The sequence below is a fragment of the Eschrichtius robustus genome, chromosome 2 (genome assembly GCF_028021215.1).
Source record: "Eschrichtius robustus isolate mEscRob2 chromosome 2, mEscRob2.pri, whole genome shotgun sequence".
Lineage (NCBI taxonomy): Eukaryota > Metazoa > Chordata > Mammalia > Artiodactyla > Eschrichtiidae > Eschrichtius > Eschrichtius robustus.
The window spans coordinates 8,978,380-9,122,558 of record NC_090825.1 but is presented as its reverse complement, the minus strand read 5'-3'; the positions used below and the strand labels follow the sequence as shown (position 1 = coordinate 9,122,558).

The 144,179-nt window shown below is 45.8% G+C and overlaps 1 protein-coding gene across 1 annotated transcript; it reads left to right on the top strand.

The window, feature by feature from the left end:
* Positions 1–82,058: 82,058 nt before the first annotated feature.
* Positions 82,059–143,639, top strand: DAP (death associated protein). Its single transcript, XM_068535143.1, has 4 exons — positions 82,059–82,271; positions 94,895–94,991; positions 140,218–140,260; positions 141,713–143,639. Exons 1-4 carry the CDS (start codon positions 82,217–82,219, stop codon positions 141,824–141,826), a joined length of 309 nt encoding a protein of 102 aa, XP_068391244.1. The 5' UTR covers positions 82,059–82,216; the 3' UTR covers positions 141,827–143,639.
* Positions 143,640–144,179: the final 540 nt, after the last annotated feature.

Sequence of the window (144,179 nt, the reverse complement as noted above, 5' to 3'; positions counted from 1 at the left end):
CACCACCTGGGAGGGGTCCAGGTGGGGGCACCATTAGCATCCAGTGCAGACATAAACACCTACAGAGTAGGTACCTACTGAGGCAGGAAAAATGGAGAGATGGCTGGTGATGAAGGAACAGCACCTCAGACAGTGATGAGAATTCTCCAGAAGTAGGAACAGATGAACTCAGCCCCCAACCTAAAGCATCTCTTTGTGACTCTCAGAGAGGAAGGCATGCGGGAGGGGTCAGCGCTGACAGGTCTCCTAGAATCTGTTATGAAATGAGAAGGGTGGACATCCTGCCACCTGCTGGCAGATGGCGCAGCACAAGCGATGTGTAGGCTGCCGAGAGGTAATGGCTCTGGCCCGGGTTTGTCTGTGAACGATGAATCAGAATTCAAATCCCCTGTGTGCAAAGTAGAATATCTATAGCCATGAAACAAATGATCAAAGAGGTGAGTGGAACAGCGAAAGCAGAGAAGATGCAAAACTTCCCTCTGTGTAATTGACACGAAGAGGTAAAAAGAGATGAAACACCGGACTTTGCTGGGAGAGATAGAAAGGCTGGACACAGCAAACCCCAAATTGCCAGGAACCTCAAATGAGGAGGCAAGGGCTCTCGCAGAAAAATAGATTGCCGCACGGAAGAAGGAAGAATTCAAATAGAAAAGATGATCATGTGTGTGTCGGGTGGGGCTCCCTCGGCCTCTGTGTTGGGAGCTGCTACCACTGGCTCTGTCTTGCTCAGGGAAAGCGGAAAGCACTCAGCAAGCCGTGACTGCACGTGTATCACACACATACACACGTAGGTGCTCACACATGGACGTACACACACACACGAGAATGGCCCCCCTCCTCTTTTCTGAGTCAAGCTTTGTCTCTTCTCCCCAAGAGAATGGCTTTGGGGGCCCCTCTGTCCCATAAAGACCTCCAGGTAAGCAGCTCCGAGGGCTTCTGCCCACAGCTCATGCCTCTGAGCTTAGGCACAGACCAAGGGCCTGGGTGGGGAAACCAACCTTCCAAAACACTCCAGGTTGTTTTCTTCAACCCTCAACCCAGCACACAGCCTCTCTCCATTCTTTGCCCAACCTCGAAAATCCCACGTGCTAATTAATTTCTACAGACCCCTCCGGGCTTGCTTGCGCTCTCAGGCCGTCAGTCTTGCCCAGATGCATGGAGATCCTAGGCCAGGGGGGTCTCAAAGTGTGGTGCTTGACCAGCAGGGGCAGCACCTGGGAGCTTGCATCTCTGGAGTCAGGCCCAGGAAGCTGCGATTACAGGAGCTCTCCACGTGGTCCCTACGCGCACACGTGAGAATCGCTGCCTTCGTGTGTGCCTTCCGCAGCCACGGATGCACCCTCAGAGGACAAAGTCTCCGCCCTCCAGGAGTGATCTTGGGTCTCGGGTCAGCTTCCCCGGAAGCCAAGCCTGAGACAGGGAGCAGCTCTTGGAGGAAGGAGCGCTACATCCCGGAGAAGGGGCAAGGGAAGCAAACAGGGAGGTGGTCTCCATGGGGGTGGCCCTCAGCCGGACCCCACGGAGAGCTCCGGAGCATGAACAGCGTCCCAGAGCCGGTCCCATTCGAGGCAAGGAGAGTGGATTTGTCCCCATGCCACCGGGAGGCTATGAGCTGCCTCCCCACCAGGGCTGATGCCAAACCTTCTGGGTGTTTCCAGTTCCCGGGGGGGCAATTCCCAGACAGGAGAGTGGCTCTGAGCCACCAGCAGCCCAGACTCAGAGCAGCGGGGGAACCGGTGCCGTAGAGGTGACCTGGGGGGGGGTCACTTCTATTTAGCCCCCCTGGATCCCTGCAACGTCACAAGCCTTCAAGATATCTGACCCAAGGACTGAGGAGAGGGCAGAGGGTCCGGAGTGAGGTTCCTGGGTGGATTCCTTTCCCTGGTCTGCTGTAACAAAGCAGCACAGACTGGGTGGTTTCAACAGCAGAAACTTACTCTCTCACAATTCTGGAGGCTAGAAGCCAGAGATCAAGGTGTCCGCAGGGCCATGCTCCCACCCAAGGCTTTCGGGGAGAAGCCTTCCTTGCCTCTTCCTAGGTTCTGGTCCCAGCAGCCCTTGGCATCCCCTGGCTTGTAGATACAACACTCCAATCTCTGCCACCTTCATCTCATGGCCTTCTCCCTGCGTGCCTGTGTTTCTGAATGTCCTTTCCTTTCCCTATAAGGACACCAGTCACTGAGTTTAGGGACCACCTTAATCCAGCATCATCTCATCTCGACCCTTAACTGCTTACACCTGCAAGGACTCTATGTCCAACAAGGTCATTTTTGTAGGTACCAGTGGCTAGGACTTCAACATAGCTTTTGGGGGGACACAATTGAACCTACAACCCTGAGAATTGGGCCACAGAGGATTTAACGTGCCACAGAGGCCGCCACACACCAAGCCAACCTCCAGGGAACTCTGTATCGGTCCCTTGAGCGGGAAGCTCCTAACAGACAACATTAAAGCCAACTCTGAGAGGCTAAAAGAACAGTCATCACCCAGGGGCCAATTGCCCAGAGAAAAAGCGCATTCGAACAGCCGGGAAAATTCTTTGTACTGGTTCTGCTTCTCGGTACAGTGGGTGGAGTTTGGCCCTTGCAAGAGTGCCAAAGTGCCAGCAAGGGCGGCATCCAATGACTGTCCCACACAGGGAGCCAGTCCGGGCACCTGGTGCTCGCTGAGCCAGATGTGACTGTGAAGTAGCCCCCAGGCGCTTTTCCTACCCAGTAACTATGCTTCGTCATTTTCCCTTTTTTTTTTAAAAACGTAATGGGAACTTTATTTTTTTTTATTTATTTTTTTAACATCTTTATTGGAGTATAATTGCTTTACAATGGTGTGTTAGTTTCTGCTGTATAACAAAGTGAATCAGCTATACATATACATATATCCCCATATCTCCTCCCTCTTACGTCTCCCTCCCACCCTCCCTATCCCACCCCTCTAGGTGGTCACAAAGCACCAAGCTGATCTCCCTGTGCTATGCGGCTGCTTCCCGCTAGCTATCTATTTCACATTTGGTAGCGTATATATGTCCATGCCACTCTCTCAGTTCATCCCAGCTTACCCGTCCCCCTCCCCGTGTCCTCAAGTCGTCTGAGTCTTTATTCCTGTCCTGCCCCTAGGCTCTTCAGAACCACTGTTTTCTTTTGGTCTTTCCTCTACCAACACCAGAGGTCGCGGGGAAGAGACAGCCCCAAAGAGGCAGCCAGATCAAGTCACCGGACTCCGCTTTGGGGAGCTCTGGGGTGAACTTCTGGGAATCCAGAGCAGAGGCATGGTCTCGGAAATCGCAATTCTCCGTCGTATGGTCCAGACAGGTGAGGGAGGAAAGGATTGTTATCATTATTCCCAGTAATATCAAGAGCCCAGCCCGGGGGGACGCAGAGTAGAGAGCTCATCCACAGCACAGAGTGTGGACAGAGAGCCCTTCCTGGGTGGGAGCTGTGAGGCTCAGGGTAGGACAGCCAGCAGGGAAGGCGAGGGTGAGGCTCAGCCCCTCTTGAGACCAAACTCCCCCCTCCCCAGTAGGGTCACGACCCAAGAGCGGCACAGGCTTGTCTGAGCGTCTAGAGGGGAGCTGACTCCTCAGATGTCCTGAGCTACATGGGATGGTTCTTGGAGCACAGAAGAGGAAGCCCCCCAAGTTGGAGTGGGGTGTCAGAAGAGCTGGTTGTTGAGAGTGGGCGTGTGAGGAGGGTAGGCGACTATGCTCTGAGATCAGGAGCCACGTGGGCAGCCTGAGCTGGGGACTGGATGCAGGGCGAGGCTGAGTCTGCAGAAGCTAAGCCAAGACCTGGGTGTGAACAGGTCCAGCGGTGATGACAGCTCAGCTCCACTGGATCAATCACAGAGGGTCCCCACTGTGGTCAGAGGTCCCACTGCGGTCAGAGGGTCCCACTGTGGTCAGAGGCTGGCTCCCAGACCAGACCTTTTGCCTCCTGGCCATGTTTGCTAGGACACAGATCACCCCAGGGGAAAAGGATAGGGGTGAATGGATTAGAAATCCTGAATTAACTATGTATTTCCCCCCCCAAAAAAGATACTGAATTTTCAACCAGGGCTGAAAGAATTGCCAGGAATCGGCAAGATTAAGTTCTCTGCCATTAGCAGAAATGAAGCCTTGTGAGCTAAATTAAGCTCAATTATAAAACAATAAAGAAAGTTTCATGTCTGTACACTGGAGTTTTTATGGTTGTGAAATTTGTACCCACCATACGAGAACCGTAATTGCAATGCAAAGCAGTATGTGATATATGCTGTATCAATTGTAGAAGCAAAGTGTTTTATGATTTCAAAGAAAGGAGAAAGCATACCTACTGGAGTTTTAGAACCTGTCTCTGTTTGTAACTCAGCCTGTTCATTTTATAGATTGCCTGACACCTTTCCTCAAACCCAAAACTATATTAGTTATGATTCTTTCTGCTGCAAGTGACAGAAACCCTAACTCAAACCAGCTTAAGAAAAGGAAAAGGACTTTATTTGCTCTCAAAACTGAAGAATCCAGAGGGAGTTCTTGCTTCAGGTATGGTTTGATCCAGGCTGAAATCAAATGATTTCTTTGGGTTAGAGCTCTGTCTCTGGATTTCTCAGTTCTCCTTCCTTGATGTTCAGTTCATGCTCAAGCCCCATGTGCTCACAAGCTATCTGCCACAGTTCCAGTCTCATTTTATGCCAACAGGAAAAGGAAGTATGCTTCCCTGATAACAACAGAGGCCTGGGAACTGAATACCCTTAGCTGCGGTGGGTGGGATTTGTGCCATGTGACCATGAGGAAGCCAATCACTCTGGTCTGAAGGCTGGAAAGTGCTGATTGGTAACACATGGAATAAGCTTGTCTCAAAATGCATCATCAGAGAATGGGAGCAAAGGTTCCCAGAGGGCAAGGAGAGACAGCTGGGGGCCAAAACAATAAAGGTCCAGCATCCTGTCTCAGATTGCAGCACACAGTTTGGTTGCTTTCCCTTCCGACGCAGACAGACTGTTCCTGAGGCTGGGAAACATTCTGCTTGTTTTCCCATCACAGAGTCACAGAATCGTGAGCTCGATGGGCTCTTTGGATTAGTTAATGTCATTGGCTTCAAATAATGTATACCAATGTCTGTCCGTTTGGGCTGCTGTAACAAATACCATAGACTGGGTGGCTTATAAACAACAGACATTTTTCACTCACAGTTCTGGGGGCTGGAAGTTCAAGATCAAGTTACCAGCAGATGTGGTGTCTGGCGAGGACCTGCTTTTCTCTGTGTCTTCTCTCTGTGTCCTCACATGGTGGAAGGGCAAGGGATCACTCTGAGGTCTTTTATAAGGGCACTAATCCCATTCATGGGGGTCCCACCCTCATGGCCTAATCACTTCCTTAAAGCCCCCACCTCCTAACACCATCACCTTGGGGTTTAGGATTTTAATATATGAATTTTGGGGGGCACAAATTTTCTGACACAAATATTGGGTGCAAGTTACCTTCAGAGGAAAAAAAGCAACATACTATCAAGCCACAGAGGGGGTCTCATAGACCCTAAGAAAGAACGGATTTGCATCCAGCCTCAGAAAGAGATGAAAGCAGGCCCTGGAAAACCAGGAACGCAGGAGGTGCCCCTCTGTTTTCTGTCCCTCTTTCTTTCTGCATGCCTAAGGCAGTCTCTTTTCTCATTTCCATCAGAGCTTTGTCCGCTTCTGTCTGCACTGTGAAAACAGCCCCAGCCCCAGTGGTAGAGGATATTTGGTAGCTGGGGCTGTCTTTCCCCTCTTATTCTAAATCCTTGACTCCACACCTGGTTCCAGGTGAGCCACGGTCAGAGCATCACATTTTCCCAGCCACAGGGATTGACTCAGCTGCAAGCACGTGATTCAAGCAAAGCCAATGTTGATGAGGCTTCAGGGGGAGAAGGGTGCACTCTTCCCCACAGACTTGAACTTGGGAGTTGTAAGCTGGAGCTGCTGCAACTTTCTTGGTAACGTAATCTGGGATTGCACCATCCAGAGAAAACAGAGTCAAGTAATGGAGACAGAATCTGGGTCCTGTTATGATATTCAGGGTCCTGGATCAAACTAAACCTCTATTGAGTCCTAGCTTTAGACTTTTCAGTTATAGAGTCAATAGATCCCCTTCTGCTTAAGTCAGTTGAGCTAGATTCCAGCCACTTGCACCTGAAATAATTCTGATATACAGTATCCATATGTTACTGTTTGTATTAGTCTGTTCTGGCTGACATAACGAAATACCACAGACTGGATGGTTTAAACAACAGACATTTATTTTCTCACAGTTGTGGAGGCTAGAAGCCCAAGATCAAGGCGTTGGTTTCTGGTCCAATGAGACATCTCTCTCTCCTGGGCTTGCAGATGGCCTTTCTCACTCTTGCCTCACATGGCCTTTTCTCTGTGTCTGCATGCAGAAGGAGAGAAATACCTGGTGTCTCCCCCTTTTCTTATAAGGACTCCAGTTCTATTGGATTAGGGCCGTACCCTTATGACCTCATTTAACCTTCATTACCCCCTTTAAAGGCTCTGTCTCCAAATACTATCACATGGGGGATTAGGGCTTCAACATACAAATTTTAGAGGGACACAATTCAATCCATAATACCATTTTAGTAGCATACGTAGAATGAGTATCTCTTAGTAAAATCCAAGCTTCAAGGAAAAGAATCTTACTATCCCAGCTTGGGTCATGTATCCATACCTGGCCCATCCAACTGTTGCTGGAGAGTTTTGTAATGCCATCATGGGTGTGGGCATTTCCAGCAAAAGAGGGCACCATTGGAAGCCAGGCAGATGTATGCCATATGCAATTTGTCCCAATGCACCAATGCTTAGATGTCTTCCCTGAACCTGGGGTAAAGAGTACTTTTACCTACTTGGTCTATGTTCTCAGCATATTGATGAGCCTTGCTAGGTCTAGGACTAAGAATATAATATATTAGGTTGTGTAAGGCCATCTCTCTTTAAAGGCACCTCCACTAGCAGAGAATATGGTTGTCATTCTTTGAAGGGTTGCCATGTTTTACTCTGAATCATTAGCATGTTGTCCACCAGTGTCTCTGGCTTCCTCGGCCTCCTCCTTGGTGAGGAAGCTCTTCAGTTAGCACATGATGGGATCCCAGTTACGTGCAACTAAATACTACTGATGGAGGGGCCTCTTACATCAGCCTCAGGAATTGTGGAGGAACTACAGAGTCTCCCTCAAGTTTGCCCCTCCCAGTACAGGTCTACTGTGCAGAGTGGGCCTTTCAATGGTCAGGTTCCAAACAGACTCCACCATGAGTAAACATGTAGATCCTTCAGCAGAAGTCCTCATAGGTTAATTGGATTTGTTTCTCATCTTGTGTTATGGACTGAATGTTTGTGCCCCCACCCCCAAATTCCTATGGTAAAGCCCTAACGCCCAATGTGATGGTATTTGGAGGTGAGGCCTTTGGGAGGTAATTAGATTTAAATGAGGTCATGAGGGTGGGGTCCCTAAGACGGGATTAGTGTCCTTAGAAGAAGAGGAAGAGACCAGAGCCCTCTCTCTGTCATGTGAGGACACAGCAAGAGGGTAACAGTACAAGCCAGGAAGAGGGTTTTCAGTGGGATCCCACCATGCTGGCACCCTCATCTTGGACTTCCCAGCCTCCAGAACTGTGAGAAATACAGTTTGTTGTTTAAGCCACCCAGTCTATGGGATTTTGTTACAGCAGCCTGAGTAGAAGATATCTCGCCTAAAAAATTGGATGAAAAACATCCAAGGAATGAAGAGAAGGAAGCAAGCCTTCTTCTTAATGTGGATATTTGCTGGGTCCAATGTGGATATAAATCTATTCTTAGATACCTGGGGAAGTTTTTCTCAGACACAGCTTGCATTCAAAGGTTCTTTACATCATCAAAATGTACTCAGATTTGCAAATCAGTGAGGACTGCGGCAGTACTAATGTAAACAGGGAACAGGTGCAGGATGCTGTGGGTGACAACCAGAGGCAAGTGTCTGCACGGCATTGAGTGACTAATGGGAGAAGGATCAAATGAAACAGAAGAAGAAAGCCTGGCTATTGAATACTATGAGTATCCAATTACTATGGGCATCAGTCAGGGCTCAATCAAAGAAGCAGAACCTAGGACATGTGTATACATACATATGTATCTGTAGATGTGTGCGAGCATATATATTATATATTACATATTATATACATGTCATATATCATGTCGTATATTATATATTATACATTTTACATTGTGTATTGTTATATTATTAAATATTATATTATATATCATGCATTACATGAATTTTGTGTTATAGACAAAGATTTGACATTATGCAATTGTGGAAACTGTGGTCCCAGAGCCTGACTCTGGAGCTTGATATCTACAGGGCATGCAGTCAGGAAGAAAAGATGGTTATAAACTGGAAGGGGGACAAGGACAAGCTGGTACCCATCATGTGTCGGGTCTTGTTGCCTCTAACATTGTGATACAGGTGTGCTGAAGAAGTCTGGTCCTTTGTCACGATGCTAAGCACACATGAGCCCAGAAGAGCAGACACAGGCCCCACGGCTGCCTTATGCCAACGCACCAACACATCAGCGACAACGCACGTGAGCTACAAATGGCTGCCACTTGGCTTCCACCCTCAAAATCTCCCAGGAGATACCCTCTTATGGCCCATCCTGACTGGAACCACATAGGGAAGAGATTCTGACACATTGCAAACCACCTTACTATGGCTGTGTAATAAATTACCCTAAAACTCAGTGTTGTAAAACAACCATTTGTTATCCTCATGTATTCAGAGGGTCAGGAATTGGATGGGGCACAGCAGCCATGGCTCACCTCTGCTCCATAATGTCTGGGGTCTTGAAGGCTAGGGGTTGGAATGATCTGAAGCCTGTTTACTCACAGGTCTAGTGGGTGATGCTGGCTGAGGCTGGGTTCCCAGCTCCTCTCCACGCAGGATTCTCCATGTTTGGCCTTCCTCACAGAATGGAGATTGGGTTCCCAGGGCAAACATCTGACAGAGCGCCAAGTGGAAACCACATCATTTTTATGACCTAGTCTTGGCAGTAACATAGTATCACCTTCCCCGTTTTGTCTTGGTTGGAGCAGTCCCAAGCCTCACCCAGGTTCACTGGGAGGAAACACAGACTCCACCCCTCAGTGGGAAGATAGACACTTGCATTTTAATAAGAGACTGTGGGGTGACATATGTGTATACATGCAAGTGTTGTTGGAAACACAGGCTGCCATTCTACATGTGCCACTGTGATCATCCCACATTATAGGGAAAACCATCCCAGTGTCATTTTGTTTGATCCAGGGAGTGAGAATTCTGACTTACCCTGTATCTCCTGTCCCAGCTTGGCTCCCTAATTTTCAGTATGGCTTCTATCCCAAAAGAGAAGTCTGCACTGACCTTAGGACTGCTAATGCCTGATAAAGAAGAGCATTTTGCCTGATCATGCTGGCAAGTTCCTGGGGAACACTCTGATTGGTCTAGCTTGGGTCATGTGCTCATCGCTGAACCAATCACAGTGACCAGGGAAATGGAGAACTCTTATTGGTGCCTCCTGGGGCAGGCTGGTGTCACAGTCAGATTCATCCCCACACACGGACAGAGCAGGGATTTTACTGAGGTTCAGGAATGTCTCCAAGATGAGGAGATGTGGAGCAGACCAAAAATATTTCACTTCACCACCCAAAGGAGAAAGGTGTAATCACACTAATATTTCAGTCATCAATAGCTAATCACTTATATTTTCTGATTAAATTTTTATGTGGATATCCAGATGATTCACTGTAAAATAAAATAGCCAATCAATTTAACTCCAAAGGAACTCAAGGGAAAAGACTCCTTAAGTAAATGTATGGAATACTATTAAGTATCACGAGGGAAATTTTACACTAACATTAGATGTAACCTAGTCAGTGTGGAAACATCACACCTCACAACCCCAGGCATCAGCTCAAAAACTTGGCCTGGGTATTACTCTGTATTAACAGAGTACCATAGACCGGGCAGCTTAAACAACAGACTTATTGTCTCACAGTTCTGAAGGCCAGAAGTCTGAGATCAAGGTGTCAGCAGGGTTAGTTCCTTCGGAGGCTGTGAGGGAGAATCTGGTCCATGCCTTTCTCCTGGCTTCTGGTGGTTTACTGGCCATCTTTGGTGTTCCTTGGCTTGTAGAAGCATCACCCCAATCTCTGCCTTCATCTTCACATGGCCTTCTCCCTGTGTGTGTCTCTGTTTCCTACGTTCCTCTTATTATAAGGACACCAGTTATAATTTATTAGGGTCCATCCTAATGACCTCACTTTCACTTGATTATCTCTGTAAAGTCCCAATTTCCAAAAAAGACCATATTCTAAAGTACTGGGGCTTAGGACTTCAGCATATCATTTTTTTTTGATCCGAGTGGGTGGGGGACATACTTCAACCCATATAAGCCTGGTTTCATGTCAAATATTTTAAGTACACTTAAAATCTACTTGCTACTCCCTAAAATTCACATCTTATGGAATCATCTTAGCAAAGACCATTATTTCCTTTTGGAACACTTCTGCTATCATTAATAGTCATCTTTCCATGAAAGCAAAAGCTAATACTTCCTCAAATATTAACACAATATGATTATTGAATATTTCTTGCTTATTTGGTTATTCTTGTATAAGATATTACATAACTTTTTCCTCTATCCACAAGAACTAGGAATGGCCGAACACAGTTCCATACCTGAAACCGAAGAAGCAAACATTACCTCTGTCAGAGACAAGCTAATATTAATCATTATTGCCAAAGTAAGAAGAAATGTCCTGTCATTCAAAGCAAACTGGTCAGGCAACTTAGTCAAGTATAATCAAATATTTGGAGAAAATTCTAGAGTGTTAGAAAACTATATCAACATGAAAAGTCTTGGAGTACTCATTGGCTTGGAGGAAATAAGTATGAGGCAAAGTTTATATGTCATTTTATTCATGATTGTTTAAAGTTACATTTTTCTGTAGTCAGCAAAAAATAGTGATTTATCTCATAAATGCAAAAAGAAAGCTATAATCTGTCACTAGCTCACCTTTGTAATTAGATCCTTAGCTGGTGCATAGTCTCAAAAATGGAGGTTGAAATCCCCTCTATTAACTGTTAAAGTCTGGACTTGTGTATGGTTTGTTGTTCATTAAACTGGTAAATACTTGGTTAGAGGCTGCATCTGTGAATTATTGATTAGCCTTAAGTTTACCTGGACTTTTTGGGGGAAAAAACAGAGTTCTAATCCATAGAGGACAAAACTATTTATAACTTTCAGCCTTAATTTTTCCAGTCATTCCATGGGCATGCCCATATTTACCTTATTAAGAGAGTGAATTCCAATTTTCAAAGTGTTAACAAATAGTCTTTTTCCCCATCAAAGTATCAAACGCTTTCCAAGTAAGAAGAATGGCTACAATATTTAGGGACAATACAGAATACTAGGTTGTTGGAATTCAAATTCAAAAGGCTTTCCTCTATTGTCCTTTTATTGGTCAAATAGGGATGGAGAGACAAGACAAGCCACATTCAATATGATTGTTAATTTTCTGGGGTGTGATAACAGTATTGTGGTTATATAAGAGATTGCCCTCATTTTAAGGAAGTGCATGCTGTAGTACTTGGGGATGAAATGTCAAGACATTGGCAACTAACTTTCAAAAGATTCAGTAAAAACCATAAGATATATTTACACATATTTAAAATTTGCAATTGTTGAGCTTAGAATTTAGATCCTATTATGCTATTTTCCCACTTTCTGTATATTTGGCAATTTTTATAACAAAATGTTGTGAAGGAAAAGAGATGGTGACAATGGGAAAAGTTTTCTTCTTCTGGTAAATGTGTCAATTAACACTCATCCCATATCCACACATCCAAGGTTCAACTCATCACATCCCCTCAACACCCCAAAAGAACATAGTAAGGCTTAAAGCCCTTGGAAATATTGTTGGGAAGTGAAAACATTTCCGTTTATACTTTCAAATTATTGCTTACTTCATGGAGTGTTTTGAGGTTTAAATGAACTATTTTGAGTAAGGTGCTTAGGACAATACTTGGCACAAAGTAAGTACCCAATGCAAGTTGGCTACTGTAAACTGTTACTGCCTACAAATACAATGCATGCTGTTGGCCTGGTGCTAGCAGTTAAGTGCTGTTCTACTAGGAAATTACAGGCATTGGTAGGAAGAAAAGACCCCTACTGCCTCTGGTGAATGGAGAAGGTCAGACAGAGCTAGCAGGATGGGGGCTTCCACGAGCAGGGAGGTTAGAATTCAGAGATGTGGAAGGGATACACATGCTCTCTCACTCTCTTTCAGTAATTCGAGAAAGAAAATAAATCTTCTATTAAAATGTGAATCTTTAACTGACCCTCCCCTGACCCCAGCCTAAAATGGCATGAAGTGCAATTACTGTGATGAACACTTGTCAGAGTTAAGCAACGACACTTTGAGCCAGAAAAACTACTCCTTTAAAATGTTTGTTGACTTATTTCATTAAAAACGTCTACCTTTCTTTACATAGGAAACTTCAAATTTTCTTTGCAGAACTTTAAGAAAAGTTGTGATGTAAGCCGTATCATACCGATCGGCTAAGACTCTACTAAACAAAATAGGACTACATTTTTACAATGAATATACATGGAACATTCCAAGGTAGAAATACTCTCCATGTGTTATCTCCTTTGAGCCTCCAGAACTCTTGGTGGCAGTCAGGGTGTGAGCCTAGCTTGTCTCTTTCTACACCCCACACTTTCTTGTGGAGAATTTTGAAGGGAAAGTCAGCACGTGCATTTCTGGAGCCTCACTCTTGAAACCGCCAGCTGGAACATCTGGAGCATGATTATAATCCAGCTAGGAGATTCCATCTGGGAGCTATATTAGCTGAAGAACCTTGTGTGAAACTTTCAACATTTCAGAACCTCAATTTTCTTATCCTTATTTACCACCCAGATTATTACGTTGACCAAAGAAGGTGTATGAAGGCACTTGGTGAATTTTAATACACTACATGAATGTTATTGGTATTGCTCTAAATGACCAATTCTCTAAAGAACTTACAGAGGAAAACTTAATAAAGAGCAGTGAATAGTTTCACTCTCCAACTTGACATCTAATACAAACCGCCACTTACTAAGTGCTAGCTATGGGCCAAACTCTGGGCCCAGCTTTTTCATGCATTATCTCGATCTAACCTTCAGAACAATGCTACAAAGTGGGCATGATTGCTATTCCCATTTTACAGATGAAGTGTACAAATACCCAACCCAGGACCACGCATCTTGGATGTGGGAGCCAGGCTTTGCCCTCAAGTGTGTGGGTCCAGGGCCAGCCGTCTCCCCTGCTGTGCTTCCCGCAGGGTTTGCAGTCCCTGGCTGTGCACGTGGGTTTGTAAGAATATGGTTAATTTTACTAAATCACATCTCACAGAATTGTCTCTCCAACCACCCCAGATGCACAGGCAACAAACAGGAGGTGCTGTGCACCACTGTGGTTGTGTGGTTACTTGGTGCACAGCATCACTGGGGCAAGAGATAACTGCTATACCAGGGCGTTCCAACGTGCAGCCAATGGGGGGAATCATTACCTGGTTCATCTCAAGTGTCCTAAACACAGCTCCTTCTGCCCCCAACACACTGGCTAACTCATACTCCACCACGGCCCTACACATACCCACCCTTCAGGTTCTTGGTCTAAAGGTCATGCCATCTGGAAACATCTTCCCTGGTGCCCTCCCCTCCCAAGTCCCCTCCAGTTGCCCCTCAGAGCAGCTTTAATGTTCCTCTCCTGTCCTCCCAGGGCCCCAGATACTTTTCCCAATAGGCACTTCTCCCAATTCATGTGTAGCAGATGGAGAAAAGCTTTATTCTTAGGAGGTGGTGGGAGTATTGAGAGTCTGGCTTACTCACAAAAGGATTCTGCTAAGTCAAGAGGCTGGATAATAAAGAAAGGCAAAAAACAGAAGGGGGGTTTAGTGAGAATGGTTAGAAATGACCCAACTCCATGTTTGTTACTCTGCAGAAGAAGCATTTAGGAAAGAAGGAGGTGGAGGGAGGGGAGAGGACCCGAATGTAACCATCACTAATAACTGTCCCAGGCAGAGGGCTTTACAGTTTGCACCACGGCTTCTAGGCACAAACTGCTCAATGAATATTTAAACATGATTAGAATTACCTTATTACCTGTGTCCTTCTTGATTAATTGGCGGAAAGGTTCTACATGCTGATAAGTGTTCTGTGCTTATATGTGCTCTAGAGTCATACATCTAGGACAGTGCCACATCTAAATCCGATAATTTGGAATGACAGAACGTAGTATTACTTATAAAAGAAATTGTCTGTTATATAAGTATCACCAACTCAGACCTACTAACAAAGCTTATTATTGCAAAATACATTTCCTGGGATACCTTGTTTTTATTTATAGATAAGATCCACTCGCAATTACCTTATGAGTTATACATGTAAATGTAGGGCCTAAAATGTTTGGTGACTGGATCTTGAATTTGAAATTTGCCCCTTGTATTGAAATATTGACATTAGCTTTAAAGAAAGTGTTTGCTAAATGAAAGAAATATCACTTGAGTTCCAGTCTAAATGATTACAAAGTTTAAACTGATGAAGTCTAAATGGATGGGGTATGTTTGCTATCAGAGATCTTGACTTTCCACAAATTATGATTTAGATTAGCTGCCTAAAATATATAGATGGAAAATTATACTCTTTATATATTTTATCTTCTGCCAGTGGAAGAATATAAAAAAATCATCCAAAAATTGGGTCATACTTCCCCCCAAAACTGTGTACCTATATTCATCAAAAAAGCTGTTCTAGAATGTCCACAGGAGGACTATTAGTCATAGTCCCAAACTGGAAACCACCCAAATGCCCGTCAACTGTAGACTAGATAAATAGAGCTATTCTAGAATATTTACCTATTCTATTAGTTGTCTAGTCTATTACAATATATTATTTTATATATAATAACATTGTAATAAGGTATGCTCTATTACAATATAGTATTTTATATATAATCATAACAGTATTATAATAAGATAACAAATTCCACACAATGGAATATTGTGCAGCACTGAAAATGAACACCCTACGACTGCATTCTACAACATGGATGAGCCTCCCAAACATATTTTTGAGCAAGAGAACACAAGAGACTTCACGTATAAGAAGCATGAAAACGGGCAAAGCCCATGTATGCCGTTAGAAGTCAGCCCAGGGATTACCCTTGGAGGGGGTGGTGACTGAAAGGGGACATGAGGGGTTTCTGGAGTGTTGGAAACTTTGTTTCTTGCTCAGAACACTGAATATATGGATGTGTTTCATTGTTGAACATTTACTGGGTGGAATTTTTCTGTACCATGGTATACATCAAGAAAAGTGTTTTCTTTTTTTAATTGGAGTAAAAAATAATACCCAGCTCAGAGGAGTACAGAACCTGCCACAGAAGAAGGTGTTTACAGTCCACTGTCATTGAAATTGCATTAGAATTCTGTCTGATGAAGAACAAATTCAAAATAAAACACTACAAACAGATGCTAGAACTGCCGGAGGGTCCAACACACTTTAAAACACTGTGTGTGTGTGTGGTGGCTGGTAAATTAGGAATTTGGGATTAACATACACACACTACTATATATAAAATAGGTAACCAACAAGGACCTACTGTATAGCACAGGGAACTCCACTCAATATCTTGTAATAGCCTATAATGGAAAAGAATCTGAAAAAGAATCTATATCTGTATAACTGAATCACTGTGCTGTACACCTTAAACTAATGCAACATTGTAAATCCACTATACTTCAATAAAATACAAAAAATACCAAAACAACAACAACGACAAAAACCACTGCAGAATGAAGAGACTGCTCATTTGGCTTTGCCAGGCATTATGGAGTTAAAAATGCAGACACACCTGAAGGAGCTGAGTGTGGAGGGCAATAGAAATCACTCTGGACATGGTAATGTGCTTGAGGTCCAGGGGGAAATTCTGCATTTGCAAGTTGCACGACCCCAGGCAAATCATAATTTCTCAATTCCCTCACCTGTCAAATGAGACCAAGAATACCTACCATACAAGCTTGTTTAAAGGATCAAATGAGAGAAAGAGTGGGAAACATTTGTTGACTGCAAGGTACTATACACATGAAGTCACCAGGTTAGAGTGGGTTTTTTTCAACATCCTGTACAAACCAGGCACAAAATACTGTCACTCCTGGGCACAGTGAGGCTACAGTCTGAACATAGGGGTGTGTTTTTATACTTCAAGTCAAAATGATTCATCCAGAGCAACCCAATACCAGAAATTGGAATGCTGTTTCACTGTTCATTTATTAAACTTTTATCTAAAACACAAGATCTAATAATTCAAAACAACACCATTTTATTTATTTTTTATTTAAAATAAAATTTGTTGTTTTTGGCTGCATCGCATGGCTTGCAGGATTGCAGTTCCCTGACCAGGGATTGAACCCGGGGCCCCGGCAGTGAAAGCGCTGAGTCCTAACCACTGAACCACCGGGGAACTCCCAAAACAACACCATTTTAATTCAGAATTATCTCTCATAATCCTTCAAAGAAATAAAAGATTGCTTCATTATCCAGTGTTCTAAGACCAATTTTATCACTTTGTGATCACCTATGGCTTGCACTTTTCATCTTTATGAGCCCTTCCTTCCAGTGTATGTGCACCTAACTCTAATTTGGTCTAATTTGGGATCCACAAATACAAACTTCACATAGCATTTCACTTACCTCCGAATTAAAGTTATCGCTCTAGTTCTAAATTCCTTCCTCCAAAACATTATTGTTTGTTGAATTATTGATCTTGTTTGGAAAATTAGAATATTAGCTTTCAGGTCCTTTACATTAAAATGCCGTTTGTTAATTTGCATTAAATAGCTGGCATTATGGGCCCACTGAGAATTAACTTTGCTTCTAGCTGTTACTAATTATTAACATATTTTTACCCTTGGCCTTCAAGTATTTGTTTTGATACCCTACTTTCCTAGCTGTTCCAAGTCATAAGTCATCAGGGAGGAAGCAATTAAACTACCAGATTGCCCTAATGGCATTAATCCTGGGAGATCATTCATATTATGAATTAGAGTTTGTGTTTCAACAACTGGTAAAGACCAATCTGTTTAAATATTGAGAATTAATAGAGACTTCCTGATTTTATGTATGAATATCCAGAGTCTTCTGCTTGACTTTGGATTTCTGGCATTGGAGAGACCTGGGGATGTCCATTTCTTACTCAAAAGCAGAGAAATCCTGGGTAAATATTACAAAATGTTTTAAAAGTACATAGTCAAGTTCAAACATAAGGGGAATTTTCTGGTGCTGCCAGAAACTGTTCGAGTGCTCACACAAAGAAATGCAGGTTTGGACAAGGGCCTTACCAACTGAGGGCCAGAGTTTTAATGCCCATGTGGGGAGACATTGGTGGGGTCTTAGACCCTGGGGAGCTAGAAGTAGCTGGAATTGCTAGCCCTACATAAACCCAGCACCTTTGTAGGCCTTCTGCCTCCATCATAAAGTCATTCTGTTATTGGAAGTGGAGTAGGATTAGTTATATATGGCTGTGTAACAAATTACCCCAAAGCCTCTCAGCTTAAAACAACAAACATTTATTATCTTACACTTTCTGTAGGTCAGGCAACTGGATGTGGCTTAGCAGAACCCTCACACTCAGGATCCCTCACCAGGCTGAAATCAGGGTGTCAACCAGGGGTGGGTTTGCTTCCAAGCTCATTCATGTGGCTGTTGGGAATATTTCATTCCTCACAAGCTGTTGGCCTGAAGGCCTCAGTTCATTGCTGAATACTGGTCAGAGGTCTCTCTCAGATCCTCGCCACTGAGTCTCCCTATAGGGCAGCTCGCAACATGGCAACAAGCTTCCATCAGAACAAGTAAGCAAGACAGTGAGAGAGGGTAGGCATGATGAAAGCCAGAACCTTTTGTAACCAACCTCAGAAGAGACATCCCATCGTTTTTGCTACATTCTATCTGTTTATTAGGGTGCAAGTCACCCTCAAGGGGTGGGATTTATGCAAGGCTGTGAAGACCAGGAGACAGAGATGGTTGGGAACCATCTTAGAAGCTGTTTAACACATGGTTATTGATCTGGACCCATATGTTCTTGCCCAGGAGTGGGTTATTAGAATGTAGAACTTTGGAGGAGAGATCTTGCAGACCTAAGATTCAGAGCTCTAAGGTGTGCAACCCAGCTGGCATTGGTGCTTCTGGAGGTAATGCTGACACTGGTGGTGTGAGAAGAAGCTAGAAGCTAGAACCACTGCCATCACTGGGATGATGAACCATTGCCAAGGTGATGCTTCAGGAGTAGTGAGCAAACAGGAAGCCTATTCTCTCTCCTTCTGCCTCCCACTCTCACTCTGAGCCCCTTATTGACAAAAGCTGAAAGAGAGGAAGATGGCAGAAGGGAAATATGATTTGCAGAATCCCAGCCCTGGCATCAGAAAATACAGTGTAGAAGGAGCAGGGCGAAGGCTGAGAGCCCACAGCTGAATAACCAGCACAAACAGCAAAAAGGACTATCTTCCTACTGGCCCAAGAAGGTGGCAAGAGGCTTCTCTCTGCCTGGGGGTCTGTATGGAAAACAATATTAACGTCTCCAAAGAGATATCAAAACAGTAATTTTGTACATAGCATAGACGTGGAGTATGAATTTACGCTATCCACATAATACAGGGATCTCAACAAATAACAACAAAAAATCCCAGGTAAGTGAACCCCTGTGGTTCCTAGCAGAAGCAGATGCAAAAACCCTCTGTAGGGACGTTTATATAACTCAGGGCATATGGGCTTCCCACAGAAAGAAAGAAATCTCCACTAAAGATGAGCTCATTATCAAAAATTAAAAAACCAAAGAGGAAATGGTTCACCATAATGGGATTCAATGATCACAAAAACAGAAGAAAAAAAAGAAAGAAAACAGAAGTAGCCCAGTCAAGGGCTTGAGAGGTTAGAAGAATCTTTAAGAGATTTTAAGTTCATCTGTTAAAAAGAATAACAAAGATCAAAAAATAATCATAACGAAAGAACAAGAAAACATGAGGAAAAAGAGGCAGATTTTTCTAACAGTTAAAATAGGACATCTAGAGGAGAAAAATATGTCGATCAAAATTTAAAACTCAGTGGTCAGGTTAAATAGCAGATTAGACAAAACTGAAGGGAGAATTAGTCAATTGAAAGCTCTAGATCTAAACAAATTATCCAGAATGTAGCACAGAGAGAGACAAAGAGTTATTTCTTAAAGGGGGTTTCTAGTTAAACATGGCACCTTCAATATAAACATTTATCACCCTCCTTCATGAAATTTCCCCCAAAGTGGTAGTGGTAAAAAGAAGGCAGAGGGACTTCCCTGGTGGTCCAGTGGTTAAGGCTCAGCACTTCCACTGGAGGGGACATGGGTTCAATCCCTGGTCAAGGAACTAAGATCCCACATGCCACAAGGTGCAGCCAAAAAAAAAAAAAAAAGAAAGCAGAAACTCAAAGGGCAGACAGAATGGGAGAGGAGTGCAGTAATAAAATGTTAGTAATTAACATTTAGCCCAGAAAAAGCTAAAACCTAAAATGGCAAACCTAAAATGGCAAAACTGGAAAGCAGGCTGATTCAGGCTGCAAAGATCTGGTACCTCTGAGAGCAGGGGTGCATGTAGAACTCCAAACAGAACTGGCTGAAAGACTGAATGAGAAAAGGTTGGGACCAGTTCCCCTCTCATTCCCTAGCAGAAAACTCTGAGGAGAAGTTGAGCTAGACAGACTCTGGACTCAGCAAAATTCACCTCCATCATAGACAAGGACCATGCTAAAAACTGACGAGTCAGCAAAATTCTGCAAATTGCAAGATGAGCCCTGGACACTTTCTGCATCTGAGTTTGAGAACGTCGGCAGCCACCGTCTACCCCTCAGACAGGCAAGTGCAGGACATCCCCTTTGGGAGAACAAGCAGCTCCAAAGAAAACATCTACTATTTGTAATATAAAATACTTTCCTCCAATGCCTTGTAATTTTTTAGCTAGCTTCATATTAAGAGTGAGGATTAAAAAGTTGATTGGGGGACTTCTCTGGTGGTCCAGTGGTAAAGAATCTGTCTTCCAATGCAGGGGACGTGGGTTCAATCCCTGGTTGGGGAACTAAGATCCCACATGCTGCAGGCCAACTAAGCCCACTGGCCACAATTACTGAGCTTGTGCACCTCAGTGAGAGAGCCCGCAGGCTGCAAACTACAGAGCCCATGAGCTCTGGAACCCGTGCACCACAACTAGAGAGAGAAGCCTGCGTGCCACAACTAGAGAGAAGCCAGTGCGCCACAATGAAGAGTCCGCACCACATCAATAGATCCCGAGCACCACAACTAAGACCTGATGCAGCCAAAAAAAAAAAGTTGATTGGAAGCTCTCTGTACTGAAAAGAAAAAGAAAAGAAAGAAGGGAAAAGAAAAGTAAAGAGGCTCTGAGGAAACATAGGCAATACTTAGAATTAGAAGAAACAGAAAAAAGAAGCAAAAAAAAGTATAATTATCTTCAGAGTTATAAGAGAAGACAGCACATACATTAAACAAAAACAGGAGACAATTCAAAAAGGAACAACTGAAGAACAAAAATAATCTCTTGGAAAATAAAAACATGATGGTAAAAAGAAAATTTTCCTTGATGAGGTGAAAGATAATGGAAGAAAGGGGAGTGATGACAAAGAAGGCATAAATGAGAGCTAATTCCTCATCTTCTGTAGTAAAAAAATCAGTAGATGATATCCAAGTCTGAAAAACCAATAATAACATCAGCATGTTGTAGTAATACAGAGGTGAATATCAGAAGAAGCAAACAAAAGAGTTGAAAACGGTTGTGTCTGGGAGCTGGAATCAAGTGTGAGGCAGGGACTACTCCATCTGGTCATAAGTCTTTTAGAACCATTTGACTTTTAAGCATTGCATATGTATTACTTCAACAAAAATAAAGTTAAAACTATATATGTATACATATACCTGTGTGTGCATGCATAGGAATCACATAGGATAAAATGAGAAGATCCAACATATGTCTAAAATATCATTTCAGAAGGAGAAATAGAGAACACATGAGAGATACAACATTTTTAAAGATATTGGCTAAGAACTTTGCATTTTTAAAGAAATACATGCTGCTCGGATTAAGGAAGCCCTTCAAGTCTCAAGCTGTGCCTGCTTGATGAAACTGTTATGTAGGTTAAATGAGCTAATACTTATGACTGGATTAGAAGGAGCCCTGTCACAGAATAAGCTCTCAGTATACGTCAGTATCACTATTTCTTAATATGCAATTGAGACAACATTCCAGGATCCTCAGGGTCCTGGAAGAAGAATTGAGGGGTCCACATGCCCTAGCAAACTGTAATGCCTTAAAAGGCACCACAAAAGCTTTATTTGATTTTACTGATATGCATCTAGTTACCCAAGTCTGATAATTCAGTTTTGCAGGTGTAATAACATCAGTAGGTACCATTTATTGAACGCCAACTGTGTGTGACTCCCTGTATTTTACATGCAGCATCTTATTTAACCCTCGTGACAATCCTATGCAATGGGCACTATCAGGACGCCCATTTTACAGATGAGGAACCCAAGGCATAGGGAGGTTGATTAACCTCCCCCGAAAGATAGAGAATAGCAGATCCAGGGTTTGAATCCAAGTATTCCCAGCTCCAAAGTTAACTTCTCTAGAAAAGGGTTTCTCAACCTCAGCACTACTGGCACCCTGAGCTGGATAATGCTTTGCTGTGGGGCTGTCCTGTGCATTGTAGGATGTTGAGCAGCACCCCTGGCCCTGAACCACTAACTCCCCCATCCAATCATGACAACTAAAATGTCTTCAGATGTTACCAAATATCCACTGAAGGTGAACAATCCCCTGGTTAAGAGCCACTGCTCTGGATCATCTTCCTGTATCCCCAGACTAGAGGCTACAGCCGTCTCCTTAAATCAGCAGAACAGAGGTCAGGAAATGGGCTCAGGGGTCAGGATGACAGGCTCTGTTGTCTACACGGGGCTCTGAGTCCCTCCACACCTCAGTCTTCTCCACTTTAAAATGAAAGTGGATTGGATGTGAGCTGAGGATTCTATCACCTCTGAAATCACATGATCCCCATACAACTTGGAAATATTTTTGAGTGTGGTGATCCAAAAGTGGTATGTTTCTACCAGTCAGAATGGCCATCATCAAAAAGTCTACAAATAATAAATGCTGGAGAGGGTGTGGAGAGAAAGGGAACCCTCCTACACTATTGGTGGGAATGTAAATTGGTACAGCCATTGTGGAGAACAGTATGGAGGTTCCTTAAAAACTAAAAATAGAATTACCATATGATCCAGCAATCCCACTCCTCTGCATATATCCAGAAAAGAAAAAAACTCTAATTCGAAAAGATACATGCACCCCAATGTTCATAGCAGCACTATTTACAATGTCCAAGACATGGAAGCAACCTAAGTGTCCATCGACAGATGAATGGATAAAGAAGATGTGGTATATATGTACAATGGAATATTACTCAGCCATAAAAAAGAATGAAATAATGCCATTTGCAGCAACATGGATGGACCTAGAGATTACCATACTAAGTGAAGTAAATCAGGCAAAGACAAATATCATATGATATCACTTATATGTGGAATCTTAAAAAGTGATATTAATGAACTTATTTACAAAACAGAATCAGACTCACAGATATAGAAAACAAGTTTATGGTTACAGAAGGGGAAAGGTAGGAGGGAGAGATAAATCAGGAGTTTGGGATTAACAGATATACACCACTATATATAAAATAGATAAATAACAAGGACCTACTGTATACCACAGGGAACTATATTCAAAATCTTGTAATAACCTATAATGGAAAAGAATCTGAAAAAGAATATAAATATAACTGAATCACTTAGCTGTACATCTGAAACTAACACAATGTTGAAAATCAACTGTACTTCAGTTTAAAAATAGTGGTATGTTTCTGAGGCACAAATTGCAGCTGCCTACTCTACCGTGCCCCCTGGTTTGAGCGACTCATTAAAATGGCCCCATAATGGGAGCCCCCGGAAGGAATGGCCAGTGAAGTCAGAGCAGCTTGTTTATCCTCTCATTTGTAGTCCAGTCAATCGGCCATGTATCTATTCCATGACACTCTACCAATTTACTCAATATGCTGCGGCATCCAGAGGGACACAGAGCAATAAACAGTATTGCAACACGTGATTATTCTCTGAGGGAGCACAGAATTACTAGAGAATTCTAAAATAGAACCATTCTCCTCTGCCTGAAATGGGTAGATATCTCATTTTTAAAGAACATGAGTTCTTTTGAAAAAATTAACTTGTTTTCTAAAATAAAATCTAAATTTACCTGTTTTTCAGCAGAACTTTGAGATCCTCAAAGAATGAAAATGCAGGGTCCAGTTACACAGTATCTAATATCTGTACAGCACTTTTAAACCTATTACCATGTTTTAGTACCTACTTTTTATTTTCACAACACTGTGAGTTCAATATCCATTTTGCAACTATTATCATTCTTAGATGAAGAGAGTTAGGCACAGACCGCTAATTGCCACAGATTACATGACAGAATAGTGCTGAGGTCCTTCCATCTTGGGGTTCTCATTTCAGTGGTGTCCATTACCCAACAAAGAACACATGTTGACCTGAAACGGCAACTTCTCCACACATTCCATGGCGGTCTGGTCCCCATTCATTTTATGTCAAGTTTTGAGGCTCTGCAACTCAACAGAGATAGGGGGAAATAAAAGGCTTGGGAAAAGTTCAAAAGCAATGGACTCCATTTGAATTTGAAAAATGGAACCTAACAGAGGAAAGTTGGAAAAAAAGAGGAATGGGGAAGACAAGGCAGAATATAATTGTTCATATAAAATCAGAATTTTTTAAAAATCCAGCTAGAATTGATCAAATTTAGACCTGAATTAAAGCAATGAAAACTTGAAAGTTTGCATATAAGGTCCCATTAAGCCCCCCTGCGGAGTTGCACATGCAGGATCCTGGGGAGAATCACAGGGCAAGGTAGAAGTAGGAGACAGCTGATGACAGATGATGATCTCCAATCCTTGTTTAAAGCTTCCCAAATCATTATCCTCCACCCTCTCATCTCTGCTAAGTTACTCTCTGTACAGAGCTTTGGCAGGGAATCTGGCCCGCAGTTTTCATTTTGCCCTTGTGGACACTGGAAATAACCTGTTGCAATTATAAAAAAGTCAGGATTGGAAATCAGGAGACCTAGTCCTAGACCCACTTCCACTACTGACCAGCTTGATGACCCTTGACAAGGCATTAAACCCCTGGGGGCAGCAATTCTCCCTTGTGGAATGACTGTATTGAACTAGCGGAAATGTAAGGTCACTTTTTGCCTTGAACTTCAATAAGCCAGTCTAGATGAAGAGAAAATAGTTAAATCCCTGAAGTTTAACTGAGATCCTAGAATCTCTAGCTTTCCTTTTCTCCCCGTTTCTGTCCAAGCAGTGCCTTCAGATCCCATTTCCCCATTAAAATAGAGTAGAACTGATTCCAGCATTTGTACTTTGTCAGAAAGCATTTTATACCAACCTGTTGTCTCCCGTTAAATTTATATAACAAGTCTCTGAGTCTACAGCAGCCCAGATGAATGGAGTTGCAGCCAAAGCCAAGAGGAGAGATTTGATGTGTAACAAGAATGTCCTTTCAGCTCTTGCTAAGCCTTGCCCTTTGGATAACCTGGCTAGAGGCATTTCAGAAAGTCTGGGATGTTGGGTCAAAAGAGGAAATGTGGAGGTTTGCCTCCTCCACCGCGCACCCTCCCCACCTCCGCCTTTCCCTTCTCTTCATCCCATTTCTTCCCAGAGGGAGGCCCAGGAGGATAGCACGTGTGGGCAGAGGTCTGGGGATCTTCTTGCCATTGGACCCTGAGCCTGCAAAGTACATCATCCTTGGGGTCCACACATTTGGGAGACTCTGCACACCTCTCAACACACACAGGAGCCAATCGTGTGTAGAACGTTCCATTGCAGACAAGTAAAAACTGCGGCAAGGTAGGTCTGACATACTATACCTAAGAGTTATTGGGGCTTCATGATAACTAGGAATAAACAATAAGAAGTCCATTGGTCTGGTTTGTGAATGAAACCTATTGCCTGCTGTTTCAGTAAGCAAAGGATGTTGCAGCCATCGAGCCATCGCATTACAGCCTTCCCGATGGTGAGCCCCGAGGGAACTCAGGATGAAATCAGGATGCCCAGCATCTAAAGCAGTCAGCCGCTGCAGCCACCCCCAATAGTGCACCCTGAGGAGACTCGGGATGAGAAAGCACAGGATACTGGCCCCAGGGAGCTGAGGTGCATATCAAAGGAATGATTTCAGTGAGCCCAGACTCTTGCATCTTCCCATACACAGAAAAGCGCTGAATTCCTTAACTTGAGATGTCTGGTTTTCCTTAATTAGCAGTAACCTTCTGATGTTCCGACTACCTGGTCTTTGTTACAGGAACTCCTGTGTATCCTGGTTCCCTCTCTTACCTCTTTGGAGCGGTCCCTCAGAGTGATCTGAGATGCTGGGTCCCAGGCTTAATTCCTCAGTTGTATCTGCCAAATAAAACACAATTCTCAACTTTTAGGTTGTGCATTTTTTTTCCAAGTCGACACAGTTGTGTCTGGGGGCTTTTCACTTTGCTGGCCCCTGGTTTCTCTGGGTGACAGTCTTCCCTGCTCTTCTGTACTATTGAATTCTAGTACCTTGCTCGCACTCACTCCCACGCTCCCAACACACTCAGGGAATTTAACTCTGTGCAACAAGAGTTTCATTCTCTTGGAAATCTGTGTCTCCTGCTCCATGAGATTTCCTGGGTTCTGTCCCAGACCCCCAGTTTCACCCTTCACATGCCCAGATTCCCAGAACTCTGCCTTCACGTCCTTCCTCTTCATCCTTTTACCTGTAGCATCCTTAATCACCACCTCGGGTAAGGTCTCCACCACCAGCACAGTGAGTGTGGGCTTTGACTAGTAGATAAATGAAAAGGAAATAAGGAAGCTCAAGAAAGGGAGAGAAACAAAGTCTCCAAACATTCAGAGATGCAGAGGGCTTATCTTCTCTGATCTTCTCAAGGCCACTCCACTTTGACATCTCTTATTTTTCTTCTGAATACAGTGGCTAGAAGTAAACTGAGAAAATATGTAAAATAAAAACACATGAATAAGTACCAAGAACATGAAACTGGGACTCCAACTCTAGAATCTGATGATTCCTTGGAAAATTGTTTCTAACAGATGTTCCTTTGAGATCCAGAAGGTCAGACACACCAAGACATTTAAAGCACCTCTCGCTGTGTATGAAATGTTCCTCCCCATAGGGAGGGGAGAAGAAGATGCAAGTTACAGCCCAGATCAAGGTAGATTGATCTGCAGGAAAACCAGGAAGCCGGAAAAAAAGAGAAGGGAGCTGAAATTTCAGGAAGGAGCTTTCTTCACTAAAAAGTCAAGTAATCAAATCCAGCTTAACAACACATATGTCCACAGATGCTACAGACTGTGATCAGAAAATTTTAAATAACCAGCAAACAAGACTTCCTTCAAACATGGGTTTCTTCCTCCTGCTAGAAATAGAATAGTCAGTGCATCTACTCTTACAGTAGGAGAGGAGGGGGAAAAATAAAGGAAGAAAAAGTGAATATCCAAGAAAACATCCGCATGCTGTGATGCCTTAAAATAAAGCAAAAATATTGACTCTGTGTATTAATCGAGGAGGAACAGCCACGTGCAATTTCCCAAATAAGAAGTAGTTATGGTTACTGCACTTTGGAAAGCAGGAGTGGAGGGAAGTGTCACTTTAAATAACTGCAATTTAAGCAAAACAACAGCTTAATAGAGTGCCAGCAGCTCCCTCACAGTTTAAAAACAGATGGGCTTTGCTACTCAAGAAGAAAGAATTTTTCGACATACTGAGATTTGGAGAGTCTGTCATCGCCCTTTACTGAATCATTAAAACTCTGAAAAGCAGAAATAATGATACAATTTCCATTTCACTTCAGAAACTTTGGTGCTGTATGTTTCATGCGGTCAACAGTATAAAACCATCATCGTTTTCACATTATTATACAGAGAACAGTTACATATTTGCAAACTTTGAATAGGATTTTAGCTAAAGTATTTTTTTACAATCTTTTCATCTTTTTTTTTAAAAAAAACGTAATCTCAAGACTTTATTGTCTTTGGAATGAAACAAGATACGAAGCTGAGAACTGGATCACTTGGTCCTTTCTCTTCTTATGTCTTCCCAGTTCAGAATGCTTGCATCTCTTAATAGCCAGCATTCGCTTAGACCTGCAGTTGGGCTCAATGTATTCAAGCCTCAGCACAATCTCCTTGGTAATTGTAGGCTTTTTCTGGAAAATCAGTTTAGTCTGTCCACCGTAGCCACTCTGCTTCTTGTTATAATGCTGCTATCCCTGGGCACACAGAGAGTCCTTGCCTTTCCTGTTCTGGGGGATTGGTGCTTGCCATACTTCTTACAGAAAGTCTGACGGGTTTTAGGAACGTTCACCATGTTTACGTGAACACTGTTGTCATGGAAAAAAGGCTTTTTTTTTTTTCTGATCGAATATTCAGGATGCTAACAAAATAGCTAATATTTCAATGTCAGACCTATGAATGCTATGTGTGTGTGCACGCACACACGTGCGCCCACATGTGTATGCATGAGTGTGTGTGTGTGTGTGTGTGTGTATTTCAGCTATGCAAGGTATAGATTTCCTTCCTGCCACAGAGAGGGTGGGCATCTCCTTCCAGGATGTCCAGAATTTTTCTAGTTTTAGCCATGGAAAGTTCCAGTTTCCTGAGAAATTCCTCTATCCTAAGCAAACCAGGACTGTTATATACCCTAGTCACAGGAGACTCTACCTCAGTGCTGTCAGATGCTACTATAAATTGCTGTAGAGTCTTTTTTCCTTTCTTTTTCAACTTTATTGAAATATAATTGATACATAATATTATGTAAGTTTAAAGTGTACAACATGTTGCTTTGATACATTTATATACTGCTATGTGATCACCACCACAGTGTTAGCTAATATGTACCTCTATCACATCACATAATTGCTATTTCTTTTTTTTTTTTCCTGTGATGAGAACATTTAAGATTGACTCTCTTAGTAACTTTCAAGTATGTGGTACAGTATTTCTATCTATAATCACAAAGCTGTGCATGAGATCCCCAGAACTTACTCGTTTTCTAAAGGGAAGTTTGCACTTTTTGACCAACATCTCCCCGTTTCTGCCATCTGCTAGCCTCTGGTAACCACCATTCAATTCTGTTTCTATGAGTTTGGCTTTTTTATATTCCACATATAAACAAAATCATACAGTATTTGTCTTTCTCTGTCTGATTTATTTCACTCAGCATAATGTCCTCTAGGACCACCCATACTGCCCTCAAAATATTAAAACTGGAACTGCCATATGATCCAGCAATCCCACTTCTGGGTACATATCCAAAGGAAATGAAAACAGGATATCTGAGGTCCCTGCACTCCCCTGTTTATCTTTTGTGATAATCATAGCAAAGAGCCTTTTTCTTGATGGAAGGGTCTGGCGCCTTAAGGAAGCTGTGAGAACCCATTTCAACCCTGATCCTAATGTAAGAAGCTTGGCATCTGCCTTAGTTTCCATTTGGAGCTGGAAACCAAATCATTGGAGAAGGAATATGTAGTTTGTAAAACCTGTGCTGCAAACAAACCTAGGAGTTACCAAGACTTCCAAGGGTTCTTTCATCACAAGCCCTGCAGGATATTTAAGAGGAAGGACTACAACATTCCCTCAACAATGTGGAAGCAGCCCTGGCCGGTTCAGGAGACCTAGGTTCTTAACCTGGTGCTGCCCTGACTAGCTGTGTAAACTTGAGTAAGTCTCTTCACCTACATGGTTGACCAACCAACTGGTTGACCAGTCAGCTGGAGGGCTGGGCTGGGGGTTCTCTTCCCAGATGTCTGACTCTCATTGTTACCCCTTGCCAGTTACATGACATTAACCCTGCCCCTCTCTAATAATCTCCATATGCTTGTGTGTCCCAGCGATCAGGCAACTTGAGGCAAAGATATAGACCTTCAGTAGGACATGTTTCTTCAGGCTACCAGTAAGTTTCCGTAGGGATGATAAGGTTAGGGAACAACAGTTTTCTAGAACATTCACTCCTCTAATAATCAGGATTAACATTTCTCCCCAAATTCTGAAACCAGTTAGAATTTCTACCACATGGAAGCAAGTTACTAAATGACACTACACTTTGTGTTTAATTACTAGTGAAAAGAGAACAATATGGCATCATTTAATCGAAACATTAGAAAGGACAGCTTTAAGTGATAGAAGCTTTAACCTTTAAATAGAGAGATCATACATAGCTTTATCATAATGTTGTATACTTCTTCCCATTACAATTTGATTCTCATTTGGGGGTTATTAAACCCATCATGGCATTTTATTTAAAAAGTAAGCTCTTATCACACCAACATAGAAATAAGAAGACAACACTGTTTTCATTGCAGCTCAGTGTCAATGTTGCAGATCCCAAGGCAACAAAGCTTTGTCCCAGAACAAATTTGTCTCCCTCACTTTTGCTTTGTGACATTGGAAGGAACCATCAACAAGCCCAATACTTTCTATGTTCACACTTTTTGTGTTAAAGGCTGAGTAGGTCAGTAAAAATTAATTAAAAGACCTACTTAAGCAGAAAAGAGAAATTTACTGAGCAATTTCCCACTTCTTGGTGAAAACCTCATCCCAGGCAATAGTTTCTCCTGAGCAAGTGGCCTTATTTCTGATTTAACAGTGGGGTATTTCTTAGCTTCCGCATCCCATCTGCATCCATTTTCACAATGACTGAACAAATGCAATTAGCTTGCAGTGAGCCAAGTAATGGTTTTCTTAAAGGATTGGGAACACTTTCTTAGACTCTAATATGCATGGGCATCTGCCCCGGCTCCTTTCAGCCAGGCTCCCATTCGTAGCAACCACATGTCTTTCCCTAGTGCACCAAGGCAAAAGCTTTGCTGCAAGAAAACAATACCAGGGGATTGAAGAGCCAGCTGAGGGTGTGGATGGGGAGAAGCAGGGCCTTACTGCCATTCCTAGCTGGTAAAATCTACACAGAAAGAAAGAAAACTAACACTCATGGCACGCCTACTGAATGCTGGGCATTGCACTTATGCTTTTACAAGCATTATGCCAGAGGTCTAGAACGTCTGTTCCATCAGACCAGAGATCTCATCTGCTTTGCCCACTACTGTATCCCCAGTACACATGAGAGGCACTCAAAGAATATTTGTTAGGGGCAGCAACCTGAAGACCCCTAGGAGTCATCTCCACCCTTGTATTTGGTAGAATCCAATGTAAATATCGTCTCACTGTCGGTGGTCCGGGAAACCAGCTGGCTTCTCAGCAGTCATCACACCTAGGAATCCCCTGAAAGCTTGAAGGTAGTAACTCCAAGACTTTCAGAGTTAAAAGAACTTGGAAACATTTTCATGGATACCTTTGATTCACTGTTCAATGCAGAGGCCATAGTGAATAGTGTCTGAATGACCACATGTGGATAAAAATATTTGAATGAGACAATCTAATCTTGAAAGGGGCTCTCCACCTTCACTGATTAAATTAGCTAAAACTGTTCTCTAAAGTTACTGGTCATCCAGTATTCTTCAGCTGTATTTCTTCAATATTTGTCTTCAATAATAAATACTTGAGAGTCTGCTATGTGTATGTTACACACTCTACCAGGCACAGTGGGTTTTACAAACTGAAACAGACATGGCTGCAGTTGACCAACTGGCCAGCATTAAGACTCCTGCATGCCAGCCCACTGGTAACTAAATTTCATCAAATCTAAGATATGTTAAATGTACAAAACATCTTGATTTCAGAGATGGTATAATGTGAAAAATGGTATTTTTACCTCTCCCTGCATTTAGTTCTGCTCTGTTCTTTCTTCTATCGCTGTTGTGTTACCACTGACCCACACATAGGAACGAAGAAATCGGAAAGGATATGATGGTTTAGGGTGGAAATGGGGCTCCTCTCATTGTAACAGATGTTGTAGTAAATAGACTACCCATTGAAATCTATTCCAAGCCTCAATGTCCTTCTATTACCACAATCTACTATATCACTTTCATCTGAATACACATTTTGCAAACACACAGAATTTAATCTAAATGGGAATTGACAGTAAAAATACATTTTTAGTGGCAAAGTAAAGTGATATAAGAATTGAAAAAAACTAGATTCTTATGCTTGTATACTCTTTGGTAGATCCATATTTAAATTCAACTGATAAAAAAAGAATTCTAATTTTTTCATAATTAGTGCAAAACGATTTGGCAGGCTAAAATCTGCATGCTTCAAGTACTTTATTCTAGGTAGACATTTTCAATGAGTTCATATAACAGACATATCCTGAGTCTTATTCCAGAAACTGACACCAATATCTTATGTTTTTGTAGCCCAGAGGAACTTGCCCAAACAATTTACTTTTTAAAAAAAGAAATTAACAGTAATTTTCCTTAAAATCATTTGTCTTTCCAGTTCCTTTGGTGGAGAGGGTGAGTTTTCCATTACTAAGTAGAGTTTTCCATACAAATAAATCAAGACTTCCTAATCATCATGATTTCTAATGCTGAATCTTGAAGAATTTTTAGTATACAGAAACTTGATCAGCAAAGTAACCATAGTTCCCTGGAAATGTTCCATTCTGTAAATTTATCACAGCAAACACACTCAAACAGAAAAGCAAAAGGCATAAATATGAAGTCCCTGAACCAACAGCCTCCCAAAGGGAAAGGATGGGTGCTGGGTTTCATAGCACCTGGCATGAATGGCTTTGAATGAATGGATGGATAGAAGGATGGATGAATGGATGGATGAATGGCTTGCATCACCGCGTAAGAAGAAGCTATAATAAGCAAAGGATAATAGTTCCGGGACTATAGAGCATTAAAGAATAGCTACAAGAAACCAGGGAGGGGATCCGCTGGCTTAACAGGATGCATTATCTGAGATCAAGTTAGCTAAGATGGAGGTCGTTCTTTATTTCCAGAATGAGTCATGGATTTATTCTATCCTGTAGGGCTAGAGAGATTCTGCGTGTTCACACAGAGCAGGGAGGCAAACTCCAGCAGAATATGGACAGGCTTTCTAAAGTGGGATATTTTAAGAGCTTCAGAGCCCACTTACTGCTCTGTTGGCTTCCCATTGTGGACTCTGCAAGACCCAAATAAAGTTCATGCAGGTTATTTAGAAAATTAGATGATTTCGTGTATCATTTCTTGGAGATTGCACAGTCCGTAGATGAATTGCAACAGAGGTAGATCCCAAATCCTTGAGTTCTCAGTCTGCACCCAGAGCTGGCTCTTCTAAAACATAATGCTTTCCTGAGTCTCTAGCAAGAAGGCCAAGGGTTTGACGGATGGACTCTTCTTGAGTCCTGAAAATAACTGATATGGTGGCCAAAGGTAAACAGGACAGTCATTTGACTCCGTACTTGTCATTTAGCCTCGTCACGTGTCCTAATCAAAGCAAGAGGGCAGAGTCTGATGTTGAACATTGCTGCCATCTGCTGCAGAACCCCTCCCTCACCCCCAGTGAGGGGTGGGAGGAGGACGCAGCCAGGAGCCACCTTGCTTTGACTAATTCTAAACCACAGCGGCTCAGCACCAGCAGAACTGCTGAGCTGGGTTTTACTTCACCTCAGGTGTCACTGACAACACTGTCAGTTGAGCAGGGATCGCTGCTGAACCTTTATTTCTGGCAATAAGGCGAGAAATAGCAAAGGCACAGCTGGATCTTATGATCACAGGTCGGGTTTGCAAGGCTTAGGGTTGGGGAGGGAGAGAGTCATCTTTTAATTCACTACCTGAACAGTCAGGCTGGAAGTCAAAATCTATAAAATCGAAGAGGGAATCCCATATTTTGTCTGCTTCCAGTTCTCAGATGGGGCTCTTCTTTCAAAAGAAAGAGCAGTGTTCTTTTAGATGAGTTAAATGAAACAGGTAACCCCGCCTGCCCCGAAAAGAAGTAAAAGTCATTGGATTTAAATAATTTACATACAAATCCTGTCTTCTCTTAATAGCTTGTCTATAAACTTCTTGAGAGTAGGAACCTTGTCTTCCCCCTCTTTTATGTCCCACAGTACAATTTATGGTGCCACGCACAAGGCAGGGAACGAATAAATCTTTTTGGAATGAATGAAAGAATACGGACTCAACAGAGCTTAAATCTCCATCAGGCAGAAATGTGTAGGCCTGAAAGGAGACATAAAAAAAAAACACACAGAATAAAAACTTCTGCAACTAGTATATTTGGAAGGAAATACTCCTAGTAGATAAAGCAAGGACTTAAGGGTAAGAGCACCCGGGGCAAATCCTGGCTCCACCACCTTCTGTGTGACCATCAGGAAATTATCCCATTTCTTTTTCAAACTTTTTTATGTTTTGCTTTTAAAGAAATTGAAGTATAGTTGATTTACAATAATTCGGGTGTACAGCAAAGTGATTCAACTATACGTACAGAAATTATCTTATTTCTTGAGCCTGAATTACTGACTTTGCAGGGTTGTCATGAGCCTGTGAAGACATAAGTCAGATTATATCACCCCTCTGCCCCAAGACCTCCCTCCAGTGGCTTCCCATGTCATGCCAGGTAAAAGCCAAAGTCCTGACACGAACATTCTCCCTACTCTGGCCTCAACCTCGACTTTCTGTGGGAGAAGAGCTAAGATAGATCCTATATATTTTGTTGATTTCTTTCATTTATTTCCTGGTTTCCTCCTAGAACGTAAGCTCAGTGAGGGCTGAGAATTCGTAGACTTTATCCACAACACTTTGAATGGTACCTGGAACTCAATAAATATGTACTGGATGAATGGATGAGTTTCTAGCACAGTATCTGGCACATAGGAGCACTAAATGGAGATTTTCACCATGAGTCGGCCCTCTTGCTGCAGATGTGAAACCCGAGCATAAGGAGAACCAACTGTATTCTTTGCACTGGACCATTTTACACAAGGGACTAGAGCATCCGGAGATTTGGTATTCTCAGGGCTCCTGGAACCAACCCCCCACACAGATACTGAGGAACAACTGTATTCTTATTATCTAGGATCTCAGGAGGAACTAAAGCTATGTACTGTGTGCTTTACATTAGACACAAAAATCAGTCTTCTAAGAACAAAACCATAAACATATACAGTGAAATGTTTTTATATAATATTTTTAAGACCCCCCCCCAAAAGAAACCCAATAAAACGAATAGGAGACACAGACCACAGAGTAAAGAGCAGCTGCAAGAACCTTAAAAGGTAGAAAGAGATAAGGATCTGCGCTGGGAAGAGTTGATATACAAGAAAATGGAGTAAAGAAGGCAGAGAAGGAAGAGGCTCAGAGAGAGAGGAGAGAGAGACAGAGACTATTAATTACACATTTTTGCAACGCTGTCTCCACCTTTATAACTTTGAGATGCCAGTTTGAGGATTTAAAAAGCTCTATTTTCTTTCCTTGAAGAGATTTTCCCCAGCACATTGCCAGCATGGCAACTGCATTGATTCCATTCAGTGGTTCCAAAGAGGCATACTTTCTCAGAGATTCAGAGTTTCAAACATTTCAAACATTTTTTCAGAGTTGCTAATATAAAAAAATCTTCTCTTCATGATTGCACACCTGGAAAACCCAAATGAATCACAGGAAAATCTACTATGATAATAAAAGAATTTAGTAAGGTAGCAATTTTTTAACAACGAAAAAGAAATACCCGTTATATATAATAAACAAAAAACTAGTGAGATATAAAAAAAGATCATATTTATGATAGTGAAAAAGAGAAGACATACATCTTTCAGGCATCAGTCTTACAAAGGAGCGTCTGAAACCCATACGAAGAAAACCGTAAAACACTCCTGAAAAGACACAAAAATAGACAAACAAATGGGAGGACACTCCACTTTCCTGGGCTGGAAGACTTAAGATCAAAAAAGGTATCAGTTCTTGCTAAGTCAATGTATGAATTTAATGTGATCTAAATTTTAAAATTTATCAGTTTTTTTCCCCTCTGGGCCAGAGAGGTTGATTATAGAGCTCATTTGGAATAACAAGCAAGAAAGCATAATACCCTGGAAAATAAAAAGAATGAGAGAGAAGGGAGGGTGGGTAGACCTATCAGATATTAAAACACACTATAAAGCTTCTATAATTTAAGAGGTTTTGTATTGGTACTTGAATAGACAAACATGATACAGGATTTTTAAAAATCCAGAAACAAACTCACATGAATATGAAAATTTCATATATAGTAAAAACTACATCTTAAGTCAGTAGGGAAAAGATGAACTTTTTCATAGGTGGTATTGAGATAACTGCATAACCATATGGAAAATTAAAACTTAAATCTTTACTCATGTTGTACACCAGGATACATTGCAAATGGTGTATGTTTAAATGTTTAAAAAAAAATAAGATACTAGAAGAAAATATGGGTGAATACTTTTTTAACCTTAGAGTGAGTAAAACTTTCCTACTTATGACTTGAAATCTAAAAGCATAAGCAAAACGATTAATTTGGTTATAAGAAAAACACTTTTTATGGCCAAAAAAAAAGCATAAGCAAAGTAAAAAGACAAATGACACTAAGGGGAAAATTCATGCAGCAGACAATTAATAAACCTAATTTATAAAGAGGTTCTACAAATAGAGAAGAAAAAACTCCACCAAAAAGTAATCTAGAAATATGAATAGATAGTTTATGGGAAAATAAATGAACTCACTCTTAAACAAATAAAAAGATGCTCAAGATTACTTTCAGTAAGGGAAATACAAATTAAAATTATTCTGAGACAGAGAAAGACAAATATCATATGATATCACTTATATGTGGAATCTAAAAAATGATAAAAATGAACTTATTTATAAAACAGAAACAGACTCACAGACATAGAGAACAGACTTATGTTTACCAAAGGGGAAGGGGCGGGGAGGGATAAATTAGGAGTTTGGGATTAGCAGATACAAACTACTATATATAAAATAGATAAACAACAAGGTCCTACTGTATAGCACAGAGAACTATATTCAATTCAATATAAACTAAAATGGAAAAGGACCTGAAAAAGTATATCTATCTACCTATATATATAAGTAGATAGATACATCTGAATCACTTTGCTGTACACCAGAAATTAATACAACATTGTAAATCAACTTTACTTCAATTAAAAAAATTATTCTGCCATGCCGTCAAATTGAAACACCTCAAATATGATGAAATCCCTATGTTCATAATGATATATATAAAAAAATGTTTTCATTCTTCCCTCTGGAAGATGTCTGTGAACCAATTCATTAATGTGAAAATTCGTAAGCAAAGAGAAAGGATCAAGCATTTATCTTGCCCTCCTTAAGTGACTGTCCTTCAGTCTAGTCAAAGAGTTGATAAAGGGAACTTTTGCTTAACAGAACCATTCTAGCTAATGAATGAGGAATTATGGAATTTATATTTCACCATTTTGCAACCCCTAATGAATTAATGGATTGGCAAAAATCTAAAATTTGACACATGTGCTTCTCATTTACCCTATCTATCCCACTTCTGGATCTAACCCAATGATACACTGGCAAAGATTTGAAAACCCGTATTCAAAAGGCTATTCTTCACAGCACTATTTTTTTTTTTTTAATTTATTTTTGGGTGCATTGGGTCTTCGTTGTTGCGCACGGGCTTTCTCTAGTTGCAGTGAGCAGGGGCTACTCTTTGTTGCAGTGCGTGGGCTTCTCATTGCGGTGGCTTCTCGTTATGGAGCACGGGCCCTAGGTATGCAGGCTCAGTAGTTGTGGTGCACGGGCTTGGTTGCTCCGCGGCATGTGGGGTCCTCCAAGACCAGGGATCGAACCCAGCACCCAAGTAGCAGCCTTGCCAAATAAACCAAATCTGAATCTGATTATCCATCTACCTATCACTTCATAGGAAAGACAGCAGACAGAGGGACAGGATAAATGTCACAAGGGGGAAAAATCAGCAAAATCTAGACTGCTGGAAACCCTACAGTATAAACACCCAGTCACGTCCGCAAGCCAGTGCAGGGAAAACCAAGGATGAAAACAGACATAAGAGAGCTGTCATCCAATGCCCTGCCGGGGCCCTGTTTGCATCGTGATTCAAACAAACAGATGGAGCAAAACCATAGAAATGTACAAGACAACCAGAAAAAGGGAAGCCCCGCCTGGGTATTTAACAAAATGAAGGCATTCCTATTACTTTTGTTTGGATGTCATAATACATAATATATAACACACACATATACTTTATTTTAAATAAAGTTGCTCTAAAACCAGCTTGTGTAGCAATCTACCCGGTATACTACCTTATTCTTTTTCCGTTCATCTCTAGCTTGCCTCCTGGCACCTGGGTCCACGTCCCTCTATCCTTTTCACGAAATAGGAACAGAGAAAGGTGCCTCCCATGTGTGTCTTTACCAACCAACCCCCAAGACTAAAGCGCCTTCAGTCAGAAAGAGTTGCTGCTTCTTTTTATTCTTCACGAAGAGGAAAGCAGTTTCTCCCCCATCGACGTCAAACAGGGAGGTTGGGAAAACCCATTTGCCTCCCAAGAACCTCCCTCAGAACCTCAGAAATGACTGCAGTTCTGGGGGGTCCCACTTTTACAAACTGTCCCCTGTGCAAAGCCTTCCAGAAGGTGTGCTGGTCTTTAAGTGGGGATGGAAAGGACCTCTGCAATGACCTTCAGTCCTGCACTTGGGGTCTGAGATTGCTGGACACAGGATGGTGGCCCGAGAGGGAAGGGGGAGGCCTCCGCAGCGGGGACAGCTGGGGATGGGGAGGCTGCCCCAATCCTGTCCCCTCCCCCATGACACGGAGAAGTCGCTGTTTGTGATCCGGACTCCTGTGCAGTCATACTTCCCGTCTCCACTTCTAATGCTGATCCTACATTGCCCTCCTTCACCTTTCTGTTTCCCCAGGGACACTGCTTCTCCCTAATCAGAGACTTTCCTGTCCCCGTCCCATCAGAGGAGGCGAGCATCACTGGCCGGGGCCGCTGCCCTGACCACTCTCCCTTCCCGCCGGCCCGGCCTGAGGCCCCAGGGATTCCAGAACATCTTTCCCCTTCCCCCGGCTTTTGCCTTCTCCCCAGCTTTTCCACTCTTCTCAGTGGCACAGTGTTATTGTGGAGAAAAGTGCTTTTCCAAAACGAATCTGTGCTAGGATATTAGTGTTTAACAGCCTTTAGTGCTTTTTGAGAATTGTCTACCCCAGAGGCTGTTTCATCTGAGAAGGTGCCGGAAGAAACCAGTGGTGACGACTAAGATGACCCAACATGGGCACTTGCTTTTCGGTTCTACGTGGCGGGGAGGCTGGTGGTGCCCGGCTCGGGACCTCTTTACCATCCGGTAGGTGCCTCCCCCTCCGGGCTGCTGAAAAAGGTTGACTGGTGTTATAGATTGAGTCGTGCTACCCCAAAAGTTCCTGTGTTGAAGTTCTAGCCCCCAGCACCTTATACTGTGACTTTATTCGAAATAGGGTCTGTGCTAATGAAGTCATGGGAAGGGCAGTTAACCCAATATGACTGGCGTCCTTATACAAAAGTCCCCTTTTATTTGGACACTTACAGGGGGAAGACAACGTGAGGAGATACATGGAGAATATTCTTTTTCAAATTCTTTTCCATTATAGGTTGTTATAAGATATCGAATAGAGTTCCCTGTGCTACACGGTAGGTCCTTGTTGTTTATCTATTTTACATATAGTAGCATGTATCTGTTAATCCTAAACTCCTAATTTATCCCTCCCCTATCACCTTTCCCCTTTGGTAACCATAAGTTTGATTTCTATATCTGTGAGTTTCTTTCTGTTTTGTAAATAAGTTCATTCGAATCATTTTTATAATTTTTTATTATGTTTTAATTTTTTTAACTTTTTATTTTATATTGGAGTATAGTTGATTAACAATGTTGTGTTAGTTTCAGGTGTACAACAAAGTGATTCAGTCATACATATACAGATATCTATTCTTTTTCAAATTCTTTTCCCAACTAGGTTATTACAGAATACTGAGCAGAGTTCCCTGTGCTATATAGTAGGTCCTTGTTGGTTATCCATTTTAAATATAGCAGTGTGAATCATTTTTTTAGATTCCACAATAAGTGACATCATATGATATTTGTCTTTCTCTTTCTGACTTACTTCACTTACTATGATTATCTCTAGGTCCATCCGTGTTGCTGCAAATGGCATTATTTCATTCTTTTTTATGGCTGAGTAATATTCCATTGTATATATGCACCACATCTTCTTTATCCATTCGTCCATCAGTGGACATTTAGTTTGCTTCCATGTCTTGGCTATTGTAAATAGTGCTGCAGTGAACATTAGAGATCTTGATTTTGGACTTCTGGCCTCCAGACTGTGAGTCAATAAATTTCTGTTGTTTAGGCTCCCCCCACCCCATCTGTAATACTTTGTCACTGCAGCCTGCGTGGACTAATACAGCTGGTAACGCACTACTGGCCCCATCTCCTGAGCATTCTCTTTGTCCTAGTGGGAGTTGCTGCACCTCACCCCATGGCCAGTGACCAGTGACGAAACGTGATATCAAGGGCCGGCCTTCTTGCCTCTAAAGGGACCAACCGTGTGGTACGATTCCTGCTCCAGAGCTCCCCGTGGGATCAGGCTGAAGCTGGTCTCCAGTGGAGCCCACATTCTCACCTGGTTCTCACCCCAAAACACATCTCCCCTACCCGTCCTCTCCTGACCCCTCCTGCCCTTGTCCTGAGAGCACTTCCTCAATGAATCCTTTGCATAATGTCCCTGCTTCTGGGAGCCTGATGCAAGACACTCAACATCTAAGTAAGAGAGTATCTGGGTGGGTGGTACCCACCACCCCTTCTCAGCACAGCGGCAGGTCCTACCCTATCTCCATGTCTCCAGCTTGATATCCTTCCTCCCTGAAACCTCATGGCTCTGATAGCTGGGACCCTGGGGCCACCCCAGAAATCCAACTCCATCAGGGAGACTCCAGGGACACCAAGTCCCCCTCCCCTCCACTGAGCAGCATCGCAGAGCCCCAGGGAGACCAGCACATTTTATTCCTCTGTTGCCATGGCTCCTTCCCCACGTACCTGGCTTCTCAATGCATTTAATGTGCCACCGTGTTGGGGATGCCTGCGGATCATTACAGAGCCTATTCAAGTCCTTGTCAGCAGGTCTCCCAATGTGACAGACAGAAGAGGGGAAAAGAGAAAGAAAGGGAGGGAAATCTTACTGTTTTAAGATTCACTAAGGGAAAAAAATTCACCTGTTTTCCCACTAGATTTCACGTCGCTAATGGTTTCATCTCTCAGTTTTCCCTTGCAGTAATGAAAAGAAAGTATTTTTCCCCTCATTTTGCAGGCATTTTGGAGGAGAGGTAATATTTTTGGTTCTGTTTTTTGTTTTTTGGTTTTTTTTTTTTTTTTTACCTCTAATTGGGTTCCTCACTCTAATGACGGCCCAAAAAGCAAATAGGAAGGGACAGATTATGTAAATCACTTTCCCTTTGATCATGTTTCAGCGAGTCCAAGCCAACCCACACTTACGCATGGTTTCCATGTGCACGCAGAGCAGATGGTGCTAAGGGCGTAGGTTTGCACTCAGAAGCCTGCTCCCTGCTGAAAACTGCTGCTCCCACACGCTACAAAGCATCTCAAAGGCAAGGTAATTCCAGAGGAAAAGGAATTCAGAGTCACCACACCCCCACCCCCGACTTCCAGCCAGCTTTCCGATGCAAAGCTTCTGTAAAGTTGTCTCCAGAGATCAAATGTTTTTCTTTAAGAAAAAATTCCAGAATATTCAGGCAAAATTCTACCCTAAGTAGCCTATATTTTAAGATATAGCTGCAATAGCAGGTGAGGTAGTTAAGTCTTTCTTCTATTCAGAGTTTCTCCCACCTAGAGTTTCACATCTTCCTCTGGGTCATCCCAGAAGTGACACAATTCAAATTCGCCTTTCCTATTTCTTATTTTTTTAATGGGCATTGCTTTACTTTTTTGCTCCTAATTTAAAAATGGGATCAAAATATAGAGCAACAAAATTTAAAACAATGTTATTTTATCCCACTCATCTTTGTGAAGATATGCTATTTGGCTACTCATCCTAGATTGAAGATGGAAAGATGAGTGAGATGCAGAAGCTGTGTTCAAGAATTTTACAGTCAAATATTAAGGCAAGGGACTTCCCTGGTGGTGCAGTGGTTAAGAATCCACCTGCCAAAGCCAGGGACACGGGTTCGAGCCCTGGTCTGAGAAGATTCCACATGCCGCGGAGCAACTAAGCCCGTGTGCCACAACTACTGAGCCTGCACGCCACAACTACTGAAGCCCACGTGCTTAGAGCCCGAGCTACACAGCAAGAGAAGCCACCGCAATGAGGAGCCCGTGCACCACAACGAAGAGTAGCCCCCGCTCGCCGCAGCTAGAGAAAGCCAAGCCCGTGCGCAGCAACGGAGACCCTACGGGGCCAAAAATAAATAAATTAATTTATTTTAAAAATATATATTAAGGCAATAAAAAATACTCTTAAGTTGATCACAGGGCAGAATACAGTGCCTGTCATGAAGATTTTACACAGTGGTGCGGGGAAGGGAAAACACGATCCCACTGAGTTGTGGGTTTGGGAGAGCGTGCGGCTTAATAAATGTGATTTCAACAATTAGAGATGGGAGGGGCATGGCATGGAAATGCAAAACTATTTTCCATAAAAGGAACAACCTGTGTGTGCCAAGGCACAGAGGCAGGAAATGTCAGGCCATGTTCACTGCATGGAAACCAGCCCAGTGTGAGTCGATAAGCAGTGAAGATAGTAAAGGCAGATCAGCTCCAGATCGTAAGGTCCCGTGAAGGCCTTGGGGGAGGAAGTCTGCTTAATGCTAAGAAACTAGAATCCATTATAAAGTTTTTGAACAAATGAGTGACTTGATCATAAGTGGTCTGTGTTCATTTCCTAGGGCTTCCGTAGCAAAGTACCACAGACTGGATGGATGGCTTAAACAAAAGAAATTTATCTTCTCACATTTCTGGAGGCTGGAAGTCCAAGATCAAGGTGGCAGCAGGGTTGGCTTCTCCCCTGGGCCTCACTCTAGCCCCAGATGGTCATCTTCTCTTAGGTTTCTTCACATGGTCTCCCCTGTGTGCACATCATCTCTGTGCCCTAATCTCCTCTTCCTACAAGGACACCAGTCATACTGGATTAGGGCCTACCTTAATGACCTCATCTTAACTTAATCACCTCTTTAAAGGCCGTCTCCAAATACAGTCGCATTCAGAGGTACTAGGGGTCAGGACTTCACCATATGAATGGGGTTTGGGGGGACACAATTCAGCCCATAATGTAGTGTATGTAAAAAATACCCTTAAAGAGGATGGAGGCAGAAAGAGCAAGAAGGCAGTGGAGTCTGGGAGGCCATTGGAGGCTGGCACCATGGGTCCAGGGAGAAACAATGAATGGACAGGCATGAGGAGGTTTCGTGAAGACGGATGCTTAGGACTTGGCACTGATGGATGCTGGAAATGTTGGGAGGGAAGGAATCAGAGATAGCTTCATGAAACTCCATGGGCCGGCTTGACATTGGCATGGACCTCTGCGTAAAATAGCTCGTCAGTAAACAGGAAGGAAGGGATGGAATAGCGGGAGAGAAGATTTGGGCAGGGACTAGTGTGGGAGGCATATTTGCTTTTTTTTTCTGTAATTTTTAAAATTTATTTTATTGACATACAGCTGCTTTATGATGTTGTGTTAATTTCTGCTATACAGGAAAGTGATTCAGTTATACATATATATAGACATTCTTTTTCATATTCTTTTCCATTACAGTTTATCACAGGATATTGAATATAGTTTCCTGTGTTCTACAGTAGGACCTTGTTGTTTATCAAATTTGCTTTTAACAGTACTTTTGTATTGATTGGCTTTTTTAAAAAAATTACATGCCAATTCAAAAAATCAAACACAAAAATAAATAACTGTGGAATTTCAAAGCCCTTCTGGGCTGGCTTTTTATATCACTGGACTTTCCCCCTGACTCCTGGGCATGTATGTTGGGGACATCATCCAAGAAAACAACCCAGGGAAGAAATTATAGTAGTCAAAGGTGAGGTCAGCGGCTAGAAAGAGAAGACAAAATTCACCAGAACCACAACAAAATGGTTATTTAGAGAGAGCAATTTGATGTAAGAAGGATTAACCTTGGACTCTTCCAAGGAGATTCAGTTACTCAAGTTCCACCCCTCTTCCTCCAAAAGTCTCATTACAAGGGGGCTTCAGGCTGTTGACATGATTGAAAGAGATGACACCTATAAAGTGCTGAGCACACCACCTGGTGCAGAGTAACTACCCAAAATGTTAGCTATTATCAAGGCACTGATAACATCCTAGCTGTTATGTATCCCGTTTTGAAGAGCATCGTCTATGAGTCACGTGGACCAGAGGGATGCAGTGGTTCTTGGCTGATGCCTGACCATCTCCTTCCTTGCAGCTTCCCTCCTCGCCTGCCATCAGAATCCCAACTGTGTTCAGGGTCTGGAAGGCCTTGTGCTTCTGTGGACCAGGCTCTCTATAGCTCCAGGGAGAATCTTGATTGGTCTAAGCCAGTCACTGCCATTTTACTCTCCTTGTGGGTGATGGATTTAGGTTTGGAAAAGGGTTGCAGTCATGGTCAAGTGCAATGGGAGGAGGAATCTGCTCTTACAAAGGGGTAGAGATGGTGTCATCTGTGTGGTGTGATGGGAATTGTAGCAGCTATCTTTGGACTATGAGGGAAGCCAGCCTAAAAGGACAAACCAAGCCACCGAGGGTACCAGAGAGAGAAGGGGGAGTAAACTGAGTCCTAGATGGTTTTGCTGAGCTGCTGACTTAACCAGTGCTGGCACTGGCCCATCTCGGGACTTCTTTTTAAAGGGTAATGAATGACTTTAACCTTGTTATCTCTTACTTGCAGCCAAAAGTACCCTAATTAGTATAACTCCCTTTGGTCCACGTGGAAAAGTTCGACTCCTTTTCCTCTGGTGCATGTCTGTCTTCTTCGCCCAGACTAGGGGTGGAGTTTGGATGTCCCTCTGTGGGGCTCTGTACACCAGCATCCGCTACACCAGCAAGGCACACATCCCTGAAACAGCCACCTCTTGGAAGAACCTGGGAAAACAAGTGCAATTTCCTGGTAGCCAAAGCTCACACATTTCACTCCGACTCCCCCCCAAGTTGGACATTCTGTTCTGAAGTGACTCACATTGCTTTTCCCTAGACTCCTTCCAATGCTTTCAGCATCCTAAACCCCAATGCAGAACTCCAACTGTGGGCTCGTCAGCTTTCTCCAGACTATTTCCTTTGTGTTTGCCAGGCTTCTTTTCTGATATGAGTCACAATGCTTTGCCTACGTTATCTGCTGATAAAGAAACAAGTCAGCCTCCCCGCCCCGCCACCCTGGGCTGTCTGCCATTTTCCCCAGATCCAATCTCCCCTGCTGGACCTGAAATAGTAACAACCACAACAATGCCTTACATTGCACTACAGAGCTCTCAACAGTTTACAAAGCATTTCCAACATGCCACCTAATTTCATCCTTGCAATGATGTGTGAGCTAAGTAGAGCAGACAGAATTATTCCTATTTTGCTGAAGAAGAACCACATTTAGAGAGGATGACTTCTTGGACTGAGGTCAAATGGCAGATACCTGGCACTAGTAGAAATCAGACCCAGAATTAGACAGAGTTTCTCTCCATCTAATTCAGTTCCGTCCCACGTGTGTTTACTCTGTCTTCCCTTTGCGCTCAGCATTTGGGGGCTTGCCTGAGACAACTGGGAGAATAAGGGCTGGCATTCCTGCTTAAAAGAGACAGAGGGAGGTCAAGCTGATGCCAGCGAGCGGTGCCTAGGATCAAGTCGCCTCTCGTTTTGTAACTTTTGTGTCAATTTAATGTGGTTCCAGGAATTTAATATGCTCTGCTCTTTCTCCCACTAGGAAGAAGTGCTTTGGTTTGTTTTTTTTCTTGGACGCTATATTGGGAAATGAAATGCAGGGAGTGGAGGATGTCCATTATCTACAAAGCTGACCGAAGCACGTAGTCAGCGCAGCGAGCAGAGGAGAACGGGGACTGGAAAGGACAGTCCCACAGGAAGGGGGCTCACAATGGTGGAGCCAGGACTTATTTGATGAGCTGGATAATAACCTAAAAATATTAGCTATGCTTACAAACACTTATTGCGCCCCAGGTGTAGCAATTCATTATTGACGAGTAACAAAAAGCCCCCCAAACCGTGTGCCTTAAAACTACAGCCATGTATCATTTCTGAATTGGCTGAACTGGGCTTGGGTGTCCTTGGCTGCCATGTTCATGAATCTGCAATTAGTGGGCAGGGTGGCTGGGGACGGGCTGGTCTACGATGGCCTTGGGCTGGGACGACTTGGCTTTACCGCACATGGTCTTTCATCCACAAACAGGCTAGCCTGGCCATGTTATTACAGCAAAACAGAGATGCATGAGAGAGAGACCAGAAGTGCACAGGGTCTCTGGAGGCCCAGGCTCAGACCTGCCCCACGGCACGGTCACATCGACTGCATTCTTTGAGCCAATGCAAGGCACAAGGTCAGCCCACATGCAGAGTTGGGGAAATAGATGTCACCTCTTGATGAGCAGAGATGCAAAGTCACCTGATAAGAGGTTTGGAAAGAGGGAGGGGTGCAGAATAGAGGCCCATTATATGTGTGGAATTTTGAGGGCTGAGAGAAATCTGTAAGATTGTCTTAGTTCTTCAACATGGAAAATAATTATAGGTCAATCCTAAGACCTGTTAATGCACGCTGTGTAGGATCACTTAGAAAAGCATCAGCTGAGGCTTCTTTGATGATTACAAGGTCAAGGGGATATTTTTGCATGAGAGAGAGTAGCAGTCCCTGCACCTAAAAGAGGAAAGAGCAGACCAAGAATGGCATCTTTGGTCAAGGTCAGGGATATTAGCACCTCCTGGGGCAGTGCCATCTGGGGAGTTTGGAATGCTCACCACATCCAGATGTGGTTCATACTTGCCGTGTGAAGAGGGCTTTACACACATTGTTATGTGTCAGCCCCACAGCAGCTAAAAGTAAGGAATATTCTGAGATTTGTTATTGAGTTTTATTCAGCACACTTTTGAGAACCCCGAGGCAGACAGCAGATGTCAGTTTCACCTGAGCTGTAGTGGACGAGAACACCTCTTTGACGGAAGCAAAGGGAAAAAAGAATCTCTCGTCTACAATTTGTGTTACACAAAAGCAACATCCTTATTTCCAACAAGGCCCCTCGGAGCTATAGAATATTTTAAGGCTTGAATTCTTCTATTTGAAACTAAAATTAACTGTTAGGAAAATACAACATCTGAAATATATGTTTTTGTAATTATCTAAATATCAGTAGTCAAATTTTTTATGGCCTGCTGAAGATCAGGCTTGATCTAACACCTACCAACAGTAAACAGGTGGGACAAAAGCATATCTCTCCATGAACCCAGACATGTGAGTGCCCTTGTTCTATTATAAAGAGTGTTTTAAAAATAAGAACTGCTACCTTTAGAACAACTGTGGACACGTTCTAAAGGCCATGTGGAATCAGCCTGGAGACCCTGCTAAAAATCGAAAATATATGAAATTCATAAACTTGTAAAATTCAAGTATATTCCCTTTCACAGGCAGGCAGCAAAATGACAGCTGTGCTCAGACAAACAAGTGGTTCCAGTTAAGGAAAGGAATATAACCGAGGCTTTGTTTGATCATGGCTGAGTTTAAACTCGTCAGAAGAAGCATGATCTGGAAAAGAAGCCAAAGAAGACAGCCAAGCAGGTGCACCGTCAACACCGCCGCTGTTTATTCCCTTTTGCTTTATTCATCAATTACCGGATGTTTTGAGCACCTGCTTTTAGGAGGGCATCACCTCAGAGGTAAAAATCTCCCTCTAGCCCTGCAATGGTTCTGAGAGGTTTGAGGGGTGGAGGGCAGGGGGACAAAAGGCCTGGCCCCGGCAGCCATGGGTTTTTGGGTCACTTCACCAACACCCACACTTACGTAGCCTTACATGGTCCCACCAGGCACCTGGGACATTTTTGCATCTCTTCTCAGATGGGCCCTGTCCTTCTGCAGCTCCTCCCGGTGGCCGAGGGCAGTGATCTCCCGCCACCATCCAAGGGTTCTCATGCACCCACCCCCAGCCCCAGCAGAGCCCAGGGGACACCCTCAGGTGCAGGGAAGCACCCAGGACGGGCCTGAGCTGGTCTGGTTGAGCGTGAAGTCCACACGCTGCCTCGGGCGAATCTCTACTCCCTGGGCTCTAGCTCCCCCCTAGAGCAAAGCCAGGGGCTGGGTCCAGGGATGGACCCCCCTCCTCGGGCCTTGCCTGCTGAGTCTGAACAGGAGCCATCTCCTGGGTGCAGCAAAGTCAGGGCATGGCATGCAGCGAGAGTTAAAAGCCCCTGTAGAAATGGATTCCTCACCCGGCCTGGGAAGGCAGCATTGCTACGGTTACATTTGAGATAGAAAATTGGTGGAGGACAGTGTCTCAGAAACTGGCAACTAAACTCAACAGCTGCCTTTGGCCCTTGAGAGACTGAATGGAGATGAGCGGCTGGAACTTTGGCCTCCAGTTCTGCTTCTGCCACTTGCTGGCTGTGAGATTTTGGACAAGTTACTTCATGTCTTGGGATCTGTCTCCCCACCAGTGAAATGGGAATAGGAGTTACCTGCCCCAGTGGATCCTTGTGAGGTCTCAGGCTTCTATGATGCATAAAGATTGTAGAGCAATGCAGGCAAACTGTAAGCCCATATAACGGCAAGAGCAGCCCAGCCTCAGGGCACAAGGTGAAGGCCAGGGCTCCTGCCCACATCTCTCACTCTGGGTGGTGACTCAGGCCTCCACCCCAAATAGCCTAAGCAGTAGTTACAGAGGTCAGACAAGAGCCAAGAGCTGCAAAAAGGTTCAGGTCCCTGAGATCAGTCTAAGATTTTAGTGGTGAGGAGAAGGAGGCGTAGCCGGAGGCCGGAGGATTCTAGGGAAGCCGGGAGGCTCTGACACTTGGCCAGTCCAGACTCCCACCTCCCCCCTCCCCAACACCAGCCAGGCAAACAGGCCAAATCAGCTCTCCCTCCCTCCTCATGCCCCACCAGCTTCCCAGCCAGGGCATCTTCTTCTCTTTAAAGGGCCCCGAAAGTTAAGTTTAAAGGGCAGGAAGGAGGAGTGGACGAGAGAAGGGGAAGGATGTGATCAGCGTCGCCCCAGCCTCATATTCCCCTGGGGATTCCCTCTTCACTCTCACAAGGCCATGTTCAGCTCTGAGCAGCTCTTTGCCCAGCTAACGAATGCCCGGGTGGGTCTGACGGGCTCAGGTAGGAGGGGAAGATGGTGAGGAGGAAACCATGCAGGAGGGAGGGGCAGTTTGGCCCCTCGTTCACAAAGAGGCTCACACGTGTGTTCACACGCGCACACACACAGAGGCACACGCACACACAGGTCCACCTTCCAGCTGAGCGATGGCCGAGGCAGTGGCAGTAGGACCCTCCAGTGTTCTCCTCTGTTCGTGAAGCCCCAGACCAAGTTCCTAGACAGCGACTCTTTGTCCAACACTTGTACCATGTCTTCTAGGGCTTGAGTCACTGAGACGTGATGGCCGCAGGCACTGGAGAGCTGTAAACATTGAACAACGGGCTCTTAGGGAGCGGTCGGGAGGCCATGATTTGTAGATGTTGCCAATTTCTATGGTGTAAATACTCCATTGAGGCCAGTTTCAAGCTCACTGAAAGTGTGGCTGGGAGGAGACAGCTGTGATCAGGTGTGGTGAGCAGCACACCTCGCGGGTACCGGGGAATCACAGGTCTCGTGATTGCAAGAAAGGCTTCCCAGTTAAAAGACCACGATACTCAACCCCAGCAAGAAACAGAACTGAAACACCAGCCGCGCTGCTGGCTACAGTGTATGTGTTCAACTGACAATATTTACTTGAGTAAGCGAAAACCATGGAGAAAAACTGGGGGGAAGAAAGGTCCTTGTGACTTTTGCCACGATGCATGGTTAACACAGGGGGAATGTTTTTCTGCCCAGAAATTGGCAGAATAAACATTACTGGGTAGGCTCAGGGAGACATCACCTCTTATGAAATTTTTGTTTATTCTGGTGTAAAATAACTTCAAACAGCTTTATATCATACGAAGTCAGAAAAGAACTCACTAGAAAGGCACCCCAATCTAACTGAGGTCACGTGGAAGGATTCTCTGCCTCAGATGCGTAGGATCCCCTTGCATGAAGGATGAAGGGTCATGTGAACCTTCTGGAGTGACTGCCTGGGGTGGGCGGAAGCAAACTCCCCCCTCCTGAGAAAAAGCGAAGTCCTTCTGCAAGTGACAGCCTTGTCCCATTGTTCCGCAAAATCCTCATCAAACAACTTCTTTTCATTCCTCTGCTTTTGCCCAGTTGTTTGCAGCTCACATTTTTAGTAGCTTTTCTGAACGTAAACCTGAGATGACTCCCAATGCAGACAGAGAAATCTTCTGTTACAGTCTGTTGAAAAACTGCTCACTGGAATAGGGGAAGAGAATGGGAAGAGAAAACACATTTCTGTATTTATCTAAAGGAAATGGAGCCTCAAACAATAAGTTAAGATTATAATATTCTTGAGGGAGGCAAAACCCTCAATTGCAATATAAACTATACAATTGGTTATCTCTATACCGTTAAGAAAGTGTCCCAGCCAAATGAACTAAACATACTCTGGGTAGCCCAGATCCCTTACAGAACAGCAATCTGCACAAAGGCAAAGAAGAGATAAAAATAGAACACCTCCCCCAGACAGTAACCCCAAGTGGAAAGCTCTAAACCTATTAGAAGTGTGGGTTTAACATCTCACCCATCAGGAGTTTATTAATGAAGCTGTTGGATTATCAGCGCCTGGATTTATGTGGCACAAACTTCAGAACTGACACCCGGACACCAGGACTCAGAAGGGTGAATGTCCAGCCACAACCCCACTGCAGGGACATGGAGGAGTTGGAACCAACACCAAGTCCAAGGTGAATTAGATCAGGAGGGCATGGGGATGCCACCTTATCAAAGCATTCTTTCCATAACATTCCTTTAAAACATAACTTCCCCCTCGTGAATTTGAAAGATACAAACGTTCTATTTTGTACACTTTTCCAGAAACTCATACATTGAGTGAACAGAAGTGAATCTGCTTTTCCATGTAACAGGGGGATAGGACAGGGAAAGACGCAGCCTCGTGTTCTTCAAAAGGCTGAGGTATGAGGGTCCTGGGGTCCTCAAGCCGATTTCTTCTTCCACCATTTTAAAGCTGTGCAATCCTTGGCAAGTTAATTTCTCCATGACATGTCAAGCCTGGAAAGGAGGAAACCCAAGTAGCGTACTTGATAAAATGTCCATAGTGGGGTGTCCACGCCGTGTCCATTACAGGTCAGTGTCTCTAGTTGTTTTTTAGACCATGCTACCCGAGCAACTCACCAGGAAGGTGGGACGTATATGAGCTGGATTTGGCTTTGTAATTGAAGAAAACTTGTCTCAAAGTTAAGTAGACATTTTTTTAATGTGCGTAAGTGTTTATCCACCCCATGACAAGTAGGCATGGATGATAAATAGTTCATTCAAATAATAGTTATTGAAATTATTTATCTGCAATAGCTCCCTGATATTTTGTCTCAACTCACTTTGTTATGTAGCTGAAATCAGCATCCTGGTTAACAATTTTCCTGAATATTCTCTACAGGTTAGCCCCAAGGGTGGGATCCTCTGCACCCCTAATCTCACTAGCCACGGCCAGGCTGAAGTTTCCTGGACCCCAAAGGAAGGAATCCGGAAACAGCACAAACAATTCCTTCCTGCTTCCTGCTTCCCGCTTCCAGTTTTGGCCAAAGCAGCGGGAATGATGGGCTCCTGCTGCCTCTGCCTCAGAATACATGGAGGAACCTAGGCAGAGGCTTGGTCCACAGATGGAAGAAGGCGCTCAGGAGATGAGCTCTGCAGAGTCGGAAATCTTTGCATGGGAGGAAAGAATCCAGCCTAAAGAAAGGGGAGGGGTGACAGGAGGGGGAAGCTCCAGCCTCTGTGAAGGCGGCAAAGGGAGGGAGCCAGTGGGGAAAGCCAAGAAGGGGGGACCACCTCACAGGGCAGAACTCCAAGGAAGTGGTGGACTCTGGCCTGAGTTCCACCTGAACTCCCCCCGCTGCAGCCCAGAAGCCCCAACTGATGCTTGGGCCATGCGGTCAGTAGCCTGGAAGTAGCAGGGATGGCCCACAGGTTAGCCTGACTTGGTGGCTGCTCAGGACGAGGCTGGGAGGTCGCCCTGAGGGCTGCGTCAGCCCAGAGCAGGATTTCAGAGTGCCCTGGAGGCTGGGTTCAGAGGTGCACCCAGACCTCCACCCCGCTGCCCAGGAGACAGGCAGGTTGGTTGGCTGATGTCTGAAATACCGTTTAAAGGGGGCAGGATCTCTCACTCCACAATAGGAGAATGGTTGCCTAAAACGTTAACTAAAGAGAAAAACAACCACCTGAGAGAATTTGCACTTAGTTACAGCTCTGAGTAGGGGATCTAGGACATTCAGTACGCCTATCAGCTTCGTCCTATTGAGCCTCAGGGGAAAAAAGGCCTGGTAAGTTGCTTTCTCTCTTTCCCCGGATTTGAGAGCCTTCTGCCTGCCTTGGAAGGACAGTGTTTATTCTGGGATGGATCCCATCCCGTCAGGCCTCGCTGACGTAGGCGGGGCCAGGGCTAGCCTCACAGCTCCTTCTTCCTTGTGCAGTGGACTTACTGGGGTCCCCAACCTACAACTCGCTCAGCTGAGCTCAGGGTCCTCAGGGATGAGAACTGCTGAGGTCACAGAAAAATGCACCATCATTATTCCTGAATAGAGGGCCCCAGGCCTGGTACCCCTGACCCTGATTTTCCATCTAACCATGAATAAATGATAGCCACTCTTTTCTTGTTTTGATCAGTGGAGAGGACCCAAGGTGAAAAGGCCTGAGAGGTGGACGGGGGCACTGCTGAGGAGATGAAAGGGCAGAGGAAGAGGAAACAAAGACCATCTTGCTGGACTCTGCAGTTTCTCCAGGGCTCTGCTTTGCTTCCACTGACTCTCGCAAAATAGAGGTGGCTTCAAGGAGGTCAGATCGTGTAAGACATCCAGAATCATGCCTGGCTCAGTGAACACGCTGGCACGAACCACTTGTAGTTTTAAGTTGGTTGATTGCATATTTAATTATTTTAATTCCACCATTGGGGTAAATTGAAAAATCACTTTGCAGAACCTTACCTGGCAAATAAAAGGGGCTGAGACGTGTGAGCTAGTACTGACATGAGATGTGTCAAGAGAATGTAGGTCTGCTGAGAAAGCATCGGTTAGAAGCTGGAGAGTTTAGCACGGAAGGAACTGGAGAAGGGGGCACACACACATACACACACTTTGTTATCCTGTTGTATCTCCATCATTGCTGTTCTCACAACCTGAACACACTTCATGGATTGACTTGTTTGCACCTGTCAGCCCACCATAAGAACACCCCTGAAGGCAGGAACCTTGTGTGTCTTGTTCGACTCTAGGGTCCCCAGGATCTAGAACAGTGCCTGGAAGCAGAGCTCATCACTGTTTGGAAGAGAGGAGAGGAGGGAAGGCAGGCAGCTGGGCACTTGTCCCATAACAGATGCTGAAACCAACCGGGCTGAACGGACCCACACAAGCTGGTCATGTCAATCTCCTCCATAGTCGGCAGGCCAAGTACGAAACCACGGATTTGGGATAATGACCATCTCTTGAATTCTACTGTTACCCAAAGGGCAGCTCTGTAAACTAAAGAGCGTAAGATGGAGAGAAAGAAAGTCTTTCCAGGTTCCAGACACACAGGAGGGGAGGGGAAAAAACAGACACGCCAACAGAAAACCTAGCTGCTGGCTTGCTTGCTGTGAGAAGCCCACGTAAGAGGAGAGTTTGGGGTTGGCCCTGCCCAGTGAGCTGGAAACCCTGGGAAGGGTCCCAACAGTAGGGGCCCTGTCCCTGGAACACTGGGGTTTACTTGCCTCAGTTTATAACTTTGCCCTGGTCGAGATAGTGGGAATGAGTTATTTAGGGTGACATATACATAGAGTCTACAGTCTGTGGCCTACAATCTGTGCTTAGCCCATATTCCGATGTACTTATGTGGAAGGAACAGAAACTGTGTGGTCCGTCCTGATGGGACCCCAAGCACATGTAACTGGGAGATTTTTGTTTACTCTGAGCATGATAAGCGAGCACATTTAGAGCAAGATTGTGTGCAAACCCAGTTCCAGTCTACACTGGGGACAACTCGTTAAGATGCTCATCAGCAAACTGGAGGGTCCAAGAAGATGGGCCACTGTGGTCCGAGGACGCCAGGCATGTCACCCAAAGAAAGAACAGGAGTGTGTACCCTGGAAAAATGAGGGCTCGAAAGTTCCTAGAAGCCTTCGGGAAGCATGTGACAAAGAGGAAAGAATACAGTTACTCTGGTTACAGATGGAAGACAAAAAAGTTAGACCAATGAGATAGGAAAGCAGAGACTGACTAAATGCAAATGGACTTTGGTAACAATTAGAAGTTTACGACAATTAAATGTGCAATAGGGAGCAGCATGGCTTCTGGAATTGTTCTAACCTGGACTGGGGCCCTACCCCACCATCTACTAATTGTGAGGTCTTGGGCAAGTTACCCAATTTCTTTAAGCGTCAGTTTTATCATCTCTAAATTGGGAAACATGACAACAACTTCTTCAAAGTTTGCTGTGAAGGTTAAAATTTAATAATTCATGTAAAACAGTTAACACAGATAGTAAGTACCCCCATAAACATTAGCTATGATCATTTTATTATTATAGAAGATTCAGGACATAGCCACCTATTACATGAAGGAGTCCTGTTATAGGTTGAATTGTGTCCCCCAAAAAAGATATGTTAGGGTCCTAACCCCCAGGACCTCAGACTGTGACTTTATTTGGATACAGGATTTTTACAGCAGTAACCCAAGTAAAATGAGGTCATTAGGGTGGGTCCCAATCCAATAAGCCTGGTGTCCCCATAAAAAGGGCACATTTGGACACAGATGGGGGGAAGACAATGTGAGGAGACACAGGGAGAAGACAGCCATCTACAAGCCAAGGAGAGAGGCCTGGAACAAGATTCTCCCTCACAGCCTCAGAAGGAACCAACCCTGAAGGCCTCATGAGTTTGGACTTCTGGCCTTCAGAACATTGAGACAATAAAAGTCTGTTGTCTAAACCCCTGAGTCTGTGGTACCTTGTTACAGAAGCACAAGCAAACTAGAACGGGTCCCCACTCACCAAAATCGCGTGGCCTCTTGTTGGGGGTGGAGATGGTCATGACCAATTTACCATCTGTCATACGGGTGGAGATGGTCATGACCGATTTACCGTCTGTCATACATAGAGACTCCTGGGCATCACACCAGAGACCGATGCAACTCGGTCTGGACTGGACCCCAAATCTGCACTTAAAAAACATGCCCAAAGTACAGAAGGTGATGGTTGGTTTAAAGCCACTGGATGGACAAACTTCAAAGTATTCTTCAGCTCTGTTTGCTGTCCATGTGAAGCAAATATGACAAGGAAGGTGTGTGTGCACACGTGTGTGTCTGCGTGTATGTCCACGTGTCCATGTCTGGGTCATTCAAAGCATATGCCCGTGTTCAGAAAGGATCTCCATTTCAAGATTCTACAGATGAAAATGAGAGAAGAAAGGTAAAGAATACAAGTTGAATTGATTTGCCTTTTCCACACGCAGCTCCCATCTCGGTCCAAGCAGCTCTGGCAGCAGAGTTATGCTTTCTGCTGCCCACAGTTCTGGCTGACGGCCACCCAAGCAGCTGTCGGGGGTGCGAGGGGCAGTGGGGTGAGCAGATCCGGCTGGGGCAGCTGCAGCTGCTCACGGCGCCTCTGCAGACCGCAGGTGCTGGGAGCTGCCTGAGCACGAGGGCTGCTCCACGGAGTGGACAGAGGGAACTTTTGCCAAGTCCAAACTTGTCTTTGTGATATGCCATAGTTTCATTTTCAAAGAAAGAAATAGCAGCTCAATACAAAGTGGGCATCTTCTGGTATTTTCTTTTGTATAAATATTAGCCAATTCAGATATAAAAGACCATTCTCCCTCATGAGCTAAGATATTAGGTCTGTGCATAAAGATAGGTGAAGAACCAGCCCCCGAGCAGTATGCGAACCTACGAGAAGACAGACAGGCCCGGCGCGTGTTTGAAAATAGGTGGGGACATCTGAACTTGTGTCAAATAACAGTCTACTTCCAAAGAGGGATACTTCAGCTGTGTAGTATTTTCCAATTTCATTTAACTTAAATAAAGCAGACTGAACAAGTTCTATCAGCCTGAAAGCTGTATTATTCCCTCATTCAGGTCTGGGTTTTTTCTCCTGTGTGATGGTTATCTATAGCTGCATAACAAATTACCCCCAAAATGTAGCAGCTTATCGACAGATAAATGGATAAAGAAGATGTGGTACATATATGCAATGGAATATTACTCAGCCATAAAAAAGAATGAAATAATGCTATTTGCAGCAACATGGATGGACCTAGAAATTATCATACTAAGTGAAGTAAGTCAGACAGAGAAAGACAAATATCATATGCTATCACTCACATGTGGAATCTAATTTTTAAAAATGATATAAATGAATCTATTTACAAAACAGAAACGGACTTACAGATTTTTAAAACAAATTTATGGTTACCAAAGGGGAAACATGAGAGGGAGGGATAAATTAGGAGCTTGGGATTAACATACACATACTACTATACATAAAATAAATAACTAATAAGGACCTACTGTATAACACAGGGGACTCTACTCAATCCTCTACAATAACCTATATGGGAAAAGAATCAGAAAAAGAATGAACATGTATATGTGTAACTGAATCACTACGCTGTACACCTGAAACGAATGCAACATTGTAAATCAACTGTACTTCAATAAAATAAAATAAAAAATGACACACATGTATTATCTCATAGTCTCTGTGGGTTGGGAATGCAGGGGCACTTAGCTGGGAGCCTCTGTCCTGGAGTTTCTCAGGAGGTTTCAGTCAAATCATCAGTCAAGGCTGGGATCTCATCTTAAAGCTAACTTGGGGGGCTGGGGTCATGGACTCGCTTCCAAGTTCACTCACATGGTTGTTGGTAGGGCTTGGTCTCTTGGCACACACATCTCTTCACAGGGCTGCTTCACAGGCTGACGTCCCCCAGGGCAGGCAACCCAGGACAGCATGAGAGAGCGAGAAAGAGCCCAGGACAGAAGTCACAGTCTTCTTACAGCCAAATCTCAGAAGCAACATCCATCACGTTACCATATTCTGCCCATTAGAAGCCAGTCACTAGATCCAGCCCGCACACAGGGAGAGGGGCTGATTCAAGGACGTGATGAGGAGGAGAAGGGGATTTGGGGGAATAACCTGCCAGGCTGCCTTCTACATTCTGAATCAAAGTAAAGTTTCATGTCGTGAAACATGACATCAACATAAACATCGTCATGTCTCCCTAGGACATTCTACCAAAAACTGTTCTTCACAACTCATGTTGCAGATAGGAAAGGTGGTGCACTTGGGAAGGATCTACTGATGTCTGTTGGAATACACGTAAGAAATAAGGGGTTCACACAACATTGTAAATCAACTATACTCCAATAAAAATTAAAAGAAAAGAAAAGAAAAGAAAGGGTTAAACTTAAGTCATGGAAAATCTTAAAGTGGTCAATTATCAAAATATTTACTGAGTACAAAATGCTTTGCTTCCACTTTTTTTCCCGATACCTACAGCAGAACTGAAATGTGGAAAAAAGCATCCTTTACCTGATTTAGTGTCATAAGGAAGTCAGTCTGTGCCCACCCCTGAGATTTTGCCTCTTTTGGTGCCATTAAGTGATGCAGTCGACAGGGTGGACAAAATTCCTACACAGATCATACAGTAAATATTTTTCGCTTTAAAGGCTCTGTCACAACTATTCATCATTACCATGACAGCACAAAAGCAGCATTAAGTAATACGTAAAAGAACAGGCATGGCCATGTTCCAATAAAACTTTATTTATACAGCAGGCATCAGGCAAAATTTCATTCACAGGCATAGTTTGCCAAACCCACAATTGAGAATAGCCTGTATTCTATTTGTGAATAAAATAAAAATTAGCAATAAAGGTACAGTAGCACTAGTATGTTACTATTTCTAACAAAGGCCTTCAGGTCACATGTATAAAATGTTTCATCACAAACACGTGCAAATTATATTGAGTCCATATTGATAATCACCAGCCAAGTACAGGACATATGACCTGTGAATTCTCTTGTTGCCTGCAATCATGTTAGAAGTTGTGTGACAACTGAATCAATGGGGTGAGCATAGGAAGGCCTGAAATTACCTGATATTTTCCCTTTGCCACCCTAATAATGAATTTCTACCTAATCAACTAGAACAGGAGTACCATTCATTTCTTTTAGTTGATGATACAACAAAAGAAACATTGTGCTGACTGTGAAAATCCCATCTGATTGGAGGATACAGGACATGTAAATGAAAGAAAAAGTTCATGATAATAATTACAGTACTAAGCCTAAAGTGAAGATAGAGGAAGAGGTTTGGTCATGGAGATTTTTTAAGTCTGAGCACCTGGAAACAGAAGTCAGGCCCATCATCACAATTTCAAGGAAGTTTGATGGAATCTTTTTGTTAGGAGAACCACTGACCGAAACTGCCCGCCTTGGCCAGCCACTATAGTAACCACTTGCATGAGTTATCTTACAACAGGAGGTCCCGGTAAGGAATATGGAACTAACAAGCTACCACCAACTGCAAGAATTCGAGAAAGGTCAAAAGGAGAGAGGAGGTGCCAATCCACATATCCCACCAACCTCCCAGCATCCTTCTCGCTGGAATCCATCTTGGCTAACCGATGCGCATGCCACCAGGAAGGACCCTGAGTTGGAATGATTGGCCAGAGACAACCCGGAAACTAACCCCATCACCATAAAACCCGAGACTGCGAGCCACGTGGAGAGCGGTTCTCCTGGGTTCCCTTACCCTGCTGCTTTCCGCCCGGCCGCCCCTTCCCAATAAAGTCTCTTGCTTTGTCAGCACGTGTGTCTCCTCGGACAATTCATTTCTGAGTGTTAGACAAGAGCCCACTCTCGGGCCCTGGAAGGGGTCCCCCTTCCTGCAACATTTTCACTCATCATTCATCCACGTAACCAGGGAAACATATTCCAAACAATGGACTAAAGTCTCCCAGTGCTTACCCTTCAATTTCATCATGTAGACTGCATTTTGGAAATCCCAAACATTGAAACTCAGTGTTCCCAAATACAGATTTTTTTCCTCTTTAGAGGAGGGCAATAGTGAGCAAGAGTCAGCAACCTCGGAGGCAGCATCACACTTACCCGGGGCAAGAAGGGCACAGCCATCTCCCTCCCTTTCTTGTACCTTACATGGGAATCTGTAAATCAGACTCGTTCACAGCCTCCTGGGACAGCAAGGGAGTTGTTTGTAATCACAGAGCACTAATACACGTAATCAGTCAATGTCTTCTCCTCAACTGTGATCAAAAATTAATTTAAAGAGATTTAACTTTTAAAAGGGACATTGATGTGATGTTCATAAATCAATGAGCTAAATATTAGCCCTCATAAGTGTTATGAAATCAGTTAATGATCCCTTCTGTGGTGAATACAGTTCTTAATCATTAATGCCACTGCTATATGTAATGCCTCTCTTAAAATGCCTCAGCCAATGCATCTCAACATGCAACATTCACTTTCTTAGCAATCACGTGAAAAAATAAGGATACATCGGGAATTCAAAAACTGCTTCGGGGTTTTGACTTCCTGGTAGGTCCCTAAATATTATAAGAAAAAAATCATATATTCGGTGGTTCTCAAACTTTAGCATGAAACAAAATCACCTGGAAGGCTTACTAAACTACAGGTTGCTGGACCTCACCCCAGAGTTCCTGATGGAGCAGATCTAGGGTAGGGAGAGAACTTCCATTTCTTTACAAGGTCTCAGTTGATGCAGGTGCTACTGGTCTAGGTGTAACAGGGAAGAGCCAAATCTGACTACAAGTTGGATCTGTTTCTTTTACTTTAACCTTTGCTTTCTGCTGCTTTGGTTCACTAAGGATCCTGTCTATACATAATGGCCTGCCTTGGGGAACCCTGCCCCTCTGCCTGAATGTTAAACCAAAGTGCCTTTGTTCAGGGAAGCATCCAGATCCCGTCCACCTGTGGACGGCTACAAGAAAGAAGTAACACATCACCTCCCCAAGGCTGGCCATTCCAGGGGATATTTGCAAAACTTATGGCCTTCTTACTTTACTTCCTCATCTCCTCCCCCTCTCTGTGCTATAAAAGAAACTGGCATCCAAATCCCAATAAGATGGTTATTTTGAGACTTTACTCTGCCATGTTCTCGGCCTGCCGGCTTTCTGAATAAAGATGGCTTACTAGGAGGATGCGGAATTTGTGTTTCCTCACAACTAGGGCACCTACCAGGCACCGGTGGGGGACCACGGACACCTAAGGGGATGGGAGGAGCCCCCAGTGACTGCGTAGGACGTGGGGCATGGGGGGAGTGAAGGGGGAGAAGTGGAGGCGGGATGGGACTGGCGCCCCTGAGGGGCGGCTGGGGGAGGGAAAGGGATCCTTTGCCTGAAGGGGGAAATTGGGGAGCCATTGGGAGGGCAGAGGATCAAAAGGGAGCGTGGCCAGGTTTGCCCTGCCCACCTGGGCCCCCAGGAACCGGCTGAGAACCCAGGCCTGATCCTCTGCCCACCGAGGCCCCCTCCAGCCACGTGGGTCCTGAGGGAGAGGGAGGGAGGGAAGGGGGAGCAAAAGTAAAGGCCGGACCTCTGGGACCAGCACCCCTGAGGGGTAGCTAGGGGAGGGGAGGGGGTCCTACACCCAGCGGGACCCACCCACGGTTAGGGGTCTAGGGGCAATGGGGGAGACCCTGGAGGAGATGGTGGGGGAGGGGCATGAAGGAATGGACGGGAACGGGGCCAGAGCTTTCCCTGTCCACGTAGGCACCAGGTAGCCTGCTGGGCTCTGGGGCCTAATCCTCTGCCCTCGGGGCCTCCCTCCTTCCGTGCAGAGCCCAAGCCCCGCCCCTACCCCCCCACCCAGGGCCCCACCTCTACACTCGGAGACCCCCTCTGATACCCCCTCCAACACGCTGGGCCTAAACCCCACCCACACACCCTGACCCAGGGCCTTTCCTCCAAACTCCAGAACTCCACACTCCAGAGACGCTCCTTTCCACGTGCTGCCTCTCCCCTTCTGCACAGGTCCTAAGCAGAGGCCCCGCCCCATGCTCAAAAGTCACCCCCCCACCTGCCTAGGTCCTGCCCCACCCAAAACCCCGTCCCTGTCTAAGTTCCACCCCCGCCTAAACTCCGCCCCTTAGCCAAGGCTTTTCTTTTATTTTTAATTTTTTTTTAAATTTTATTTATTTATTTATTTATGGCTGTGTTGGGTCTTTGTTTCTGTGCGAGGGCTTTCTCTAGTTGCGGCGAGCGGGGGCCACTCTTCATCGCGGTGCGCGGGCCTCTCAATATCGCGGCCTCTCCCGTTGCGGAGCACAGGCTCCAGATGCGCAGGCTCAGTAATTGTGGCTCACGGGCCTAGTTGCTCCGCGGCACGTGGGATCTTCCCAGACCAGGGCTCGAACCCGTGTCTCCTGCATTGGCAGACAGATTCTCAACCACTGCGCCACCAGGGAAGCCCTTTATTGAATTTTTTAATTTTATTTTATTTATTTTTTTATGCAGCAGGTTCTTATTAGTCATCACTTTTATACACATCAGTGTATACATGTCAATTCCATTCGCCCAATTCATCACACCATCCCCCCCCATCCCCCGGGTCTTTCCCCCCTTGGTATCCATATGTTTGTTCTCTACATCTGTGTCTGAACTTCTGCCCTGCAAACTGGTTCATCTGTACCATTTTTCTAGGTTCCACAAACATGCGTTAATAGACGATATTTGTTTTTCTCTTTCTGACTTACTTCACTCTGTATGACAGTCTCTAGATCCATCCACGTCTCAACAAATGACCCGATTTCGTTCCTTTTTATGGATGAGTAATATTCCATTGTATATATGTACCACAACTTCTTTATCCATTCGTCTGTCGATGGGCATTTAGGTTGCTTCCATGACCTGGCTATTGTAAATAGTGCTACAATGAACATTGGGGTACATGTTTATTTTTGAATTATGGTTTTCTCTGGGTATATGCCCAGTAGTGGGATTGCTGGATCATATGGTAATTCTATTTTTAGTTTTTTAAGGAACCTCCATACTGTTCTCCATAGTGGCTGTAACAGATTGGGGCTCTGTTTTACCTTGTTGATTCATTGTTGTTGATTCTTTTATATATTTATTTTTCCTGATAAATCTTTTATTTTTCTAATTTTATTTTATTTTATTCTTTATACTTTGTTAGTGATCTCTCCTTTTGGTTTGTTTGCCCACCCCTCCCTTTTTTTTATCTTTTTTCTGTGTGGTTTTATTTTACCCTGTTGCTGTTGTTTCAATTATAGTTTTATTTTTCCTAATATGTTTTTTATCTTTCTAATTTTATTTTGTTTTTTATTTTTTGATATTGTACTGCTTCTTTTTTCTTTCTTTCTTCCTTTTTTTAATATTTTTATTTTTTAACCACACCACGAAGCTGGTGGTATCTTCGTTCCCAGGCTGGAGGTTGGGCCTGAGCACCAGTGGTGGTAGCTCTGAGTCCAAACAGCTGGACTAACAGAGAACCTCAGACCCCAGTGAATATCAGTCAGAGTGAGGCCTCCCGGAGGTCCTCACCTCAACACCAAGACCCAGCTCTATCCAACAGCCTGCAAGCTCCACTGCTGGACATCTCAGGCCAAACAACCAGTAAGACAGGAATACAGCAACACCCATCCAAAAAAAAAAAAAAAAAACGGAGCAAGGTAAAAACCTACAAGGCCAAATAAGTGAAGACAAAATAGGCAACCTACCTGAAAAAGAATTCAGAGTAATGATAGTAAAGATGATCCAAAATCTCGGAAACAGAATGCAGAAAATACAAGAAACATTTAACAAGGATCTAGAAGAACTAAAGCACAAACAAACAGTGATGAACAACACAACTACTGCAATTAAAAATACTCTAGAAGGAATCAATAACAGAATAACTGAGGCAGAAGAACGGATAAGTGACCTGGAAGATAAAATGGTGGAAATAACTGCCAGGGAGCAGAATAAAGAAAAAGGAATGAAAAGAATTGATGACAATCTCAGAGACCTCTGGGACAACATTAAACGCACCAACATTCAAATTACAGGGGTCCCAGAAGAAGAAGAGAAAAAGAAAGGATCTGAGAAAATATTTGAAGAGATTATATTCAAAAACTAACCTAACATGGGAAAGGAAATAGTCAATCAAGTCCAGCAAGCACAAAGAGTACCATACAGGATAAACCCAAAGAGAAACACGCTGAGACACATATTAATCAAACTATCAAAAATTAAATACAAAGAAAAAATATTGAAAGCAGCAAGGGAAAAGCAACAAATAACATACAAGGGAATCCCCATAAGGTTAACAGCTGAGCTTTCAGCAGAAACTCTGCAAACCAGAAGGAAGTGGCAGGACATACTTAAAGTGATGAAAGGGAAGAACGTACAACCAAGATTACTCTACCCAGCAAGGATCTCATTCAGATTTGAAGGAAAAGAATAAAGAATAATAAAGAATGTTACAAGAGACAAGGAAGGACACTACATAATGATAAAAGGATCAATCCAAGAAGAAGATATAACAATTGTAAATATTTATGCACCCAACAGAGGAGCACCTCAATACATAAGGCAAATACTAACAGCCATAAAAGGGGAAATCAACAGTAACACAATCATAGTAGGGGACTTTAACACCCCACTTTCACCAATGGACAGATCATCCAAAATGAAAATAAATAAGGAAACACAAGCTTTAAATGATACATTAAACAAGATAGACTTAATTGATATTTATAGGACATTCTATCCAAAAACAACAGAATACACATTCTTCTCAAGTGCTCATGGAACATTCTCCAGGATAGATCATATCTTGGGTCACAAATCAAGCCTTGGTAAATTTAAAATTGAAATCATATCAAGTATCTTTTCCGACCACAACGCTATGAGACTAGATCTCAATTACAGGAAAAAGTCTGTAAAAAATACAAACACATGGAGGCTAAACAATACACTACTTAATAACCAAGACATCACTGAAGAAATCAAAGAGAAAATCAAAAAATACCTAAAAACAAATGACAATGAAAACATGATGACCCAAAACCTATGGGATGCAGCAAAAGCAGTTCTAAGAGGGAAGTTCATAGCAATACAATCTTACCTTAAGAAACAAGAAACATCTCAAATAAACAACCTAACCTTACACCTAAAGCAATTAGGGAAAGAAAAACAAAAGAAACCCCAAAGTTAGCAGAAGGAAAGAAATCATAAAGATCAGATCAGAAATAAATGAAAAAGAAATGAAGGAAATGATAGCAAAGATCAATAAAACTAAAAGCTGGTTCTCTGGGAAGATAAACAAAATTGATAAACCATTAGCCAGTCTCATCAAGAAAAAAAGGGAGAAGTCTCAAATCAAAAGAATTAGAAATGAAAAAAGGAGAAGTAACAACTGACACTGCAGAAATACAAAGGATCATGAGAGATTACTACAAGCAACTCTATGCCAATAAAACGGACAACCTGGAAGAAATGGACACATGCTTAGAAATGCACAACCTTCTGATACTGAACCAGGAAGAAATAGAAAATATGAACAGACCAATCACAAGCACTGAAATTGAAACTGGGATTAAAACTCTTCCAACAAACAAAAGCCCAGGACCAGATGGCTTCACAGGCGAATTCCATCAAACATTTAGAGAAGAGCTAACACCTATCCTTCTCAAACTCTTCCAAAATATAGCAGAAGGAGGAACACTCCCAAACTCATTCTACGAGGTCACCATCACCCTGATACCAAAACCAGACAAAGATGTCACAAAGAAAGAAGACTACAGCCCAAAATCACTGATGAACACAGATACAAAAATCCTCAACAAAATACTAGCAAACAGAATCCAACAGCACATTAAAAGGATCATACACCATGATCAAGTGGGGTTTATCCCAGGAATGCAAGGATTCTTCAATATACGCAAATCAATCAATGTGATACACCATATTAACAAATTGAAGGAGAAAAACCATATGATCATCTCAATAGATGCAGAGAAAGCTTTTGACAAAATTCAACACCAATTTATGATAAAAAACCCTCCAGAAAGTAGGCATAGAGGGAACTTTCCTCAACATAATAAAGGCCATATATGACAAACCCATAGCCAACATCATCCTCAATGGTGAAAAACTGAAACCATTTCCACTAAGATCAGGAACAAGACAAGGTTGCCCACTCTCACTATTATTCAACATAGTTTTGGAAGTTTTAGCCACAGCAATCAGAGAAGAAAAAGAAATAAAAGGAATCCAAATTGGAAAAGAAGAAGTAAAACTATCAGTCTTTGCAGATGGCATAATATAATACATATAGAATCCTAAAGATGCTACCAGAAAACTCCTAGAGCTAATCAATGAATTTGGTAGAGCAGCAGAATACAGAATTAATGCACAGAAATCTCTTGCATTTCTATACACCAACGATGAAAAATCTGAAAGAGAAATTGAGGAAACACTCCCATTTACCATTGCAACAACAAGAATAAAATGCCTAGGAATAAACCTACCTAAGGAGACAAAAGACCTGTATGCAGAAAACTATGACACTGATGAAAGAAATTAAAGATGATCCAAACAGATGGAGAGATATACCATGTTCTTGGATTGGAAGAATCAACATTGTGAAAATGACTATACTACCCAAAGCAATCTGCAGATTTAATGCAATCCCTATCAAAATACCAATGGCATTTTTCACAGAACTAGAACCGAAAAATTTCACAATTTGTATGGAAACACAAAAGACCCTGCATAGCCAAAAAAAGCTTGAGAAAGAAAAACAGAGCTGGAGGCATCAGGCTCCCGGACTTCAGACCATACTACAAAGCTACAGTAATCAAGACAGTATTGTACTGGCACAAAAACAGCAATATAGATAAATGGAACAGGATAGAAAACCCAGAGATAAACCCACGCACATATGGTCACCTTATCTTTGATAAAGGAGGCAAGAGTATACAATGAAGAAAAGACAGCCTCTTCAATAAGTGGTGCTGGGAAAACTGGACAGCTACATGTAAAAGAATGAAATTAGAACCCTCCCTAATACCATACACAAAAATAAACTCAAAATGGATTAAAGACCTAAATGTAAGGCCAGACACTATAAAACTCTTACAGGAAAACATAGGCAAAACACTCTACGACATAAATCACAGCAAGATCCTTTGTGACCCACCTCCTAGAGAAATGGAAATAAAAACAAAAATAAACAAACGGGACCTAATGAAACTTAAAAGCTTTTGCACAGCAAAGGAAAACATAAACAAGACGAAAAGACAACCCTCAGAATGGGAGAAAGTATTTGCAAACGAAGCAACTGATAAAGGATTAATCTCCAAAATATACAAGCAGCTCATGCAGCTCAATATCAAAAAAACAAACAACCCAATCCAAAACTGGGCAGAAGACCTAAATAGATATTTCTCCAAAGAAGATATACAGATTGCCAACAAACACATGAAAGGATGCTCAACATCACTAATCATTAGAGAAATGCAAATCAAAACTACAATGAGGCATCACCTCACACCGGTCAGAATGGCCATCATCAAAAAATCTACAAACAATAAATGCTGGAGAGGGTGTGGAGAAAAGGGAACCCTCTTGCACTGTTGGTGGGAATGTAAATTCATACCGACACTATGGAGAATAGTATGGAGGTTCCTTAAAAAACTAAAGTCACTAAATGAGAATGGACTTGAGGATACGGGGAGGGGGAAGGGTAAACTGGGACGAAGTGAGAGAGTGCATTGGCATGTGAACACTACCAGATGTAAAATAGATAGCTAGTGGGAAGCAGCCGCATAGCACAGGGAGATCAGCTCGGTGCTTTGTGACCCCCTAGAGGGGTGGGATAGGGAGGGTGGGAGGGAGACACAAGATGAAGGAGATATGGGGATATATGTATATGTACAGCTGATTCACTTTGTTATACAGGAGAAACTAACACAACATTGTAAAGCAATTATACTCCAATAAAGCTGTTAAAGAAAAAATAAACTACAATGTGGTATCACCTCACACCAGTCAGAATGGCCATCATCAAAAAATCTACGAACAATAAATGTTGGAGAGGGTGTGGAGAAAAGGCAGCCCTCTTGCACTGCTGGTGGGGATGTAAATTGGTACAGCCTCTATGGAGAACAGTATGGAGTTCCTTAAAAAACTAAAAACAACACTGTAAAGCAGTTATACTCCAGTAAAGATGTTTTTAAAAAAAACAAGAAGAAGAAACTGGCATCCAAACCCTGATAAGATGGTCATTTTGAGGCTTTAGTCTGCCCTCTTCTCGGTCTGCAGGCTTTCCGAATAAAGGCGCACTCCCTGACTCAACACCTCGTCTCTGACTTATTGGCCTGTCGTGTAGCGAACAGAGCAAGCTTGTACTCGGTAACACGGGGACCACACTTTGAGAACTGTCGACTGAAAAAAAATCCACAGCCTAAAAGTTGAGAATTATGTTTTATCTGGTGGCCAAAACGGAGGACTTAAGCCCAGGAAGCAGCCTCTCAGATGGCTCTGAGGGATTCTTCTGAAGAGATAAGGGTGGAGCCAGGATTTATAGGGGTGTTTGCAACGAAGTCCAGGTGGTAGGAACATCAAAAGGTTACTGTTAAATAAAGAAAACCAGACATCTGAAGTTAATGAATTAAGTGCTTTTCCGTGTATGGGGAGATTCAAGAGTCTGGGCTCACTGAAATCGTCCCTTTGATATGCACCTCAGCTCTCTAGGGCCAGTATCCTGTGCTTTCCCATCCTGAGTGTCCTCAGGGGCACCGTTGGGGGTGCTCGCAGTGGCTGAGGGCTTGGCAAACAGACAGCCTGCTGGTCTCCATCCTGAGTTCCCGCAGGGCTCACCGTTGGGGGCTGCTGTAGGGGCTTGATGGCTGCCACATCGTTTGTTTACTGATACGCAGGCAACATTTTTCATCCACAGCACCATTATTCTAAAGGAGTGGGCAAACTTTCTGTGAAGGGTCCAATAATAAATATTTAGGTTCTGCAGCCCATACCATATCTGTTGTAGCCCCTCAGCTCTGCTGCTGCAGCATGAAAAGCAGCCATAGACAATACAGAGACGAATGCACATAGCTATGTGTCTTTAAAATTTTATTAGAAACCAGTGGCGGGTTGGACTTGATTCATGGGCTGCAGTTTGCCCACAAGGGGTCCAGAGGAGGAAGGTCTCTCCCCACCAGACCTACCCTGGATCCCAGGGCCTGAGCCACACCTGAAAGTGATGAATGGAATATTTATAAATGGAATGTTTCCTGCCATTATCAGTAAACAAAGGATGTCACAATTACCAATGATTGCAGCCCTCCAATGTGAGCTGGAGAGCCCTGAGGAAACTCAGGGCCGAAAAGAATACCTGCCATCTAGCAGCCAACAGGCTGCAGCCACTCCCTGTGGTGCCCCCTGAGGAGACTCAGGATGTGAAAGCACAGGATACTGGCCCCAGAGAGCTGAGGTGCATATCAAAGGAATGATTGCAGTGAGCCCAGACTCTTGCATCTTCCCATACATAGAAAAGCGCTAAATTCCTTAACTTAGGATAACTGGTTTTCTTGAATTTACAATAATCCTTTGACGTTCTCAACTACCTGCCCTTTGTTGCAAAACTCCTATGTATCCTGGCCCCTCCCCTCGCCTCCTCAGAGAAGTTTCTCAGAGCTATCTGAAACGCTGTCTCCTGGGCTGCAGTCCTCATTTTGCCCCAAATAAAACTCAACTCGCAACTCTCACGTGGTGTATTTTTTTAAGTCAACAAAAAGAATAAAGGGTATGCAAGACAATCCCTCCACACCCACAGTTTCTTCCTGAAGGGTCTTGCCTGACATGAACAGAGAACCAGAAACACCATGACACCAGAATTTTATCTTTTAAAACATGTCCCAGGGAACCCTTTGTTCAGTATTTGTGCAGAAACAACACAGCATATTCACATCTCGAAGCTTCAGAACCTGGGGAGTTAGCCAGCGTTTCAGTTGGTTTGGAGGAGAATATCAGAAGCCTACCTCTGTCACTTATCATGCATAGTTTCAGCCTCCAGTCCAGAATAAAAGCTCTAAAAAAGCTGAGAATTATCTTCAATTTGTAGAAAAGTGCCTGGCACTTTTGAGGGTAGGTCCTCGAAAGTGTCTGTTGAATCAAATAAAAAGTCTATGACGTCCATAAACCCGTTTCTAGTCTTGAGATTTCTAGATTTATCCTCAGAGCCTGGTAGCCAACTGTGCCTCCCTCCTCCTTTCATTATAACCCTGGGATGGTAGTGAAACTGCACAACTCAGATGAGAGGCAAACTCAGCCGAAACCCAGATTGGGACCTGAACCCATGAGCTGGGACTCGAACCCACTGTCTTTTAATTAAAATTGCACACCTCGTCTCCTGGCTTAATGAAGCTCAGGTTCTTTATGTCTCAGCACAGAAGGAATTCAGCGAGAGGAAAAGTGATAGGTAAGAAGTGGATTTATTTAGAGAGATACACATTCCGTAGATAGAATGTGGTCCATCTCAAAAGGGCAAGAGTGGCCCTGGGAGAAATACATTCCACAGACAGAGTGTGGGCCATCTCAGAAGGCGAGAGCCTCCAAAATATGGGGTGGTTAGTTTTTATGGGCTGGATAATTTCACAGGCTAATGAGTGGGAGGATTATTCAAACTATTTTGGAGAAGGGGTGGAGGTTTCCAGGAATTGGGCCACCACCCACTTTTTGGTCTTTAGGGTTGGCCCCAGAACTGTCATGGCACCTGTTGGTGTGTCATTTAGCATGCTAATGTATTATAATGAGTGCATAATGAAGCTCACCACCTACTGGAAGTCAAATCTTCCACCATCTTGGACCTAGTTGGCTCTAACTAGTTAATGTCTCAATGGTTATATCATTCTTTTAAAGGTCGTGTCCTGCCCCCTTCCCTTCAGTTTCAGTAGGAAGGACAGGGCCTCCAGGAGGGAGGCTTGGGACAAGCATATGTGTATCAAGACCACCTCCTGTGAGTAGGTGATGAGGACAGGTTTCCTTTCTATTTCTCAGCTACTGTAGCAGCTACTGGAATCTCAAGGACCACTCAGTTCTCCAACCATGTAAGTGAAAGTTGAAAAGTTGGGATAGAACACCAGGAAGGAGCCTGGGATAAAAGCAGAGAACCTAGGGCAGCTGATGGAGAGCCTGGAATGAATGCTGTGTCTCATGCGACAGGGAAGATTTTAGTATCAGAAAGGCCAGCAAGGTAGTATCAGAAAGGGGGTGACTGCGGGGAGGAGGGGTGGAGAGCAAAACTTCTGCGTGTGTCATGAATCCATTAGAGGAAATGCTTTTTATTTATGTGCAATTTGCAAGTGTGAAAGGATAAAAACTAGACCTCGAGGTCCGAGAATCTTCCAACAAACACGAGATTTTACATAAGATATATAATCTATGGTGGTGAGTTAAACTGATACAAAGCCAGGGAGGTCATTTTGCAGCTTAAGTTATTAACATTAGGCATGGTTTGTGAAGTAACACTATCCCTCACTAGGTGTAGGTTTAGGACTTGATGCAATTCTCTTAAATGTATTTTACAACTTGGTGTTACACAAGGAATGGGGTTAAAGGATTACATTCCCCAATGAGTAAACAGTGGATAACAGGAGTGTCCTTATCCCTTGACATCAAATTCCAGAAAAACCTGACAGAGAGGATCAGTAACATTTTATGATAGATAACAGAGCCTCGTGAAATTTATGTTACCTGAAATCTTCTAAGCCTGATGAGTCAGTTAACAGAGCTCCTTGTTTATTTAGTTCACTGGGTTGTAAATGTTCTATCCACTTCAGCTTATTTAGCAGCCCCCAGAAAAATCATTTAGAGTGTAAAACAAAGAATGTTGCCCACCATCCAGTTCTACAAGGATCAAGTCATTAGCTACTGCAGTCACTGAGCGACAGAGCACCCTGAAAGGAATTCAGATACAAATGTTCTAGCAGGGCTCTCAGGAAACTTATTTTCTGGACCATATCCAGTTCCTGAGACTGAGGAAAAGAGAGAAAAGAAGCCTTTTTAAACTCAATTGAATAGATAATTCATTCCAACTGTTATTTATAAACTAGTGAGTTTTATATTGTAATTCCTGATTCATGATTAAGTTTTAAAATGAAAACTATCCAGGATAGATAAGAAGATGTACCCTACGATTCCCTTGGGCTCAAGGCCACTTGTGTACCAATTTAGATAGGACTCCAGCAAATTTACCATTCGTATGAGCCTGATGGATCACTGGTATCTCATGAGTATAGCCATTTAGCAGCTATCTTTTTACCTTCAGTAGGATTGGAAAATGTAATCACCCACGTCAAATCCTTAACAAAATTCACTCAACGAGCCTTAAGTGATAGTTATCAGGCCATTATGCTACTGAATTCTGAAGTCTCTATGATGAGAAAAGCGGTATTACAAAATCACATGGCCCTAGTACCTCAAGGAGGCACCTGCACCCAGATTCCCTGTCACCAGGGAAGTCCCTTAAATTCTTACTTATGACTTTATTAATGCTACTAGCTCTATTATCTGTATTTTACCTGTTTTACAAGATTGCTGTTTCTTGTACTACCCAATGTGTAACAGAGTCTCTGACAAAAATAATGATGACTAAGCAACTTGAAATGGTTGACCAAATATATAGTTTTACATGAGACTGAAATGATTGTAATAGCGTAACTCTAGATATGGGAAGAAGCAGCAAGGGAGAATCATTTCATGGACCATAACAGAGTAGTAAGTCATGTGATCCAGAGACTTTTATTGCTACCATTAACAGGGTCTAGAAAATTAAGTGGCCAATCAACGGAATCCTCGCCTGACCTAGGTATGAGTCTTCCTAGCCCTGTGAGACAAACTGGTCATGAAATGCCTCCCAAACCTTGGTTGAATGTATAACCAAAAGCGGGGACTATAAAACAAAGAATTTTGCCCACCATCCAGTTCTACAAGGATCTAGTTATTAGCCACTATCGTTACTGACCGACGGTGCACCCTGAAAGGAATTCCGGACAAAAAACAGGATGAGGCACCCTGTGCGTTAGAAAAACAGACCCCCTCAAATAGTTAGATGTATATTTTAGGAAGAATTTTAATGAACCTGCATTCTTTCATCTTCTCATACATAGAAAAACACTAAAATCATTAACTGAGATATCTGTTCCTTATGCCTATCAGTTATCTTTCACTGAGATGTGTGCTTGACTGCCCGTACTCCCGAGCCAAAAATCATGTATATACTGGCTTCTCCCCCTACTTCTTTGGAGCAGTCCCCCCAGAGATACTCAGAGGTTGTTTCCCATGCTATAGTCCTCAGTAAGGTCCCTGAAGAAAACTGAAACTCACAACTTTTACATTGTGCATTTTTCTTTCAGTCAACAAGAGCACAGCACCTGAGTTAAAGTAGTCTGAGGCCCAAGGATGTTTCATGTTCTCTGAATCTGATCTTGAATGGAGGGCCAGGTGAGTGAAAACAGTTGTAGCTAGTGTGTTAGTCAGGGTTCTCCAGAGAAACAGAACCAAGAGGAAATACATCTATATCTATATCCACATCTATATGTGTATCCATATCTATCTAGATAGATTGAGAGAGAGACAGAGAGATTTATTTTAAGGAAGTGGCTCATGAAATTATGGAGGTTGACTAGTTGAAAGTCTGCAGGGTAAGCCAGCAGGCTGGAGACCCAGGGAAAAATTGCAGTTCGAGTTTGAAGGCAGTCTGCTGGCAGAATTCCCTCTTCCTCTGGGAGGTCAGTCTTTTTCCTGTTAAGACCTTCAGTTAGTTGGATGAGGCCCACTCACATTATGGAGGGTAACCTGCTTTACTCAAAGTCCACTGATTTAAGTGGTAATCTCATTTTAAAAATGTCTTCACAAAATCATCTAGAATAATGTTTGACCAAATACCTGGGTACTGTGGTCTAGCCAAGTAGACACATAAAATGAACCATTGCCTGGAGTCATCCTCTGACAGCATTTTAGAGATAGAAGCTCAGTTATTGGTATTCCTAGGGCTTCCATGTTTGTTCCTGAAGCTGCAGGAATCCTCTCCTTAATTTCATGAATTCTTCCAGTATTCTACAATATTCCAATAAATACTCAGAGTTGGTTTCTCTTTCTGAAAAGAAAAAAGAAGAGAAGAGAAGAGGAGAGGGGGAAGGAGAGGGAAGGGGAGGAGAGGAGAGGAGAGGAAAGAAGAATAACATCCTTAAATGATAGGGGAGAAGTGAATAAGCCAAATCCAAGCTAGTCCAGCAGTTACTCTCCCATACTGTGGGAGTGATATCACATCAAGTTTTACCTTTTCTGTAGGCCCTGCAAGGAATAGCTTAAGTGTAGCTTTTCTTTACCCGAACACTCCATGGTTCTTTGTTAAGGAGATGAACTGTTATGTTGGAAGTTTCCAGCAAGCTACTGAATCTTGTACATTTTCTCTTATCTTTTCCATGGTCAGTGGCAGTTTATTAATTTATGTCAGTGAAAAGCTATGAACAGTGCCCCAGAGGGGCCCTGCAAAGCTGAAGTATGGGCTCGGGATTTGTCCTTATCTGGATTAACAGCAATCACATTTCCCAAGCTCGGACGTTTTTCTAAAAATTGAGCAAGAAAGGAGGTGGCTTTTCTGCAAACATGGTAAGAACTAGGATGCTGACTGAAGTCATTATTTACAGCCTTCTCTAGTCTGCAAAGTCACACACAGATACTTCAGCCTGAATGGAATAATTAATCAATTATGTGAAATCACTTGGCTGAGAAAAAAAGATGGCTTTAAAAAGAAACCCAGGGCTTCCCTGGTGGCGCAGTGGTTAAGAATCCGCCTGCAAATGCAGGGGACACGGGTTCGAGCCCTGGTCCGGGAAGATCCCACATGCTGCGGAACAACTAAGCCCATGCACCACAACTACTGAGCCTGTGCTATAGAGCCCGCGAGCCACAACTACTGAGCCCACGTGCCACAGCTACTGAAGCCCGTGTGCCTAAAGCCCGTGCTCCACAACAAGAGAAGCCACTGCAATGAGAAGCCCGTGCACCACAACGAAGAGTAGCTCCCGCTCGCCACAACTAGAGAAAGCCCGCGTGCAGCAACGAAGACCAAATGCAGCCAAAATAAATAAATAAATAAAATAAATTTATTAAAAAAAAAAAAAAAAAAAGAAACCCAGGTAATTTCAGCAGGGAAAATAGGTTTTAAATTTGTAAGGGAAAGTATTTGCCATCTCTAACTCCAGAATTGTGAGAGAGAAGAAAACTGAGATGGCAAGAGCCCAAAGGTTATCCTCCAGAATCGTGGTCAGGTATATGCTTATTAATATAGACTCTTATCAATTATTAGGCAACTTCAAGGTTATGATATAAAAAATTTAGCCTGTGTTCACACTGATTCTTAGTAGACAGCTTAATTCATGAATAAATTAATCTAAATCTGTAAAACAACCATATTTAAAACACTTTCTATCAGAGAGGTGATCTAGGTGAAAATTATCAATGGTAAGTCATATTGATAACATGTACCCTTGATACCATGTGATGAAAATGGCACTTCACTTACATAGCCTTCCTTTCCAAAACCCATAACCCCTGTTTAACAATGAGACGGGAATTCTCTGGTGGTCCAGTGGTTAGGACTTGGTGCTTTCACTGCCATGGGTGGGGGTTCAATCTCTGGTCAGGGAACTAAGATCTTGCAAGCCACATGGTGCAGCCAAAAAACTGAGAGAAACATCAGACAGACATAAATTGAGGGACAATCTACAAGATGAGATAATTAAAAAGAATCCTTATCTATTTTTTTTCTGGAAGCCTAGAGGGACAAAGTATAAGTGGTAGACTCTAATGCTGGTAGGATTATTGAGAAGCAGTGACTTACTTTCTCCTTTGGACATAAAGAATACCGTTATTTAGGTTTTCCAAAGTATACTGCTTTTGTATTTTTTCAAAATGTATTCATAGAAAGTATTTCTTGAAAGTAGTCAAAACATTCATATGGCCTATTGAGGGAAGGCACAACATGTAGCTCTGGAGGGAAAAGTATGGCCAAGAGCTTCCTGTTTGAGACTTTTGCCATTCCTCACTTAAAAGCCTGTGAATTGTTTTTTCTAGTTCATTAGAATTTTGATATGGATTGCACTGAATCCAAAGACGGCTTTGGGCAGTATGGACATTTTAACAATATTGATTGTTCCAATCCATGAACATGGGATATCTTTCCATTTGTTTGTTTCTTCTTCAATTTCTTTCATTAAAGTCTTGTAGTTTTTGTACTACAGATCTTTTGCTTCCTTGGTTACACTTATTCCTAACTATTTTATTGTTTTTGATGGTATTGTGAACGGGATGGACCTTAAGGTTATTATCCTAAGTGAGGTAAGTCAAACAGAGAAAGATAAATATTGTATGAAATTGCTTACATGTGGGATCTAAAAGAGCTGAACTCATAAAAACAAAGAGTAGAATGGTGAGGGTCGGGGGTGTGGGGAATGGGAGGGATGTTTAATGTACAAATTTGGAACTAGTAGATAAATAAGTCCTGGAGATATAATGCACAAGATAGTGATTATAGTCAACAATACTGTATTATAAACTTCAGGGTTGCTAAGAGACTACATTTTAATTGTTCTCACCACAAAAAAGAAATTATAACTATGTGACATGATAGAGGTGTTAGCTAACGCTAAGGTGGTAATCATATTGCAATATATAAATGTATGAAATCAATACATTGTACATGTTAAACTTACACAGTGTGATATGTCAATCGTATCTCAATTTTTTAAGCCTGTGAAAGCAGAGCTTTTGAAAAATGATGTCAACAATGTTATCAAAACTCTAAGATTGCTCAAACTGCCTTTTCAAAGGCAAACAGCACAGCAGGTGGATTTTGTGGATCGGGAAACAGCTGTAGTGAGTGGGGAAGCCCAGACAGTGGGGACTGGTGCTGTCATTCTGGAGGCCAGCCTCACACCTCCATCCCAGCTGACCCGGCTGGCCCAGCGCCAGCCGGGTCAGCCTAGAACAGGGGAGCCCCTGAGAGTCCCCCTGCTGCCTCAGCCACTGCTGGGGCGATACCACCTGGCATTGTAGTCCTGGCCAATTGTAGGGCTGACATCACCACTGACTACAGTGTGGTGGTTGTATTTTAATCCAAACATATATTTTTCTTATTCTTAGATCAATAAGTGTCTGAAGAATGATCAAGAACAGCAATTCTCAAAGTGTGGTCCAGTGACCCCTGGAGGTTTTCTAGACCCATCCAGGGGGTCTATGAGGTCGAAACGAAGTTTTTTTTTTTTTTTTTTTTTTAATAATACTGAAACGTTACTTGCTTTTTTCCAGTATTATTCCCTCTCAAGTGTACAAGGAAGTCTTCCAGAGGCTACATGACATGATATTGCAAGAGACTGAATGCAGAGACAGAGAGGAGAATCCAGCTGTCTTTCTTCAACCAGACCTTAAACCAGGACCTTCTGGTCCGCTGTTACCTTTCCACGCTCATCCCACCCTCAGGTCAGACTGGACCAATCACCGTCTTGGGCACGTGAACTGCTGCCCCAGCTCCGCGCTTCTCCTCCGCCCTTTCCCCGGTGGAACGCCCTCCTCCTGCCTCCTGTCAACTAGAAGGGCTCAGTTCCACACCCCGCCCCTTGAAACCTGTTCATTATCACCATGCCTACCCACCCACAAACCAGCGGGAATCTCCTTTCTGTCCTATAACATTCATCGTCTGTTTTGTACTTTAAAATAAATGTTTACTTTGCTGTTGCTCTAAAATCTCTAAGAAATAATGTGCTTTGGGTAGACTTGTGTTTAGTCCTTTAATGTTTACCAAGCATTTTCAATACACTATCACGTATACTTCCTGTGAATATTGTAGAGGGGCATGTTATGTTCCCCACTTTAGGTGAGGGCGCTGAGACTCAGAGCTCTCTGCTGGAGAGCTTCCGTTGCTGTGGAGTTTCTCTGATGTTGCGCACTTAATGTGTGATCAGGCTGAGTCTCAAACCTCAGTCCAGAGACCCCAGGACCCGTGCTCAGTCATTTATAGATTCTCCTGCTCAGACTGATTCCACATGGAAAGCTGAGTAGAGGCTAATGGGCCTGAAAAGACAGGAGTAAAGCCTCAATGTACTTTGGCTATTCATCTGTCACTCAAGCTCTCTGAATATGACATACTCATAGCCTTTCACACCCACAAAAAAAAAAAAAAAAATTTAAGGAGAAAAGGGTCAAATAATGTCCTAGTACCACTGAATCCTGGATAGATGGTTTAAAAAAAAAAAAAAAACGAACAAAAATACATGTTCTTCAATTTCAGATTTCAGACTCCCTTGAGATGATTTTATCTTGCCTTCGAAAGCCTCTTTATTCTTGATGTCTTTGTCATGTTTATTTTTTGTACTTATAGCAATTCGTATACCCTTGTAAGAAATTTTATACAGGGAGATAAATGCTAAGACATAATATTGAATGACTATTTGAATCCTTGTGTAAGATGGGTATTACTGCCTCTACTACGGAACTATGATCACAGAATGTGGAAGTAGCTTGCGCAAGGTCAAATAATGACTCAGGGAAAGAGCCAGAAATAAAATGATCCCTACCCTCCACCCCCATTTCTCTGCTAAAACACATTTTTCATAAATAACTTACATAGCATTTGCAATTCTGTGGGAAATCAGTATTCAAGGTTGTAGTACTCCCATCTTTTTTGCAGTTTCTATTTTCTAACTGCCAAACAAAGATAAGAGGAATATTTTGCTGAGATTCAGGCTGGTTATTTTTTCCTTCAAATATCCTTAGCTAAAGGATGACCTCAGATGTGATGAAAAGCGACCTCCACATCCTTCAGCAGCTGTTGAATCACTTCCGCAAAATACCTCAAAATGTTTCTCAATAACCCTGTAACTGACAAGTTAGAGCCCAATGAAACCCTGAAGGATTCCCCATGTGTGTGAGTGTGTGTGTGTGTGTACGTGAGAGAAAGACAGAGAGAGACAGAGACAGAGACAGAGAGACAGAGAGAGGGGTAGTCCATCATTTTTATTTTGGGACACGCCTATCTTCTTCAAGTATTGTATGTGTACTTGTGGGTGTCAAAGAAATTATATTTAAATAAACATTATTTAAAACCCCCATAACATAATACAATGAGAAACATCCTGGATGTTACAAAGCAAAGTTGAGAATGGCTGCTGCCCTCCCCTTCCCAGCAATGTCAACAATGGAAGAGAAATCCTGTGAAGTGAATAAGAATTCTCATCCATCAGACAACAGCACAAGGAGACAGAATGTACGGGCCAGCCAGGAATAAGAAAGCAATGTTCATCAAACTGATTGACAGGCGGGGTTATTTTAATACACTGTGGGACAATTCTTGTATTTCATGAATGCTAACGAAAACTCCGTCTGCAATAATAACAGTACATTCTGTAGTATATTATGGTTTACAAAGCACTTCCAAACGTGCAACCAGGATGGTGGTGAGAGCGGGCTCTCCCGGGTTTCCCCACATTAGCTACCGACCCCTGTGCTTGGCCTTTCACAAGCTCGGTTCCTCCGAAAATGAGGGCAGAGAAGCCCTCGTGTCTCAGGATCTTATGGATAGCAGATGGGACGATGCTGAGCTATAGGGGCTTGCAGGCGGCACTGAGACGGCCCTGGATTCTCACACCAGTCCTGCGGGAGGTCAGTGTTCACATCTGCAACTTGCAGATAAGAAACTGAGACTCAGAATGTTTCAGTGACATAGTCAAGGTTCCAAAATATACACATGGAGGAGAGAATCTGCATTTTCTGTTTCTTCTTTGAATACTTTTTCCAGTGTTTACAGCATTCACATTAAGTAGTGTCTTAGACTCAGTGCCATTTTTTCCGGCACCACTTGGGATTACAAAAGAGCCTGCTTAGAGAAGAAGGGGAAATGGCTCCCAACACTCTACTTTAGAAGGCAGCCAACAGTGGGGAGAAATGGGATTGGGGCTTAAAGATCTCGTTTCTCGTTCCAGTATGCACTCAACAGGGTTGTGTCCCACATAAGTTCAACCATCCTTTCTTCTCCCTTTTGTCTGTTTGCTTTTGTCTTTCTTGGTAAAAATGGGTCAACCTGCCTTAATCCCAGAGTTATAGTGAGCTTATAAGATTATTCACTCAGAATTCTAATAATATCTATGGAATGTGCATGTCCACATAAAAAGCTTCCAAAGGGTGGTGTCTGACATACATCCTCAGCAACTAGGACTTATGGGGCTGGACACACAAACACACACATACACACGAATATACTTATGAGTGAAAGTATCAGAAAAGATTAGTGGTCATCTGTATTAATGTATTAGTGGCCAATCCGTATTAATTATCTATAATACATACTGTAATGTATATTTTTCATTCTCTGTGTAGACCTCATTTGCTGTTCTTCATTTACGTAACAGTTGTGAGAAATTAAATGTATCTATGCTCCAGAATTATGCGGGATAATATCTATCGAATGCTTCTTCTGTGCCCACCCTGGTTTTGGGTGGTGGAAATACAGTGAGCAAGATGGATAAGATCTCTCTCCTCAGTGGGCTGCCAGTCGACCGCGCAAGTCAGAGGAGAAAGACAGTAATGCCCAGGGATATAATGATGGATGACGATGAAGACAAAGTTATGAGAGTCGAGTGCCTGGACTGCCTTCTTCAGATCTGGTGGTCAGGAATAGACCCTTTCAAAAGCTGATTCCAGAATGCAAAGGAGTTAGCCATGCACGAATCTGGGGGGAGACGGTCCCAGGTGGAAGGAACAGCTAATGCTAAGGCCCAAAGGGAAGGGTTGGCTTGTCACATCTGAGGAGCATCAGAAAGGCCAGTGTGGCCAGAGGAGCTGTGAGAGATGAGCTCCTAGAAGCAGGCAGGGCCCCCATCACCCAGGGCCTGGTAGGGGTTGCATTTGGCTGCATGTAAAGACACCAGTCACAGGGACTGCATCTACTAGGGGTTTGTTTTCCACACAACAAAACAGTCTGGAGGCAGGGTCCACTGCTCTGCAGAGACACCACAGAACCTCAAAGTCCCGCTTCCTTTGGTCTTCCTGTTCCGCCACCTTTAGCATACGGCTTTCATGCCTTTGGTTGCCTCGTGGTGGCAATACGATTGCTCTGCCTTCCACTTTCTGTCTGAATTCAAGGCGGTGTGAACAATGAAGTCACCAGGAGGAAGGGTGGTCCTCAAATCAAGAATGCAGAAACTTCCCCAGAAAACCCCAGTCGACTTCCACTTACATTTCAACGGCCAGAACTGCCTCGTGGCCCCCACTAGCTGTAAGGGAGGCTGGGGAAATATGGGTGTTTGTTTTCAAGCTAAATTCCTTAAACAACCGTATTTTCTTCAGTAGGAACGCTACGGGTTGGGCAGGTACTCACACCGTAAGGAATAGTTTGGATTCTCCTCTAGATGGGAAGGTATCTATGGGTAGGTGGGTGAGTCAGGAGTTCTGCTTCCACGCGTAAAACTAGGCATGGCTGTTAACACTAGAGTGTCTTGATCAGTGTGGTCCCAGAACAGGTCTCAGGGGAAGATATGGATCCTCTCAGGCCTTGGTGCAGCCCAGGGGTGACCGGAGCCTCCAGAGCCCTTGGGTAGCTTAATTCCTTCCTCAGCATGCTCCTTCTTTTACCCCCAGGGTCCCCTAGCAATGCCATGGGTCACTGAATCGAAGATGCCATCGCTCTTAACATATGACTTCAGGTACCACCAAGAGGAAACAACGCCGCCAACTAAACTATAACACAGTGTTTTCTAACCTAGAATTTTTATTTCATACTTCTTAGAAGTGGTTCTTTTAGACTTAAGGCATGAGTTTTTAACCATATAGCACTCTTGAACACACATAAAGAAGAAAATATTCATACAATTAATTTGGTTAGGTACCCTTAAAGCTTCTTTCTAGTTAGAATCAAATCATCAGTGTCTGTGGATTTCCTCACTCTGTTCTATGAATAGTGTTAGCGATGGACCATCTCCTGAAAGAGTGTTCCACTATTGATTTCAGATTTTCTTCTAAGCTGCTGACACCTGTCTGCGAGTTTGATGTGAATGCAAGACAAAGACAACTGTATCATGACTGCTGCCTGGCCAACAGCTGTCCTGCTGGTAGTGCTACTGAAACGTCGGGGGAAAGTCCCAGATCAACGTAGAGTATGTGCATTTCTCTGTGTGCCGTGATGCAAAGAGCTGGGCAGCGCCGAGTTAGACATCTGGGTAAGGGAGGTCAAGGGCGCAGGGGAATGTGAGTCTGGAGCTTAATGGAGAGGCAGGCATAGAGAAATGGGTTTGCAGATTTGGGATCCATAAGCGTATGGATGATAGTCCGTACGCATGATGGCCTCATGTGACCACTGAAGCCAAGTCTAGACGCGGAAGAGGGCTGGTGTTGAGCCTTGAGAGACTCAAGCGTTTAGAAATCTAGATAGAGGAGACAACCAACCCAGCTGGGAGTTAGAAGCCAAGCCTCCAGCCCAAGCACTGGATGTCAACGCCACGATGCGGCAACCCTGAAGCTAAGGAGGAAGGGGACGGTCAGCTAGGTCAAGTGCTGCTGACAGGTCAAGCAGGATGAGAGTGGAAGAGTGAACACTGGATCGGGCAGCATGGAGGTCACGAGTGACCATGATAAAAGGACGTTCCTGGCTGGTGGCAGCCTTTGTGGCGCTGATGACAACCAGACGGACGGGACTGGGTTGAGGAGCCGGGGGGGTGTGGGGGGTGTGGGGGGTGGGGTGGCGGTTGAGATGCTCTTCGAGCAGCTGTGCCGTCAAAGGGAGACATACAGCCAAGAGAGCCGATGGTGTTTCCTTTTCTAAAGACAATGGACATGTCTGAACGCTAATTTAACAAGGCGGGATTGTTGGTCAGTAGAGGATACCTGTTAGTTACAAAGCGCTTGAGAAGGCGAGAAGGTTGCAATCCGAGGCACAAGGCCAACGGGTCAGCTTTGGACAGAATCAAGACCCAACGCAACAGAAAGACGGCAGAGACAGGCGACACAGACGCAACCTTGCAAGACCTCTGTCCAGGTTTCCAGGCTTCACAGCTCTGCCTTTCTCTCCCGGGGGGAAGGCTCTCCCATTTGCAGCATCTTTTAACAAATCCCCGGTATTCTTGGGCCCCCGGTCGGTCCCACCTGGGGTCTCATTTCCGCACTTCACCGGTCGCTCCGAGCGGGAGCTGGGTGAGGCCATCTGGCAGACGGGCCTGTTCCCCGACGGCACACAGCACCCCTGGGCGCCCCACTGTTGAAGCTGTTTCCCCACCACCGTCACCGTCTATCTGGAGGGCTGGTGGAGCAGCGTACACGGGGTGCCACCCTCCCGCTGGGCTCTTTCCAACCTCGGGCGACTGTCGCCGCCGGCACCAACGCCCCCCTCTTCTAACCGCCAACGCCCCGCCCCCGCTCCCCTTCTTCCTCCTCCGCCCTTGGCCGAGGCGTCCAACGTGGCGCCGCCGACTGCGCATGCTCAATACCCGGGGCGCGCGGGCGCCGGCGGGGCGGGGCGGGGCGGGCGCAGTGACGCCACCGCGCAGCCGCGGGCTGGCGGGGCCGCGCCACGTAGGCGCGCGGCGGCCGCGCCCCCTCCAGGCGGCCGCGGTTTGTCTGCCTGCGCGCGGCCCCGCCGCCCCACGCACGCGCCTCCCTCGCTCCCGGCGCTCACGCTCGCGCGCACTTTTCTCCAGGCCCGCGAGCACTCGACGACCGCCGTCCAGGTCCCTCTGAAAGCCGGTCGCACCATGTCTTCGCCTCCCGAGGGGAAGCTAGAGACGAAAGCTGGACACCCGCCCGCCGGTACTGACTCGTTCCCACTTTCTCTCCTCTCGCGGGCCCGGAGGGCGGGCTCGAACCCGCGGGCACGGGGCGCGGAGCGCGGAGCGGGGCGCCGGGCGGGGGAGGCAGCCGGCCAGCCTGGGACGTGTCCGCTCGTGGGGTCTAAGTTAAACTCAGCCCCGCGCTGGTGAGACCTGTTTCTTTATGCGAAACATCGCAAGCCTGTGCGAGTTGCACGCAAATTAGAGTGACTTGAACAAGACCAGATGCACAACTTGCTCCCAGAAGTTTGGGCGGTGAATACTTACTTAGAATGTACAGATGTTTTAGAAAAACGAGTAGCCGAAACAACGACAAATCAGTGTTTTTAACGTCATGATGATAAATCGTAGGCTGACAGCATTACAAAAGAACCAAAGGAGCGGAAATCATTTTTATCATTAATCACTCAATATGACTTTTTTCCCCTCCAGTTTCTGTCGCATTCTGCTTTTCCTCAGAAGCGGTTTTGTGTTTTGCTTTTTGCTTTTGCACAGCCTAAACTTCCGAGCCGAGGAAGTTAAATGCAGGAAAGAGTCATCTTTCTTAGAAAATGTGTCTCTAACCAACCTTCACGCTCAAACCGTCTCCTCCCCTTTCTGAGCCCAGTTCCTGTTTGCTCTCTCGAATCTGCCCAAACTGGTGGATTGCTTCTTCTTCTCTCCTTTGGAATGACGATCGATCCATATGGAAGGACACTGGGAGGGAATCAAAGGTGACTGGGTCCCAGGATACGAGTCACTTCAGTGTGTGGGGTTTTTAGGGTCTTAGCTGCACACGTTAGTTAAAGCATCAACTCAGTTTGCTAATAACAGAAGCCTTAGCCAAACATGGCTGCTTTTTATGGAACATTTGTGCCATCTTCTTGTTAGAGGAAAGATTGCCCTAATTTCTGTCTGCCGCCCCCCACTATAGGGCACTAATTCTCTGCCTCAACACGGTGAATAGAGAAGTTCTTTACATATGTTGCATTCCAGAGTAGGGAATGCTTTTCACTAGTGAAGCAAGCTCTGAACAACAAGAAGACTGGCAGTAGGAAAGAAAAATGGCTAACTGATGCGTGGGGGTGTAAGAGCATGGGATTTTAGAAAATAGTTCCACTGTAATGGAAGATAGACTTCGGGGGTCTCTGTGTTGAATTAGTTTAAAATCAAAAAAGAACTTCAAAGGCATTTCCTTTAATGATAACTCTGACTTTTAATTCCTGCCCCGGAGGGTTCATGTCCATCATTCCTGCCTCATGACCTGGGCAGCACGGCAGGAGGGAACACCTGCATTTACACTCGTGGCCATGGACCACGCAGCAGCAGTCTGCACAGGGCTCCCCTGTCCCCGGGCAATGAGTGGCATTAGATGTATGTGTTGAAATGATACCAAAGCAAAGTAGCAGTAATGGAATTGCATATAGAGACAGCCATATGGAGAGTTTTAAGATCAGAGGTATAAACTGTCTATATTAACTCCCTGGGAGAAACTTCATGAAGGACTCTGATTTCCTTTGAATTGTAGACAGCTAGGCTGTGTGAGTTACAAGTTAAACATCTTATTTATGCCCAAGGAGAGGGGAGCCAGTGTATTTGTGCCGCTGTAGCAGTGAACTTGGGTTTTAAGTTTTGAGGCCTGTCACTTCTCTAGGGTTCAGTTTTCCAAATCCATGAAATGGGAGGTTCGGGCCAGATGGCCCCTGAGAAAGTAGCAGGGCGGGGCTGCCTTTGTGCTGTTCCTGTCGCCATCCATCAGGATTGGAGCCCAGGGGCAGTTAGTCCCACAGGTAAACTCCTCAAGTGACTTCAGGGCAGGTCCCTTAAGCCTTTGAGACCCCCGTCCAGCAGGAGCTGCTAAGGAAGCTGTCACTGTCATCCTGCATTTCCCAAGGCCGGTCACACTTGGCCAGGGGTGCAGGTTAGAAAGAGACCTTCCGTCCCTTGCGGTATGTTGCCTCCCAGGTAGTACCGCTCAGGTGCTTTTTCTCCCTGTGGTACAGAGGCCCCTGTGTGGAAGCCTGTTTTGGCAGAAAGTTCTGGGTGGCCTTGTTTACTCCGGTATGATCAGAGGTTAGACAGTTCTGCAGCTTAGATGTTAAAAAAAAAAAAAAAAAAAGGCAACCACTATAATAAAGGGTAGTCATCAAGTACCGCCCAGAGCCCAGTTCATAAATCAAAATAACAGCCTTAAAAACCCTGGGAACACTTTCATTAAGGGCTTAAGTTGGATAACAAGAGCTTGTGCTTAAATCTGCAACTGAAAGGACTAAAACTCTCCTACATGACTCTCTTCTTTTTCGTCTGTGTTTTCTCGTTACTGCTGTGTGAACCGGGGATGCACCTGTGCACTCCCACAGCCTCCCCCTGCCCGCCTGTTCTTCTTGCTTCCAGGGCTGGGTCCCATTGATGCGCGGTGCCTGGTTCAGGCACTCAATAAATAGCTCCCGAGTTCCTGCAGAGCCTCTCACCGCCTCTCCCTTGCTCCGTAGCGTGTGCGGCCCACAGCTCCCCTCCGCTGCTGAGTGTCCCCAGCGGGCACTGGGGGTGCAGGTTGGACGGTCAGCCAGCTTCGGCAGCAGCATTACAGCGGAACCTGTAACTAACATTTGCTGAGCGTTACAGTGCGTGGGGCATAGGGGAAGAAGAAGGATTTTCCCTTTACCCTTCTAGGTTCTTAGCTGAGATCCCCCTTATAAAGGACAGATTAACAAGGGAAAAACTGAAGTATAGGGGCTTCCATGGTGGCGCAGTGGTTGAGAACCCGCCTGCCAATGCAGGGGACACGGGTTCAAGCCCTGGTCTGGGAAGATCCCACATGCCGCGGAGCGACTAAGCCCGTGAGCCACAATTGCTGAGCCTGCGCGTCTGGAGCCTGTGCTCTGCAACAAGAGAGGCCGCGATAGTGAGAGGCCCGCGCATCGCGATGAAGAGTGGCCCCCACTCGCCGCAACTAGAGAGAAAGCCCTCGCACAGAAACGAAGACCCAACACAGCCATAAATAAATAAATAATTAATTAAAAAAAAAAAAAGTTAAAAAAAAAAAAAAAAACTGAAGTATAATAACATGTATATCTCCTGTATACATGGCAGATAACTCAAGAAAAATGAGTAACTCCCAACCGCCACCTTAAATAGTAAAGATGAAAAATGCCAGGGAGAAGGGGAGGCCCCCGTTATGGGAGGGAACCAGGAAGTGCACCAGGGGAAAGAAGACGGTTATGCAGATGTAAGATTCTCCTCCAATTTTGTCATCCTTTTCTTCCTGGTACAGAGAGAGAGACACTTACAAGGGGAGATTTTCCTTATAAATGTAAATGTTCCTAACAAGGGTGACTCCTCGGTATACGGCTTTTCCTTGTGTGCTGTTTCTTAATCAGCTCAAAATCATACTTCTGCCAAAGAGCCATGTTTTGGGGTGGCATGCTCTGCTCCCCTTCACCAGCCCAGTTCTAATCGCTCGGTCCTCATGAGCTCATTTAACTCGCAGTCACCTTACAGTTGGGATGCGGAGGACAACACACCCTCTGGAGGATTGTCGACACCCCCAAGCCTTGAACCGGCAGCCCTTCTCGACAGGGGGCTCCATCGCTTGCCGGGGGGCCTCCTCCCAAGGTGTGAGATTAATGAGGCTTCTGAAGAGCCTGGGAGAAAGGTGCTGGGCGAATAACTACAAAGTCCACCCCCTGAGTGGTGGTTGGCACTGCGTGGTGTCCTGCAGTGCGCTGGGGGCCGGGTCCTCTGGAAAAGTAACCAAGTCTTCACGATTTGAGACCTTGCCACTGCCCTCGGCCACAGATACCTGCGGAGACATGGGGTGAGACTGCTTGTTTTATGGGAGTTCTTGCAAACGCAGATTAGCAAAGTGAGTGAGGTTCTGTTTCGCCCAGCGGCAGCGCTCTGATCGCCGGCAGAAGCGGAGACGTGATGCCAAGCCCCACTGTTACTCCTGCCGGTTTCCATGAGTTTGTGGTGGCGACGGGGATGACGTCTCTTTGTTAAATACGTTTTGCCGGCCCTGGTCCCCCCCATTTCCAAGCGGAGCCAAAACCGTATGTCAGGAAAGTTCTCATAAATCTAATACAGGATAGCTTGGAGCATTACTAATTTTTACATATGGTTTTCTTTCAAGAGTAGACTTTATGTCCCTTCTAGAACTGAGTCAAATGGATTTATTAAAGTAAAATGGGAAAGAGACCACTTTGCTTTTCTTTAGTAACTTCAAAATAATTCAGTTCTCTGTTCTCTTAATCAGTCAGAGTGCATTTAAAGGGCTGTGGGTGATACTTCTCCCTGAATTATCTCCGTCGGGGGTTTTCATATTATCGCGGCCACTCTGTTGCTAGAAAGGCAAGACTGATTTGGTTTTTAGTGTATTAACCGTGCAATCGCAGGTGTGCTAAGCACGCCCCCAGCACCCTCAACCCGGTCACTGATCACTGCTTGAAGATACAGGAGAGAGGTCTGCCTTTGCTCCTGACATGCCAAGAAAAAAGAGAGACCCTGTTAGTCACTGCATTTTTTTTTTTTGATAATAATATTTTAATTTTAATCCGAACCTTTTTTTTTTTAAATTTATTTTGTTGAAAGTCACTGCATTTTTTTAAAGAAGCTCCCTGTCAGGGTGGGCCGAGCACCTCTAAGACGTGTTTTCGATTTCACCTCTGTGCTCTAGGACTTTGGGTGACAGACGGCGTCCTCCTCTTTTCTATGAGTGTCCTGTTTATTTCAGACGATGCCTGTGCACTCTTGCTTGGTTTTGTGAGTGGTTTCCCCTTCCCAGCTTCAGAAATTGTTTTGTTTGGATAGGGACTATTCACTTTTGTATAAAGTACTGTATCAGTTACAGTTTTATATTGTACTCACTAATTGCAACAGACAACCCCAAATCTCGGTGGCTGAGCCAGTCAAGGTTTATGTCTCTCCCGGTGGCCCTCCTACCAGGAGAAATGCAGAGGCCCAGGTCCCTCCTGCCCAGCGACTCCGCCTCTGCGGAGGGGACCGAGTGCAGGCCGTGGTGTCGGGGCCTTGTGGTGCTTCGGCCTGGGAGCGGCATGTGTCACTGCGTTAGTTTCCTGTGGCCACTGTAGCAAACATTTAATGGCTTAAAACAACACAACTTTATTATCTTCCAGTTCTGGAGGTGAGAAGTGCAAAATGGGTCTCACTGGGCAGAAATCATGGTGTTTGCAGCTTCCTTCTGGAAGCTGTAGGGGAGAATCCATTTTCTTGCCTCTTCCAGCTTCCAGAGGCCATCCACAACCTCAGTTCCATCTGCGACATTCCTTCCCCTTTGCCATGCAGCCCAACACATAAACGGGTTCCAGGGACTAGGGCGTGGCCATCGGGGGAGGGCACATTACTCTGCCTCTTTTTGCTGTATTAGGGCCACGACCCGGGTAAATGGCCCCAACCCAGCTGCAAGGGAGACTGGGGTTAGGGTTGATGAACGCTGCCTCACTGCCTGTCCCCAAGTACCTCCAGGCAGGGATGCTACTTCGTGGACTTTCTGAAATCCGCCGCCCTGAGCGCAAGGTTTTCCCCTGCGGCTGCCCACACCCTCCTCGGGTTTGGCCCAGTCGCGCCCGGCTGGCCCTTGTCTTGGCCTGCTCTCCGCGCGGTCTGTCCTCCGGGGCGGCCTGTCAGGGGATGGAGCGGGCCCTGCCCCATGCTCCACGCCTCTGAACCCCACGTCCCCTCCCCTGCGGGGTGAGCGGGCTTGCCGCCGTGTCACTGAAGGGCCTTCCCACCTTAACACCTTCCGACTCTGAGCGCAGAATAGCAGTTTCCCTTGTTAGGTCCTCAGTTTTCTTAGAGAGGAAACCGTCAGGGCTGCAAGTTCAGCAATTTATCTGGGACTCGCTTTTTAGCGCAAGCATCACTTTCCCCCGCTGCCTCAGGCCGGAAAGCTCCCTCCCGTGGGGGGAGCTGCACTTGGCCTCGGGGGTGAGGGGTGCCGGAGCTCCCGGGGTCCTCGTGACTCACTGCCTTTCACCCTTCAGCCTCCACTCTCCCTTCACGGGGCTCGCCACCTTCATGGGGCTCGCCACTCTCCCTTCACGGGGCTCCCCACCTCGGGGCCACCAGCCTCCCCAGACGGGCATGGCTCTTGTGCTGGCCAAGGAGCCTCCTCTCCTGGTGGAGCCCTTCCTCTTAACCGAGAGGGACCACAGTCCTTTGCCCTGATCCCACCACTGTCCCCCATCCCCGGGGCTGTCCGGTCCCGTGTCCACCTTGCTCTCCGGCCGCAGTGCTGCTCTACCTGAGATGATTACGTTCTCTGCTAACCTGCAGCTCTGGGTGTTTCTGGTTTGCTTTCTTTTGTTCTCACTGGAGCAGTTCTCGGAGACTTTCATCTGTTTTTTGTGCGTGGATTCGGTTTCCTTTGCATCACATTTCAGTAGCTCTTCTTGGGCAAGAACAAAGAAAGCATCCGCTCAGCACGGCAGCCAGGGCTGGGGCTGCTCCCCGGTGCGGGGTGCTTTTACTGTCCATCTAGGGACACCCTTCTCATCCCCCTGCCCGGCGTGCAGCTGGGGGGTCTTCCTAGCCTGCTGTCGAGTGTGGGCCCAGAGCCAGCTGTCGGGGACCATCTCACAGTCAGGCACCCAGATGCCTGAGGGGATGCCCGGCCCCGGGGGGATATGTCATCAGCTGCTTCCTCAATACTTGCCCACCTGACGAAGTCTGACCTGGAGGACGCTTCCTCTGCCCCCTTTGCTGCTTGGGTAGGAAGCTGCTCTGCAGAGAGCTTTCAGCATCAAACACACTTTCTTTCCTGGCCTAGACCCTCCCCATAGGCCATCACTCTTGTCTCTCCAAGGAGGAGTGTCGCTCTGTTTCCTGGAATGTTCAAGCAGGGCAAGGCCTGCGGGTTGTGATTAAAGGCGCAGGCTGCCGGGGTCAGAAGCTTGCTACCTGTGCGACCGGGGCCACTGGCTTCCCCTCCTCGTGGGGGTGGGGGGGGTCTACACCATAGGGTGATTGGAAAGTCGGGGGGTAGCGGGGCGCCTGGCCAGTGGTTAGAACAGGGCCTGGCATGTGGTGGCATGAAGAGTGGAAGGATTCTCCAGGATCTGCAGTTCTCCAGAACTTACTTAGATGTGGTGAGATCCTGACGACAGTCCTGGAGGTGGTCAGCTGACCAGGGCAGTGGAGCGCCCCATGGTGGGCGAGCACTTTGCGGGGTGTGTCACTCACTCCCCAACAACCCGGTACATCGGTCCTGCCATCCCCACTTTACACGTGAGGAAACTGTGGGGAGGAGGTGGTAAACCACCAAGGACTCGCACACTGGAGGGTTCTCTAAGTGCTAGATGCTAGTTGTGAAAACCCGTCTCCTAAGAGTAGCTAAGAGTTGAGCATTCATGGGAACCAGGCCCTGGCGGAGGTGTTTCACATGGGCTCACTCCTTCAGTCCTCAGAGAACCCCTGGGGGGAGAGCACTGCCACCCTTTCTTCACAGACGGGACCCTGAGACAGTGCCAGCAACTTGCCAACACACACACACACACACACACACACACACACACACACACACAGAGGCAGAGCTGGGATTTGAACCCAGGAATCTAGCTCCAGTATCCATGCCCTTAACTTCAGCTTGGCGCTCCTGTTAAGAGGAAGCTTGTTATTCTTTTTCTTCCCCTCCCTTAAATTTATTTATTTATTTATTTATTTTTGGCTGCGTTGGGTCTTCGTTGCTGCACACCAGCTTTCTCTAGTTGCAGCGAGCGGGGGCTACTCTACGTTGAGGAGCATGGGCTCTAGGCACCCGGGCTTCAGTAGTTGCAGCGTGTGGGCTCAGTAGTTGTGGCTCACAGGCTGTAGAGCGCAGGCTCAGTAGTGTGGTGCATGGACTTAGTTGCTCCGCGGCCTGTGGGATCTTCCTGGACTGGGGAGTGAACCCATGTCCCCTGCATTGGCAGGCCGATTCTTAACCACTGCGCAGCTTGTTATTCGTGAAATTTGAAGCTCACATTTGAATAACAAGCACCACAACAAAAATCTGAGTTTTTTTTTTTTACTAATGTCTCAGAAAAATACTTACATTCACAAAGAATTCTGCAAAGATTTCTGCAGAAATAACTCTGCCTTTGCATTTTTTTCCAATGAAGAGTCCTGGAGACAGTAATAAAACATTCGATAAATATGTGCTGTCGTATTTTTTGGCAGTCGTGCAAGTTAGAATGAATCTGTCTCAGCCTTGAGTTATTATTATTATTGCCACTTTTTATTGCTGCATTAATCACCACACATACTGTGAGAGATTGATGAAGTTAATTGTTTTTATAAACTAGATTAAATGAAGTGCTAATGTGGGGTGACTGGGTTTGGACGTGTGTAGTTACGTCAACAGAGAAGTGGACAGGCTCCCTGTGAGCTCCCCGAGATGTGATTGTTTCGAACGTCACCTTGACATTCATCCTCCATTCCTTTTGTAGTGAGTTGTACACTCTTTTTACTGTTAGCCAGTTTATAGAACACACCTGGGATTTATAGTTTTAAGGTTTTTGTGTCTGCCAGGTTGAAATGATTCAGAGATTATTTTTAAATGGACATCTGTATTAGTTCGCTAAGGCTGCTATAACAAAATACCACAGACTGGGTGGTTTCAACGACAGAAATTTATTTTCTCACAGTTCTGGAGGCCAGAAGTCCAAGATCAAGGTGCTGGCAGGTGTTTTCTCCTGAGGCCTCTCTCCTTGCTTGCAGATGGCCGCCTTCTCACTGCGTCCTCACGTGGCCTTTCCTCTGAACACGTGCATCCCTGGTGTCTCTTTCTCTTCTGATAAGAGCATCAGTCCTATCAGATTAGGACCCCACCATAACAGCCTAATTTTAACTTAATTGCCTCTTTAGGGGCCCTGTCTCCAAATCCAGTCAGGTCTGAAGTTCTGAAAATTAGGGCTTCAACCTATGAATTTAGGGAGATCACAGTTCAGCTCATAACAGCACCTTTAATCAGTTTCTCATGGGCCTGGGATAGGGGTGGGATAAATGGGGGAGGAAAATGAATTTTAAAAAAATTTAGTGGGACAGTACTTCTAGCCTCCTCTTTTGGCCAAAAACATTCATAATCTTACATTTCAAGAGAGTGAGTAGATAATTATCTTAAATATATTACAGAAGTTTATTTTCAGCCTCCATTTCTTAAGGTTTGGCAGGCTACATAACCTGGGAAATCTTGATAAGCCACCTGCAAATGGTATTTTTGTTTTCTTATTTTTTCTTTTTTTAATATGAACCCAAAGTGAGGGAAATCTGTAGGAATCACACCCAAAAAAGTAGCTAAATTCAGAACAGTTAGCCTGAGCCTTGGGCCCACATGAGGCAGGAAGTGACCTGGTGTCTCTTCCTCTTTTTATAAGAGCACCAGTCATACTGGATTAGGGCCCCACCCCTATGGCCTCATTTAACCCAAGACCCCAGCTGAAAGCTGGTGCTCATAGGCCAAACTCATGGATAAAGGGTGCAGGAAAAAACTGTCCAGCAACACAGTGGGGTGGTGGGGAAGCTGGTGTGTTTCAGCCTGGCCTCTGGATGGCAAACAAAGACTCCTGGAGAATTTGAAACTGCAGGCCTGCCTTTACATGGGCGATGAGTTCAAATTTACACTGTTTGGCCATTCCTGTTCTCAGTTAATGTAAAAAGGATTGCCAGGTTTGACAGAAGCATGTACAGCATGTCTCCAAAGGGATGCTGCCTGCACCCCACACCCCAGAGGATCCCCACAGATAAAGGCTTACTGAAGACAAGCCCATGGCCCACACTCACCTCAAACAAGAGCCAGAATCAGAGAAAAACGAACAGTGAATGAGACTCCTGAGGACCTCAGATAATAAAATAATTAGATATACAGCCATGAGACAAGTATCCCTAAAACGATTAAATACATAAAAGAATTAAAAACACGAGATATGAGTAACGCACTATCAAATAAAGACCAGACAGATTTGAGGGGGGAAGAGCTCTAGAAATGAAAAATAAAAACGATCGGAATAAAAATCGGTCAGGATAAAAGCAGATTGTTGAGAGAATTACTGGACAGGGTTATATTTCCTTCTTAACAAAGTAAATGTCCCCTCCCCACTGAAAAGAAGTGATGGTGGCAGCAGGGAGACTCCTGTTCCAAAACCAGACCAGCAGACGCATCATTAAACACGGGCCTTTATTTCACATGCCCTCTGCTTTGCTTTCCTCTGACGGACTGCAGCTGGGTACCGCTGGCCATGCAACAGGCATTGTCAGCTTCCTGAATCCTCCCGGGGAAATTGAAAACTAATAAACCCGAAGTGTATAAGCCTCAGGGTGTTTCACATTCTCCTTCCTGTTCGCAGCATCATAAAGAAACCAGTCCTGGGCTTTCATAATTCAGCAGGGTCCAATGTAATTTGAAACACCGGAGGATGTGGCCTGGCAAGCTGGTTGTACTGTGTGGTCAGAGCAGGGCTGTGGCAGGACGCGGAGTGGCTATCCTGAGGAAGGAGGGTGAACACCCTGGGCCCCACACCCGAACCTGGGGCCAGTGAGCTCAGTTAATACACTCTACTTTCTATCAAGTGCCAGGAAGCTGCTGAGCACCTCTGTCTTCGTCCTTTTGGGCTGCTATAACTGAATACCACAGACTGGGTGGCTTGTAAACAACAGACATTCTCCCTGTTCTGAAGGCTAGAAGTCCAAGGTCAGGGCACCAGCAGATTCGGTGTCTGGTGATGTCCTGCTTTCTAGTTCACAGACGGCTGTATGCTCTGTCCTCACCTGGCAGAAAGGGTGAGGGAGCTCTCTGGGGTCTCTTTGTAAGGGCACTAATTCCATTCATGAGGGCTCCACCCTCATGACCTAAGCACCTTCCAAAGTCCCCACCTCCAAACAGCATCACTTTGGGGGTTAGGATTCAACAGCCTCTCTTCTCATCTAAACTTCTCCATCTTAGGACGTGGCTCTTGTCCCCTTTCTGGAGATGAAGCATTGAGGCTTTGAGAGGCTGACTAATCTAAGACCATATAGCTGAGGACATGGAGGGACTTGCTGACCCTAAAACATGCACAGTCGACTGCCATGTGGGGCTGGCTTTTTGGATGTAAGGCCAGCATTTCCAAACTTTATCCCATGGAACACTAGAGTCCTGAAGAATGATAACCAGCATTCCCTGGGGGAGGAGTTCTGTGGTGAAATACACTTGGGAAAGATGGCACATTATATGCCCCATATAAAGCTTACAATGCACACTAAAGGCAGAAAATCTGTCATGAGGAAACACATTTAATTTTTCAACCTCGCATTTCCCACACTTAATAGATCCTAGAATCCCCACTTCTGTTGTCATTTTTTTCTCTTGCAAAACATTATTAACATACTAGCCATTAAGGGAATACAAATCAAACTACAATAAGACACCACTTCACACCCACTAGAATAACTATAAAAAGATAGACAATAACAAGAGTTGGCAAGCATGTGGAGAAATTGGAACCCCTACTGGTTGGAATGTAAACAGTTCCATGGCTTTGGAAAGCATTTGGGGATCCTTCAAAAGGGTAAATATGGGGTTACCATGTGACGCAGCTATTCCACTCCTGCATATGTACCAAGGAAATGAGGGTATATGTCCATGTGTCCACACAAAAACTTGTACATACACAGTTGTTTATATCTGCATTATTCACAGTAGCCCAAAAGTGGAAACAATGCAAATGACCACCACAGATGAATGGATGACAAAATGGGGTCCACCATGCGTGCTGTGGAGTATGATTTAGCCATGAAAACGAGTGAAGTACTGACACAGGCTGTGACATGGATGGACCTTGGAAACATTATGCTAAGTGAAAAAGCCTGTCACCAAAGACTATGTATTTTATGATTCCGTTTATGTCAAATGTCCAGAAGAGGCAAATGCAGGTGACTGGTTGCTAGGAGCTGGGGGAGAAGAGGGATTGGAGAGTGACCGGTGATGGGTTTCTGTTTAGGGTGATGAACATGTTTGAAAAGGATCGTGTGCAACTCTGAATACACTCAAAACCAGAGAACTGAACACTTTAAATGGGTGGATTATATTGTATGTGAATTATATGTCACTAAGGCTGTTTTTAAAAACCAAATAAACTTCTGCCAACTCTAGGGTTTCACAGCACAGTTTGGGAAAGGTTGCCACCGGAGTGGACTCTGGCTGTGTGCACAGCAGCTGTCCTGTGTCACCTGTGGCTGTATCACCCCTTCGAAAGCACCATCTGCATTTGAGAAAATATTACAGGCAGGGATTAAGTGGGGTTTTTTTTTGCATCGAGAAGCTGAGTATAACCGAAAGCAAGCAGCCACTGTGTCCACACGGTTTATACTCTGGTTGCACTACTGCTCTTACCAAATACTTGAAAGGAGACCAGACAAACAGAGGAGCCTTGGAAACTTTCTAAGTGGATCTGAAGTAAGAGACAGCGTTGAGTGTCACATCATATTGAATCTCCCTCTGACAGCCTTAACCTCTGCGGTTAATCACCGTCGCCGCCGGCTGATCTGGACTAACCTGGGGCCATGGGACAAACACACACTCTCAAGCTAGTTCCCCTGCCGTCCGGTGGTTCCGTGTCCACACTGATCATACCCTCTTTGTCTTCACTGCAGTGAAAGCCGGTGGGATGCGAATTGTGCAGAAACACCCGCATTCTGGAGACACCAGAGAAGAAAAGGACAAAGACGACCAGGAGTGGGAAAGCCCCAGGTAGGAGAGTTCTGGCGAACCTTGAGATGTCTCACAAATCACCGTTATTCAGTTAAACGTTAACGTTTGTTCTCTGCTCCGTGCTTCTGATAACCCCTGGGCTTCGTGGGCCCTGTGCTGTGTGCTTTTCCTCTCCTGAGCAGTGACGTGGGGCTTGTGTTCCCAGACGGGAGAAACAGGGCATCGAGAGTACGCCCTCTGCCTGCATAAATCCGAGCGGGTGCATCTGTCTGTGGGCAGAAGCCCTGAACCCCCACTACCATACTGAAATCGCCCACAGACCTTTGAAAATGCCATACTAGTTGAATCTCTGGGCTGGGCCTGGCATTCTGTGCAGTGAGAGCAGAGAACTACTGATTTAAATAATGTTTACAAACGTTAGGGCTTTGCCAGTTTCAGCCAAGCAGAATCACTGAGGCCACACCCTTATGAGTGACCGAGTGCCCTTAAACGACATCTCTGCCCCCAGCTCCCCGGGTCCCTGCCAGCTCGTCTTCCTACAACACCACCATCTCTGTTTACACCTGTCTTCCTTGGTGATTCTGATGTCAAGTTTGGTCCAACCACCTTGATACAAGTCCATTTCCTTCCACCTTGTAACATAGAAACGTGCGCCACCAATGCGCACCTGTCTGTGAGCTTGTCCATGTAAAGGAAAGTGGACACTAAGCTTTCTGCCTTATAACTCGCCCCCGGACAAGTCTCAGTCAGAGGAAAAGGAAGTGTGGAGGGCAGCCAACCTGTGTTTCTGTACTTCATTCCGACAGTCCTGAATAGCAGGTGGAACGCTCCCTGGGTTACACGTGGGAGACTGAAGACCGCAGAGGCCACACGCTTGCCATGCCGAGCAGGAGCTAAACCCAGGTCTGGGGTCCAGAGCAGGACAGGCTTCCATAAGAGTAGCTGCCGACAGCACGCACCCCCTAAGAAGGACGTGCATGTGCTTGGTGACCCCACGTGTCTGCTTACATATGTGCTGCGCCGTTGGGTATTTTCTATAAAACCTCATGTGATATGACTTACAGGGCAGTCACTGGAGGGGAGGACAAAATTTGAGGTGAAGTTTCTGAGTGATTATTGCCCATTTTAAATCATGAGATGAGCAACGGGAAGGTTCTGCCTAAGTTGTGGTTTTATAAAAGAAGAAGGTGGTTTAAAGAAAATTCTAGAATTTTCTTTCCACTGGCTATCTTCACAAAGCTGTGTTTGGCACGTAACAACATCAGGAATTCTCCTACAGGTCCACGGTCCTGTATCTGAAAACCTTGGGGCCTAATTTATTTCAGAATTCAGAAATTCTGTTGTTTTAGGAGAGGAAGCAGGTTTTAGGAGTATAAGACCGTACACATTCCATACAGCACCCGTAGTGGGGTCTCGGGCAGCCTAATCTGTGTATGATGTTCACACCAGCAGAGATGCATTTTAAAAATTTACAGACTTGGATCAGTCCAGGTTAAGTTTCGCCTGCATAAGAGTTGTAACGAAACTTTAGTTTAGTGTGCGAGAACATTCTTGGATTTGGAACCGAAGATAAGAGCATGTGGCCTGTAGTCATTTCCTCCTCTAGGAAACCCAGGATGTCACTTCCCTTCATACCCACTGGTTCCCTAAGAAGGAAGAGAGGATGAGACAGAGAGCCATGCCTGGGAAAAAATCCTGGAAAGTTAATGAAACGTGCTTTTCTGCATGAGTTTAAGTGGAATAAGGGACACATAGCTATTTCTCTGCATAACACAATGTCAATACAGTGACAGATGATAATTTATTAGCGTGTTTAGAAATAAGGACAGAACAGCCCATTAGTTTTCTTTCTGTTGATTTTTTTTCTCATGAGGTGAAATACAGCATTTATGGAAGATGTACAATTTAAATATATGTGCTAGAGGATGAACGATTGCATGAGAAAGGGGAGAGCACCCAGCTCTCTAGATTTTAGCATCTTACCCACTTTGAAGGTTGGTTGGAATGAAGTGTTTTGAAGCAGGCGGACTGCAGGGCAGGGTTTGCATGTGAGCAAGGGTATGTGTGTTCCCTGCAGTCAAATTGTTGTACTGTGTTCCTCATGGGTGTGTTAACTCTTGTCCTCTGGACTTTGGCTTCTCTCTTTACTGCTGTGGGTTAAACCACCGGACACACCATTGACAGAAGGGGTAAGCCCCTGCAGACTCAGAAGCTATTGGCATATGTTGCCAATACAATTTCTTCCAAACCCCTGCACCAGACCTGGTACTCTGTATAATAGGTCATTTCCATCACCATGCACTCCCTGTTTTTCTGGTGGGCTAACTGAATAGTCATAGTTAATAATGGTCATTGATAATGTTACAGAATGCAGCAAACCTGGCCCTGTTCTAAGTGCTCTGCCCATGTTTTTTCATTTGAACTACTTGCAACTGCTCTATTCTCATCCCTCTTTGAGAGTTGGTTCTTGATTATTATCCTCATTCCAGATTACTACTCCCACTTCAACGGCTCAGAGCGGTTAAGTGACTTTTCCAAGGGCACATAGCGAGTGAGTGGCAGAGCCAGCATTCCAGAGTGGCAGCTGGGTCCATAGTCCCCCACTCTTAGCCCCTGGCCTGTGTGTACCAACTGAGTGCCTGTTTTGTGCTGGGCACTTACTAAGTGCTTCCCATTGGGTTTAATGCGCAAACCACCTAAAAGTTGGTATTACTATGCCCATTACACAGATGAAGAAACCAAGGCCCAGTGAGGTTATCTGACCCAACGATATGTAGCCAGTCAATGGTCTGGCCAGGATTCAGTCCTGACCCTGTCTTGACTTGGAAACCTATGTCCTTAATAGGCTACAGAAGCCCCCTGAACTGACAAAATATTTTTAGGATCAACAGACTGTAAATCCAAATCCCTCTGTAAAATAAACTTATTGATTCTGGGGTTGCCCATAACCTATTCCATAGTCCTCAAGCCCATAATCCCACCCATGCAGCCCTACCATCAGTAGATGGCCTAATTCCAGCTTACAACAGCGTTTCAGGGCACTGGGCTGGTTTTACTTTACATGTGGAAAGACCTCTTTATTTCCAGAATTTGTCAGACATTTAATGTTTTACATTAATTTCCCTTGGAAATGTCATGGCATGTGACTTCAACATTCATATCACCCTAATCCTAAAGTTCTATATTTTTTCATGTTTTGATCCAAGTGTTCTTCAGATATGAAAATAAGTGCCCAGTCTCAGATGCCAATTTCCTCCTTAGAGCTGCATTTGCAAAACTCTTTGCTTTCCTTCCCAGATATTTAAAATTGGCTTTGTATTTACTGACTCATCTCTGGTGGCTTCCTTCCACAATCAGTAAATCAAGTACTGATTACAGAGAAAATGAACAACTGGAGCGTTAAAGAGGTTATTATGTGACCCAAAAAAAACCCCAAACACTTTTACTTGTAATCTTTTTTTGCAAGTCTTTATGTTACTCTTACTCCCCATAATCTTGTAACTTTTCAGATATAATAATAAAATAATTTCTTCTGCCACCAAATTGTTTTGAAATGCTTCATTTAAAAAAAGAAAAAATGATAATGTAGCACAAATTTGAAAATGTTTCCCAAGAATTCCATCAAGCTGAGTTCTAGTTACCTGTGGCTCTTCATATCGAAACAGAGTAAGAGACTTCATTGTTACGAGCTAATACTTTCCTGAGTGGCTGCTGGATTCCATCTCAGAACTGACCCAATCAAGGAAAGCTCTGATCTTCCTCAAAGCCTTCTGTTGAGCATATTAAGATGAAGTGCCCAGTTTCATTATGTAAAAGAGAAATTGCAGCATAGAATGGACTTCAGTAGTCAGTAGGATTCACTAAAAAACAGTGTAGTGGTGAACATGTACTGAGGTCCTACCATGAATCGAGCTTGATAAAACAAATATCTAAAAAGGTAGGTGACAGGAAGAGTAAAGTAGAAATGGAAGGGTTTGTGTGTGGACTGGGGGTGGGTAGGAAAGGGGTGGAAGGAAGAGGGAAGTGGGGATGGGGCAATAAGGGTAGGAAGGGAGCAGCCCTTCTTTGAGCTCGGCAATTTGTACAGCTCTGACCCAGGGCTGTGGTGCTGCTTTGTGTTCACATACCCCCAAGATAAGCAAACAATTCCAATCATCCAGAATGTGGGAGAGATCCAAGATGGAATACACACACAGTAACAGATGGATCTAATTGTAATACAAAGGCTACTATTACCAACTGAAAGGCGTGGGTAGGAGAGCGACCTAACCTAAGTACAATAATAGTATTTGGGGAAACAGTATTTTGACTGGATACTATAAGGCTAAAGACAAAAAATGCAAAAAACTGTGCATAAATGCTACACTCCAGTTAGTAAATATGTCTTCAGGGGTTTGGGTTAGCAATTCTGAAATTGCTTTATGTGTATATTACAATTGAACAAACAAGTAAATATCTTGTGGCTAATAAAGAGTCAAATTTCTCACTGTTAGAGAAAGAAGCTTACAAATAGGAAAGGGGGAAGACTAAAATGGCTTTGTGGTGCTTAATTGGAATTGGAGGTATTAGTATGAACTCATAGTTTTAAATGGATGGATGGTTGGATGGATAGTAGATACATACAGACATGTACATACATACATAAATAAATATACATGGGGGAGGATGAGTGTACACACCTGTACTTCCCAGCTGTGTTCACCGACAGGGCATAAAAGAACTGGCACCATGTAGCCATGAGCATTCCTAGGGCCAGGATCTTGGTTTCTAAACATTCCCCAATCAAGTGAACTAGGGTGTTTTGGAGAAGTAGTTAATTCCAGGACCAGGGCTGGAAAAATACCAGATGAGCCAGGAACAACTTGTAGCGCCAGAACATAAGGAAAATTCCAGAAAGGATGGGACATGTCAAAACAACACAGAAGCCAACCTGAAGGCACACCTAGTGGCAAAGATGGAACAATTTGTGATAAAATAAATAATGATAGTATTGGAATATAACCCATAGAGTAAAATAGATATCCATGAGTCCATACTGATATAAATAAGTTGAATACATAAATGAGAAGGGGCAGCTCTTCTTTATAGAAGAACTCCAATTAATATTGGTGTAAGGAAGGCGGGAACTAGAATATCACCAATAGGCGAACATCACAGTGGCTGTCAGCAAGATCCACTGGCGGATGCTACGATTAGTGGGCAAAAATTTAAGGAGAAACAGGATAATTTTACAGTGTCAGTTTCCTCCAGTATATTTATTAATTGCAAAACAAGGAATGTCTTTACATGGAGACCGGCAATCTTTGGCATCCCTTGGCATGTAGATGTATCACCTTGATCTCCGTCTTCACATGGTTTTCTCCCTGTCACTTCACCTTCCCTCTGTATATGTCTGTCTCTGTGTCCAAATTTCCCCTTTTTGTAAGGACATCAGTCATATTTGATTAGGACCCACCCTAAAAGCTTCATTTTAACTCAGTTACTTCTGTAAGATCCTATTTCCATAAAAGGTTAAATTCTGAGGTACTGGGGGTAAGGATTTCATATATTTGGGGGTGGGGAACAATTCAGTGCCTAACGGATGTCAAATAGTAATCTATGGTCATTTTTAATGGTTCTCTCAGTTAAAGTTAATTCTGAAGATAAGAAACAGAAAATTGAAAATGCTGAAGTTAAAAGATGGCACAGCCTATATGCCTGGGAATTTTTATCTAAGCCATTATCTGCATGTTTGAACTTGAACTAAACCATGTGGCTTGCGAGCCAATTTCAACATCATCCTTACTTTGCCAACAATATCATCTTTTATATCCAAGCTAGTTGTCAGCTGCCTTTTAAAAGGGATGTATCTTTCTCCCTGTGATGTGTGGAGATGCCGTTGGACTAGGAGTGCTGAGTGCCAGCCAGCTCCCAGCTCCTGTGCCGTTTGGATGGCCTGTGTCGGCAGGCAGGATGCATGACGTGGCAGCAACAGTTGACCCGGGTGCTGGAGCGCCGTGGGCCACAGACCCCTGCCCTCGGCCAAAGGCAGAGTCTCGGTGTGGTGGGGACATTGAGTGACTTGGGATGTCCTTGTGATGGGGGTAACTGGTGTCACCTGCTTGTGGGCTGAGATGCCACCTCCAGGCAAAAGCCGTCTTAAAGGTACAGCAAGAGCCTCAGAATAGAAAGCACAAGAGGAGGGAGATCATAGCCGCGTGAAATAGTAATGGACGGGCCTGTCTGCCTCGGTGAGGAAAACGAGGAGAGTCTAGTTGCTGTTTGGCAGCTCTCACTGTCAGGTTTGCCCACGTAGGGGCTGGATGTTTGAGATGAAGGTGTCAGCAGGACCCTGCCCTCTCTGAAAGCAGTAGGGAAGGATCTGTTCCAGACGTGTCCCCTGGTTCCTTGGCTGGTGGTAACGTAACTCCAGTGTTCACATGGTATTCTTGCTGTGTGCGTGTCTGTGTCCAATGCCCCCTTTTCATAAGGATGCCAGTCATACGGGATCAGGGCCCACCCTAATGACCTCACCTTAACTAATTATGCAACAACTCTATTTCCAAATAAGGTCACATTCTGAGGTACTGGAAGTTAGGGCTTTAACGTAAGAAACTTGGGTGAAGGGTGGGGACACAATTCAAGCCATGACAAGCAGGCAGCACCTCAATGCCACGAGGCATCGGTGGGTGGTGCCCGGCTCCAATGACATCCCAACAGCAATTGTTGCTCAATAACTTATGAACCGTGAGACCTACATGGCAAATGACTCTTACTTCTGTGCGATCCGTTATGGTTGCCCAGGCTGAGCACTGCAGCAGCCTGCCTTCCCGTCAGGTGGATGCCTTGTACCAGGGGTGTGGCCCCAAACTTTGATCATGCACTCCATCAGTTTAAAAAAACGCTTTTTGCCTGCACCCTCCATATGTATATATTCATTTAAAAATTATACATGCATATTTTGCTACCATTATATACATTGTAAAAGGTATGCAAAATGGATATTAATGTTTTAGATCAAGGTGAAATAAGCAATATTTTAAATGTCTTGCTAACCATTATGACTTCTTACTATCATTAGCTAACATCTCAAGGTCCAAATACCCTTGAGGTAGTGTTTCTCATTAATGATTCCAATGTAAATCTAAATTTCTAATGTCCTTCCTGGTGATTTCAGGTTTTATGGAGAAGGGTGGCTTCCTGTCACATCTGATTAGATCTTTGGTGTTTGTAATGTGGTTCATGAAACACTTGTGCCAGGACAAGAAGCGAGAGCTCTTCTATTATTGTTCACTTGTGCTTGTATTGGTGTTAACTTCAGCCTCTGGAGGATTTTTTTTGCAGGAATCTTTTGAAGCCACATGTTCCTTTTGTCACAGTTAGTTTAAATTCATCCATTATACATTTGTGCCCAGATCTAGGTGCTTGGGATATAATAAGATAGAACTAGAGAACTTAATTCGTTAGCCCGTTAACCAGACAGTGTCCTATGTATGTTGCAAGACACAGGAAGCAAAGGAAGGGGCGCAGGGACCTGTGGGTGGTGACCCCCCCCTCCTTCCTCCAAAGCCTTAAGGCCATGAGGCTGGGTGATGGACAGTCAGCCTGCAGACTGTAGTAAATAGTGGTAAAGCTTAGTTCGTTGTGTTTTGGTTCTTTAAGTAGAAGATAAATGCAAATAGAAAAATTTGCACGTTTATCTCACTTTCCCAGTGATGCTCTGGCCTTCTGAAGCACAAGGACTGCCTTCCTCGCTGACTGATCGGTGGTGGCTCCAATACCAGTTCTGTGGTTGTATGTAGTATAAATTAAACGTGTCTTCCAAAACCTGTGGCTATCTGTATTTTAGTGTGATCAATAGGAGTGCAACTGTGTACATTAAGAAGTTTTGCCCAGAATTGTGCAGTGAACACAGAGCAGCTGGCATGGGATGCAGATGGTTTGTGGCCCAGGAGTCGTGGGCAACGGCGTTGCCAGGAACTCGGTGTCTGAGCTCCCCTTGCACGTAGATGGGCCCCAAGGAAGACTTGGGTCTGGCAGGTAGTGAATCAAAACCTCACCGTGCCACAGAGGGAGGAAGGATATGGGCATCCCTGTGTTACGGGAGCCTGGCTGGACTCCACCGGGGTGAGGATGAGAAGGAAAGTGCCGGAGTCTCGGCTGCCCTCCAGCGCCTGGTGCTGTTGGTCATGGGCTCAGAGGCAGTATTCGCCCAACATCTGGTTCTGTAACGGATGCGGAAATGGGGTGTGATGGATGAGCTTCTGAGCATTCCGTTCCCGGTCCCTCTCCCTCCACAGGCCTCCGGCCTCCTTGTGAGACTGCCACGCTCCCCTCTACCTTTTATCAGATAGAAAGAGGGAAGAAAGGAAATGGAGCAATCGGTTTTCCTCTCCAGACACAGCCCTGTTCATGTGTACTGGAGTCAGCCTCTTGGAACAGATAACTCTTTTGTTTTTATGGTGTTCCTCAAAGGGTTGTGCTGTTTATCAGGAGTGTTTCCTTATTACATAAACATAGAAACTGAATTTAAATCAACTCTCCAGCAGTTGGATTTTACAGGATGCAATATGTAAGAATAACTAGATAGAATAATGTTGCATAGAAGAATAACTGCATAGAAACAAGAGCCCTTTATTGAGTTTATTACATTACAATTACTATTCCTGAAATTTTAAAACCCTCTATTTAAATAAACTCCCTTGACTTAAACTGGGTCAGAGTGCATAGCGCTCAGAAAATACTTAGTGAATCAGTAATAATTAGCTTAGAATTTGATTCTTTAAAGGTATGTAGTTAATTAACTTATTAACTTGATTACTTCTTATTTTCCAGCTGGTGGAAGAGGTGAGCTAGGTAAGGTCAGTGTTGAGGATGAAAATTCTTCATCCTTGCAGGCATATTCTGTTGAGCCCTCAGCTCTCTCTAGGGAAGATATTGACTTTGATTTCTGGTTGTGCACATCCTCTGGGGCAGAGATATACTCATTAATGTGACTAGAGTCGTGAGGATGGTATTGTACTCAAGAAATCCTCACAGAATCATTGGATTTAGAGCTGGACATACCTGAGAGGTCACCTAATCCAGGTGTTCCCAGGTGGAGCTCTTGAGAAGTAAGATGGCAGATTTCACTCAAGATCTGGAAGGGTCTAGATACCATGAGCAAAACACCTATTAGGTAGAGATCAACAGAGATTTTTACATTAAAAAGAAGCCCTTGCCCACTTATGGGTATATATCCAAAAGAATTGAAAGCAGTGTTTCCAAGAGTTATTTGCACACCCATGTTTATGGCAGCATTATTTACAACAGCCAAGAGGTGGAAGCAACCCAAACATCCATTGATGGATGAATGGATAAACACAATGCCTGCGGTATATACATACTATGGAATACTATGCAGCTTTAGAAAGGAAGGAAATCCTGTCACGTGCTACAACGCGGATGAACCTTATGCTAAGTGAAATAAGCCAGTCACAAAAGGACAAATACTATATGATTCTACTTACACACATAAGTATACTTAACGCTACTGAACTGTGCACTTTAAAATGGTTATGATGCTAAATTTTATGATATGCGTTTTTTACCACAATAAAAAAAATTTTTTTTAAAGAAACAAACAAAAGAAGCCCTGCTGCTGTTGAAAGTAGTTTTTGGCTCCTCAAAAAGTAAACACGGCATTACCGTGAGAGCCAGCAGCTCTACTCCCAGGTGTGTATCTAAGAGAATTGAATACAGAAGTTCATACAAAAACTTGTACGTGAATAGAAGTTCATACAAAAACCTGTACGTGAATTTATCACATCATTATTCACAATAGCCAAAAAGTGGAAACAACCAAACACTGCCATGTACACCATATGGTATATCCATATAGCGCAATATTATTCAGCCATAAAAAAATGAAGTGCGGATGCATGTTATGACATTGGATGAACCTTGAAAACATGATGCTAAGTGAAAGAAGCCAGACACAAAAGACCACACATGATATGATGTCGTGTATACGACATGTCCAGAATAAGCGAATCCAAAGAGAAGATTACATACAGCATTACATGCAGATTACATATAGCAGATTCCTGGTTGCCAAGGAGCTGGGCAGAATAGGGAGTGACTGCTTACTGGGTCTGGGCTTTTGTTTTGGGATGACGGAAGTATTCTGAAATTAGATAGAGGTGATGGTTGTATAACAAAGTCAATGTTAAAAGAGCCACCAAATTGTATTTTTAAATGGTTAAAATGGTGAGTTTTATGATGTGTGAATGTTACCTCAGGTTAAAAAAAAAAAAAAAGAAGTCCTCAGGCACGAAAGGTTGGGAAGGGAACCATGGCTGTAATCCAGCCCCCGCATTTTCATAGCTGGGGAAGCAGATGCACACTGAAATGACTTTCTGGAGGGCCATGGCTGCAGTACTCGAGGACAGCAGGACGACTCGGGGAGGTGAGGAGAGAGACATTAGTTGGATGCCGTCCACTGCCAACAGCGGATGACCCCGGCGCAAATGGGCCCAGGCATCAGGGACATGCGCTGTCTCCCATGCAGAAGGCCCAGAGTAGGTCTGGCTGCAGGGCAGGTGGGTCTTTCTTCCAGGATGGCCCTGCCCCACTGGTGTCTCTGGCTGGTCCTGCAGCAGCTTTCTCCGGTGGTGGGTTGGCCACAGCAGGTCCCGTCTTCACATACCGATGTATGGTACCCAGAGGAGGAAACGGGCATCTCTTCTTGCATCTTTTTTAGGAGCAAGAAAAGCTTTGCCAGAAGCCCCCTAGCAAACTCATTGGCCAGAACTGGGTCCCGGGACTCTTCCTAACTCATACCCTGTGGTTTGCGGTAACGTGCATGTTGTGGATGTCGAAAAGTCAGGCGCAAAGACCAGTACCCTGGGTCATGCAGGTCGTCCGGGGGGGTTCCTGGAGCTGGGGGAGAGGCGTGAGAGGGGGATGTGCACAGGCCCCAGGTCTACACAGGAGAGGAGGGAAGTCCAGGGAGGGCAGCGGCAGCAGAGGTCGGAACCTCAGCCTACAGCCTGGGGAACAAGGTTTGGGAACCGCAGGGTCTGAATTAAGAGCTGGCACCTAGGCAACGCTACAGAAAGATTCCCCTCCCAAGGGCACTCACAGACTCCCCACAGAGTGCATGTTTGAACCCATACCCATTTAGGATGAAAAACTGAGGGATTTGTGAGTTAAGCCAAATCTTCTTAAAGGTTATTCCTTGTTGACACCATCAAAACTGACCAAAGACCACCGGTTCAGTTACTAGAATTGCACCGTGCCCTGTTCTTCTCGATCTTTCTGGGACAGAGCGTTTTTGTGCCTCAGTGTTTTTCCACGTGGTAGCCTTTAGTGACTTCCCAGGGTGCACACATCCACGTCCTCCGTGCTCCAGGCCTTTCATTTACTCCCCCCGCCTCTGTAAGCACCTACTGTGTGCTGGCCCCATGCTCTGCAGTTGGGACATGTTAGTGAACAGAACGAAACCCCTCTTCTCACAGAGCTTACGGTCAGGTGTGGGCACCAGATTCACAGGCGGACGATTGGATGTATGTGCGGCAAGTTTCGGGAAGGTTCTTCATCTCCTAGGAGAACTACACATGGAGGAAGCCAGCTGAATGTGCTTCACCTCTGTTAACACAGCCAGGGCTCCTGGGAATGAGGTGGCCTGAGGCAGTCACGGGAGGGGGTGGGATGGAGAGGAAATGAGGATGGCTGCTGGTGCCACTGTCCTAGGACACAGCTGTCAGTGTCCTCCTGAGCCCACGAGTGCCACACATTAGCTGATCGCCAGTATCACTGACCACTTTTGCTCCACTGTTGACGTGGGGTCGCTGCAAAGGTGAGTTTTCTGCTAAGGGGAAGCGAGAATAGGTGGAAATGGCTTCAAGAATAGTGGTCAAGCCTGAGGCTAAGGATTTTGCAACTAGAGTACAATCATTATGGGCTGGTCGGTGTGCTGGTGGGAGATGGTTGGCAGCTGCTTCCCTGGAGCACGAGGTGAGCAGAGCCTGGTGAGGGCACCCCAGAGCACTAGAGAAGGGTGTGCCCGTGGTGCCCCATGAATTTGTCCAAAAGTTGGACTGCTACCACGAACTTTCTATTTTGGCTAACTTTGAACTTATGTAAGTCAAGACTTAAAGATGAAAACTGGGGTGGGTGGGGGTGGGCGAAGATTCTAAATGACATCTGTTACGAGTTCCTTTGTTAGCCGGGTCCCTCAGTGTGATGATAATGAGATTTAGAGCATCTTCGGCCAGGCTAACTAAATTTAGAGAAGTAATTGCTGTTTACCCTTTTGGGTGGCGTTGTGGGCAGCATGAAAATGAAGGGACCAAAAAAGCCAAGATGACAGAGTAGAAACAGCCAAGTTCTGGTTTGGGTGCCCATTTTCGAAGATAGCAGTCGAGGATAATGTTTAAGTTTGATTATAGGAGCGCTAATTCGTTCCCTTTCTTTAACAACGTTCCTTCCGACGGAATAGCTTGACCTTTGCAGCTAAAGTTAACTTTGCCACACGTGGATTCAGTAGAAAGCTGACCAGATGGAGTAGTTTTGACAGTTGTTTGTTTTTTTTAACTTAAATGTAGTTGATTTACAGCGTTGTGTTAATTTCTGCTGTGCAGCAAAGTGAAAAGTGTCATTGGACTTTTGATAGTGATTGCATTGAATCTGTGGATGACTTAGGGTAGTAGGAACATTTTAACAATATTAATTCATCCAATCCATGAACACAGGGTATCTTTCTATTATTTGTGTCTTCTTCCATTTCTTTCATCAATATTTTTATAGTTTTCAATGCACAGATCTTTTACCTACTTGGTTAAAGTTATGCCTAAGTATTTTATTATTTTCAATTCTATTGTAAATGGGATTGTTTCTTTTATTTCTTTTTTAGATAGTTCCCTGTTATTGTATAAAAATGTAGCTGATTTCTGGGTGTGCTGGTTTTGTATCCTGCATCTTTACTGAATTACTTTATAAGTTCTAATCGTTTCTTGGTGGAGCCTTTAGGATTCTCTAAGATCATATCGTCTCTAAACTGTTTTACTTCTTCCTTTCTGATTTAGATGCCTGTTATTTCTTTCTCTGGCCTAATTGTTCAGGCTAGGGCTTCCAGCCTATGTTGAACAGAGGTTTTGAGAATGGGTGTCCTTGCCTTGTTCCTGATCTTAGTGGGAAAGTTTTCAACTTTTCATCATTGAGTATAATATTAGTTGTGGCTTTGTCCCAAAGATCTGTGTCTTCTGTCCGTACAGACATGCAAGCATACATACACACATGCACACACACACACACGCACGCACACATGCACACACTGTGGCTGAATGACTGGTTAGCTGGCAAGTAAGGTAAAACCCAGACCCTTCACAGATGCCAATTTAACAGGAGGGATGGAGGGAGGAGTCGTGGACAGTGTGTGACTTGACCAGTGGTGCTGGCCAAGCAGCAGTGCTCCTCTGAGTGGCCGGGCCTCTCAAATTTCAATGCACTTGCACCTCACCTGGGAATCTTGCCAAAATGCCATGGTCTGGGGTGGGACCTGAGACTGCATTTCTCCTAGGTTCCGAGGGTGGGGCTTGGGGCTTGGGGGGTGCAGTGAGGGGAGATGGCCATGGTGCTGCATGTTCCCACCACACTTTGAGCAGTGAGACCATCCCATTCTCTCTAATGCTAGCAAAGTCCGTGTGCTTTTCAGAAATGTATCGACACAATGTAAAAGGTAGAAAATGTTATATGAATAATTTACCTTTTAGGTGTTCGTTAGTAATTATAACTTCCTAATTAACCAACATATTTATAAGTACTCCAGAGAGAAGGAGGCAGACACTGTGAGAACTGTCCATTGAGCAGGACTGAACCTTTTTTCTATGGGACTTGAATCTATTGAGAAAGTATCTATCACTCAGCTGGTTGAGTTTATGACTGTGTCTCATCTTAATCGGGCCTCGGGGAATGAGAAGTTTAGATTGTCCCAGCTGTCAAAAAAGCAGTTCAGCATCATTCAGAAATCTAATAGCCAAATAATGACAAATCCAAGCCACTGATAGACTAGGTGCTTTATATACTTAGGCTTATTATGTCTTCCCAGTCTGCAAGGAAGGTGGTGGACCCTTATTTTATGAGTGAGGAAATTTGCTCAGAAAGGCTAATGACGTGCCCAAGGTCATTCTGATAGGAGCTGACGGAAGTAGGATTTGAACCCAAATCTATGATTCCAAACACACGCAGCTATATTTAAAATGGATAACCAACAAGGACCTACTGGATAGCACAGGGAACTCTGCTCAATATTATGTAACAATCTGAATAGGAAAAGAATTTGGAAAAGAATAGATACATGTATATGTATAACTGAATCATTTTGCTGTACACCTGAAACTATCACAACATTGTTAATCAACTATACTCCACTGTAAAATAAAAAAGTTTTTAAAAAATGTCCTTTTTTTAAAAAAAAATGTCCTTTACTATTATTAAAAGCAACAACAGAGGCTTGCTGCTCTGCTGCCCCACCCTTGTATTCTGGCTACCAGCCCTCTTTTCACAAGGAGTTGGAGAGAAATTATTGAAAAGAGAGCCTAAAACTCTACTTAGAGTTTTAAAGCCCGGAGACCTATTTTCAGCACTAGGATTGTATTAATAGATACTGGTTTCCAGCTAAGCTCATTTAAGATGGAAGAGATTCTGTGATTTTCCTTCCACCCCAGTTGCCAGCAGGCTTTGCTGTTCCACAGGGTTCTGCTGAAGGAGCCCTGCAGTGACCCGGGCCCCTCCCACGAGGGCACGTATCCCCCCAGACACGCCCCCTCGGCCTGAGTGACGGAGCCCCAGAGCCCGGAAAACGACCATCCCCTTAGGAAGCGCCAGCCCCGAGTATGGGGGACACGGGGCCCAAGACTCAATTTAAGAAGCTCTGAGGTCCCCAAAGTCGGCTGCAAGGAAAGGAAATCAGAGCAGGAAAGTGCAGATAAGAGGAAGTTGGCAGCAAGCTAAAACCGATGCCTCACGGCTACTAAATTCGTTATGACTTTAAGTGGAAAGAAAAGAAATAAGGGCTTAAATTGGAAGGGTGGTGTCACGTGGACCCAAGACAAATACTGCTAAAGAATGGAAGCGTCTGTTTTCATTTTGCCAGAGGTTCCAAATGTGATTCTACGTAAACGAATGCAAACCCTCCCCACCTTCAGCAAGGGTGAAGGGTGGATTTCTACGAGAAATGCCTTTGTTGCCTTTGTTGGGTCAGAGAGGAGCCTGAGGGGGAGAGAGGCTCAGGTCAGCAGGGTCGATGTGTTGCAGGAAAGAGAGCGGAGAGGAGCGCAGAAGGACGGTCACATCCCAGGTCTCAGGTGAGTCCCTGGGACAGCTGCCGAGTGTGGGGTCTTGGCTTCACGCAGGAAAAGAATTCAAGAGCGAGCCATAGTAAAGTGAAAGAAGGTTTATGCAGGGAGATACACACTCCATAGACAAGAGTGTGGGCCATCTCAGAAGGTGAGAGGCCCGGGGATAACGGGGTTGTCAGTTTTTATAGGGGTGGGTAATTTCATAGGCTAACGAGCGGGAGAATTATTCCAACTATTTTGGGGAAGGGGTGGGGATTTCCAGGAATTGGGCCACCTCCCACTTTTTGACCTTTACGGTCAGCCTTGGAACTGTCATGGCACCCGTGGTGTGTCATTTAGCATGTTGATGTGCTACAATGAGCGAATACTGAGGCTCAAGGTCTAGTGGAAGTCAGCTCGTCCGCCATCTTGGACCTAGTTGGTTCTAACTCGTTTGTGTCATGTCCTCAACGGCTGTCATTCTTTTAAAGTTTGTGCCCTGCCCCCTCCTGTCTCATATTGACCCCCTCCTCTCCTCCAAGGAAGATGAGGGAATTCTACCCCGAGCATCTCTGGGCATTCAGAGCTTATGGCTTCGTGCCCAGATGGCTATCGTCCTGGATGAGAGGCACTGAAAACCCAGGCCTGGGGGTGAACACAAGGGCTCCTTAGGGGGACACAGAACCGGAAAAGAGAAATGTTTCTCCTTGAAGCGTGAGTTTGACCCACTCAGGCCTTTCATCTGTTAGTTTATCTGTTGGTCTTCTCAGCTTCCTTTTTAATCCTAGACTACGCTTATGACCATGAAATCAAGCAACTTGGGTACACGTCATCCTCAAGAACCAGCTTTCCGTGTCTGCCTGAAGTGTGCGTAAAGCAGCTTGGCCTGGGAAAGGCCCAGGCTCGGGGATGGAGCTGGCCCCATGAGTCCTGGCCCGTGGCCCCTGGGTGGTCCCAGGTAGAATGCTAACCTTTGGGGCCTGTCTCCTCATCTGTAGCACAAGATTTGTAGACCCGTCTGTTTCTCTTACAGAACTTTTCTAGTGAAAACAGAAGGAGGGCAGTGAACATCTGCAAGCTTTGCAGAGAACTAACAGCACAGCGTGAATTGACAGCAGTCTCACCTGGTTACGGAGGTTCTGCTGCGTGGCGGGCACTCCACTAGACTCAGGAAGAGATGAGAAAACCGAAGTTTGTCCTCCAGAAACCTGGGGGGACGGCTCAGTCCTCACTGAGCTCCTCTGCATTTCTTCAGTGGTAGAGTAGTTCCTGGTAGGTGTTTATAAACCATGTCAGGCTTAAACAGGATGAAACGTGCTGTGTTCGTAAATCTTTTTAAAGCTTTTACTAAAAATTATTGTATGACACTTTTAGGGTAGCACAGGGGAAATGGACTCTCCGTGCTCAGTGGTTCATTGAACAAATCTCTCAGGTTCACTTCTGTGCTGTATGTGTCTTTCTGCACCCGAAGGATGCACCAATTTGTATTTTAGCATTTCTTCAATGATCTTCCAAATGGACGCCTGGCAGGTGCACTCGATGGCACCCAGGCCCCTTAAGATGCAGGGCAAGATGGACGAGCCTCCTTTTCTTATATCCTTAGGAGCCCTGTCAACACTGCAGGTGTCATGACTCAGCATAATGAGGATGAAGATAATGACGTATAATAAAATGTAGCGCCAACTCAGACCAAGATTTTTAATAAGGCAGGAGCTTGGTTTCACACGTTTCTTCTTTTGCTTTATTAGTATCTGGCCCAGAGCCTGCAAAATAATCTCTCCTCGCAAAGTGCCATGTGGTAATTAGTGACTGTAGCATGCTGTCTTTTTCTTTACTAAAAATGTCCAAAACTGTTTTGTTTTCTCTCTTGCCCGGGTATTCTTAATGATCGTTCCTATACGTGCCTCCGTGTCTCATCTGTTATTTCTCCCCAAGTGTCCCAAGGAAGTGGGCTTAACAATAGGCATGTTGGGATGATCCAGAGGAGTTTAGTATTGTTTCCACAGTTCTGCAGCCACTGAATTGTTCTTACAAAGCATCAAGGTGGAATAGAAGGACTCAGTTGGAAGAGCTGAGTTGGGCCAGCTGAGCCACTACCTAGCTGTGTGACCTCATGCGACTCAAATTATATTTATAGGATAGATACACACACACATACACACACACACGGGGAATTGAATTAATTTCCATGGTTTTTTGCATTCATCTATTTTTTATCTAATGGGTTATTTTTTTTAAGTCTTTATTGAATTTGTTACAATGTTGCTTCTGTTTTGGGGTGGGTTTTTTTTTTTTTTTTTTTTTTTTTTTGGTTTTTTGGGCATGAGGCATGTGGGATCTTAGCTCCCCGACCAGAAATTGAACCCATACCCTTTGCATTGGAAGGCGAAGTCTTAGCCACTGGACCACCAGGGAAGTCCCTCTAATGGGCTATTAATATGGTATCTTCCCTCTTCTATCAGCTTAAAAGTTTGTCTTCATAAGTACTGTTTTAGAAGGAGGAAATGGTTCCCTTTTTTTCTTTCGTAAACTACTTCCTCTTTAGAGGACAGCATGATAGCAAGAAGAAGGTGAGGCCACAGATATGTAAGGCATGTCTGTCTGTATTTCTTTGGCGTTGACATTTCACCAAGGGACGGGGCTCTGAAGGATGGCTGTCCCTTCTCATGGCCAGGACTTTGCGGCTGCAGCGGCCAGGAGCATAAAGACGTGTAAAGAGGATTTTCCGGTGCCTCGAACACTGAATGTCTTGCTGTGCAGCTTTTTGATTGATATTCAGTTCTGTGGGCTCCATCCTAACTGCGTCCCTTAAAGGGTGGTCGGGAATAGTAATTTCCAGAAAGACTCTGTGTGAGGGTCCGTTGCTGGGTGGTGGGTGTGAGCTGGGAGGACCTCACTGTCAGTGGCTAAGTGTCTTCATTTAGATGCCAACATTTTCCCCCAGATGGTTTTCCTTAGGATGACCGGCACATTCCGGGGCATCTGGACCTGGCGGGGGTGGGGAGGGGCGGGTGGCAGCCAGCAGCTGCCTCCCGTGCCGCAGGGACAAGGTTTCGTTAGCAGCTGCTTGTAGGAGGGGTGGAGGGGTGGAGATGAAAAGATTTCTTCTGGCTGCTCACAATGTCTAGTCCAAAGGGAGTTTGCTTGGCACCATTAATGTGTTCCTGAGAAATTCATCATAAATCAGTTTCCCCAATCAAATGTTCATTTCTCCCAGACATAATTTCAGAGTTTATTCACCCTTGTTTTCCCACTGAGTCTCCATTGATGGCACTCACTTTCTGCTTCTCCTCCTCACATCCTGTTCACCTCTGAAAACTGTAAATGATCGGTGAGCAACCCTGGGACCCCGCGCTTCCTAAAATCGGCCACAGCTGTTAGAGGAAAAGGGGCTACGTGGCTGTGAGCTGCCCGCCGAGTTGAGTGCTGTGGGAATTATAAACGCGGCCCCGTTGATCCTTGCATCTCTGCCGGCGAAATTTAAAAAACAGTGTTCATCTCCGCCAAATCCAGGCGTGCCGTATCATCAAGAGGCTTCTTGCTGGGTCCAGTTTGGGATCATCAAATTAATTGTTACATGTGACAATGACATGTAAAGAAAGTGATCAATGCCTTGGTGCAGCCTCCCTGTGAAAGTTCCACGGTGAGGTTTCATGGCCCCGGGGCCCGGATGATAGATGAGGCAGGAGAGCTCCCCTTCCTCCAGTGGCTACTCATCTCTTTCCACGGCTTCAGGAAAATGACCCCGTTGGCCTAAAAACCCTCATTAACCCACTCCTTTCCCAAATTGTGTTCATTCTTCGCCTTTGTCTTTTGCTTCCTCCCCAGATAAACCCTTGTGGATCGCTTTCCAGGGGGGGCTCTTCACTCCCTAGAAGTGACCCAGCAACTGTTTTATAAGACCCTTGGCGGGGTCCTCAGGAACTGCCTGTTAAGTGGCCCAAAGGACAGGCAGATGACTGCCACTCGCCTGGGTTTCTCCAGGTTGGAGGATGTTGCTGTGGGAACCCGCAGGGGCAGGCTGCTACTGAAGTCCCCCGGGGAGGGGGCGGGGCACAGCCCTTAGACTCAGCCAGCCGAGTGACACCTGCAGGTGGGCGGGAGCGTCGGCGGCCTGTGGCCTGGGAAGTTACTGCCCAGGTTCTTCAGAGCCATTCCCATCACGTCACACGAATACTCCCTCCAAGGAGGACATCAGGTTACCATGTCTACACCTCTGCAGCATTCCGCCTGTGCGTGGGTCCTCCCTTCTCTCTTGCCTCTAAAAGTAGCAGCTCAGCAACTGTATTTCCCTCCACGGTGGGTGCTGGGAAGTTTACAGCCACATTTGAGGCTCAAACTATAGGAAGGACCTACATAGGAAATCCCTGCTCTCCTAACAGGAGAGCCTACACTCTGCCCATCTGTGTTTCCTCGTTTTTCAAATGCTTTTGAATTTTTTCCTGATTTTGTTTTTGTTTACTCCTTGTAATACAGGTTTTCTCACCATAAGAGGTATGAAATGCAGTTATCAAAGTAGTACTTTAAACTATGCTATACTTATTTAGAGATATAATCACAAGATTTCATGATCACTGCTATCACTTTGTAGTGGTGATGAATGTAAACGGTAGTTTGAGGTAACTGCAACAGCAGGAGCGTGATATAAAGAGTTACAGGTTCTGCTGATACTACCGTGGCTTGTTGCCTGAGTTCATAACAAAAGAGAATGAAAATAAAGATACAGGGTTTGGGTTTTGTTTGTTTTCCCCTAGCCTAGTTCATGGGGGCCCTGATTTTTAGTTCTGGGCCCCTTGGGTTAAGAACCCTTGTCCTCTTCGAGCCAAAACATGTATGTCTAAACTTGTATGACAGGTTTCCTCTAATTTTCCATCACGTCAGACAACTTTTCAAAGGTCTAGATTCCGGCATGATTTTCAGGGTTCTACACCACACGTGTACCTTCATTCAGTGTGGGAAGGGCCCCCAGCTTAGTGTAAGTGATAGGACAGCAAGTCTGCATCCCTGCCGGCCCTAAGTACCTTCTCCATTTTCAAATATAACAAAAACACCCCCAGGCAGACTGACGCGACTTCCTCTCACTCGGTGCATGTTCCCTCAGCTCAGCCCTCAGACGCCTCCGTGCGGTTTGCACTTCACCGTCCAACCCGGAGCCTGCGTGTCTTCCTGCCCTCGGTCCTCACCTCGGGTGTGGGGTGGGTGCCGACTGCAGCGCTGCTTGCCCAGCTCTGTGGCTCCTCGGGGCGCACCAAGCCTGCCCGCGGTTGCAGGGATAGCCTCCTGGGGTGGGGGGAGGTCTGGCCTCCTCTCGACCTCTGCAGTGGAAAGGAGTTAGGGGCAGAAAACTTGGGTGTCAGTCTCAGCTTTGTGACCTGCTGCCTGTGTGGTGGTAGGAATATATCGTAATTCTGGGCTTTTGGGGGTATAAAATGGGGGTAAAATAATAACCCCTCGCAGGGTGAAAAGACACCAGCTTCGTACAAGATATTGCTCATCGGGAAGCCAAGGGCTTCCTCAGCCAGGGCTTCAGGGCTTCTTTACAGACCGCACGCTCGCCCGGCGCTGGTCCACAAGTTTCCATTGTGCCACGTCGGTCTCTGGAGCCCCCGCTCTTTGTAACCTGTCATTGAAGGCCCTACCCAGCGTCACGCCATGCAACCTTCGCTGCAGACCTCAGGTCCCACACTTTTGCACGAATCCAGGCCTGAGCAGAGCGCACACAGCACCCAGCCCTCCTCCGCACTTGCGCACTGCCGCTCCTCCCATCTGGAAGGTTCTCTCAGCTCACCTCAAGGCCCCCCATAAGCTGCTCCCGCATTCCTGCAGCCCCCGGGCACTTCTCCCCTCTGAATTCCTTCTACACGTGCAGCTGCATGTGCCCCTGTATCACTTTGCTGGGGTTGCTGGACCAAAGGCTGGGCGGCGTAGACAATGGAAACATGTTTTCTCACAATTCTGGGAGCCGGAAGTCCAAGGTCAGGGTGTCGTCAGGGTGGATTTCTGAGGCCTCTTTCCTGGCCTTGTAGACAGCCATCTTCTTCTGTGTCTTCACATGATCTTCCCTCTGTGTGCATCTGTGTTCGAATTCTCTCTCCTTGTGGACACACCAGTCATATTGGATTAGGGCCCACCCTAATCACCTCATTTTAATTTAATGACCTCTTTAAGACCCTGTCTCCAAATAAGGTCACATTCTGAGGTGCTGGGGGTTAGGACTTCAACATAGGAATTTGGGGGACACAGTTCAGCCCGTAACAGCCCCTCCCTTAGCACAGGGTCACCACCTGCTGGAGTCCTTCCCGGGCTGCCCGTGAGCTGAGTTTGCACCGAGATTGTCTCCATTTTGGGGGAAGCACCATCTACTGTCCCTCTGAACCCCTGCGGTGCTTGAGGACTCACTCGGAGGGCAGTGTGATTTAGGGGCCTCTGCCTGAATCAGCTGGTCACGGTCTAGTCAGGGACACAGGGTGTATATACCTGTGGACACAGGATGTACATGCTTGTGGACACAAGGTGTACACGCTTGTGGACAGGACAGTGAGAAACACCGAGTGAGTGGAAGAGGAGACAAAGCACTGTAGGAGGGGAGCTCAGAGGATTTTCAAAGCCACAAGAGTGGCACTCGAGGGGCCCGTGTGTCCCCAGAGCGCCAGTGGGGAGGACCCCATTAGGATGCTTTTCTCAAACCATGGTCATCATGTCCCCAGGCCCACCCCGTCTGGGGCTGGCCCTCGCTAGAGCACAGACACAGACGCGGAGCTTTGGCTTGGCAGGTGAAACTCTAATGGCTTCTAATGGAGGGAAAGGGTCAGGCCGACAGCGGCTGGAGGCCGGCCATGCAGCCAGCTGGGAGCTGCCAGTGACTGTTGGCCACGCTGATTCCCCGGTCCTGCTCGCCCTTAACTTTCCCTTGCGGGGTGCGGAAGGGCAGGACCCTCTGCTGTCCCCTCGCGCCACAACCCGGAAGCAGGTACCCCAGGGCAGGATTTGTGTCATGGTTGACAATTTCAAATATTTCAAGAGCTCACGTTTTACATTCGCTCGGGTTTCAGATAAAGCCCTCAGTGGTCATTGTTTTAGCTACGTTACGGGTTTTCTCCATCCCTTCTTCTCCCACTCAGTGTCCTGCGGGGGTAATCTCATCTCCACTCACAGTTTTCACACCATGCATGTGCAGATAACCCCTCAGCCATGGTCTGCGGGTGTAGATAACCCCAGGGCCGTATCTCCAGCCCTCACCACTTCTCCAGTTCAGGCTGGAACGGCCGACCGCCTGCCAGGCCTCTCCGTCTGGATGTCCAAGGCGAGCTAAATCCCATTTGCCCTGCCCTTCAGGCCCGCTTCTCTTTCACCCCGCCCCCTCGTACCTTACAGCCCTAACAGGGGGACGTCTATAGCCCCACCATCACCACAGACACGCACACGCCACCCTCCCGCCCCCCAGGACTCTGCCCGGCGGGACTCTGGCCGTTCGCGCTCCACTTCCTGAGATGACGGCTCGTCTCAGCTCCTCTCTGCCCTGCGCTCTCTCTCTGAGGCCCCAGGAGGGCGAGGGCTCCCTGAGGACGTCCGGGCCTTGCTCGCCTGTGCATTCTCCCATCCTGGGCCCTGCGGCTCTGTGGACTAGATGATAGAGGCCAGGAGCCGCCCCTTCACCTGGCTGATTCCTACGCATCCTCAGGCCCCACCTGGGCTCCGTGGAACTCTGCTTAAGTGCCTTAAGGGCACCATGGGTTAAAGTTGTGTTCTAAAATATTTTCTCCTGCCTCCTTGGAACTGTCACTGCATGCCGGGCTCTGGAGTAGGCATGGAGTGACACCTTGGGCACAGGCCAGCCCGAGAGCACTGGAGCCACCCTGTAGGCAGGCCATCAGCAGCCCCGAGTGCCACCCCCCGCCTCACCCTCCGGGAGGGACCGGTTGAGCGGGTGTACAGAGGCAGCCGAGCCTGGTTCTAAGCCGGGAGCCTGGGCATTTTCCCGAGGGAGGCCCGTGGGAGGGCACAGTCCGCCCGGCTCCCACCAGCCAGGCGCAGAGCTCTCAGCTGCCGGGGCTGAAGGACATTCCCAGGGAGGTTGCTCCCCATCACCTACAGGAGGCACCTAGCGGTGCACCTTCCTCAGCCCAGGTGTGCCTTCTCCGCCCACATCTGCACGTGATGCCTTTTCCACTGCGCCCACCGCTGGGTCTGGTCCCTGCTTCCCTTTCCCCTTCCGAGCGTCCCCACCCCTCCTAGGCTTCAAGACCCGATGCACCTGACTTCCCCTCTGACCCCTTTGCGGACCTCCGTGACTCTCCGTGCTCTGCCTGTGCCGTGGCGACGTTTCCTGCAGGCATCTTGGTGCCGTGGGCGCAGGATGGGAGGGTGCTAGGTAAACCCGGTTCTGCCGCAGCTGCTGTGTGCTTTGGCCACATGCCTGCCTGCAGCGCCCTGAGCCTCAGTTTACCATCTTGGCGATGGGGTGGTTATATCTTGTTCGGAGGACTGTACGTGATAAAGCTGGTTGAGGCTTCTGCGTGCTGCCTGGCCAACAGCATCACGCAGAAAAGAGCAGCCTGCCCTCCTTCACCTCAGGCCTTAGGATGGAATTACTGTGGATGGGCATGGGAGGGGGGGATAGTTTTTACATTTTGCTTGTGTGTTTGTTGTGTGCGTGTGTGTGTGTGTTAATACAGATTAAAAGCTGTTTCCTGGTCTGAGTCATTGCCGGGACACGCGGTAGCGAATTTTCCCCTAGTTGTTTGTGAAGGTGGAGGTGACTGGACCTCCGGGACCTCCCCTCTCCCCGCGAGCACGGTGACCTGGGGGACAGCTTGGTTCTCAGCCTGAGTCACGGCAGCATCTCCTGGGAGTGGATGAAGCACAGATCGCCAGCCCAGCCCCCAAGTTCCTGGTTGAGCATGTCTGGGGGTGCCGGGGCCAAGGATGTGCCTTTCCAACCGGTTCCCGATGAATGGATGCTGCCGTGTGGGGACCACATTTTGAGCCACTGCCCTGAGGAACATGAGAGAAAGAGGTGATAAATCTGGTTGAGTACTAACAGCCATCCTTCCCTTTTGAGGACCTGCCCTGGGACATGTTACAGGGAGCTAAATGTCAGCTTATTTTACAGTAGCCACGTTTTTCGATGACATTGTGAGATGTGGGTGCCTTCCTTCTGTAGCGTTTTTCAAAGCCTGCTTCCCAGCAGTTCAGCCCTGTAAAATACCCTGATAAAAAAGAGTCCTGTGGCCCCAATTCCCCCCCCCTTTGTCTTCCTGTGGCCTCGGGGTTCCTGTGCGGCCCCTCCCAGGAGGCCGCTGGCAGGGAACCAGGTGGCCGATGTGTGACCTCAGGCTCCTCATCCACGGATCACCCACCAGCCAGTGGGCACCGCACAGGACAAGGCAGGCCCAGGAAATGACCTTCAGGCAGCACAACTCAGGGGCCACAATCAGGACAGCATTTTTTTAAAGTATTTTAAAAATATTTTTAAAAACTATGTGTTAAAGCTCCGAGTATTCTTTTACTGCTTCAAACAAACCAAGGGAAAAAGGATTTGATTTTCAGTCAACGAGGAAAATTGGACACATTATTAGTTATGTGATATTTTTAAAAATGACTGTTAATTGTGTTGGGTGTGCTAAAATGGTATTATTTTGTTCTGTCAAAAGTCCTTATCTGTTAGGGATACCTGCTCAAATGTTTATGGATGGAATGATGTGACATCAGGAATTTGCTTTAAAAACCACCAACAAAACAAAGTAGAGGTGGGAGGAACAGATGAAAGAGGAATGTCAGTATGTTAGTTGTTGGAGCTAAGTGCCAGCATATACTACGCTTTCTACTCTTGTTTGTGTTTGCAAATTTTAATAAAAAGTTAAAATTTAAAAGAAAAATTTTAATAGTCCCATAGTCGGAGGAGTCTCGCCACCATCTCTGGTGGTCCCCTCTTGGGAATTCCCAGCACACCTGAGCCTATGACCTAGCTGGGGAGGCCCAGCCACAGAGAAAACCAGAAACCCCGTGAACCCAGCGTTTGCCAAACCCGTCTGCAGCCCTCCGCAAAGCGCAGCGGGGAGTGTACAGTGAGGTGGGTTAGGAAACCTTCTCCGATGGTGGAATGTCTTTAGCATTTGACCTGTTGAGCTCATTCCTCTCTGGGGCCCGTTCTGTTTGGCTCTGGTACCCTGGGCAACAGCTACGCTGCCTCAAGTAGACTGATGTGGGATCGCATGGAAGTAATTGGACTCTCATTTGTTAATCTGCCATTCCAAGTAATTTGCCTCACTCTTTATAGGAATGTGTGTATATATTCTGAATAGCAAACTTAACAGCTCTTGTAAAGTATAACCTCATGCAGTAGAATTTTACCAATTCGTGTTTTAATTCTCCTCAATAACAGCGTGATGTACTTTTTGGAATTCCAAGTTAGAAAATATAAAGAAATGTGGTATTGTCGCTTTTGTGATCCTACCGTAACTCAGACTTGTCTAATTAGAGTGTTGCCAGTAAAATTCCTCACAGAGGAGATGTGATTTCATGCATAAGTAAGAATTCTTTGTAATAGACATATCAACTATTTGTGTCTACAGATAATACACAAATAATATTTTCACCGTAGGGTTTCGGGGTTTCTTCCCCAAACCTTATTTTCTTGAGGGATTTTAATATTCTTCCTATTCTTCTGTTTATGTTGCCTACTTGTCGAACCTTTCTCCTAAGGGATATAAACTTCAAATTAGAGAAATCTGACTAAATAAGGTTTTACTCTAATGGAAAATCATTCACCTGATAACACACTCAAGCCGCCCGCCAGCGCCTTGCCATCTGGTCCAAGGACGTTGTGTCCTCATCAGAGCCTTAGCTGTTAGTCTACACATCCGTTCCTGTAATCGCCCTGTGGTGCAGGAGTTTACCTGCGAAAGCCTACAGTAACTTTCATGCATTATTATAATTACGGAGAAAAATGGAGGCTCAGGAAAGTTTATCATTTCATGCGTTTCCTCAGAGTAGACTGTAGGCTGTGGTCCATTGGTAGATCCTGAGGTCCGTTCAGCTGGAGACAGACCATCATTTTTTTTTTTCTTAAATGGAATAAGATCAAGCAGAAAATATGAGAGTGCATCCCAGGCTGTAAGAGTCAGAATTGCTTGTTTTAGGTGTGTCCATGTGCGCACACTGGGTCACAAGTGTTAATGACCCAAGTTTTTATTGTGGGTCATGATCAAAGCCATCTGATAGAAAATAGTTAAAGCAGTTCCAGACTAGAGAAGAATTAATAACTGAAGATTAAGCTTTTTCTCCTTAAAGTTATAATTTGGTCGTATGTGCCCCCAAGTCATTTCCGTGCTCTGGCGGCCTGCGCCCTCTAGGAGCTGCCTGCTAAGTGGAGTCGCAGCGAAGCGCAAGTTTGTATCACTGGTGGGACTCCTTTGCGTTGTTAAAGGATGATTCAGCTCCTTGGGGTGCCGTCCAGCTCTTGGCGCTGACTAAGAGTTGGAGCCCCTCGGAAGAAGTGATGACACCACGGTGAGGCACCAAACTGGCGTGATCACGGAGAATTAAAGCGAGAACGGGGCTGTTAGCGGCCCTGGTGCCACCAGCGTCCCCCACCCCTTGATCAGTGCCGGGTGCTACGTTGTGAAGTACTGTGAATATGAAACTTTATTCAGGGATAACCAGCGTCCTGCGGTTGAGAAAATATGGGAACCGCCCCTGGTCCTTTCTCCCCGGTCCCCCGCCCCACCGCGGGGCGGGCGCTTGTCTGTTTCAGAGCCTCCGCTGGACAGGTGGCATCCGTGCTCACCACCGCTCACCTTCAGAGCGCAGCTGAAACCTCACGGGTCCTGCAAACCAAATCCCCCGCTGTATGCGCTCCCATCACGCCTTGGCTTCTCCGTAACCGCTCTTTGCCGAAATATACGCCCTCGATTAATTTCTCATTACTCATTTTACCGGCCTCAGACTCGTGCAGCCTGGCCGACTGCCTCGGAGGCAGATCACCGGCTTCCCTTGAAAGCCGCTCCCCTCTGACTTCTCCGTGTGGGTTTTGGAACTAGCTGTCCACCTTGTGTCTCACAGTCGTGGGAATCCAGATCCAGAAAGGAGAACTCACTCGCCCGAGGTTAGGGGGAGACAGGGGTGGTTTGCATTGTTCCTGAAGCAGGAACAGAATAGTCCACGTGCACCGGGCATGCTGACCTCTGAGCAGTCAGAGCCTTACCTGCTTTCTCCACGGCCATTCTCTGACCTACAGTGTAGGCTTACATAAACCTGTCTGACGACCTAAGTGTAATTTAATGTATTAAATTTGGATAAGCATTTTCTGACCTCAGGTACTGTTTTGAAGTTAGGAAAAAGTGCGTCCTTGATCAAATCCCGTGATAATTTTTCTCTCAGAAGCTGTTGCAAGAAATTCCTCCTATTAAAATGTTTCTCAGCTGCCTGGTCATTGATGAGTAAAGTGAGTTAGTCTTAACTAGTCTGGCTGTCACTGTCCGATTTTCTTATAAAATAAGGGACAGTTGGGTAAATCACAAAACTGTGCCGCAGCTACAGAAGACCTTAAAGTATTTTGAGGTTGGGACTTTGAAAAGCACTGGCTACCGTTAGGGACCCAGGCTTGTGGGTTTGGATCCTGGCTCCTCCTCTTACTAGCTGTGCAGCCTTGGGCAGCTCACTAAACCTCTCTGTGCCTTAGTGTCCTCATCTATAAGTAAGTTGTGGCCGATGACAGATCTTACCTGATCAGGCCCTTGTGAAGATTACATGAGTTAATGCATCTCCAGCACCTGGATTAGTTCCTGGCACAGAGCAAGATAAATATTAGCTCTTATTAGCAGTATGTCCGTAACGGACTCTTTACCTCCATCATTTTACAGTCAAAATCCTAACGAGCTGGAAGCAACCCTCACACTCTGAGTGGGTCACTCTGGTTGTTCTTGAACATCGAAGTCCCAGGGTGCTCAGGAGGCCACCTGCCTCTCAGGTTTGGGGGCATCTTTTCAGTGTCCCACTGTTTGAGACAAGTGCCGATGCGGAGTGAAGCTCAGATTTCCCCGTCCAGAGTTTGGAGATCACTGTGGCTTTCTCATTCCCACCTAATAACACATGTTTGAAAAATGCTTTGTTTCTAGGGATCTCACATGATTTCGAGGGCAATTTTACTATTACCCAAAGGAAGGCAAAATTCTTATTGCCCAATTGAATGTCACTTTGTTATGGCCCCAGGAGCAAATGTTCCACCAACGATACTTGGTCCAGCTTTCCCACCTGACTGCATAATTTCTAGAATTTCCCAACATGTGGATATATCGAATAAATTCCAAAGGAGAAATCAAAGCTCAAAGGTATGACTTCACTTTACTTTTAAATCTGCTGCTGTCCCCTCGTCACCTTGCTCAGGAAAGGGTATACTGGCATGGAAAGGAAGACCGGAGGAGGGCAGAGTCTTAGACCGAAGATGGTTTCCCCTTTCTCCATTAAACATGCCCATGGTCCACCAGGTTTTGCACAGACGGCGTGTGCCGGTGAGGGCATTCAGCCCTCGATGGGGGCGCTTTGTTTCACCACAAGTGACAAGGTGCCCCAGCGTCTGTGAGCCACATTCACAGCCTTGCTCACCGTCAGCAGTGGAGCGGGCCAGGCTTGTCCATCCAGCGACCCCAGCAGCACGTGACTGGAGGTAACTGGCCATGGGGAGGAAAAGGAGGAGGATGGAAAAATGGATGCCCTAGACTTGGGTCTCCAGGTAAATCGCTGTAGTTTCTCTTCCAGCCCTGGAGGTAAAAGACTTTCCAAGTGGATCAGCCACTTTCAGCTCTATGCACAGTCAGGGACACAACTGAAGCTGCCTTTAATCAGAGTCTGCGCGTGTCAGTGCCGACAGGAGTTCTGCCCCAAAGGGTTCCACGTTCAGATGCATTTAGGAAACATGGCTTAAATGAAGTTTACCTGGTTTCCTTATGATGTCTCAGGGCCCTCATGTGCCAGGGGCATTTAAATCTCTGAGAGGAGGAGACAGTCAGCAGTGTTTCCAAAAATTAGTCGAGCGAGGTTACTCAGAGCACGCCGCAGGACTGGAGTTGGTTGGAACGTATTTGGGGCCACAGTCCTGAGGGCTGTGCACATGACCGGTACAAGGGGGACAGTTTGCCAGAGAATCCGAGGACCCAGGTTCTTGTCGGGGCTCCACTCCCTCCCAGACCAGTGACCACAGGCGACATGGCCGCCTCTGTCACAAGTGGCTTCCTCATCTGTATAAAAGGAGGCCGAGCTCCCTGTGTGCCAGCCGCCCTGCACACCTCGCAGTGAGGTGGCTGGAACGTGGGAAAGCGGGCTCTGACATCAGCTGCAGATGTGAGACAGGGTTATGAGTACAAGGTCTCTGAACCCAGAAAAGGCTGAGGCAGGCTGCCAATTTGGGAGGAATTCCCTGGTCGCAGTCGTTTTATCCTGCCTTGCCAAAGGTTTTGCTTAAATGCATGAATCAAATTTTACTCTCTATAGATAAATGTGCAGAACTGACCGCAGCTTCTCTGTATAATCCCAGACTAATGCCAATGATTCTTTTTACCCCTTGACAGCTATACTGTCTTCTTTATTCCAAATCCATTTCTCTTGCTCGGTGGTGGAGGGAGTGATAGCCAGAGCCTCGTAGGAGGTCGTAGCAGAAAGTGCCCCAGTGTCCCCAGAGCAAGCAAAATGCACAGTCCGGAGGGTTCGGAAAACTGCAAAGGTTTTCGTATCTTCACACTAAAACTCATATGGTGGCAGAAACCGAACCGATGTGCAGCTATTGATACTCTGTATTTATCCTACTTAGTGTAATCTCTATACGTTTTGCTGTAGAAGATAGTAATGGTTTTGACTGTGGGGTGCTGCCCTGGACCCCTTCAGGAATATTCATTACATGTGATTTATGCAACATGGTGCCTTTATAATATTTGCAAAAAATATGAATTCTGAAACCTATCCGGCTCCAAGGATTTGGGGTACGAAATCAGGGACCATAATGGAAACTGAGGCACAAAGGCACATGTGGAGATGAATATCATCCACGTGGGCTCCGCGGTTGGCAGAGCAGGCTGCCCTGTTACTGGGTTCGGGCGAGAGGTTGCCACACCCTTGTGGCTGCTCTTGGCCTCACGCACCTGGGCACCTGGTGAGGAGAAGCCTCATCGGTGCTTTGGAAGCCCCTCCCTCTCTCCTTCCTCCCTGCCTTCCTCTGAAAGCCACAGAAGGGGAGGCGCATCACACCGAAGGCCCCTGCTCTCTGCTCCACCCGGGCGCCTTGGGAGACCAGCCAAGGAGAAGGCTCCCGGGTACCCCCGCACCCGGGCGGCCAGGTGAAGAAGCAGTTAACATGCACCCCAGGTGCTAGCTACCGCCAAAAGCCAGCAAGCAGTACTTTAGGAGCCTTGGAAATCTTGTTGTACCAGTCCGTTCTGAATTATCACATTAACACTGCCTATTTATAGCAACTTCTTAATAGTTTAATGATTTACTCGTCCCTTATGGGTCCTTTGGTATATTTGTTGTAGTTGTTAGAGAAAAGAGTCCTTTTAGAGCTACTTTACGGGGTGACTCCCTTGTTGATGCTTCCAAAATTCTAAAATAGAATCCCACTCAACTCTTCCTGACACACATATTGAGAATCCAGCTGAAGAGGCAAAGCAAGCTTAAAAACTGTCCATGTTGAGGGTCGGAGTAGCAGCTGCCCATTTTTATCTTCTCCAAGCTCCGGAGAAAATGCCTTGGATATTCTGGTCCCTCTTGCATTAAGTGAAGTCACACTTTATAAAAAAGACTCCGGTTTCTTTATAAGGTTGGCTGCCTTTAAGCCTGGGCCTTAGTCTGGTCACCTGTATTTTTTGAGACTTTTAGGGAAATACGGCAAGAGTACTGCAGAGAAACCCAGCCCTTGTTGGCATCTGCCAGGAATTGCCATATAGAAAGTTGATGGATTTTTCTCCTGTTAAATTTAATTCAGACTCTTGAAAGTGGTCTCAATAAGGCACTCCCCCTTCTCTCTCTTCCATCTGCCCCTGGCTATCTGTTCTTATCATCAAAGACTCGACTCATGGTTCCATCAGCACTCTCTCGGTTTGACTTGAGATGATTTGAAAACGTACCTCTTAGCCTGAGCCCCCTCTTAATAGGGAGAGAGACTCTTTACTATTCTTCAAGATCATTCTGGCAAAAGCTGGAGGAAGAGCCCATTTGCTTGGGAACTCCAGGTTACGCCCCCATCGCCAGCGGATCTGGCCCAGCCAGACTGGTAGGTAACAAAAACAAATCCACATTTTGAATCGCTCCTTTGCAAGCCTTTGAGGCTCTGGTGCAAGAGGAGTTTCATGCATTCCTAAGACGTGAGCCACAAACAGCCCCCAGGGAGTCACCCTGGTTAATTCACTCCCTGCAGCTGCTACAGGACATGCCGCTCATTTGGTGCTGATGGCATACGTTGAGCCTCTGTGTGCACCAAGCACTATGTCAGGTGTGGGGACACAATAAATTGAACCGTTGACCTTGACCTTGAAGCAGTGTTAGGCGTGCAAGAGCCTCCACTACATCGTGACACGTGGGAAGTCCTCGTGGGAACACAGCTGGGCAAGGGTCAGTTCATGGAAAGCAATGGAAAGATAACATGTGAACCGCCTTTGAAGCTGGCTCAGGTTTTCAGGTCATACAGGCAGGAGTTCCAGCATTTCTAACACGCATGATGAAACTCCTAAGAGCCCCAGTAATGTTGAGGATCTTTCTAGAATTCTGTGTCTCGGCTTGGAGCGGCTGTGCAACGTGTTTAGACTGGTATGTTTTGGGGAGTGAAAGGAGGCACGATGAGTAATGACACCGTGACCGAGGCCTAGAGCCGGAGTGTCCCAGAGAGTCAGGGACACCTGGGCCAATTCCGTCTTACCTCTATCGGTCAGGGAAGAGGCAGGAGGGGGTTGGCTGCTTTTTTTTTTCCTTCCAGAAAAGGATAAGAAGACAAATACAATGCCATCTGCCCTTAGGATCGTTTTTGAAGACTGCAGTGCAGAAAATGTTTGTACTTATGTCACCAGTAATTGTTTTAGGATCTCACAGCCCTGTTACTGAACCATGAAGATGCTGCTTTTTTCTCTATATTCAAAGCAGCACCTTTTTGAAGCAAATGCTGAGGAAAAGCAACACATGGCATCTTGAGCTTCAGAATTCCTCTTTGACTGGGGTTCTCCGAAGGGGATAGAAGTTACTTCTTTTAAAACAGTGTTTCAAGTTAGTACCCCCATTCCATCCTCACCTGCCCGCCTGAAAGAAGCAGCACAGATAGACGCAGGTGATTTTCATCCGGGAAAGCCTCCGGGCCAGTCTCGGGCAGGCACGCACTGCCCAGCAGACTCCGCGCTCCGCGCCTTTCCAGGTTGTCTCTCGGGTGTCACCGTTCCTTAGGGTCCTCCCCTCTGGTTTCCAAGGTGACAGCTCCACCGTCGGATGTATTAACCGAGGCTGTGCAAACCCAGGCGACTTATACCCTCTACTCCAGAGACCACGTGGCCCAGATTCCCTGGAAGAGCTCTCGTTTCAAATACCATCTTCCATTGTCCACATAAGGGCTTCTGCTCGTCAGGCAGTGTGTTCTAGTTTGCGATAACAAAATGCAAAACAATGGGGTTCTATTACCTGTGGCACGTGACCCAGAGAAACCCAGAGGAAGCAGGGCCCTGGGTCCACTTGCACGTAGTCTGTCTTGAGCCCCGGTCCATGCTGAGGAGCTCAGAGCCTGGCGCAGTTAGGCTGTGCTGGTGCCGCTGGGTCTCCAGTACCCAGCCCCGCGGCTGCACCGGCAGCTGCTCAGTGTTTATTGAACGCATGGGCCCAGGCACAGGTGGTGGCGAACAGACTCGCGTTCACGGACCCGCCGTGCCTTGGGCATCCGTGCTGCCTGGATCCCAGCAGTGCCAGGTTGCGCTCCCAGCCAGAACCTGCTCTTCGACTGAAGCATCCTACTCTCGCGACCCTAATAAAGCTCCCCTTCTTGCAGGGCCAGTGGGTGTTAAAAAGCAGAAAAGTGAAAAGGGCCCCCAGCTCTTCCTCTCCCCCAGCCTGAGTTTGCATCTCAAATCCTTTACCTTTGTGTCAGTGATCCACCACTGTCCTTGACCGAGGGCGTCCTTAGGCGCCTCTGAAATGTGGCCCTGCTGTCCTCACGCTTTCCATCACTCCCTCGGAATAGGTGGGCCTTCGGTGTGGATTTACTTGCCCAACGATGATGGAAGGCGGGCTGTGGGGTAGGGTGTGTTCATGCCTGCCATCTCAGTGTAACATATAGGTTCTCCTTTGATCTCTTAAACACTGAGTTTACATTGAGCCCTAGTACCCCTAGGAGCTCATCATGACCGACCTACTAAGAGGTCAGCCCAGGGTGCCTCATCCCAGCTGCCCTCGTTGTGGCCATGGGACCGACTCTCCAGGTGTGACTGGGCTTGCTAGGAAACTCCAGATCATGGCTTGCTCAGTTCTTCCCCCAAAGCCCTGGCACGATCCACGCTGTGGTCCCCGAGTGTTGCCTCGGGTTTCGGGTTGGCGCTGTCCTCCAGACACAAGGATGTGCTTCTCTGCTCTAATTTTTACAAGAACGATGACCATCCTCCAGTCCTCCCTCCCCACTGCAACGTGGGGATAAATCTGCTTTTGTTTACACGCTAACCTCACGGCAGCTCTCTCCTGGAGTCACGCCTTGCATGCAGCGTGCCTAACGCATGGAGCTCCCCTGATCTTCCCCAAACCCCCGTGAGATCCAGGGGTAATTAGCCCCTCACCTCAGATGAGGAAACTGAGGCTCAGGTGCCCCTGGCCGCCTGGCCGTCAGTGAGAATGTTTTCCGTCTGCCGGCCCTTCTCTCCCAGCCCCATGCATCCGCCTTGATTGTTAATGCTTCCCTGGTGGCAAAGGCAAGTTATCAGGCTGCCCCCAAGGAAAGCAAAGGGCCCTAAGGGAGGAGACACCCAAAGGGGACATTTGGAAGGGAGGGTGGTGATGAGAGACTTGGGGTGGGGCGCAGGGCAGCACGCCTGCTCCTGCCCTGCATTCTCCACTTGGAATCCTTATTGCCAAGTTCGGAGAGAGTCTCTGCTTCCCCACACGTGCTCAGGAGCAGCCCTGGAGAATTCGCATCCCCCTCGGAGGGAGGGTTGGCCCGTGGAAGCTCTTCCTGTCGGTAAGGACAAGCTTGGTTTTCTTGTGGTTGTCATGGAGACTGGCCACACTGAGATAAGGAAAACCCATTTCTGGAAAATCACGACGACCTGTTTTCCAGTTTAGCGTCTGGTAAACCTCACAGGTGTGCCGCGTCGGCCTCCTGATGACATTGGAGGGGCCTCTAGGACCAGCTCTCTGAGGACTTTCGTCTTCACCTGGCCCCTAACTCAGAGCCCTGCCGTGCAGCAGGAAGAGGAGGACCGCAAGGAGAGGAGGGGCAGGTCCTCCAGATACTACACAGGCAGGAGGCGGGAGGCAGGCCTGATGTAGTGTAAGCGCTTCCTAATTCTGAGGCGTGTTTGGTACTCAGTGTGCGCACGTATGTATATTTCTGTTGAGTGGATAAATAAATGACACTGATGAATCAACAAATAACCCAACAAATGAAACTGATGAATCAAAAATAAACCTTAGGGCCCTGAACAGTGATTTCCCAGGCGGGAACCTGGGCAGGGGAGGGGATCAGAGCTTCCCGGACTATTCACTATCAGGCAGAGAAGGAAGACCAGTCCAGCGCCCCGCGTGCGCGCCCCACAAATTTAGTGACCTTGACACGGTCTGTCCGGCTGCGCTCTGGGCTGTTAGAATATTCTCAAGCGCTTGCTCTAAACACGTGGGCAAGGGTGGGAGCTACTGGATTGAATGGAAGTTGTCCTAACTCACTAGCTGGCTTTTTTTTAAAGTAAGCAGAATTGGCGGTGGGTTTACTTTTCTGCGTACCTGCTCTTTTTCTGTTAGTTGTGGATAAAGGCATGAGGGCGTAGTATGATCTGAAGAGGGTCCACAGAGGCAGTGTTTTAATCAGGCCGCAGCTGAATGTGCAAAGCCGGAGACCACTGAGGACCGCAGCTTATCACTTATCAGGTGCACCTGGATGCCCAGGGAGGGAGTGATGGCCACCAGCAGCTCACCAAATCCCTCCGCGCCGTGAGTTTGGAGGGTGGATTAAGGATGTAATTGCTGGTGAATCCAGCAGCCGAGAAATCCAAATGCTCTTGTCCATCATTCCAGGTGCTTGCCTTTAACCTGAGCCGTGTTTGGTCCTCCCAGGCCATGTCTTGACTTTTTGCAAGAGGCGAAGCTCCCACAGCCAAGAGAGACCTGCCTGCCTGGCAGTCTCCTGAGAGCAAGTTAATCTGGGTCTCCTCTTTACTTGCTAGGGTCTCCCAGAGCCAGCCTAGTGAGAGCTGGTCCCACGTAAAGCCAGCCCCCTGCACCTCCCAAGATGGGAGTAGACCCAGACCAGATGAGTGTTTTGGTGTCTGTATTTTATTTAATATCAGCGTGTACTTCTTTCTAATAGGAATTCTATTAACAGTCATCTTACTGTTACACATCTTACTTACACGATCATTTTCCTTTTTAAAGCCATAATAGCTGTCCTCTAGAAAATACATACTTAGTACTTTGAACCATGGATACCGTCCTCCCCCAAATCGTACCATTATGAAACATGACCTTGACCCTGAAGACAGCCGACAAGATCTGATTTTAAGCTATAGACAATAAATACCCTGATTTTTAGCACCTGTCTGGTCAGCATTACCTATTCACTGGTACTTCCCTATATTGGAATTCAGAAGAATGACACTGAAACAGATGTATTCAGAATCAAAGATGGGATGGTTTTAAGTGTAAGTGCTACTTACTGAAATGACGTATCATTAGAACGTTTAATACATATGTATGATAGTTACACAGGTTATCTGATAGTTTATACAGAGTATTCTCCGCTTATGCCCAGAGCATGTCCCTGTTGTAATGAGCTGATTTTGCCAGTGGAGGCGGTATGCTAGTCTAATCACAGTTTATCTACATTATTTCATTTGAACTCACAACTGTTCCATAAAATAGGGATTGTTCCCGTTTCACAGATGGACATTGAGGCCCAAGGAGGCTACTCATCCGAAGTAAGATTTGAACCGGGAGCCATCTGTCTCCAAAGCCCAGTCCTCAAACGCTGCATTTCACAGCTTTCCTCTGTGATGCTGAGTCCCCTCTGAGCTCTGTAGAGGCGGGGCAGCATGCGGTGAATTTCCAAACAGATGCTCAGCTCACCCCCACACTGTCGGGAGGCCTGGCCGGGTTTCTCTCATCAGATATGGTGACCACTCTGTATTGTGATGAATGCAGACACACATACTGGTCCAGAAAGGCCCCCCTGTGTGAAATCCATAAGATGCAAGCTAACGATTAGAATCATGACTGTATTTATCTTATCTTCTTTGCATCCAGCACAGGAGAGAGAATAAGGTAAGAGCAGAGGGAAGACAGAGGAGGGAAAGCCATAGGTCACACTATGAGACGGTCTTGTGTGTAAAGGGCATTGGTACGAAGCTTAGAGTGGCTTTCTGGAAATACGTGTCTAGAGGGAAGATGGGGCTTCCCGGGCCCTGGTGAGGTAGCTGTCACTGTACCTTGTGTGTCTGCGGGACACATCGTTTACACGTAGGCCATCCTCGCCCTACACACTCAGTACTTGGGGTGGCAGCCTTCTCGAAACAAGCAGGTGGTGAGGTGTTGGCATCTGGATCGACAATCAGCCAAGCATCTGTGGGTGGAGTGTCATCTGGAGAGCAGTCTTTTTAGAATCCCAAAGAAGAGCATCCGCCCACCTGGAGACCCGACCCCACACGTCTCTAGGACAGACTCAGAGGCACAGGCTGGGTTGCGCTTTCTCCCAGAGTCATGGCATCCTGGGGTCAGCAGGCCTGAGTCAGGGAACCAGAGGCACCACAGCCGGTGCTGAACCTTGGCCTTCTCGTTGAAACAAAGATGTAAACACGAGCTCAGACACTGTCCCCAGAGGAGCACCTTTGCTCATGCCCTTTGAAAAGATAAGACAAACTCTGCATGCCAAATCCTACAAGGAATGGGGTTCCTGATTATTTTCTCTAGATTTAGGATTCCGCCTAAAGCCCTTGAGTCGTGTTTCATTTCCCTTTAGCGAGACTCCCTGGACAATGCCCTAACCCTTAGGGAGAAGGGAACGCGCTTGTCCTAAGGTGCCAGTAGCCCCTGCCCACCGCGGACCCCCAGCTCCCTGTTACCCTGGGCCTTGCTGAGCTGGCCAAAGCCTTGCTGGCCCAAGAGCCGCCAGCTAAGAGGACCAGCAGTGCCATCTTGTGGGAGTTCTCGAAGCTCCTAAAATCAGGAGGAAGGCGGGAGACAACCTTGACTGTCACGCTTTGAAGAATGACACACGAAGAAATGTATGGGTGCAGTCAAGTGAGATGGTCCCCTCTGGTCACCAGCCATGCTAATTATTAGTTTGGTGTCCAGAAAATTAATAACCCAAATAAATGAACACCAAGGCAGAAAGATATTTCAAGAACTACAGTGGCTAGGAAGGATTTTGTTTTCCTTCTATTTACTAGGAAATGTATTTAAAATCACCCCTGGTGGGAATATATTTTTCCATAAACTCTATGAAAACACAAAGCCATAGGTATTAAAGTCCAAGTATAGCCGCGGAATCTGCTTCTAGATCACCTCAAGGCTCTGTCCTTTCATGAGGAGGGTCACCAAGGAGATGCCTTTTCCCAGGAATCTGTCACGGGAGCAGGACCCAAACCAGCCCACCTGCATCACTAAGAGAAGAGGGGCCTTAGACCCCATTCGCTCTGCCGACAGCAGCAGGTTAAACTGTGCCCCTTCCTTCTCACTGTGCTGGGGCATCATGTCCTTCCCATTACACGTGCGTGTGCACACTCACACGGATCTCAGCCTGAACTCCGCCTTCTCAGGCTCCGCCCAGGCTCCCCTCTACGAAGTACCTCCCCCGCCCCGCCCCGCCGCCAGTGTGTTAGCTGCTTGTCAGAAAATGAAATTGAAAGCCTGACGCAGCTTTCTGGGCTTGAGTGTTCATGAGAACAGCGCTCCCTGACTCACCAGGTGGCTTTGACTTTTAGGGAGATTCTCAGGGGAAAATCCCTTTCTCATGTGCTTTCTCACCGGGAAGGGAGGGAGCGTCACGTGACGACCGCTCCCGGGTCCTGATGTAGCCTGGATGGCGCGGCGCTCCCACCACCACTGCCGGTGTCCCCGCCAGCTCCGTTCCGTGCTTGCTTCCTGTGCTGAGACCAGGAGCTGTGGGTGGAGGGGGAACTAGTGGTCTGGATGGAGCCTCTCGCCGCAGGGCAGCGGCCTCGCTGTGAGCTCAAGTGGCCTCATCACGTTCAGGCTTTCTTCCTGTCTCCAGTGGGCTGGGAAACTTCACAGCCAAGCCCAAGCCGTTCCCATCAGGTCAAAGTAGGACTCAAACAGATCGAGGGCCCAGAGAGTTTTTCTTCAAGTCCGTGGTTTGGTGACATCTGTTTTGTGTATCCCAGACCCTCCTTTTGCTTACTTGGGAGGTTTTCTGTCCCAGATAAGCGGGGTTATTCTGCATGGCTAGGGGATCTGAAGATGAGGCAGAGCTGATCCAGTTGTGAATTAGCCGCGGAGGCATAAGGAGGGGCTGCAGATGTGTCACCCTCATCCCAACACCTACCATTTGCTGAGTGCTTGCGACGTGCCTAGGAGCATGTGTACGTACATAGGGTCACCTGGCGAGGGAGGGTCCACTGCCTCCCGTTTTACAGATGAGGAAACTGAGCCTCAGAAGGTCACATGCCCGCCTAGCAGCCGATCGTTGGCAGGGCCAGGATGGTCTGACGTCAGAACCCACACTCAGCTGGCGTCCGCCTGCCACCTTTCCTCTGGGCCTCCTTCTTAGACTGTGTTGACTGCATGTTGACTTGGTGGATAGTTTGAAACCTTCACTGGGCTTTGTTCCTGAAGCTCGGGAGCTGAGATGTGGGTGACGGTGGGACCCGCGACCGACCCAACAAAGAACACGAAGCTGAGAGCTCCAGACCCGCGTCCTCCAGGCTCTGTCTCTGGGACCACGAACAAGGTTCAGCCTCTTCCAGCCACCCATAAAACTGGGATAACACCAGCTGAAGAGAATCGGTTGGCGTTAATAATTTACGTGGAAGCACTCTGTACCCTAGTTAAGTGCTGCAGACGTAAATGGTAGTGTTCAAGAAAAACAGAATCCAGTATCAAGTCAGAAAGTAAATGCTTAGGCAGATTTGAATACCTTGCACCGTCTGGTTGAATAAGGGATCCTCTGGCTGCATTTAGATGACTTACTTTGAACATCTGCGTCTCTAAATCGTGTATAGAAGCCAGAACCTACAAACAGAGGCCGCTCCACGACCCAACTCTCAGCCCGAAACTGAGGGCATCAGGCTAATGCCCTGGGCTGCCCTTGTTCCAAGTCTGGCTTGGAGCACTTACCTACTGTGCAACTGTCCGGCAAGTTACCGAATCTCTCTGATTTACTGTCCCCTCATCTGTAAGATGCAGATAATAGTTTCTACTTTGTAGGGTTGAAAGGTTAGATATCACAATGCTGGGTAAAGCCCTTAACTCAGTGCCCGGCCCACGATAAGTGATCAATAAGTAGCAGCTGTTACCATCTCATATCATTCCCATCCTGCAGAGAAAAAAGACAACAAACAACTCATTAAAAACTATGTGTCCCCATCTCCTGTAAACAACGCCCGCTGGTTCTTTCAGAGCGTATTTACACGAAGAGGAGAAAGCATTTGCAGAGGATGACTCGGTGGGCTGCCTTGAACCCAGATCAGAACTGCCAACGTGAAAAGGGTTCTGTGAAACAGAACTCTTGGCAGTGCCTTTGCTGCCATTGTGACTACTCGCAATGGGATCAGTGACTTGCCTGGGTTCTCGGTCTTACTGATTACTCTGTGTGTATGTGTGTGTGTGTGTGTGTGTGTGTGTGTGTGTGCGCGCACGTCCCCATCCCAAAACACTCCTGCATGGCAACTCAGCGACCCCAGTCCTTGTCAGGATGCTTGGGAAGGCGTAGGCTGACCAGCCAAGTGGGAATCCTACCCACACCCGACCGCCCCACTTCATGGAAGCCCATTTTTAGATGAAGAAGGGGCCCTGCACTTTTCTGAGGGTGGAATCCCCCCTTAAAAAGGATTTCTAAGGGCTTCCCTGGTGGCGCAGTGGTTGAGAATCCGCCTGCCAATGCAGGGGACACGGGTTCGAGCCCTGGTCTGGGAAGATCCCACATGCCGCGGAGCAACTGGGCCCGTGAGCCACAGCTACTGAGCCTGCGCGTCTGGAGCCTGTGCTCCGCAACAGGAGAGGCCGCGACAGTGAGAGGCCCGCGCACCGCGATGAAGAGTGGCCCCCGCTCACCGCAACTGGAGAAAGCCCTGGCACAGAAACGAAGACCCAACACAGCCAAAAATAAATAAATAAATAATTTAAAAAGGAAAAAAAAAAAAAAAAAAAGGATGTCTAAGGGCTTAACCCCCTGGGGTTCCAGGAGAGAAGGGAAATGGCTCCCTATCACTAGCTGGGAAAGCGGGCCAGTGTAGCGGAGCGGGCACTAGTCACTCCGACCAGGTTACCTATCACCAGCGATCCAGGGAAGACGGTCAGCATTTTGATTCTCGTCAGGGCGCCCAGGATCGCTTCCCCAGGCGGAACTCTCCGTAGCCCCCGAGAAGGGTAGCATCCGTGTTCCTGGACCAGGCGCGCGGGTGTCCCGCAGAAGGCTGGGCTGCCAGAGGAGCTTATCTGCAGTGTCCACTGCAGTCTCAGGCAAAACCCTAGAAGCCGCAGCGGAACGGAGGCGGGGAGGGGCCTGAGGCTGTGAAGGAATTTGCAGTCGTGCCCGTGAGTCTGGAAAAGAGCCCTGCTAACCTTCCTCAAACATGCAGGGCCTGTCCCACGGAGGAGGTCGTGGACTTGGGTTGGGGCCGCTGGGCGAAGGGGCAGGGAGCCAGAGACCGCGTCGCCATGAGGCCACCCAGAGGGCCACGAGCTCCTCGTCTGCAGAGGCACGAAGGCCTCGGCTGTGGCCGTGCTCCACATGGGCGGGAAGCTGGACGAGGTCACCATTAGGCCCCCGTCCAGCCCCAGCTCACCAGCCAGTGGATTCACACCTCTCAGGGCTGGACAGAAAACGTCCACATGGCCCGGGGCCTGCGCTGACAGCCCAGGTTGTGAAGTCTTAGGACAGAAAAAAGAATGTGATCTCAATTATTTTTCTACGTGGTGTTTTGGGTATGAGTGAAATAAAATATATTGAAATTTATTTCCATATTCGCTGTTTTAGAGTTCAGCAGAGTTTTTAAGATATGAACTCAGTTTTCTCAGCCCTGGGGACTTTCGTTTAAAGATGAGACCGTGAAAACACAGTCCTGAAGGCGTCTGCTTTCCACAGGGTCATGCATTCACTAAGCATTGCTGGCATTTTGTCCTGCCTTCTGCCTTTTCTGAGAATGTCAATAAGGCATAAACCTTATTCATCAAGGAAATTTATAAGATAAAGAATAGGAAACTTTTGTTAAGGACAAACGACCCTGTTAAGAATTTGACGTGGTCCTTGACAGGTGAATACTGGAAACCTCCGTGCATCAAACATTTGGCGTCTGCACAGGCCAGGTGTGGTGAAGTTGCAGTTTCTGTTGATGTGTAGGAGGGTTACCGGCGCTCTAATCCCCGCTAATTTCATCAGGTTCGCAGTTTCTTTAAATTTAAATAAATATGGTTTTCAAAAACTGGAAAGGCCTGAGGATGTGGGGAGGACAGGAATGATATTTTTCACCGTCTCTGTTTCCTGGGAGAAAGTACTGTTGCTTCTTCAAAACAACATCTGTCAGAATGATTTTCATCAGATTAAATAAATCCTCAAAGCCGCTATCACAGTTTATAGAATCTTGGAAACGTAGGTTACGCTTCGCGTGGAACCCTAATGGAATTTAAAATCTGTGTGTTTTTGCAAACACAGCTTCGAGAGCAGACACTTTACTGGGGTTTGTGAATTTAAGCTACCATGTCTCAGAGAGTTTAGGAAGTGTTTTTACTACATAAATGTAATAGACAATCGTTTACCAATTTGAGATGCTATTAATTGTAGATGGAAAAGGCATTGAGCTTGGGGCTCTTTGGCCAAGCCTGATGAAAAGCAGCATTGCACAGTCTCTGACCAAGAGCTGTGTGAAAACGGATTCCACTCTTAAGTATGACACGAGAGGCCAGCCTTCTGTCATCTTTTCACAGGCAGCTGCCATATGTCCTTATGGTCAATTATGGCCTTGTCAGTTTTTTAGAGGAGAGAGAACTTTGTTGCCGCGGGGTGGGGGGGTGGGGGGGGTGTGCGGTTTATGTCCTAAAGACCTTGAATGATCAATACAGATTGATATTTATTATTCCTTGCTGCACAAAGCTTACTCTTAAAGTTAATTGCTAAATTTAATCCCAATGAGATACCACTTCACACCCATTAGGATGGCTACTAGCCATAAAAAAAACCCAGAAGATAATAAGTGGTGAGGACGTGGAGAAATTGAACCCTTATGCATTGCCTGTGGGAATCTAAATTGGTGGAAATGCTGTGGAATGCCGTTTCTTGGTTCCTCTACAATATTAGAATCTAGAGCATGGTTCTCAAGCTTCAGATGCAAAACCCTTGACCGTGAAATCCCTGGAGACAGAGCCTGTGGGTGATTTGGACCAGTCAAAGCAGGATTCCTTGGATTCCAAACAAATCCAAATGTACTACATCAGGGACTTAACACTTGAGCCAAACTTACTCATCCCTGGCTGACTATTGATCCCATAGCCAAATCATATTTGTAATAAAAGAAAAAAAAAACCCAACCCAGTTAACCACACAACAAAAGCTAAATAAAACAAAACCAGCGTCACATAGGGAACATTTCTGTGCTGCTTAGTAAGGCTTGAAGTTTCTTAGTCTCATGGAATAACAGAAATTACTTGGGGGAATTTGGGGTGTTTTTGTTAAACTCTTTGGGATGTAAACAGTGAACTTTCTGAATCCTGAGACTTTTGCCTGCAGCAAAAGAAAGCTAAAACAAGGGCCCCTGCGGCAGGGCGGAACAGCAGAGCTGGTGGAAGGCGAGCTGGGCAAGTCAGGGATGGATTCCGCTCTGTCTGCCCACAAGACCAGCCTTAAGCAAAACTGGTCACTTCTGGGAGCATCTCACTTTCCCCACTGGCCGGCCTTGCATTCATCTACAGCTCCCGGGTCCCCTTACCTCTGGCTAAGGCATTTCAGAGGTGTGCACACCTATGTACTACCTGGAACTGTGTTCTGATGCTTTTAAACTATGACACATGCAGTTATTTTTTTAAAGGCATAGAAGAGTCTATAATACCATAGAAGTAAGCTCGCCAGATACTAAGTGCAGAAAGCAGACTACAAACAAAGTGATTCTTTTGGTAAGAAAAACGGAAATTTAAGAAGAAGACAAGTGCATCTGTCTATCCATAGAAAGGAAGGCTGGAAGCACATCCCACGTGTTAACAGTGGTTATCTCCAGGTGGTAGAACTACAAGTGGTTTTAACGTGCTTGGCTTGTTGCTTTTCAACGATGAACATGTACTGCTTTGGTCCTATATTCCGTCCCCTCGGTATTGGTGACAGGGTGGGCCAGCTTAGTACCATGAAAGAGGTTAAGAAATGGCAAGGGCTTCACAAGGACCTTACTTTTTTTTTTTTTTATTTATATTGGATTATAGTTGATTTACAATGTTGTGTTTGTTTCAGGTGTACAGCAAAGTGAATCAATTTTACATATACACATACCCACTCTTTTTTAGATTCTTTTCCCATGTAGGTCATTACAGAGTATTGAGTAGCGTTCCCTGTGCTCTACAGTAGGTCCTTATTAGTTATCTACTTTATATATAGTAGTGTGTATATGTTAATCCCAATCTCCCAATTTATTCACCGCCCCCCCCTTACCCCCTGGTAACCATAAGTTTGTTTTCTACATCTGTAACTCTGTTTCTATTTTGTAGATAAGTTCATTTGTACCCTTTTTTTAGATTCCACATATAAGTGAAATCATACGATATTTGTCTTTCTCTGACTTACTTCACTCAGTATGACAGTCTCCAAGTCCCTCCATGCTGCTGCAAATGGCATTATTTCATTCTTTTTTATGGCTGAGTTATATTCCATTGTATATATATCTGGAGAAAACCATAATTCAAAAAGACACATGCACCCCAATGTTCACTGCAGTACTATTTACAATAGCCAGGACATAGAGGCAACCTAAATGTCCATCAATGGAGGATTGGATAGAGAAGATGTGGTACAGATATACAAAGGACCAAATGTTTTTAATACTTGGGGTCCTGTAGGGGCCAGGAGCTTTGCATCGGCTCTGGGATCTCACCCGTTAGAAGCTTCCGGAAGCCGTGGACTCTGCGAGGACTCTGGAAGGGGAGCCCCTCAGCCCATAGGACAGGAAGCTCCCTGGTTGGAGTCTACCATTCATCCAGCATGACCCTGCTCCCGCCCTGCTCCGGGGAGCGCCCAGGTCCATATCTCTTGAGACCAAAACGACTGCGCTTGCCCACAGTTACAGTTTAAGGATTAACCAAAAACCGAAAGAGGGCTCTTTGGTGACGCGCCCGCTGTCTGCTGCGATCATTCTCCTCTCTCTGCCTGAGCTCAGCCTCCGGAGGAGGAGGAGGACCCGCTAGTGTCCTGAGTGCAGCAGCCGGCGGGCCCAGGTGATGAAATAACAGGAAGAGGTGTGCCTCCCGCTTCCCACTGCCTCCCGAGGGCCCCCGTTTGTCACACGGCCCTGAAACCAGTCTGCACATGCGCGTCTCCTGCGTGCTCCTCTTTTGTGAGTCGTGATAGTCAGTGTCTTCTCCTTCTTGTCTTGCAGCCCACCCAAGCCGACCGTGTTCATCTCCGGTGTTATCGCCCGGGTAAGAGCCCTTTCGTCACGTCGGGGCCTCGGCCGCGACGTCCTGACGCCTCCTCTCCTTAGTCAGCCCCCTTGTCCGCCCAGGTCCGGAGGTCCCTCAGTCAGTCGCCCCCTGTCCACGGGGCGTGCTTCTGTGCACCCGCCCAACAGGGGCGGGTGGGACGGGGATGACGCGGAGCCCACGGCCCGAGCTGGCGCAGCTGCCTCTCCTCCGTCCTCGCCCGTCTCCCTTCTCTTCAGACTCAACCAGGGTCGGCAGAGGGTTTCAGGGTGATCTGTGAGCTGAGACTGTTTTTACATTTTAAATGGTTGAAAATTTGAAATAAGAACTATACGGCGTGACGTGAAGGTTACATGGAATTTAAATTTCTGTGTCCATGGATAAAGTTTTAGTGGCACACAGCCTTGCTGTTCATGGATGTATATCATCTACGGTCCTTTCGTGCTGCACTGGCAGAGTGCAGAGAGTATGACCGGAAAAGCCTGAAATATTTACTGTCTGGCCCATTACAGAAGGTAGTTGCTGCCCTCTGAACCAAACTGATGGGTTTTGGTCACTCTCTTTGCCTTTCAAGAGCCCCCTCTTCTCGTGAGACCTAACGTTTCTGTAACCGCAGACCTCCCCCCGGCAAGCCCCCATTTGGGGGACAGTGCACTAATTCCATCCATCGATCTGCGGCTCACAGCCCATTTGAGCCCTTAGCATATGATGTGTAAAGAAAATGCCACTGTTGGGGACACCTCAGCACAGCCATCCAGGGACCCTGGGACAGACGGATGGCACATCTACTACATGGGAGGAAATTAAAGGCCCACACAAATCTGAGGTCACCCCACGGCTCAGCCAAGAGCTCGCCATGGCTCTGTCCTGCCCGGGGTGGGCTGGACCCCAGGCCCTGTCCCAGATGCACAAGAAGGCAATTCCTCCCTGAAAAGCAGCCGGGTACCTTCTCTGAGACTCGGCTGGTTGAATCTGGCTTATCTCACAGCTTCCAGCCCTGCCCTGTGTGTTTCCTTCCCAACGAGTGCTCCAGGCCCAGCTCGCAGCTGTGGCAGCAAATCTGAATTTAAGACCCTGGATTTGGTTCTGTCTTGCCCCTAAGTTCAAAAAAATCACAAGAACTGTTCTAGCAGAAGAAAGCCATCCAACACCCAGCTTAGTTCTGAGTGCGTCACGTGGTACCTGCTCCCGTGGCGTGGCGGCAGGGGCAGCGAGCTTTCTCACCTTCTGGAAGGGACACGGGCCTTGGTGCCCGCTTGGGCTCTCCAGACAGCTTCAGGACCCCCAGCAGTCCCAGGAGGCAGGCTTCTACCTGCCGACAGGTTCCCCACTCCATCACCCACCCGCCCCGTCCCCAGAGGGAAGCCAGAAGATGCTGGGTTTGGGTCTTGCTCACGTACTCACTCAGCTGTTCACGGTTGATGAACCAGTGCTTTCCGTGTCTCCCGCCAGGGCGACAAGGACTTCCCCCCGGCGGCCGCCCAGGTGGCCCACCAGAAGCCCCACGCCTCCATAGACAAGCACTCTTCCCCGAGGACACAGCACATCCAGCAGCCTCGCAAGTGACTGCCGAGGACCCAGCGCCCTCACCAGCCGTGCCTCAGTTCCCCGACACTTGGTATTTCCCCAGCAAAGAGAACTGGCATTTTCTTCAAGGCGTTGCTCCACCGGGAAATTTAAGACAGAGCAAAGCGCCCCTCCCTTTGCCTTGAATTTCCATATCTAAAGCTAGAATCAGACCCCAAAGCTTGTTTCCAGGGAGTCCTGGCAGGTGCTCTTTGAGAATCACTGTGGCACTACAAGTGCCATTAGCAGAACTTGCTAAGGCTTGAGTGAAATGGAATTGTTCAGAGTTTAGCTTCAGTTCCGGTTCGTCAATTGCCCTGGTCTTAAAAACAAGCGGGCACAAATTTGGGAGGGTTAGATCAGGTCAGGGGAAAACTCAATCATTTCATGCTTTTCGGTAAGAGGACAATAAGTCTTAATACCTAGTGGGGAGAGAAAGAGATGAGAGCATTAATTACAGAAAAACTGAGCAGGGGAGCCTTTGGAAACAGGTAACAGCATCACTGCGTTTCTCTCCTTTGTGTGATGAGGGATCACAGCACAGGGCGACACCAAGCACTCCCAGGAAAACCAGGGAAAAGCTTCCAGCTTTGAAACGGCTCTTTCATTCCAGGAGTCATCTTGCTGAAAAATTTGCCCAAAGGGAATACTTCCAGAATGAGGTTTCTCAGTGTGGGTCCCAAGTCCTGCATTGCCCCACCATCCAGACAGGCTTGCCGCAAAAACAAGGCAAACCTTCATTTTTTTCAGTAATCACCTCTAGAGCTGCTCTTGAGTTCTGGGAGTGATCACTGACCAGGTGGAGGCATAGATGCATAGCTGATTCTGGAACACTAGAGCAAAAGCATTGACCACGTGGAAAGACCAGACGAGAACCTGCCCTTCGTCTCCCTAGGGAAAAGTAGAACTACCACGTGCCATTTGAGCTAGAAAAGCCTGTTCGTCCATCAGTCGAAGTGTCAGGAATTCCCTCTGCCCGAGGGCACATGTACCTGGGCCCGTGTTCACTTGGGCCTCTCAAATTATCCTACGCTTTCTGCCCAGGTTTCCTACCCAGAGCTGCCTTAGACTGCTCGCTGGCTGATGGCTATTGGGTGCCCTACTTTTCTGAAAAGCCAATGGGCTCGTTTACTCAGATGTTCAAATCTCCCGGAGCAGGTGCTTTGGGAGAGGGTGCAGCCCAGCTGGCACGCTTGCCAGCATGGTGTTTGCCGCGGGGTCAGCAGTGGCAGCAGCGGGCACACCATAGCCTTTCTGATGCCCTTTCCAGCTCCATATCCGCGACTGGTAAAGGTGACACAGACCTAGCAGACCCAGCTCTCACCCTTCCCTAAGGAAAGAGCCAGCCCTACTTCACATCCTAAAGGCACCATTTGGTTTCCCATCTCATTGACTTGCGGCAGCCGGGGTCTCACCCTCAAGGCACCGTGTAGTCACCTCTCATATTTCTTAATCGCTGAGATGTTGCTAAAAACTGAGGCTGGCTTTTAGAGATGCAGACAGGGCGGGCAGCCTCCTCCCGGCCGTCTCCTGGAGCCGGCATCTCAGAAGGATGCTGAGAGCAGGCAGCCCTAGGTCAGTCTGTGGACCACTGCACCCTCCGCTGCAGAAATGAAGACGCATCCTTGATACTTTTTAGTGTGGCAGCCAGGCCTGCCGTGCTGTTTCCCAAGGTGCATTTTTCTTGTCCTTTTAGCTACATCTGGCATGTATCTGTAGATCACTGAAAGCAAAATGTTCTTCTGAATGAGTTTATCAATGGTTAACCTCAAGAATAATAATGATTATAATAAAGCTCCTGCATTTCTTCTCATGGTTTGTTTTTTTCTTACATCTCAGAGACTTTTCCTTTTCATTTTACTAGAGTTGCCAGATGGTTTCAATAGAAATACGAACATGCAAAAATGAGGGGTATTTTCACAAATTGTTTCCCAGACACGAAGCGAAACTATTGGACAGCAGGCACCTTGAGTCTAATCGTCTACTTTAAAATGTCATAAAATGGAAAAGCTTAATGCAGTTGATTAAAACGCATTCCTTGGGTTCAGCAGCTGGCCCCGTGCTAGGCAGGCCCTTGGGGAACAGACTTAGAAGGAATGATTAGCAGTAAGCCCAGGGATGGCTGTGAGCGGCTTTTGATAAATAAGCTAATTTATCCAAAGGTCTTCTGGAACTTTTATGAGCAGGATGAGAAAAGAATCACAATCATTAAACCTCAAGATCCAGAATCAGACTACAGATTTGAGTTGGGAGAGACTTTGAGGTGTGTTCACCTGATGAGGACCTGGGGGGCAGCCTGGCAACCCTGAGCCTGGGGATGGCAGGTATGGCCAGAGTCTGCATCTCCCAACAA

Bases quoted from the DNA above. Each gene is read 5' to 3' on its own strand.
- DAP (XM_068535143.1), top strand. From the start codon at position 82,217: ATGTCTTCGCCTCCCGAGGGGAAGCTAGAGACGAAAGCTGGACACCCG. The intron at 94,992-140,217 runs GTAGGAGAGTTC...CTTGTCTTGCAG, and splicing joins CAGGAGTGGGAAAGCCCCAG to CCCACCCAAGCCGACCGTGT. The intron at 140,261-141,712 runs GTAAGAGCCCTT...GTCTCCCGCCAG, and splicing joins TCTCCGGTGTTATCGCCCGG to GGCGACAAGGACTTCCCCCC.